The sequence below is a fragment of the Notamacropus eugenii genome, chromosome 5 (genome assembly GCF_028372415.1).
Source record: "Notamacropus eugenii isolate mMacEug1 chromosome 5, mMacEug1.pri_v2, whole genome shotgun sequence".
Classification (NCBI taxonomy): Eukaryota; Metazoa; Chordata; class Mammalia; order Diprotodontia; family Macropodidae; genus Notamacropus; species Notamacropus eugenii.
In genome coordinates, this window is record NC_092876.1 from 254,859,433 (window position 1) to 255,003,611 (window position 144,179).

Here is a 144,179-nt window from a genome sequence, read left to right on the forward strand (position 1 = left end):
ACTTCCCTCCCCACTACCGGCACTATTATTATTGGCATGAACTTAAGGGGCATGGGAAAGTAGGAGAGGTACAGATGTTGTATGTCATGCTGTGTTATACATGTGTCATGTCATGCTGTCCATATATTATGTCATGACATGCATCACACGATCATGCTTTGCTGTGCTATGTCATACATTGTCACAATATTGCCCTTATTTTGGAGTTAGGAGGAGGAATCCATTGATGAATGCTTCTATGGATAAGGAGAGATGACTGGTAAAGGGAGTTGAGGGCTCTGTACTGGATGAAGCCTTGAAAAGATTACCTGTCCTGGGAAAAGTATGATATGTCATGCATGGCTATGCTAGCATGTCACATGTGTTACACTGTGGTATCTCATGTCCCACTTACATCAAGTTGAGATGTGACATACATTGCTATGGTATGCTATGGTGTGACATGGATATGACAGACTGTGATGAGATGATATGCCACTGAGATGAGATGAGATATATGAGGAGATTTCTCCTCATTCTTAGACTCCACCTTTAGATACAGAGCCCCTCCTGGATAGCGAGGAGCAGATACACAATTGACTCCTATTACCTCACTTTGCACAAGGTTAGACTGCTCTGTCCTAGATCTAGCACTGCCCTTTTCACGTGTGACAGTGTTCCATGTGGCCATTCCTGGACAGATCCATCCCCAGTGAGATGGATGGATAGATATAGCATATCTTATACATGTGTTATATGATATCTTCTACATATGATATTATATATGTATCTTTATATTCTAATGTGGCTTAATTAACCTGATTAGAAATTCTAGGGGGGCGGAGCCAAGATGGTGGAGTAGAAAGACACACATATGCTACCTCGAAACCCACTGCCCATAAAATACCTGTAAAAAAAAAAAAGGAACCACCTGCGAATTCTGGAGTAACAGAAGCCGCAGAGTGGAGCGGAGGAGATTTCTGCTCCAGAGAGCCTGAAAACCTCTCACGGGGGGTCCCTTGCACCCCGGACCCGGAGCAGAGCCCAACCCTGCCTCGGCAGCGCAGCGCCGAAAGGAGCAGATCCGAGCAGGCTTCAGGGATGGAATCTCCAGCAGCCGCGCGGGTCCCTCCACCCACAGGTGACAAGGGTCGGTGAGAAGGTCTCTTTGGTGGGTCGAGAGGGGAGTGGGGTGCCCCCATAACTCAGGCCCCCTTGGGAGGCAGCAGCAGAGGCGGGAGCAGACCAGGGCTCCCCAAGCAGGCAGGACCCCAGATCCATTGTTGAAGGTCTCTGCATAAACCCCCTGAGGGAACTGAGCCCCCTGGAGGTGGCCCTGCCCTGACATGAGCACCTGAACGTAATCTCACACTGAACAGCAGCCCTGCCCCCGCCCAAAGCCCTGAGGCTGGGAAGCAGCATTTGAATCTCAGACCCCAAGTGCTGGCTGGGCGGATCTGGAGGCGAGGTGGGGGTGGAGAGGACACTCAGAAGTCAAGTCACTGGCTAGGAAAATGCCCAGAAAAGGGAAAAAAAATAAGACTATAGAAGGTTACTTTCTTGGTGAACAGACATTTCCTCCCTTCCCTTCTGATGAGGAAGAACAATGCTTACCATCAGGGAAAAATGCAGAAGTAAAGGCTTCTGTATCCCAGCCCACCCAATGGGCTCAGGCCATGGAAGAGCTCAAAAAGGATTTTGAAAATCAAGTTAGAGAGGTGAAGGAAAAACTGGGAAGAGAATTGAGCGACATGCAAGCAAAGCATGAAAAACAAGTAAACACCCTGCTAAAGGAGACCCAAAAAAATGCTGAAGAAAATAACACCTTGAAAAATAGGCTAACTCAATTGGCAAAAGAGGTTCAAAAAGCCAATGAGGAGAAGAATGCTTTCAAAAGCAGAATTAGCAAAATGGAAAAGGAGATTCAAAAGCCACCTGAAGAAAATAGTTCTTTCAAAATTAGAATGGAACAGATGGAGGCTAATGACTTTATGAGAAACCAAGAAATCACAAAACAAAACCAAAAGAAGGAAAAAATGGAAGATGTGAAATATCTCATTGGAAAAACAACTGACCTGGAGAATAGATCCAGGAGAGACAATTTAAAAATTATGGGACTACCTGAAAGCCATGATCAAAAGAAGAGCCTAGACATCATCTTTCATGAAATTATCAAGGAAAACTGCCCTGAGATTCTAGAACCAGAGGGCAAAATAAGTATTCAAGGAATCCACCGATCACTGCCTGAAAGAGATCCAAAAAGAGAAACTCCTAGGAACATTGTGGTCAAATTCCAGAGTTCCCAGGTCAAGGAGAAAATATTGCAAGCAGCTAGAAAGAAACAATTCAAGTATTGTGGAAATACACTCAGGATAACACAACATCTAGCAGCTTCCACATTAAGGGATCGAAGGGCGTGGAATAGGATATTCCAGAAGTCAAAGGAACTAGGACTAAAACCAAGAATCACCTACCCAGCAAAACTGAGTATAATACTTCAGGAGAAAAATTGGTCTTTCAATGAAATAGAGGACTTTCAAGCATTCTTGATGAAAAGACCAGAGCTGAAAAGAAAATTTGACTTTCAAACACAAGAATGAAGAGAACCATGAAAAGGTAAACAGCAAAGAGAAGTCATAAGGGACTTATAAAAGTTGAACTGTTTACATTCCTACATGGGAAGACAATATTAGTAACTCTTGAAACTATTCAGTATCTGGGTACTGGGTGGGATTACACACACACACATGCACACGCACATGTACACACACATAGAGACAGAGTGCACAGAGTGAATTGAAGGGGATGGGATCATATCTTAAAAAAATGAAATCAAGCAGTGAGAGAGAAATATATTGGGAGGAGAGAGGGAGAAATGGAATGGGGCAAATTATCTCTCATAAAAGAGGCAAGCAAAAGACTTATTAGTGGAGGGATAAAGAGGGGAGGGGAGGGAAAAACATGAAGTTTACTCTCATCACATTCCACTAAAGGAAGGAATAAAATGCACACTCATTTTGGTATGAAAACCTATCTTACAATACAGGAAAGTGGGGGATAAGGGGATAAGCAGGGTGGGGGGGATGATGGAAGGGAGAGCATGGGGAGGAGAGAGCAATTTGAGGTCAACATTCATGGGGAGGGACCGGATCAAAAGAGAGAACAGAAGTAATGGGGGACAGGATAGGATGGAGGGAAATATAATTAGTTCTCACACAACACTACTATTATGGAAGTCATTTGCAAAACTACACAGATTTGGCCTATATTGAATTGCTTGCCTTCCAAAGGGAAGGGGTGGGGAGGGAGGGAGGGCAGATTGGCAGACAGGGGCAATTAGAATGCTCGGTGTTTGGGGGTGGGGGGAGGGGACAAAAGGGGAGAAAATTTGGAACCCAAAATTTTGTGAAAATGAATGTTAAAAGTCAAAGGAAGAAAGAAAGAAAGAAAGAAAGAAAGAAAGAAAGAAAGAAAGAAAGAAAGAAAGAAAGAAAGAAAGAAAGAAAGAAAGAAAGAAAGAAAGAAAGAAAGAAAGAAAGAAAGAAAGAAAGAAAGAAAGAAAGAAAGAAAGAAAGAAAGGAAGAAATTTTAGTATATATGTCTGTATATCTTTTATATAAGATATTATAGCAAAATATATAATGCAAATATGTATTTTTATGTTTATGTATTATGTGTGTGTATATATATATGTATATGTGTGTATACTAATGAAGTTTAATTACCCCAATTAGAAATTATATTGGGAGTCAAGATGGGAAAGTAGCTGGAAGAAGTAGAGATAAACTCTACCCCAACACTCCTCTGTACAGATCCCCAAAACAATACTAGACTAAGTCCTGATCATGAAATTCAGGAGAAAGAAATCATATTAAGTCATTCACTAAACCTAGGTCTACAAAAGGATACAGAAAGACCTATGGATACTGGCCATGGGATCTATCCAGGAATGTCCACATGGAGCATTGCAGTGCATGAAGAGTGCAGTACCAGACTCAGCAAAAATGTGCTTAACCTTGTGCAAGGTATAAGAGTAGGAGCTAATTATATCTTTGTCACTCACTCACCAGTTCTGTGCCATAGATCCTGGGTGGGCTAAGGAAGGGTCCTCCACCTAAAAGTAGAGTCTAAAGATGAAGAGAAATCTTGGGCAGTACACAGAGGCTATATACTGAGCATGGAGAGAGGTCAGAAGCATATAGGAGCTTGCTTCTCTGACCCCCAGGAGTAGAACAGTGACTCAATTCCAACATCCAGTCCAGTGCAATTCCTACAGTGAATACCCAAGGCAGGAATCCCAGACTAAAAGGGATCCTACAGTTCTGACACTCAATCTGCAGAGCTTCCCAGCTGGCTATAGTGGCCAAGTCCTGCAGCACTCTACAGAACTTCCTAACGGAGGCAAGACCATAGTTGTCCAGACCCAAACCCAGGAGCTTACAGAGCTCAGGTCAGGAGGGCAGTAACTAAACCTTGCCCTGGATCAGGTCATTTTGGGAGCATTAGAAACTTGCACATAGCTAGCCTGAGCTGTACCTGAGATCCTGGAATAAGACAACACTCAAAAATCAAAAAAAAACAGCAGAAGGACCCAAGAAGACAGAAACTTAGCCCAAACATTTCCTCCAGAAGTATACAGAGCCTGATCCTAACATGAAACCCAAAGTCAGGAAATAGGCTGGAAGAATACAATTGAATACCATCTGCTAGGGTAACTTGGAAGTTCCAAATACAAACCTACGAGAGAATGACTCTAAAATATTTAAAAACAAAGCCTCAAAGAGAAACATAAATTAGGAAGAAATTCAACTAGAATTCCTGGGAGAGAAGACTTTTGGGGTTTCGTTTGTTTCGAGAGGTAAAAATATTTTTTTTAATAAATGAAATGAGAGTAGTAGAAGAAAATTTGGAAAAGAAATAAGAACTGTGTAAATCAAAAAGGAAATTGACAGCTTGGTCCAAGAAGTGGAAAAGTGTATCTAAAAAAGATTATTTCATGTGATAAGAAATATTCAAATCAAAGACTGAAAAAATGGAAGAAAATATAAGGTATATCCTAGTAAAAACAACTGAGTTGGAAAACAGGTCAAAGAGAGATAAATTTAGGAAACTTACAATTACCTGAAATCCATGACCCAAAAAGAAAAATAAAAAGAGCCTAGACACAATATTTCAAACATGGTGAAAATAGAAAGAATCCACTGATCACCCCATTAGAGACACTCAATAATTAAAATTCTTAGGAACACTATAATTCAGAGTTTCAAATACTTCAAGCAGCCAGAAAGAAAGAATTCAATACTGAGTAGTTACAGTCAGGATCATAAAAGATTTAGTAGCTTCACTATAAGAGTCAAGCACCTGGAATATGAAATTCCAGAAGGCAAAGAATATAAGCTTATAATCAAGCACAATTTATGTAGCAAAACTCAGTATGATCCTATAAGGGGAGGATAAAGTAAATGGAGGAATTTCAATTTCATTTCAATGAAAAGGAGGATTTTCAAGCATTCTTGATGAAAACACCAGAGGTTCTAAAAACTCTGTCTTTTGACAAGAGTCAAAAGAAACCATAGTTAAACATGAGCAAACAATCATAAGGGACTACACAAGTGTAAACCACCTTCATTCTAATATAGAAGGATGATATATGTGTCTTCTCAGGACTCTACTGTCAAGGTTCATAGGGGAAATCTAGATAGAAGACCTTGAAGTCTACAGTTCTATGTTGACAATCTTAAAAGAAGAATGGAAAAAGAGAGCTATCACTTATAGCATTTTAAATTTTTTCCTTTATTATAAATTTGACAAACATGAATATTTTCATGCACAAAGAATAGGAAAAATATTTGCATTTGAAATTTTAAACTTCTATATGTCTAGTTCGTTGACATATGTCAAATTTAATACAAAATTAACAAAAGTTGTTGTTGTTACATATTTATGAAGCACCATGAGTATGAAGTTATAAATTGGATAGTAAACAATCCATCCAGAGAACTCAGATAGTAGAACTAATGATGAACTAATTATTCTGAGGACTTCCAATATGTCTCAGTCGGATGGCACAAGGAGAAAGTTATGGAGTTAGAAATATCTCTTGCTTTGTGAATGAGGCAAGGACAGCTCACATGTATCAGTGTATTTATCATTAACAGATATTTATTAAGGTGTTCTCCTATGCCAAGTCTTCATTGTGAGTGACATTAATGAGAAAAAGCTGAAGTAGTTATTAAGTGCTTACTATGTACCAAGTACAATCTAAGTGCTGGAGATACAAATAGGAAAAAAATTTTCCTCTGCTCTCCATGACCTCACACTCTAATTTGGGGAGAGAATTCACATAAGGAGAGTTCAGCTATAAGGCAGGAAAGTCTAGAAATTCAAAGGGTTACTAGCCATATGACATCAGGGAAATCACTTAACCTCTCTCTGCCTCAATTTCTTCACCTGCAAAATGAGGAAAATAATAGTATTTACCTCATAGGTATGTTGTGAGAACCTTATGGGATAACAGAACACCTTAAAGCACCAAATATAAATGTCAGCTATTATAATCACCATGCATCTTTCATTGTTTTTTAGCGAATCTATCATTTTTATTCTTCTGAAAAACCTTATAATAAAAGAAAAAATTAAAAATACTATAAGGGATATTTCTCTCTTTCCATTCTTGTTTTAAGATTGTCAACATATAACAGAACTACTTCAAGGCCTTCTATCCAGACTTCCTCTATGAACCTTGACGATAGGGTTCTGAGAAGACATATGTCATCTTTCCATATTAGAATGAAGGAAGCTTATACTTGTTATACTTGTCTAATACTTCTGAAAAAGCTGACAAATTTTAGCTAAATGAAAGAATGGCTCACAAACTTTTTTTCAAAGCAGTTAATGATAAACTTGATGGAGTAGATTCATTTTATTATCCCCCTAAAAAAACAAAAACTTCAGGGGCATTTGGTCATCTCATCATGAAGAGCTAAAGCAAGCAATCAAAATAATAGCCCCATATACAACGCTTTTTTGTTCCAGAGGCTAAATAAGGAGATAAATCTATTCAGAAATTAATAATATCCTCCAAGCTAAGTTAACATATAATTCAAACTAAAGTGTATATGAAGTATGGAAAATGAAGATAGAACCTGAGTATAGCATAAACTATATAGGAAAAGATTATTCTGGATGAAGAAATGAAAAGGGGGTTCAAAGTTTTATAAATTACTCAGGAGTCTCCTTCCTCTACATCATTAATATTGTCTCAAAAAGACAAAAAGAAAGGCACTGCGTATGGTGACTATCTAAGTGACATCTTTCTAAACAAAACTGAGTATGTCTTAGCCAACAGGAAAAGAAGTTTCATATGTGATGGTCTCATCAGCATCAACTATATCCATTCAGGTTAGATAAAAAGATATCCAAATAGAAGAAAGAATAAAAGCTCAAATGACCATGTGTATAATCATATCATTTCTAGATTCACCTTTTCAAATAATTACAATGATAATATTTGATCTATATACAATGCTTGAAGGTTTAAAAAGCATTTATGTATGTTATCTCAAGTAAGCTGCCAGATTTTTTTTTAAATGGGAAATATATAGAAATAAAGGAATTGACTCATTATCCTAATTTCTTAGAGATAGGTAACAAATGTAAAATAGTCACCATGGGACAGCTAGGTGATGCAGTGGACAGCGCACCAGCTGCAGAGTCAAAAGGACCTGAGACCAAATCTAGCCTCAGACACTTACTAGCTGTGTGACCCTAGGCAAGTCACTTAACTCCTATTGTTTCCCCTGCCCCCCCAAATATATGTATATATACATACATAACACAATATAGTAGGATATTTTGTTCTTTGTACAGAAAATGTTATCTTTGATGAACAGCAACAATTTTATAATCCAAGCATTTATTTCACCAAGCTATTCAATTTAAGCTGCTTTTTAAATGGAAACCTTGATGAACAATAATGTTTTGTTTATGGGGGGTGGCAAATCACAAATGATTTTCTGCAATTGCTTACTGATTTCAAGATATAATTAAATTCAGTTGTATCATGTGAGTTTTTAAAGTTCTTATTAATTTCTGATTCCCAGGCTATTAAACTGACTTGGCTTCCAAGCATTTTCGTTCTCTGCTAGGAGCTAAAGAAATTACAGGGACTTAAAATCTAGCAGGATTTAACCAGGAGTCATTGCAACATCAAATACAACAAAATTTCTCCATAGTTTACTGTCTTGGAAAGAATTAGTTCAGTCAAAAGTCCAAACTGCACTTTTGATGTTGGGAAATTTAAGGGGAGAACTGAAAAGATTTAAGAAAGTTGGTTTGCACGAATCAAATGATTTAGGGATACATCAAACTACCGAAATGCCATTTTAAAAGGTGAAAATAATGTGTAGGACTCCAGATGGCATAATTCAGGAGAGTTCCCATTTTCTATACAGCAAAATATATTCAGTCTCCAATTCACAGTACAACAAGCTGTGATCTGATCTCAATTCCCAAACCGCTCTTCTGGAAAATGTCTTCTCAACAGCTAGTTACCTTTTAAAATGGCTATAAGCCTATCTGAACTGATTATTTTTGTCAGAAACCACAAGATAAACAAATGAGTAAAATAGATTATGCATAAGAAATGGTTTTTTTTTATTTTAAGTTGCCTAAAGAAAATTATTTCAATGTATATTTCTCATAGGACATTATTTTGACACAGCAATAGATTTAGTTCTCAATGATATGGGAATTTCATCCAACAGTAGAGAACACAATTCATCCATGCTCATCCATCTTGTGCTACTCTTGTCTGTTTTTGCCCCTAAAACTACACAAGGAGAGCCTTCCTGTTGATATTTTGACATGGTATAGATAGAATGGGCATCCTCACCCACACTGTGTGATCAGTCTTTAATTTCCCAGCTGCATATTTCTCTGATGGAATCCTTTATTTCACTTATTCTGTTAAATTCCTTTTTTTAAAAACACATTGCATCTTGCTTTTCCACTGCATTTTGAATGATCTTCAGCTTCAGTCATATAATATACAATCAAATATATGCTTATGCTCATGCAACATCATCAGAAAAATATTGGTGTTTTACAAAATGAACCATTGTTCCTTAAAACAAACAATAGGGACAGAGCCAAGATGGTACAGTGGGATGCAATGTGATGAACTCCCCTCCAAAAACTCCTCCAGTTCCCCTCTATGCACCAGACTGAATGCTGATGTGAAAAAATGAGTGAAAGTCACAGTGAGTTATTTGTCCAGCTCAGCTTGGCATAAGAAGATAGACAGGGAGATCTGGAGTGAAAGGAGTGGAGCATGCCACAGGGCACTCTGGTGCCCAGGGAGAGGCTGTAGGGTAAGAAGTCTCAGACTTGAACTTGGGATCCACAAGATCCATATCAGGGCAACTGAGATGTAGATAGGTGCAAACAGGATTCTTTGTCATCCACTATCCAGGTCACAGATCCAGGGCAGAATGACCTGCACAGGTGAGTGGTGTTTGGGGTTCAGATCCCTGATGCTGAGCAAATGCTCAGTTAAAGCATCTAGCCCAGCAGGCAAAGAAGTAAGCATAGCAGGAATGCCAGACCAAAAAGTAGACTACAGTTCTGTGATTCTGAACCAACAGAGCTCTCCAGCTAGTTGATAGGGATCAAGTTTAGTAGCAGCCTATCCTTGCACCAATCCAAAGAAAGGTCAAGAGTTTGCAGAGCTCAGACCCAAGAAGCAGCAATCAGATTTTGCCCCGGATCAGACCCCTTTGGGAACGCTGAAAGCTTTCAGGTTCTCAGCCTGTCCCTGAGATTCTGGAATATCAAAACACTCACTACCCGAAGAATACCCAGGATCAACCCACCCCTTTTGTCCAGAAATGTGGCAGAGTCCAGACCTAACTTCAAGTCCAAAGCCAAGAAGTAGGCTGGGAGAATGAGCAGATCAAAAATTATAATTATAATTATAATAATAATAAAGCTATTATAGTAGAGATACTCTAGAAACAAACTCAAAAAAAAGAGAACGGCTCCAAGTGACTCTAAGCAATGTTTCAGAGCAAAGCACAGCTTGAGCACAAACCCAACTAGATTTCCTGGAAGAAATAAAAAAAGAGTTTTTAGAAAGTTAAAAAAATTCTTGAATGAAATGAGAAGGCTTGAGGTTAAAAAAACTGGAGAAGAGAAATGACAGCTAGGAAACAAAGAATTAGAAAGAAAATTAACAGATTGGCACGAGAAGAACAAAATCTTGCCTAAGCAACAAACTTTCTGAAAATCAGAATGAACCGAATAAAAGCCAGTGATTATAGAAGGCAAAGAGAAATACTAAAACAAAGTAAAAAAGCTGAAAAATAGAAGGAAATGTAAAGTATCTCATGAAAAGACCAGAACTACATAGAAACTTTGAGGTGTAAATACAAGTCAACATATATAAATATATGTTTCATATATGTGTGTTGTATATATTTGTATATACAGTATATATGTGTACATATATGTATATACATGTAACTATGAATAAAGAATTATAAGAGTCTAAACAATACAGAGAGTCTAAACATACAGAGAAATGATAATGCATGTGTCCTCTCTGAATTCTATCATCAGGGCTTATATATAGAGAGAGGCTAATTAGGCCAAGGAGTGTCTTGATCTTAAAAAAATGAAAAGGGAAAAGAATAGAGAAGAAAAGAAGGAAGTTTGGGGAATATTATCACATAATCAGAGCACACAAATAGTAGTAGTCTATACAAACAAGGAGGAAGAGGTTAGGGAGCAAGTGACGCTAAAAGCTCCTGATCTCATCCGATTTGGACAAAGAGGAGAAGAACACACACACACTCATACACACAGACACACACACATACATATACACAGACACACACACATACATACATACACACAGACATACACAGGCACACACACATACATACATATACACAGACACACACATACATACATACATACATACATACACACAGACACACACAGACACGCACACAGACACGTAGACACACACATACACACACATACAGACACACACAGACACACACGTACACATATACAGACACACACATACACACAGACACATGCACATACACACATACACACGGACACACACAGAGACACACACAGACACAGAAACATACACACAGAGACACACACACACCCATTAGATACAGAAATATATTTCACTGAACCAGGAAATAGGACAGTAAGGGGAGAAAAGGGGAAATTAGAAGGAGGATAGATTAAGGGAAGAATTAGTTAAATCCCTAATTTCAAAAAAAACAAAGAGATTCTAAGGATGTACAAAAAAAAATTTTTATAGCTCTATAATTGGCATCAAAAATATTGGAAACTGAGGGGGGTGTCCATCAGTTGAAGAATGCCTAAACAAATTATCGCATATAAACATGATAGAATACTGTTGTTCTAAAAGAAATAGTTAAGCAGATGTTTTCAAAGTAACCTAGGAAGAGGTATATGAACTGATGCAGGATACCAGAACTATTTGTATGAAAACAACAATATTGTAAACTTTGAAAGAAGCAGGAACTCTAATCAGTGTGACTGGTTTTGTTATTATTGGTCTCCAGTAGATGACTACTGGAGAAGAAAATGACAGACCACTCAGTATCTTTACCAACAAAACCCCATATGGTCCACGGGGTCACAGAGTCAGATATGACTTAACAATAGCAATAGGCTTAATGCTTGTTGAATTTATTTTTCTCAAAGCACTGGGTACATAGTTAATGTCTGATAAACAGATAATGCATCTTCTTAAAAGCTACTCAATATGTTTATTTTTAATTAATTTAATTGGATTTCCTTCTATCTAGATATCCCAAGGCAAACACTGAAGTTTAACTCATAACCTTACTCCCCAAAACCACCCTTCTGCCTAATTTCCCTATTTGAAATTGAAGCAGTTACATGTTGCAGTGGTTAAAATGTTAAACCCAGAGTCCAAAAGACGTAAGTTCAAATCCTGCCTTAGACACTTACTAGTTCTGTGACTTCAAGCAAGTTGCTTAACCTCTCTCAGTCTCATTTTCCTCATCTGTAAAGTGGGGATCCTAATAGCAGCTACTTCATAGAGTTGTTGTAAAGTTGAAATGAGTTAACATATGTGAAGTGCTTTGCAAACCTTAAAGTGCTGGATGAATGCTAGTTGTCATTTCCATCAAGGGTATCACCATCCTTCCAGTTCATAACTAAAAAACCATTCCAGATTCAGAACCTACAAAATTCTTTACTCTTTACTTATTGATGTTTATTAAATTTACTTCTATCAAAGCTTTGGGTAAATGATTTATCTAATCAGTAGATAATCTTTTTCAATTACTTTAAAAATAAAAAAGATGCTTTATTTTTAAGTAATTTAATTAGATTTTCTTCTTCTGGGTGTCCCATTGACAGCTTAAGCACAACATATCCAAAACTGAACTCACAGCCTTGCCCTTCAAATGCACCCTCCTTCTTAGTTTCCCTGTTTCTATCAAGGGAGTCACCTTCCAGTTTACAAAGAACTTTCAGCTTTCACAACACAAGAATTAATCTCTCTTTACTCTCTTCTTGACTCTTCACTCTCCTCTCCCAAATAAATCATCTCCCAAGTCCAAGCAATTCTACCTCTACAACATCTCTCACATCTATAACACAAAGCATCAAACATTTATTAAGGGTCAACTATATGGCAATGCTGGGTACAAAAATTAAAATTAAAAAGGCAGTTCCTGCCCTGGAGGAGCTTGCAGTCTACTAGGGAGAGGCAATACACAAAGGAAGCTGAAAACTGGGGGGAAGGAAGGTGCCATAGGGTACCTGGTACAGAAGCATGATGAAGATGATGGAGTTGAAACCAAACAGAGCAGCTAATGGCAAACGATGGCATTTTGAGCCTTCTTAAAAGGAGGCTATGAGAAGAGGCTTTTGCTTCACCACTTTGCCCCCAGCCCTCCAATCAGAGAAACAGAAGCAGCTGAGGGTACTGAAGAAGTATGAGTAGCAAAACTGAAGCAATCTCTATGATGATGAGTTTCCCACTAAGCAATTTATCTGGTGATGATTTTATCCTCCATGAGGCATGATGGAACTGAAACAGAGCAGGGAAGCTGGTGGCAAATAAAGGGCATGTGTCTCCTTCACTCCAAGTCCTAACCATAGTCTAGGCCCTCATCCCCTCTCACCTGGGTCTGCTGATTGGTCTCCATGCTTCCAGCTTCTCTCCCATCCAATTCATCTTCTGCAGTTGTTCAATTGATAATCCTAAAGTACAGTGGTGACCATCCCCTACTCAGGGAGCATTGATGTCTCTTGGTTTCTCTACTTTAAAACACACATTCCCCTATTTGCTATTTAACACTGTAATAGTTCAGAATTGAATAGGTTGGTCTGTTGGCTCAGGTCCAAAATTGGAATGAAATTTCACAGGTATAGTGTGCTTCACTGGAGGTTCTTAAACCTTCTTTCTGTCAAGGACCCCTTTGTCATTCTGATGAAGTTTATGGACTCCTCAGATAATGTTTTTTAGTGCATAAATAAAATTCACAAAAGAAACCAATTGTATTGAAGTGCCCTTGATCAAAGTATTTGTTAAAGTATGAGGTTAAGAGCCTCTAATCTAATAATTAACAAAAGGAAATTTAATTAATCAAAGCAGTAGAATAATAGTCAAATCATGGAAGAGATACTCATTGGGAATCAGTTAATTCAACTGAGTTCAGCTTTCCTGAACCTCCTTAGTCATGCTGTTCTCCTAAAGCAAGAGCTCTAGTGTCTGATACTGAAGTGACCAGGAAGTTATATCAGTGGTCTGAACATTGGTTCCCTGATTCAGTTAAATCTGGAGGACAGTTTCAATATCCTTTAAGGGAAAACTAGGTTAATAAAAGCAACTAGGATAACGTGCTAGGCCTCAAGTCAGGAAGATCATTTTTCTGAGTTCAAATCTGACCTCAGACACTTACTAGCTGTGTGACCCTGGGCAAGTCACTTAACCTTTTTATGCCTTAGTTCCTTATCTGTAAAATGAGCTGAAGGAGGAAATGGCAACCATTCCAGTATCTTTGCCAAGAAAATCCACATGACTGAGCAGTAACAAAAGGCTAATATGTCTAGAATGGCTCCTTAGTCCTCTACAAAAGCTTTTATACTATAGCTCCAAGCTCTCTTTCCAGACTGATTCCATTCCCATTTGTGCATTTGATGCCTCAAACAAATTAGCCAACTTACTGTTCCACATACACAATATACCATCTCTCACCTTCATGCATTTGTATAGGCTTTCCCTCTCCCACCATTCCCACTGCCAAAAAGTCAATCTTTCTTCACCTCTGCCTCGTAGAATTTCTAGCTTCCTTTAAGTTTAGACACTCCTACAAGAGTTCTTTCCTGAACTCCTGCACTTTTTGACTTTATCTTATCCCTAAATTACTTTGCATTATATATAATACTAAGATTATATATATGTATATATATGCATGTGTACACACATGTACTTCATAGTCTATAGATATAGAGCTGAAACTTAGTGCATGTTCCACACCATTAACATCAGCTTCACTAAAATATAAGCTTCTTGAGGCAAGTCTATTGTCAGACAATATTTATATAGCTTATGCACATCTTCCTTCCACCCTTAGATCCCACAGCTCTGATAGGTGAGCTGTTTTTGCCTTACCAGACCAGTCAGGACTCAGGCCTTCAAGCCATTTCATCAATCAGAATAAAATACAAAATCCTGAGCATGAAATTTAACACCCTATAAAATCTGGCTCTCACCTTACTTTTTCAACCTTTCTGACCCTATTCTATATTATTTTCTCTTGCACACATTTTACATTCCAGCCAAAGTAGATTATTCAACGTAAAAAAAACACACATGTACACACAAAGTAGATTGATCCTACTAGTTGATGACAACTGTTAGTGAGACCAAAAGTTATAATATGTACTGTTTTGTCACCTGAATCATTTGGAATAGTTTTGAGGAGAATCTTTAATCCAGAAGAAGGTTGGTAACGACACATCTTGTTACAAGGGTGACACAACAGTGTCACAAGAGTGAGTCTACCTTTTAAGGCAAGCGTTGGGCTACCAAGTCCCCAAAGAAGTCCCAGTCATTAGTCATTCTGATCTGAAGTGTCCTAGAGTTCCAATTTCTCCCATAAGGAACAATTTGTAATCCTAGAAAAGGGGTTGTTGCTAGGAGCCCAAAAATGTCTTGGACTTTAGATCAAATAAAATGATATATCCCTTATTGATACCCACAAATAACTGGATGTATTCAACCCCATAGTGCAAATGTTAACGGTCTTAAAAGAACACAAGCACTTCATAATTGTTCTTACTCAAACCATACAAATTTACGAGCTAAGAGCCAAGGCTCTTCACTGAGTATAATATGTTAAAATTACACAACATACATACTACATAGGCTTCTTAAATTCAGTCAACAAGCTTTGTTCTAGGCACCATACTAAGCACTGAGGATTCAAATACAAAATAGGAAGCAGTTCCTGCTCTTAAAGATCTTACTTTCAATCAGGGAGACAACATTTACATAAACAAGCAAGCAAAGATGGACAAACAAGCTATCATGTGAGAAGTAAAGGAAAGAGGGAAGACACTAGAATTAAGATGGGTTGGGAAAGGCTTCCTGCAAAAGGTGGGGCTTTTGTTGGGATTCAAAGGAAACCTGGAGGTAGAGATGAGGAGGGAGAGCATTCCAGGCAAGGCAGGCAGACGTGAAAATGCCCAGAGATGAGAGATGGAGTGTCTTGTTAGTGGAACATTAGTAGTTTATGTTCAGTGCTGGAACAAAATGAAGTAAATATGAGTCATTTAGCAGTTAAAAGAAGATTTAATTGTTCATTGCAGGACTTAGCAAGGGTAGACATTGAGAACACCTCAAATCTATTCAGTTGAGTGAAGTCCCTTTGCCTGAGTTGTCCATTTTTTTTTCACAAACTACACATCATAAAGCACTTGGAGTTCCTCATGGATGCTTTGTATTAGGCAACCAGGAAGTAATGTCAACTGTGTGAACCTTTAATCCTCTGAGACATCCAGGTCTCAATAATAGTCTCAATATCGTTTAAGGAAAACAACTAGCCTAACCTGCATCAAGTTATGGATTAAGATATTGCTCCTGAGAAAGAAGTCAACAATTGTAAATACCACAGAAAGATCAAAAAGGAAAAACACTAAGAAAAGGTCATTGGATTGGTGAATGAGATCATCAGTAACTTTTGAGTGGTTTCAGTAGAGTGATGTACTTGGAATCTATGTTTGTAGGGGTCAAAGAATGAGAGGTGTGGAAGCTGAGTCAATGATGGTAGAGAGCTTTTTTCCTGGTAATTTGTCTATGAAAGGGAGGAGCAGTATAAGACTATATCCTGAGGGGGTGGGAGGATAAGCAAGGGGCTATCTTTCTTTGTTTATATTTTAAATGTTAGGACTCCTGGACACATTTGTAGGTCACAGAAAAGGAACCAGTAGACAGGGAAAGAATGAAGAGTAGAAAGAAGGGGGTATCATGAAAGAAGGGAATTATGTGGGGAATCTTAGAATGAGTGTAATCAAAGATACAAATAGAGGAGTTGAGTTTAGTAAACAGAGGACCACTATTATTATCAGTGATGGGAGCAAAGGAGAGCAAAATTGGAGGTGATGTCAATGGGTATCAGATGGAAAACAGAAGAGGAAAAAAGAGGGAATAATTGTGAAGTCAACAATATAGTTTCTTCTTTTTATCAAGTACAGTTGTCACTACTATGAGTTTTTTTCTTCTGCATTATGTTAATTACTATTTTGAAATGTAAACATAAAAATGAATTTGATATAATTCTGTAACCACTCACATATTGTTCTAATTAAATATTAAAACTCATTGAAAGAAAGCTTACAGAAAGAATACTCAGGAGATAATGATTCATTGCCTATCTGTGGATTTATTAGTGTATTGAAATTCAGTTGTATAGATATTTCAGGTAGTTGTATAGTATTTTTCCTCATACATTAGTCTACTAAAAGACATTTTGTGAAATAAGAGTTCTAAATCTCTACCATAAATGTTAGGATCAAAGATTTACAGAAAGGGATCTCAAAAGACTTCTAGTCAAATCCTTCATTTTACAGAAGAAGAAACTGAGACTCAGAGAGATTGAATTACTTCCCAAGACCACATAAGTTTGAGAAGCAGTTAGGATTTACACCCAGGACTCCTGGCCCCAAATTTAAGATACTTCCTCCATTACAACCACCCTTTCTATAATGTGATATATTTTGATTGAATTAAAAGAACAGAGAAATTTAAGTACAATAATGGGTACTAAAATAACCTTTAGAGAGGATGCAGGCATTGAGAGTCCTTTAATAAAAACCAAGTTTATGAAAGACCAGTGGCTACAAAATGTCATAAAGGTCACATTGATCATATCATCTGCTGAGACCAAAAAAACCTAAGACTCTTAAGCAACGAATGATTGATATTTTATAAATAGCAAACCCTCTAAAATATTTATGACAGACCGATTTTTACCTCATCATAATCACAAAAGTAAATTTTTTTTCTTAAAGTACAACCACAGAACTGATTTGGAAGAAACTTTTTAAAAAAAATTATCTATTATCTATCTAGCCTATTTTCTTCCTTGAGGCACTTTTACATCAAAATTATTCCAGGCAAATATAAATAAAGACAGATGGGAATTTATTATCTCTCTAACTGAGGTTAGTCTCATAATTTTCTTGTGTAGAGGGTTTATTTGGGTCCAAATATTTCCCAATGTAAGATATAAAATTTTCCATTATCCTCTATACTTGGTAATCTATTCTTTTACAATTAATTGATCACTAAATATGAGAGTTGTAAAACAAATTACTAATTTTAATGAGTCAATATCATTTACTGAATACTTATTGTATATGAGTCTGTGCTAAACACTTTTTCTTTGGCTCTTAGTGAAGACAGAAGACAGCTGGCCATTATCCTGTATAGGGTGATACTTTGTTTACCTGACCCATTAATATAATCCACAGGCTACTCTTCTCCAAGCCAAACAATTCAATTAAATTTGTCTTTTGATTGTAAATTAAACTTCACAGACTTTAATCATCTTTGTTGGTCTTTTGTAATGCTTTTACTGTTTTTTTAACTTCCCTATATCCCTTTCAAAGTAAATCCCAGAAGCAGACTCAATATTCTATCTATTCTTTGAACTTTTTTTATTTGAGATCAACATGGACATTTTATAAAAATGAAATTTTTTGCTTTTATATTTTTTCATGTTTCATAGATCCATAATCAAAACATCTTCGTGTCTTAATTGAGTCTCTTCATGAGTTGTCATGGCCAACCTGACACCATGCCTCTTTGGACTTAGCTAGGCTGCTCCTCAGACTACAGTCACATCACCAAGTCTGTAACTAAATAATTCTTAATAGTTAATGGTACTCTTTCCCTTTTAAAATTATGTTGTGCTAATTTGTATATGTTGGTAGAACTTGTCAGAATTCTGTCCTTCCTGGCATAACCTGTGGGGAACTACACCTCTACACCACAATGGGATATTGAATAAGGAATTAGGTGGATAATTTTTTCATATGGCAAGAAATAAAATGGTCTCATGTTCAATATTTTCTTTGTACCCAGTAAATGTTCATTGTATTGTTTTCTTTCTAATAATGCTGATATTGAAATCTGAAGTCATAGTGATGTATCTTTTTAGTGAATATTATCATAAATAATTCCTGGTATTCATCACTAAATGTCATTAATAGACTTTACTTTTACTGTTCAAATAAGCACAAATGATCTTGAGAAAGTGATCATTAACAAATAATTACAATCCAAATTATATAGATTCGTTACCATCCCATTGTTTCTTTCTTTAGCACATGGGGTCTTTATCAGCAGCTAAAGAACATGAGGTATATCCTGAAACCTGAAAACAGATACTCGCCTTGTCATCTAGCTACAGAGAAGCCCTCTCACCCATGTGAGAACACATAAGTGTAGTTCTAGAGTTTTCAGACCTAGAAACCAAAATGAAAGTTAAAGGTGTTGTAAATGTCTTGTTTGGGTATCAAACTGCCCTAGATGAAGCATGGGGCTGAAGATGAAGGTGGAACCGAAAATTCATCTTTCTAGCCAATTCTGAACAGTGCTGCCGCATTTCCTCTTTTGCCCCTCCCACAAGTATTTGACTCCTGCCTTTGATGTTCTGAGCTTCATCTTATCTTAGCTGGTCCCAGACTTCATTTAACCCATGTAGTCATGTGCCTCAATCCAGCCAACTTCACTCCCCTATTGTAGAGTCTATCCCTTTTGGAATGTAAGTTCCTTGAGGGTGGGGACTGTTTTGTTTTGAGGGATTTTTTTTCTGTATCTTTTATTCTCAGCCCTAGAGCCATAGTAAATGCTTAATTCATGTTTTGTTTTGTTTTTTTATTCATTTGCTCCTATTTAGCTTTGGGTAAAACCTTAGAGATCACCTAGTCAAACCCCTCATTTTACAGATGAGGAGACTATGGTCCTGAGTTTAAGTAGCTTGTCAAAATATTAAGATATTAGATGGCAGAGATTCAAATACAGATTCCTTCCCTCCAGAACCAGTGTCCTTTCCACTTTATGGAGTCATGTCACTGTGACATACCTTGATTTCATAAAAAGAAAATCAAAGCAGCTAAGGCATGGGAACAACATGCATCAGCCACAGACAGTAGCCCCCAAAAGTATACAATCCATGAGGTTGGCTATAGGCAACAAATAAAAGCACAAAAAAAAAAAAATAATAAGTACTCCTGGCTGATGCTTACAGTGAACATGAAATGCTGCATCTTAAAGAGCTTGTTATCTCTGAGGGAGAGAAACACTCTAGGGAAGCCTTTTCACCAGTATTGCTCCAGGAATCAGGTACTTCTGGGTAATTTTCCCAATATATCTGTAATTGTAATCTGTTTTGTGTGTTTCCCTAGGGAAATCTTATGTGCTAAAGTGTGTCAAGGTTTTATTGCAGAAAACAATGGTTTTCAGTCATGAAGATTTGGTCGCAAGATGTATCACTGACGACTTCTGAGTTCATCCTTCTTCTTGTGGGGATACCCATAGAATGAGTCATAAGAAGGACCTTCTGAAAGTGCTGAGTATCCAGAATGTGAAATCTTAGTAGGGTTAGGACATCCTTGCTCTACAACAACACCCTCGAATTTTTGGGAGAGCCACAAATCTTCTCCCCAATTGCAAGCAGAAACAAGGCTCACTGTTACTTATCCTTACTTCCAAAGAATATTCAGAATCAATGGTATTGTTCTTAGGGACAAACTAGGAAGAGAAGAAATTGGAAGGCTGCCTGCTGACCCAGACTCTTGGGCTATGAAAGTCCTCAAACCTGGAATGACCTAGAAAACAGGCCCTGGCTTCAGCACTGTGCTATTGAACATCCCTGGAGAAGTGTCTGACGGTTATAGCACTACAGTGAATGTGAGCACATATTGTTGAGTGACACCTGTTCTAAATGCCACACAAACTCTACTCTGGGTGTTGTTTGCATCATTATAGATTTTTTATTGAATTGTTTTAGGAATGTGGATGCTAACTGTAATTATGATGCTCAGTTATAATATGACCCCACTACTTGGCTTTGAATTTTGGAACGAGTGAGGAAGAAAACAAATGATCTAACCGAAAGCTGACTCGAGTTCAACTGGCTGATGTCCAAGATTATATTTTTAGGGCTGCTGGCATTTCCTTGTCAATATGTTTTCTGACGACTGTAATCTTTCCATTTAGAAGGTATGCTGCCTTGAATTCATCCTTAAGAAGAAGAATTACTATTGCAAGTACTAGATTTTGACTACTAATTTTGAAAATTACTGATGCTTATTAGACTCTTAAATAAACACTTTACCTCAAGACTCCTAAAAATATAAAATGACTAGTTTGCTACTTCTGTACTTTAGTCTCACCACTGTTGCCATATGGAATAATAAACAGAGCCAATTTAATAATGATGTATTAATAAACTAACAAAAATATGTCCATATGGTACAATGGCAACCTGGAGAACAAAGATTCAGGAAAATACTTCCAGTTAAAAAATACTTTGAGAAAAATAATTAGACAGACTTAATTCATGTTTCCCTACACATATTCATAATTACCCCCCCCAAAAAAAGAGATGTTTTGAGCAAAAAAAATGTTCTTGAGCAAAGAAATGTTTTAAATGTTTAAAGAAATGTTTTAAAAATGCTTTCTTTACATAATTTCACTAGATGATACTTTTGCTTTTTGCTTTGAAACTAGGACCACAACTGTCAGAAGAGGCTTGAGAGGAGATAAGGGGAAGGCAGAGGGGAAGGCCTTATGAACATCAATCGATTTTGTAGCTGGAAGTAATTTAGCTAAGCGTGTATTCTGAAGCGTTTTCCTTTTGCTCTAACTCAACTCTTCCATTAGAAAATACGTTTGCTTAAAACAAAACATATTTAGTCTTCACCAAGACATTATAAGATTGAGAGTTCACAGGTGAAGGAGAGAGTAGAAGTAGAAAGAATTAGAACTAATAGTTTCACTCCTCTCCTCCTACATTTTTTTTTATTTTTTGTCTATCTTCTATCTCCTTAGGCTGTCTGAATGAAGTCTGACCAACAATAAATTATAATAGGGCCATAAGAAAGCCAAGCCAAGGAAATAAGTAATCTTTAGCTCCTTCAAACATTTGTTTGAAATTCTAATTCATCTACAACCCTGGAAAGAAAATGGAGTCAGAGCTTTTACAACTAATCTGTCTCAGGGACTTAGCTTTTGAATGTTCTCACATGAGTGAGGGCACCATAGTAGAATTGCGCACATCCAACAATGGTCATTAAGGTTTGGAATAGAAACCAAGAGCAGGTAAGAGGAAGGTCTAGGCCAGCTAGCATTCATAAAGATAGAGGCAAGTAAGCATAATCAAGCACAGTCAAAGAGGACCAAGAAGAATCTACTGTCATTTAATCCTCATGGAAATAGAAAATCAGGCTAATATGAATTAAACAAACAGAAGAGATTTAATTGAGCCAGTATCAGGGGTCATAAAATCCCAAGAAGAGTTGATCACACTCCAAGGAGAACTCAGAGAGAAGTTCTTACTTCTAGTAGGAACCTAATGTGTTAATTACTTGTTCCTGTGGAACTCAGAGGTTGCTAGATGGTTCAGTGGATAGAGCTTTGCATCTGAAGTCAGGAAGGCCTAAATTCAAATCTGTCTTCAGACACTTATTAGTTGTGTGACGCTGAGCAAGTCACTTAGCCCATTTGCCTTAAGCTTCTGAAGAGGGAAATGACAAACCAGTCCAGTATCTTTGCCAAGAAAATCCCATGTATAGTATGGTCTATGGAGTCACAAACCACTGGACATGACTGAACAACAACTAAATGGGACTCAGTGCTGCCCAATAATAACAAAAATAAAAAACCAACAACAACAATTAAGATTTATATAGTGCTTTACAAATATTGTCACATTTAATCCTCATAACAACCCTTAGAGGTAGATGCTATTATTACCCCCCTTTTACAGATGAGAAAACTAAGGAGGAGGTCAAGTAACTTACTCAGGGCACACAATATCTTGAGAGTGAATTTAAACTCAGGTCTTCCCAGCCAATGGGGTAAAAGGCTGTAGGCCTTAAAGTTCCCTGATTAGTTAGATTAAGTTTAGTTCCTCTGAAGTGAAGGATCTTCTCCAACCAAAAGCCTTTGACCTCTGCATCCAAAGGTAAACTTAGTCCTGTAGGATGCTACAATGAGACCCACAAGTTCTAGTAGATCCCTGCCCTTGTACCTTAATAAAGAAATAACAGATTTCTGAGGGAAGAGCCAATATGGCAGAGTAGAAGCAGGGACCTGCTTGAGCTCTCCACCAAAACCCTCAAAAAACCTGTAAAAATGACTCTAAACAAATTCTAGAGCAGCAGAAGCCACAAAATGACAGACTGAAGCAAATTTCTAGTCCAAGATCATTTAGAAGGTCAGTATGAAGGGTCTATCTCACCTGGCTGGGAGTGGAGCAAAGTTCCATGTAGGCCACGCTGGCACAGATGGACTGGAGCAGACTTTAGGGGACTCAATCACTGGCAGCTGTGGTGGTTTCCAGGCTTCATGACCTACAAACACCAAAGACAGCTTCAAAAGTCAGTGGGAAAGGTCCTCACCTGAGTGGGAGGAGAGTGGGTGTAGCCCAGTCCCAGCCCCAGGATGGCAGCAGCCACTGCCACAATGGAGGTTGCTTCTGGAGCTCTCCACTTAACAAAGAGCTCAAAAGTCAACTACTTGGCTGGGAAAATGAGCAATCAGGGAGCAGGGGCAGGGGGGATATTAGACTATAGGATCATACTTTCTTGGGAAAAAGGTATTTTTTTATGTCCTTGATAAGGTAGATGATCAAAACATACAACCAGAAGAAGACATTCCAAACTCCTGCATCCAAAGCCTCTAAAAAATTATAAATTGCTCTCATGCCATGGAAGAGCTTGAAAAGGATTTTGAAAATCAAATAAGAGAAGAAGAGGAAAAATTGGAAAGAGAAAATAGAGTGATGCAAGAAAATCATGAAAAACTACTCAACAACTTGCTAAAGGAGACCAAAAAAAATGCAGAAAAAAATAAAACCCTTAAAGTTAGAATAACCTAAATGACAAAAGAAATCCAAAAAGCCAATGAAGATAAGAATGTCTTAAAAAGCAGAATTGGCCAAGTGGAAAAGAGGTTCAAAAGCTCACTGAAGAAAATAATTCCTTCAAAATTAGAATGGAGCAAATGAAAGCTAATGATTTTATGAGAAATCAAGAACTTATAAAACAAAACCAAGAGAATGAAAAAAAAAGGCAATATAGAATATTTCATTGGAAAAACAACTAACCTTGAAAATGGATGCAAGAGAGATAATTTAAAAACTATTGGACTACCTGAAATCTATGATCAAAAAGAAAAGAGCCTAGACTTCATCTTTCAAGAAATTATCAAGGAAAACTGACCCGATATTCTAGAGCAGAGGATTAAATAGAAATGAAAACATCTACCAATCACCTCCTGAAAGGATCCCAAAAGGAAAACTCCTAAGAATATTGTAGCCAGATTTCAGAGTTTCCAGGTCAAGGAGAAAATATTACAAACAGCCAGAAAGAAACAATTCAAGTATTATGGAAACACAAACAGGATAACACAAGATTTAACAGCTTCTACATTAAGAGATCAGAGGGTTTGGAATATAATATTCCAGAGTTCAAAGGAGCTAGAATTAAAACCAAGAATCACCTACCAAGCAAATCTGAGTTTAATACTTCAGGGGGAAAAGTGGAATTTCAATGAAATAGAGAACTTCCAAGCATTCTTGTTGAAAAGAGCAGAGCTGAATAGATAATTGACATCCAAATATAAGAAATCAAGAGAAGCACGAAAAGGTAAACAGGAAAAAGAAACCATAAGGGATTTATTAAAGTTGAATTGCTTACATTCCTACATGGAAAGATGATATTTGTAACTCATGAGAATTTCTCAGTACAAGGGTAGTTGGAGGGAATATGTGTGTGTGTGTGTGTGTGTGTGTGTGTGTGTGTGGAGAGAGAGAGAGAAAAAGAGAAAGGGAACAAGATGAGATGATTATGAAGGAATGATATCTAAAAAATAAAACTGTGTTGAGAAGAATGTACTAGGAGAAAGAGAAGGGAGAGGTAGAATATAGTTAATCATCTCACATAAAAGAGACAAGAAATAGCTTTCACAATGGAGGGGAAGAAGGAGAAAGTGAGAGGGAATAAGTGAGCCTTACTTTCATCAGATTTGGCTTCAGGAGGGAATAACATACACACTCAGTTAGGTATGGAAGTCTATCTTACCCTACAGGAAAGCTGGGGGAAAGGGGATAAGCTAGGGGAAATAAAAAAGGAACAGCAGATTGGAGGAAGGGGTAATTGGAAATAAATGTGTTTATGGAAGAACAAGTCAAAGGAGACAATAGAATAAATGGAAGGCAGAACAGGATAGAGGGAAATATAGTTAGTCTTTTACAACATGACTGTTACAGAAGTGTTTTGCATAAATACACATTTATAACCTATATCAAATTGCTTGCCTTCTCAATGAGGGTGGGTGGGAAGGGGGAAAGGGAGAGAATGTGGATCTCAAAGCTTTAAAAGTGAATGTTAAAAATTGTTTTGACATGCAACTGGGAAATAAGACTTATAGGCAACAAGGTATAGAAATCTATCTTGCCCTACAGGAAAATAAAAAGGAAGGGGATGGAGAGAGAGAGAGAGAGAGAGAGAGAGAGAGAGAGAGAGAGAGAGAGAGAGAGAGAGAGAGAGAGAGACAGGTGATAGAAGGGAGGGCATATTGGAGGAAAGGGTAATCAGAATACACACTGGCCTGAGGTGAGGGGAGGGGAAAGCTTGAAATTCAAAATTTTGTTCAGAAAAAAAAAAAATCACCCAGCCTGTGGGCTTGCAGTGTGAGGAATGGGGAAAACATTTCAAATGAGTGACTAATCAGTCATGAATTATAATATGTCATTTTTGATGCCACTGGATTAGCCTATTTCTCTAACAGGTATCTCAAGAGGAAAATTTCATATTTTTAAACCATCCCTATGATTCCACTGATAAGGGAGTTTCCAGTAAAGAAACTCCCTTTTACCAATGAAGATCACCAGTTTTTGGAGCCCACAATCTCAGAGAATTGTCTGAGAGCACCAAGAGGCACTTGCCCAAGGCTGTAGAGTCATCATGTAACAGAGGCAAGACTCTAATCAAGCTCTCCAACATCACTGTATCTCAGTGCCACTCTGCACATAAAGTAGAACATATTTTGACACTTTCATTTGCTTTCTATATTCACAAACTAAATAAAAAGGTCCTATCCTCTAGAGTTATTTATTGTTTTTCAGTCATATTTGTCTCTTTGCTGCCCCATTTGGAATTTTCTTGACAAAGATACTGGCAAGGTTTGCCATTTCCTTCTCCAACTCGCTTTGCAGATGAGGAAACAGGCAAACAAGATTAAGTGACTTGCCCAGGGTAACCCAATAGCTAGTAAGTGTCTGAGGCTGGATTTGAACTCAAGTTTTCCTGACTCTAAGCCCAGTGCTTTATCCACTGTTCCATCTAGCTGCCCCTAGTCATCAACTATAGAAAAGATAATATGGGGTATTCCAAAAGTCTTAGTGCAGTATTAAGCTTTAATAGCTTAAAACTGCACTAAGACTTTTAGAATATCCTAAATAAGTAAACAGAAAATAGAGACAAGGTGATTTTGAGAGGAAGGCACTAGCATTCATGGGTATCAGACAAGGCATTAGTTTGGCAGTGGTGCTTGAGCAGAAAGTTCTGAAAGAAACTGGAGATTCTGAAAGAATTATGATTATTAGACAAGAGAAACATAATCCTTAGCCAGGTCTGAACTCAAAACCTTTCTAGTTACATAGCATTTATTCTCCACTAATAGAGTCTTCAAGAACCTTAAGTCATTTCATACCATGATGAGGTATTAGACTATAATGGAGGGTCTTCTAAATACGGACAAACAAGGACCTCTAAAAGAAACCTGGATTTTCCAGGGAGCACAGATATGATGACCTTTCCTAGAGATGGAAGTTAGTACTCCTAACTACTCACCTCCCAAAAAACACATGCACCAAGAAGGAGAGGGGAGGGGAGAAAGAATCTAACTTCTAGAGGAAGTAAAATAATTGATGGGAGAGTGGTATAGGATAAAGTTGAGGAAGTCTGCCCATGAGTCAAAAGTAAGGTGAGTGGTCCAAATTAAGAAGAGGCAAGGTCAAATGTTTTACCAAAAATAAAAAAATAAAATCTTGTTCTTGATTCTTAAACTTTAGGGCTGTGTCAGAGATATAGAATACAGATTCTAACACCAAAGCCCTAAAGCTGAAACTTGAAATTAAAGGAAATTCTGAACATTAACAAGAAGTTTTCAATACTTTGGAAGTCACTTCTTACTCTCTTCTCCTAAAACTTCCAACCAACATATCATCTTTTCCACAATTATGCTATCAAATATATATTGATACTCTCATACAAGAACCAAATTTGATACCAAAGGTATCAGATTGAGACTTGGGACCCTGGAACTTTAGCCCTGAGCTGAAATAAGGCTCTGGAAAGGCACACTCTATTTAAAAGGAACAGGATGAGTAAAACAAGTACTGAGGGAAGAAGAGGGAGGAGCAAAGAAACCTTGGATATCAAGAAAATATACTCCCATAAGGATATCTAGGAACTGCTAGATAACATTTAAGTTAAGATTAAAAGAATCAAAAATTGAAGTGATGTCAGCAGAGTATACTACAGAGCACCTATACAGAAAGAGGAACAAGATGAGAAATTTGGGAAACATCACAAGTCTGAATTGCGTTAAGAGAAAATATAGCATCCAGCCATCTGCTAGAGTTCTGGCCACAGAAGGTCAGTCAATAAGCATTAATTCAATACCTGCTATTTCCCAGGCACTGATCTAAATACTGGGCATACAGACAAAAGCAAAAGACGATGCCTGCTTCAACAAACTCACAGCATATAAAGGAGGAGACAACCTGAAAATAACTATGTGCAAGCAAAATTATACAGGATAAATTGAGATAGTCAATACAGGAAAGGAACAGCTAGGTGGTGTAATAGATAGTGCCAGGGGTGGAGTCAGAAAAATTCCTCTTTGTGAGTTCAAATCTAGCCTTAGACACTTACTTACTAGCTGTGTGACCCTAGGCAAGTCACTTAACCCTGCTTACCTCAGTTTCCCCACCTGTAAAATGAGCTGAAAAAGGAAATGGCAAACAACCATAGTATCTTTGCCAGGAAAGCCTCAAATGCAGCAACAAAGATTCTGACACGACTGAAACAACTCAACAATAATAGAGAAAAAGTACCTAGCATTAAGGGGGATCAAAATGAAATTTTAGCTGGATTTGAAGGGGGGAAAAGCCAAGGAAGTCAGAAAGCAGTAATGCCTTCATCAATTTTCTTAGATAATTTAAGTCTTCAAATTGTGGAAGACCCAAAAAGGTCTACTACTATTCTGGATCTGATTCTCACTAAGAAGGTGAAATTGATTGCTGAGTTGGAGATGTTGGTAACCGTAAGGACAAGTGACCATTCTACCCCAAAATTTTTTATTAAAGAAAAGAAAAATTGTGATAAAGAAGGAGAGGAAGGCCAGAAACAGTTCAACATATACCCTAGATAGAGGGAGAACTGTTTTCAAAGTGTTCAGAGAAAGGCTGTATAGATTCCAATGACCCAGAATTCTCCTAAGGAACCAGGGCAGAATGGAGAGAGGGCTGCAAGTATGATATTTTGAAAACATAAAGAAAAATAATTTTGATAGGGGTAAACGAGCTGGGGAAGTTGTTGGGGTGGACAATAGTGAATGCATAGGGAATTCACCAATCAAACCAAGTTTTTAAAAGCTATGTACAGAAAACGTAAAGAAAGGCAGGTGATGGCAGAATCATGATATTGTCCTATAATAATAGCATTAGATGCTTTCAAGCTTAGAATGAGATGAAGCTACACAGGAACTCTAACAAAAAGAAAAAAATATGCTTAGGTATATTTTGGAAAATGGGAGAATAAAATAAGTGATATGAAACTGCTTGGGCTTGGGGTGGATTAATGATGGTATCTACCAGGTGATAGAGGGCAAAAGTCCTTAGTTCTTACTATGCTTCTGTTTTCTCTGTCAAAGACAATGATCTTTGGTCTTCAAAGGATACAACAAAAAGTGACTTACAGGACACTGAAATCTAAGACAAGTAACAAGAGATTAACTGATTTGCCTTAAAGAATTCAAATCACCAGAAGATACCATAACCCAGTGTGCTGAAGAGACTAATAGATAATGATTGGCCAAGGCATTGTCAGTGATACGTGAAGAAAGATCATGGAGAATGAAAGATATCACACAGGACTAGAAAAAGGTAAATGCTGTCCTATTGTTTTAAAAGGAGGGAGAAAGAATGGAATCTATAACTACTAGCCTGGCTTTTTACTCACAAAATTCTATGACATTAAAGAAATGGGAGTGGTAATCACAACAAACTAGCATTTTCTGTTTTCTCAGGGGTTGATTAATGCAACATTATAGATATAGCTTACCAAGATTACCAAGGTCCTTGTTAAAGTTGCTCAAGCTATTTTTGTGGAAACTATGAAGTGATATGAACTAGACAATGCAAATGTAAGATAGATGGACTCAGGAACTGGTTGAATGACCTTAGCCAAAAAAGTCTGATAAACTTGGAAAATAGTTTCTAATGGTACATGACAGGTATAATTAGAGTACAATTACAAAGAGCTAGGAGTGATGTAGTCAGACTCCAAGAAGTTCTCACCATGCCAAAAAAAATGTTGGGTCTAATAATAATAAGGTGAGATTTCATAGGAATAAATTACAGCTTTATACTCAAATTCCGGGGTAAGAGGTAGTTGGGTCAATTTCAAAAGGACAAGATGAGGAAGGGGTTTCTAGATAACATTTTATCTGATAAAGATTTAGAAATTTATGTGGACTACAAGTTCAATATGAGTCCACAGTGCAATATTGCAGTAAAAAAAAAAACCACAGCAAAAACCAATGTGATCATAAAATGCAATTAGAGAGACACATAATAGGGAAGTATTGTCCCTGCCCTAGTCGGGAGTATTTTCTTAGTTCTTTGCACCACATTTTAAGAAAGATACTGGGATGAAGAATAACCAGTTGAAGATGACCAAGATTATGACAGACTTCATGATCATGTTACATGTTTTGCTTGAAGGAACTAGTGATGTTGAGCCTGAAGAAGAAATAACTTATAGAGGAAAAAAAGAGTGGTCTTCAAGTATTTAAAGAGATATTTGTCATTTGGAAGAGGAATGAGACTTGTTCTCCTTGCCTTAAAGGGCAAGAGTAAGGAGTAATGACCAAAAGAGGCAGTTTTGGGTTAGATATAAAAAAAAAAATTCCTAACAATTAAACCTATCTAAAAGTAGAATGGGCTGCCTCAAAAAATATAGAGTTCTTTCTAGCTAGACTTCTTTAAACAAAGATGAGAGTACCATTTATCCCATATGCTACAGCTGAGGTACATTTCATCTTAGGTTCTATTGATTCTGTGACTAAACAATCTCCAATGCCCCTTCAAGCTCTAAGTCCCATGATTCCTATAATTCTCCCCCATGAGGGGAGAGTTATAGTTGTGTCTCTAAGACAGGAACAGAGGGAGCTTCAGAAAACTTATTAGCCATAGGCTTGCTGAGAAAGAGTATATCTTGTTTTCATTACTACCTGAACCTGAGGGAATTTTAGTCCACAGACCAACACCAGAAGGGAAGTACCATCCCTAAGAAAATAAATATATAAATATATATATATATAAAGAAAATATAATCTGCCCTGAAACCAAGCACAGCGGCCCTATTCTCAGGGTGTTACAGGAAACTCACCCAGGACATTAGACAGGGAAAGGCCCAGGCAGATTGAGCTAGATGAAGAGGAATCCGTAAGCCAAAGGCAATTAGAGATCTTAGAGTTTCCTAAACACACAACTACAAGCTGAAAAACAGCACCGCTGTGGAGCCAATGGGCAGGACCAGAGAAGCCACTTGATCACAGCCTGTAATTGCCACCTCCCTCCCTCCCTCCTACCCCTGTCCCTGCCCTAGCAAGGAGAGAAAGTGGTTGCAACTGTGCTTCTCTTTTAGAGAGCTATCTCCTGCTGCTTCCACCTAGAGAGCCTGGAGATAGGCTCTGTGGTCTCTCTGCCCTTCTGCCCTCCATGACCCTGAGTAGGTTAGGAAGGGTGAAACTCTAGTCTATGTACATTCTACCTGCTTCCCCAGTGTTTTTGTACTGTCAAAACAGTGTCCATTCCACCTACTATGGATTATTACAAAGTCAGGGAAGGAGGCTTGTACCTTACTCACGCCTCTCACGCCTGCACCTGCCCTCTAGCAGACTTCAAAGTAAAAACACCAAGGTAAAGGAAGACAGGGATATTGCAAATGAATATAGCATTTCTTCTCACATTATTTTCATGTCACTATCCAGTTCAAAATGGTGAAAACTCTAAGTTTTATAGCATCCCTCCCAAACCCCCAATCCTTCCAGTTGCCTAGCTTCTGAATCACCATAAATGAATCAATGAATGAAAAGCATTAGTGAAATGCTCACTATGTACAAAACACAGTGATAAGTATTTTGACATATAAATAGAAATGAGACAGTCCCTTCTCTCAAGATATTGACAAGCCGTCTGAGTCATATCATCTCCCTGTCCCCAACAGATGCCACTCACAGAAATAAAGAGCTCAGGGGCATTTCTGACTCCTCCTCTTATTAGTTTATTCATCACTTCTTTCTTCCCCATATATACTGCTTCCTCCTGCAGTCAAACCCTGATCATGTCTTTTCTGTTTAAACTTTGCTAAAGAAATTTTATTGTCAGAAAATGAAAACTGACTTTTCTCAAATATAAATTGAGGAATGGAAAATTATACATCATAAAGAGTAATAGTTGACATGTATATATGCTTTAAGGTTTGCAAAGATTTCTCTTTGTGTGACCTCATTTGAAACTCACAATAATAACCGATGAGAGAGGAATTACAGGTATTACTATCCATATTTTACCGATAAGGAAGCTGAGGTTCAGTGACGCTGAGTGATTTGTCCTCAGTCAAACAAGTGGGATTTCACATCAGGTCTTTGTGATTCAAAGCCCCAAAGGATATATACTACAGCATGCTACCTCTCTAAAGGAATTAGCAGCAACCAATTTTTTGCCTATTCAGAAGTTTTCAAAAGCACTACTCTAATAAGAAAACCGCTTACTTTAAAATATTTTCAAACTTTAAAAAATATTTCCATTGCATTATTCAAACAATGTTTCACATTGTGATATGATGAAAAATTATGATTAAATAGTTGCCCATTGTACTCTGATTTATAAACAACAGCTGCGTGGATTGTGCTAATTCCCACTGCACTTAATTTCCAGGTAAGATTCTACTGCTTACCTCATATTTATAGCTAGAATAAAAACCTACTGATTAATGATATAATAAATTTTTTACAAGAAGTATGCAAGTCCTGCAAAATCTCTTAAAACTTTGTTCTAAAACTGAACAAAATGCATATTTCTCATGAGGAATCCATTCTTATTCGTGTTTTTTTTCAAATTGTTTGAAATGGTTATATCTCAAAGAAGATGCATTCTAAACCATTACTCAAACAGGCAATAAACAAGTTAAACCGGTCCCAATCCAACAGTTTTACTAAGACTGGTTTTCATTTCACAAGAAGTCAGTATTTGGTATCATCTTCATTTGCCACATACAGCAGCTCTGATGCTAACTGATATGCCCTTGCCTAAAGGTGAACTTCAATATATCATCTTGGAGGGAATGTGGGCACACCATGGGAGCGGTCTTGTGCCAGTGTCTCCCGTGCACAATAAAATCCAAAGTTCTCTTTAAAAGAAATGAACTGATTTGTGAAACAAAATTGACTCTCTGGAGTTCACAAACAATTCATATCTAATGTTGAACCTGATAACAGGAACTCTCTCCTACTTCTTGGTATGATGTAGGGAAAGAGCACTGCCCTATAAATCAGAAAATTAGACTGCCATTTAGAAGCTCCATGAGCTAGGTAATTGTATGAGTAAGCACCCCAGCATACACAGGGGGACCTGCTATCACAGCTTTTTAGATCTGCATTTATAAAAGAAAAGGCAGCTTTGGAGGGGTCAACAATCACTTTAATCAAGCACATGTATCATTCACTTAGTTCAATGGAAAAAGTCAGTGAACTGAACTTCAAAGAAAATATAGAGAAATCAAAGATCAACAGACCATGCTCCCAAACATCTGACAGATCAATAGACAGATCCAGCTGTCTGACCATAGTTACCAAAGAGGGAAGCACCAACATCTGACTTTTCAAAACCCAGAGGCTCCTTAGTCACTTCCTAGAGTCTCATCTGGCCAAACAAACACTTCTAGTGAGTAAGCCCCAAAGTAAAACCTCACCTTAGAGTATTTATACAGTTTTTAGAGCCAGAGAGCATCACAAATCTTGAAAACCAGTGCCTCATTAACAAAAGGTGTGGGCCTTCCTACAAATCTTCCCAGGCCCATTAATGGGCAGGGAAGATCTTCTATAAACACATTATTCAACCAAAGGCACTTGATTATACTAAAACAAAAACAATATTTAGTGGAGAGCTGTGGTGCAGTTTCTAAATGAACTGTGTTTCTCATAGACTGTAATTCAACAAAGCAGGATCCAGCAGGGATGAGGTTGGGGGAAGGGAAGCAAGTCTAGTAGAAGCAGTGTAATTGCACCATTGAGGGACAACAGCTGCCCTGTAGTGTTAAAGGTGTGAGTCTTCATTCCACACATGTGTACTCCTAAATGTTTATATATTGTCCATATATACATTATACATATATATTTCCTATAAGTGTGCCTCTCCATGTGATTTCCTACGTGGGTCCACTCCTTCTACAGATGGTGTGGGAATAGTATCCTTGGATCAGTACTTTGTTTACCATGAGAGCAATTCAGTTCACTTTTCTGAGCCTCAGTTTCCTTATCTGTAACATGAGGATAATAATATACATATATATATATATATATATATACATACATACATACATACATACATATATACATGTTGGTTGGTTGTTGTCCTTCATCTTTGAAGAGGACCAAAATGACATCACCCTGATAAAGTGAAATTTCAGTGTGTCCAACTGTGGCTGATCAGATCAATACGAGCTCGGAATGCTCTACTGCAGGTTGGGCACAGATAGTCTGTGTGAATATTTGGGGTGGATATCCCAAATTTGCATATCCTGTGTTTCCTTTGTTCTGTGTCAATTCTGCTTTGCTCAAAGAGCACAGCACCCTTTCTGATGTGGGCACACCATGGGAGCGGTCGTGTTCCAGTGTCTCCCATATTGCACAGTAAAATCCAAAGTTCTTGAGAGAGACCTTAAGAGTATCCTTGTATCACTTCTTCTGGTCACCATGTGAGGCCTGCCCTATGTGTGTTCTCCATAAAATAGTCTTTTTTGGCAAGCGTACATTTTGCGTTCGAACAACGTGGCCAGTCCATCAGACTTGTACTCTCTGAAGTATAGTTTGAATACTTGGCATGTATGTGTATATATATATATATTTATATATATATATATATGTATGCATGTGTATATGTATATTATATATACATACACATCCCCACTATTACAGAGAGAGAAAAAAGTGTGTACCTCTGGCCCTGTGTACATGTCTTTTAATCTGCCTCTGTCTCTGCGTCTCTCTCTCTCTTTGTCTCTCTCTCACTCACTCACTGTCCCTGTGGTGTTATACCTAGAAGTACTCCTCTGAATTCACAGAATGGGTCTCTGAGGTATGTACTCTCTTTCTCTTCTCTCCAAAGGAAAGCAAATTTTGATGACCAGAAGCTCCCAGTTAACTTGAGGTTTACTGCCTAGATTCCTTCCTTCCTTCCTTCCTTCCTTCCTTCCTTCTCTCTTCCTTCTTCCTTCCTTTCCTTCCTTCCTTCTTTCTTTCTTTCTCTTTCTTTTTCTTTCTTTCTTTCTTTCTTTCTTTCTTTCTTTCTTTCTTTCTTTCTTTCTTTCTTTCTCTCTCTCTCTTCTTTTCTTTCTCTTTCTTTCTTTCTTTCTTTCTTTCTTCTTTCTTTCTTTCTTTCTTTCTTTCTTTCTCTTCTTTCTTTCTTTCTTCTAATCCATTTCACTCTCAAGCTCAAGATTGGACCACAATAGGTCCTTGCCCAAGCTCCACTTAATAACCATATTTTGGTCCCTCCTGTCTCAGAGTGAATGTCAATGGTAACTATTTCTCTCTGACTAGTAATCCTGAGGGTCTTCCCCTCTGAGTTTGATTTTTTTTTTCTTTTCTCCAGTTAAAGAGGCCATCCCCTGACTGACTTCTTAAAGAGGCCTATTCACTGAATGGGTGCTAACTCACTCTAAGTGAATATTTAAAAAGGCCTTAGCCTAAAAGGGTCAGGTTTTTTCCACTGCATCTTGGGCCAACTCCAGTCTTCCTGAAGAATATCTGCTCACTGGATCCAGATGGCTCTGGTGAATTTGCACAACCATCCTTCATTCATATTAAAGTCAACTACAACTCCTATCATCATCATTTTCTTGATGTCATGATCCTCTTTGAAAAAGGACACATCACACCTATAAGATTGGCAACATGACAGAATAGGAAAATGACAAATGTTGGAGAGGATGTGGGAGAGTTGGAACACTAATTCATTGTTGATGGAGCTGTGAGCTCATCCAACCATTCTGGAGAGAGGTTTGGAACTATGCCCAAAGGCTACAAAAATGCGCATACCCTTTGACCCAGCAATATCACTTCTAGGACTGTATCCTCAAGAGATCATAAAAATGGGAAAGGGTCCCACATGTACAAAAATATTTATAGCAGCTCTCTCTGTGGTGGCCAAAAACTGGAAATCAAGGGGATGCCCATCAATTGGGGAATGGCTGAATAAGCTGTGGTATATGAATGTAATGGAGTACTATGTGCATAAGAAATGATGAACAAGAAGACTTCAGAGAGGCCTGGAAGGACTTATATGATCTGATGCTGAGCGAAAGGAGCAGAACCAGGAGAACTTTGTGCACAACAACGACCACAGTGTGCAAGAGTTTTTCTGGTAGACTTGGAACTTCGTAATAACGCAAGAACTTAAAAAAAATAATAATAATAATTCCCAATGGTTTTCTAAGGCAAAATGCCTTCTACACTCAGAGAAAGAACTATGGAATTCATCTGCAGAATGTAGCAGATCATGTTTGTATATGTGTGTGTGTATTATGTTTTGATTTGGTATATGATTTCTTCATTTATTTTAGTTCATCTACACAGCATGACTATAGTGAAAACGTATTTAAGAGGAAAGTGTATGTAGATCCTATATAGAATTATATGGTGTCTTGGGGAGGGAGGGGGGTGGTTCAGGATAGGTGGGAGGGGATAAAAATCTAAGATTTTTGGTAGCGATTGTAGAACATTAGATAGATAGATAGATAGATAGATAGATAGATAGATAGATAGATAGATAAATAAAAAGACAAGTACAGCCTCTGGATCAAATTATTCTATGACTTCACATCCATTAAAAACTTATCATAAACCCCTTACCAATGTGTTTACTTTTAAAAATCAAATGAATACAATTCATAGCAAAGTCATTTAATAAAATAATATGGTAAAAAAAAAAGTAGTGATCCAAGGATACTATTCCCACAAATATATACGCCATCTGTAGAAGGAGTGGATCCACATAGGAAATCACATGGACAGGTACATTTATAGGGAATATATATATATGGACAGTATATAAACATTTAGAAGTGCACACCTCTAACACTACAAGGCAGCTGTTGTCTCTCAATGGTGCAATTACACTGTTTCTACTGGACTTTCTCCCCCTTCACCCAACCCCATCCCTGCTGGATCCTGCTTTGTTGAATTACAGTCTATGAGAAACACAGTTCATTTAGAAACTGCACCACAGCTCTCCACTAAATATTCAGTCTGTGGCTCCGAATGATGCTGCCTCCCTCAGCCACAGAAACACATGGTCTCTGTCAGGTACCGCACAGCCTTCCTGGGCACATATCTATGGAGCTTCCCTCTGAGTCTAGTTGGAGTCTTTGGCTATCTCTTTCAATGCTCTTTCAGTCAAAAAGCCACAGGCTTTTATCAATGCTTTTTTAGAAAAACTATTGTACTTGACTTAGCAATGAGACCAGCAGCAGCCGAGAGAGAGAAAGAGGAAAAGAAAAAGATGAAGAAGAAGAAAGAGAAGAAGAAGAAGAAGAAGAAGAAGAAGAAGAAGAGAGAGAGAGAGAGAGAGAGAGGTGTGTGTGTGTGTGTGTGTGTGTGTGTGTGTGGTGTATGTGTGTGTGTGTGAGGGCCAGGGGGAGAGACAGAAGGAGGCAGATTTCTTTTTTTTTTCATGGAATCTGAGGTGGATTCTAGTCTCTGATCTTCACTGATAGAGAGGGTTTCCTCACTTACAAGTTCCCTAAACTAAAAAAATCACAGGTCCAGTCCTTGAAGTCACCTACTGGTTCCTTTTCATAGTCTTAACTAGACAACACTCATCTGCCGCAGGACAATCTTTACCTCAAATGTTCATTGAGACACAGAGTAAGATGTTCCCAGTTAGCTAATACTCTGGATCTTGATCTTTTGTTTTAACTCGACTTAACTATTCCAAAAGCTTAGGTTCCTCAGCCAGAAACTTTACCCTAATTTATAGTGAGTACTCCCTATTCTTTATTTTAATGTGTGAAGTTTAGCCTTCTTGCTCATAACTCATATGCAATCTACTCACTCAATAGCTACCAAACAGCTCTAGAGTGTGAAATTCCTCACTTTGGAACTCCAAACTTATTCTGTTCTCACATACAGATGACAGAAAAGAGAGAAACAAACCTAAGCCTACTGTGCAAGGTAACAGTCTCCTTTATATATCTTGATAGGTAAAGGAGACAATTATAAGGTTAATGTATGAATGGATAGACAGACAGACAGATAGACAGATAGATAGATAGATAGATAGATAGATAGATAGATAGACAGATAAGTAGATAGATAGATAGATAGATAGATAGATAGATAGATAGATAGATAGATAGATAGATGGATGGATGGATAGATGGATGGATAAATGTAGACAAGCATGTTAATACATATGTGTACATAAGCAGATAAGTAGCACAGTGGACAGAGCACTGGACCTGGGATCAAGAAGACCTGAATTTAAGTCCTACCTCAGACACTTACAAGATGTGTGACCCAGGGCAAGTCATTTGACCTCCCCTAGTCTCAGTTTCCTTTTCTGTAAAATAAGGATAATAGTAATGTATAAGAACCAGGGTTGTTGCAAAGGTCAAATTAGTAAAGTGTTTTGCACTCCTTAAAGTGTTATATATAGATGATAGCTATCTATATCTCTGTGTCTATGTAGATATACACATATTACATAGGCAGTATACATTTACATATGCATAAATGGATATGCATATACATACACAATTGTATATGTGGATAAATCTACACATATGTTTGCATACAATCTGTATACATACACGTACATGTTTATACATACACATCTATATGTAAACATATATCTTTATATGTAGTGCATATTTTTCTTTGGTATTTATTAAATGTTTATTGAATGAATGAGTGAGTAGATGGAGAAATCTTACTCAATTTCTAAAAGTTTGAAATAGTAAAGTTTTTTTTTCTTGAGGCTATCAGTAAAGGCTTCATGGAAGAGGATGTTCCCCTGAGTGAAACTTTAAAGGATAGGAGAGATTTAAACAGATGGTCAGGTCTTCCTGAATCCAAGCCCAGTGCTCTATCCACTGCACTACCTAGCTATCCCTAGTTCTCAAGTATAGAAAACAACATATTGGTAACATCTCTCTAGTGCTGGAATCAAAGATAGATGAGAGAGTGGAGGCAGCATCTAGGTAGTGATACATTACAGTAGTTCAGGTACTAGGCAATGAGAGCCTGAATCAGGCTAGGAGCATATAGTAGAAATGAGGAGAAAATGAGAGAGCTTGCTGCGGTAGAAAGGGCAAAGTGTAGCAATCAACTGGATGCAACCAAAAAACCAAAAGGTAATGCTTGATTTCATGTTAGTGCTCTGCAGATGGATAACATTTGGCACAGTTAAAAATATAAACCTCTCTTCCAAAAGATGGTGGGCTGACCATTAAGCAGAGGGAGATGTAACAGATGGATACCAGGAATAAAGTATTTTACCCATGGTGTGTTACCAGAGCTATCAGAGGGCCTCCAGCACTGCAAGTACCTCCTCTCTACAGGATTTAAGGCAAGGTATGGTCCAGATTATCAGGAGATGGGAAGGCATGAACGAATTAAAAATTGCAACCTTGGAGGGTCCACCCACATCTAGGAGATCATAGCTCAATTCTAGGATTAAAATGTAAAAACCTAGTATATCCATATTGTGGGGAAGACACAAACCTTAATGATGGAAACATAAAAGACCCTGTACGTTCTCCTATGTTCTATGATCATAAATGCTATTGCATCAATAAAATGGCAGCTTTTATGATTACAAATCACATCTTTAGAATACTTTGTTTCTCTCCTTCTGTGGTAAATAGAGTTCCTCCCTAACTCTATCCTGTTCTCAACATATATGCATCATATTATCCCTTAAAAGAAAAGATGCCTTTTTAGTCATATTCCAGAGGTAGTCTTATTAATCATGGACTAGTTTTCCAATATTTTTAGCCTAAACTGTGGTCATCTTTGTTACATCATCCCTGTTAGCCATATCACCTTTCAAATTATTTCATTTGACACAAGCCATAGATCATTTGTATTAGTTTCTACTTAGATAAGAGTAGATGTAATACTTTGGCAACATCATTCTCCATAACTGAGGATGGTAAAATTACAGTTTTGAGCTTCAAGCTTGCATAAACTCATAGTCTTATATTTATAAACTTCATTTATAATATCTATTCTACAGTTTCTGTGTGTGTATATTCATATAATAGACTCATAGAATTTTCTAGTTGGAAGAGACCTCAGAAGACATTTGGTGTAACATCTACCTGAATGAGAAACCGCTCTGTCATATCCTCTACAGACAGTCACCTAGCTTTTAGTGGAAGACAGTCCGTTATAACTGGCTGAACACTTTCCAAGACATTTGACTTTTAGGCTGATCTAATTTGGGGGACATTTCTTTTTATATCGAATCCAAATTTACTTTCCTGAAATTTCTACTCATTGTTCCTTCTTAGAGCTCAAAGACCTTAGCATTCATCCAATCCAAGCCACTTGCTCTTCAAATGAAAAAAATGGAGACTTAAGAGAAGTGAAAGGCCTTACCCAAGGTCACACAAGAAGCAGGATTTAGATTTGAACTTACATCTTTGGATTCCAAATTCAGTGACTTTTGTCCTTTGGAGCCAAAGAGAAAAGCATCTAATACCTGTAATTAATCTTAAGATATTTGAAGACAATGCTGTGTATCCTACTTCCTCTAAGTCTTCTCTAGCCCTCTGAAGGTTTCTGTTCATACGGTTTCTTATTTGAATCTACATTATTGTCCCAAATCCCTTCTCCATCATCCCAGAAACCTTATTCCATTTTTCTTCCATTTCTGCATCACAAGAGAAATTATAGCCTTAAATTATTAAATTAATATAATGTAAATATAAATTAATATAAATATATTAAATTATTGGCTTAGAGGGACTGTCCTCTCCTACATCCAAACTAGTTTGGTTGCTCGTGATTTTTCCTCTTATCTACCCTTCTTACCTCAATGCTATAAAGGCCTGTCAGGGAACACTGGGGACAAAATGGTCAGGAAAACCACAGCTAACAGAGAAATTCCCAGTGACATTTTCCATTTGTATTTTGTCAATTTCAAAGTGTTTGCTTATGAATTACCTTATTCTGTATTCACAACTACCTTGTAAGTTAGATAAAACTGAAATTATCATTCCATACATATCAGAAAAATGAGGCTCATTAAGGTTAAGCAATTTTTCCAATTTCAAATTGCTATGGAACAGAATAGCTGGAAGAGAATCCAGGCCTCCTGACTATTAGACCAGTGCTCTGTCAATTCAATTTATATTTTCTCTTCATGTAAACATTGATAAACTAAGATAGTTCATATATTCATGTAGGAGAAGCATATGTATATTTTCTCTAGCATTTTCTCCAACCAAAAATTTGGGGAAAAAAAGCTGGACCAGGAGAAAGGAAACATGTTATTGTCTCAGCTCCATGCCCCTTGACAACCCATTTCATCTCTCTCAGCCTCAGTCACCATTCTTATTAAAGAGTTTGGATTAAATGACCTCTAAGGTTCTTTCCTGCTCTGATATTTCATGAATATTTCATTTAAACCACAAGCAAATGGCTAAAACAATGACAAAGGTTTTTCTTGCTAAAATATATAATAAAATATCTCCTAGCTTTATAATACCATTCTTATTAAGATCCTTTAGATACTGAGTCTATATCCATATGTAAAATAAAGAATATGAAGAAAGTCACTTAATTACTGTTGGCCTTGGTTTCCCTCATCTGTAAAATCGAATACAATCTCACTTCCAGGCTAGTTGTGAGTATAAAAGAGAAATATTTGAAAAGCTCCTTACAAACTTTAAAGAACTATTTTTATTATTATTATTATTTACCATTCAAACAGGTGTAAAGCTAAAGGTTGAGTTCCAAAAGTTGTATAAGCTTGATAGATACCCCAGAATATCTTCTGGTATTGGGGAAAGCTCATTACATTAATGTTCTCTATTCAAAACATCCTGTATTCATATATACATATATATACATATTTGTATGTATAATATGTATAATATATATGTATAATATGTATAATATCCCCCATAGTAGAATGTAATGCCTTGAAGTCAGGAAGCATAGGTCAATTTTTTTATCCTGGTACTTCCAATGCCTGGCATATTACCTTGAACATAGTAAGACCTTAATGAATTCTTGTTAAATTGAATTGAATTTCTATAAGACTATATGATTTATATAATGTTTTTCATAAGAATTCTACGAGCTAGTTGCATATGAATTATTGTAAGCATTTTGGAGAAAACAATTGTGTCATAGAATTAAAATAATTGCATTGTTTATGAAACCAAACTTCTATACACATGTGCATGTGTTTAAATATCTACAGTTATTGGTCACATTTTTCAGAATGGGAGATCAAAGAAATGATGAAAATGTATTCAGTTGCATGTGGTTACATTTCCAGTACAGATTTTTAATGAAGGTCAACTAAACTTTGTAAAGCTTCCCTTTCAATTATGCTTAATACTTAATTATGAAGTTCTATATACTGTCTCTCAGCCTTTATTGTTTTCCTGTTGCATTATTATGCATATAAAATGAGAAAAAGCTTCAGAGGTAATAAGGTTTATTCAGTACAGTATGCCTGCGGATATAATATTGAACATAGCCTCTGCTATTATGGCCAGAATGAATACCAAAATGACAATGTTACTTTGGCAGGTGGATGGAGAAAATTATCCAATAGGTCTCCCATAAAATGAGAGATAATTGTACTGGCCTACCCCACAGAGTTTCTGCGGGGAATGACTAATAAACTATTACAAAAGTAGAATTCAAATATAACGTGCTTCAGCTGAGAGACAGAAAAATAAGGACATTTCCCAAGATGATCAGAAATGAACATAGCTTCTTGATGATATTAAAGATGGGTTAATAAGGAAAAATAAAGAGATGCTACTCACATTAGCTGTGTAAATAATGACCTTGCTTACTTTTAAAAAAGACAAGACCAAATTGTCCCAAAGAGGTTAAGCATAAATAGCTATAATGGTAGAGCATAGCAAAATAAAAACAACAGCAATAATAATTATTATCATTATCACCATCATCATCGTCATCATTATTACTGAAACAATTTGAAGAACTCTAAAATGACAGCCCAAATACCAGAGCTCTATCAATCCTGCTTAGAAAATATTCAGTGTCTGGAAAAATGAATGTAATTAGCATGCCTACTTATAACCTCAAAAGCTTTGTCAACATCCTGGTCCTTCTATTTAAATGTAGGGGTAAGACGTACATCATTAATCAAATTAATGCCATGTACGTGTATATCTCAGTGACAAATATGTGAAAATGAAAGTTTAGATGGAATCTTAAGAGAAATCCAAATGAAAATCTATAAAAGAAGCTCTCAAGCATCTTTGGAAAACTTTTAGCACTTTAAAAATATAAAGAATATGTTCACCAAGAAACTCTTTCCAATATAGCTTCAGGTAATTTTGAGTTAGACATACAACCTTGGGATCAATGGTCATTTGAGTCAAGAGTCATTGATTATGACTGGAGGCAGCCTAGTTTGTAAGCTAATGAATAGTGTTGGACTTGGTGTCAGGAAGACCTAGATTGGCATTCCACATCTAATACTTAATTGTAGTGAATTATTATTAATTATGCTGGATGCATCAGTTATTCTCTAAACTTGCCTATTAAATTAGAGATGAGGTGGAGGGAGTCCTCCAGACTCTATTCTTAAGAAATGGTATAAATTTTGCAAACAGCATCAGATAAAAAGTTTATAATAATAACAAATCAGTGATCAGATTAGATTTAATTGCATTTTCATGCATGCTCAAATCTCTTAGTTTTACTTAATACATAATCAGAAATCCTCAAGTGCCTAAAGAGAAACATTTACAAGTTGAAGTCATGAAGGATTGGAAATATCCAGAAATCTCTAATCTTATGAGAATTATGAATCAAAGTATCATCATCATCATCTATTTTCTGGATTTCACCATAAACTCTTCCATTCGATATCAGTTATCCTTTAGCATGTGGAATGTACGTATTTTTAAAATATTCTCAATAGAATAAAATGTATATTTAGTTTTCCACTTACATGAACATATCAAAGGTTAGAGCTGGAAATCAAACCCTCTCATTCAACAGACAAGGAAACTGAGACTCAGAGATTAGGTGATTTTTGTCAAGTAGCACAGTAGAATTCTTTCTCTAAAAGTTGGAGATGAGTCGGTTTGATATGTTGGTAGATATATAGTGTCACCTGAGGTGTTGCTTGGCAAACGTTGCCATAGAGATGTCAGATTCTATAAATGGCTACACTGTTCTTGAATTTTAGAATTTGGTAACTTTGTTGAATTTGGCATTGAGATTTTTTGGAAGGAGAAACTACAAGAGATTCCATTTTGCCTGTTGTACAGATAAAGGGTGGCAAGGTAGGGTTAAGAATGTACATCTGCTTTCTTGGTGCCTACTCTCTATCCTCCTCCTCTGTGACTCCAGAAGGATGCTTTTGCACAGCAATGTGATGTGTGCAATCATAAGTGGTAAAAAGAAAAGAAATGATTAAAAGTGGACTGCCATGTTTATGAGGCTTCACTGCCAGGGATGCCTGGATTCTAGGTTTCTCACTCCTCACTGAGGAAACTCACTCAAAGCTCCCCTAATCTCAAGTTGAACTGTGTCATGCTTCCCATCAACCCCATCCTATTTCCTGCTCATTTCAGGGAGGAAGAGGCAAAAGAAGAAATGGAGATCTTTCTCCTAATGTGTAATTAATGTTGGCACAGGTTGAGATTTAGAAAGAGGTCTCTGACCTTTTAAAAAAAGAGAGAGAGAAACATTATCCATTTTTCACAAAGAAAGGGATGGGGGTATAAAGAAAGGATGGCAGAGTAAAGGCAGGGACTCACCTGAGCTCTCCTCCAAACCCCTCCAATACCTTTAAAAAATGACTCTAAACAAATTTTAGAGCAACAGAACACACAAAAAGATAGAGTAAAACAAATTTCCAGCCCAAGACAACATGAAATATTGACAGGAAAGGTCTGTTACCCCAACCTGGGAGAGGAACATAGTCCAACACAGGCCACACCTACATAGCCCCAACCCCAGCAGACCAAGAGTAGGCCTTGGGAGTGACTGAATCTTCAGCAGTGGTAGTGGCAGCAGCTTCTTTTGGATCTCTCAATCCACAGACAGTAAAGGTCACAAGATTTTGCAGCTTCTACATTAAAGAATAAGAGGGCTTGGAACATGATATTCCAGGAGGCAAAGGAGCTAGGATTACAACCAAGAATCACTTACCCAGCAAAACTGGGTACAATCCATGGTCGGGGGGAGAGGGGTGGACATTCAATAATATAGAGGAATTTAATGCATTCTTGAGAAAAGACCAGAACTAAACAGAAAATTTGACTTTCAATTACAAGACTCAAGAGAATCATGTAAAGGTAAACAGGAAAGAGAAATCATAAGGGACTTATTAAAATTAAATTGCTTACATTGCTACATAAAAAGTTGATATTTGTAACTCATAAGACCTTTCTCATTTATTAGGGTAGTTAGAAGGAGTATATATAGACAGAGGATACAAGTTGAATATGAAGGGATGATATCTAAAAAAAAATTAAGGGGTGAGAGAGGGATGTACTAGGAGAATGAGAAAGGGAGAGGCAGAATGGGATAAATTATCTCACATAAAAGAGACAAGAAAAAGTTTTTACAGTGGAGGGGAAGAGGGGGAAATGAGAGGGAGTGAGTGAACCTTACCCTCATCAGAATTGCTCAAAGAAGGAATAACATACATACTCAATTGGGTATAGGAATATATCTTACCCTACAGGAAAGGAGGGAGGGAAGGGAGTAGAAAAAGGAGGGGTGATAGAAGGGAAGGCATACTGAGGAAGGAGGTATTCAGAGCAAATCACTTTTGAGGAGAGACAGGGTGAAAGGAGAGAGAGAATAGAATAAATGGGGGCGAGGGACAGGATGGAGGGAAATATAGTTATTCTTTTATATCATAACTATTATGGAATTATTTTGCATGACTATACATGTATAACATATATCGAAATGCTTATATTCTTAATGAGGGAAGGGAGAAAGGGAGAGAATTTGAAATTCAAAGATTTAAAAATGAATGTTAAAATTGTTTTTACATGTAACTGGGGAAAAATAAAGTAATAAATAACTTTTTAAAAAAGAGAGAGACACAGAGACAGAGAGAGAGAAAGAGAGAGAATAGGAGAGAATAACCTTCCTATGGCAAAGTTGGAGAGTTCTGGGTCATGAAACTGAGAGCCTGGGCACCACTTTATGTGTGATCCCACCTGCTGCCATCTTAGCCTTAGGAAATTTGGTTGAAATTTATCCAAGATGATGCTAAATTAAGAATTTTCCCAGTTCCTACACAGGCAGATAGCTCAACTCTGTACCTCATTCACATATACTCTTTTCACCTCAGCTTTGATGCATTTACCCTGATTCTTTCTTTCCTGCTACAAGATGAGACTCAGTGCACTTTGTATATGAGAATTCATGGTCATGATCCCTCACCTCCAACCAAAAAGTATTCCATTGCGTTATATGTATTTAGCTTAAAGGTATTAAACTACATGAACTTTCCTAAAGTAGTTTTCCCTCTAAGTGCCACAGCAACTCACTTTCTACTGTCCTCCTCAAGAAATGCCCATTACTGGGCAGAACCAAGTCAAACAAATTATAGTTACAGGAGAATTCTCAGTTTATGGTAATTCTTGAAAGTTCTTGGGACTTTCTATGCACCCAGCCCCTTAACATATTTCTCCCCCACCCCTTAACATCCTTCTCTCAATCTAGGTCTCAGCTTTATTCTCAGGCAGGATTATGAACTCAAGTCTTCCTGGTTTTAAGTCTAAACCTCTATCCATTACAACACCTAAAATGGCATTTATATGTCACATATTCACTAAGCTCTCCTCATTATACATAAAAATTTTATTCAGTATTTTTTCCTTATATCTTGAATAACCATTAGAAAAATAATATTCAATGTATAATTTTAAAAGACACTAGTGTGGTACAGAAGGAGCCAGAAAGAACTAGGTCCCTGTCCTGCCTCTGATAACAGACTAGTAGTCTGACCCTAATCAAGTCATTGAAACTCTTAGTGCTCTCTTAGTCACAAGGAAGATGCTGATTAGCATAAGCAAAGTTTCCACATTCAGGGATTCCCTCTATCAAAAAAATAATACTTGGTTCTAGTACCTATCCTTATTTAAAAGAGTTAATTACTTAAACACAACCAATTAAAAGGACACTATTGCTCTGGATTGCATGAATATTTATAAGGGCTAACCCTAGAATAGGATGACCTGGTTTCAAATCCCACCTCTGACACTCCTTCTGTGATCATGGGAAAGCTGTTTACTTTCCTGGGTCTCTGTTTTCTCACCTATAAAAGGAGGAACACTGTTCTCTGAACTCCTTTCCAGCTCTGTAGCTAAATAGCAAAACAAATAGAGGGCTGAGCTGAGAGTCAAAAAGATCTGAGTTCAGATCTGACCTCAGACACTAGCTGTTAAAAATCATTTCCTGAACTGGAAAAATTAGATATTGGAAAAGTTATCATCAAGATAGCTAATAAGAATATGGCCAGGAAGTAAAGTGAGACGATCACAAATCAGTAAAATCGGGATAATAGGGTAGGAGATGCAGGACTGAAAGGATTAAATCTTCTACAGCATGATCTCTGGTTTGGATGCCAAGGTGGCTGGTGAATGACTAATCAATCAGAAGGATATGAGATGACAAAATGCCTCATACTATGGGTTGCACCCCAGGTCAGTTCCTCCCTGGCTTGCTTGCCTTGCCCTTCCTGCACAGTTTTAATCATACAACTTCCCTTATTAAAAAAAATGCTGTAATAGTTCTCAACTTCTAACTGAAAAAGGCCCAGACTCCTGCATTTATCATTGTCTTCCACAATCCAGTTCTAAATATTTTATCTGATCCTATGATTTTTTGTATATTATCTAGGTTCTAGACAAACTGAATCGATGACTCATTTTTCTACAACCATAGCCTCACTTTCCTCCCTTTTATTAATTCATTCATTTACTCATTCATTCACCCTAGCTGTGTGATCCTGGACAAGTCATTTAACCTCTATTTACCTCAATTTCCTCAACTGTAAAATGGGGATAGTAACAACACTTACCTTGGAAGAGCACTTTGAAGATCAAAGGAGATAACATTTGTCAAAAGCACTTTGTGTCTGACCCAGAGTAGGCATTATAAAATAAATGTGTATTCCTTTCCCTAGATACTTCAGTCAACATAGGGCACAATATTTCTTTAGTTGATAGCACTAAAGGCTATCCAGAGATAAAGCAGTCCAGAGAGAAGCTAATCTGGGGGATAATCACTGGCACTTTGTCATCCCATATCTCTGTGACTATTCAATCACCAGCCCCTTTGGCATCCAAACCAGAGACTATGCCCTAGAACATTTAATCCTTTCAACCCTGCATCTCCTACCCAATGGTCCCCATTCTCTTGATTTGTAATCACCTCATTGGCCCACTATATCTAATCTTCAGCCTTGCTTCACTATACTCCCTAGCTGTATTCTCATGAACTACTTTGATTATGGTTCTCCCAAATCCCTACTCTTGCAGTTCAGGAACCATAATCAAATCAATCCTAGCACTGCTACTGGAAGGGGTATTATTCCCCTGTAGCTCCCCTTACCATTATATAACTCTCAGACTGAAATATCCTTCCACAGACATCATTTTCCTACATGTGCTGTCTCCTCCTATTAAAAGGCAAGCTTCATTTTTATATTTATTTCCCTGGTGCTTAACAAAGTTTGGCACAAAATAAGTGCATTTTTTTTATTCATCCATCCATTCATTCATTCTTGGCTTCCTAGTTTAACTAAATATTCTTATTAAGCAGGTACTAAGTTTGGTCATTTCTACCTGCTGAAGATATGTAAGACTTCACATATATATATATATATATATATATATATATATATATATATATATATATATATATATACACACATATATATATGTATATATATATGTATATATATAAATGTGCATGCAGGCCCACTGTCCACAAGGCATTCTCTTTGATATTCTTTCCAATAGTGGTGATAGAGCTTATTGTGCTGACTGATCTGCAAGATCTCATGGAATTTATGTATATCCAGGAATATGGGGCACTACCATGAAACAGAGTTGTACTAATGGCCAATATGAATTGTAGTCAAGTCATGAACACTGCATCAGCAACATAACTAAGTGAACTAAATAGCCACAACCCAAGACACTTTCTAACAATAATAGCAGTAAGATTGTGAAATTATCTGTCCTCAGATTGTCTTTATTATTTCTTTTTAATATTCTTAAATTTTGAGTTTCAAATTCTCTCCCTCCCTCATACCCATTCCTCCCGCACTGAGGAGAAATGCAATATGATATCAATTATACATGTGAAATCATACAAACATATTTCCATATTAGCCATATTGAAAAAAAAAAAACAAAACAGAGAGACAATAGTACTTCAATTTGCCCTCAGAGTTCATCAGTTCTCCTTTGGAGGTGAATAGCATTTTTTTTTATCATGAGTCCTTTGGACTGTCTTGAATCATTCACTGTACTATTCAGAAGGGCAGCTAGGTGGTGCAGTGGATAGAGCAGGAGTCAGGAGGACCTGAGTTCAAATCTCACCTCAGACACTTGACACTCACTAGCTGTGACCTTGGGCAAGTCACTTAACCCCAATTGCCTCATCCTGGGTCATCTCCAGTCATCCTGATGAATATCTGGTCACTGGTTTCAGATGGCTCTGAAGCAGAAGTGAGGCTGGTGACCTGCACAGCCCTCCCTCACTCAAAACAAAGTGAAGTGCAAGTCTTGTCATTACTTTTCTGATGGCATGGTCTTCTTCAGCAACAAAGGATGAATGCACACACTTGGTAATGTTCAGAATAGCCAAATCTTTCAAAGTAGATCCTCATTAGAGTGAGCTCCTAGTTCTTCTCACTTTACTCTATATCAGTTCATATAGGTTTTGTCATGTTTCTTCTGAAACTCCCTTGTCATTTCTTCTAGACAATAGTATTCCATCACAATAATGTGCCACAACCTGTTTAGCTATTCCCCAATTTATAAGAATCCTTTCAATTTTGAATTTTTGCCACCACAAAAAGAGCTGCTATAAATATTTTTGTACATATAGGTCTTTTTCCTTTTTTGTTGATCTCTTTGGGATACAGACCTAGTAGAGGTATTGCTGAGTAAAAGGATATGCATGGTTTTATATTTCTTCAGGTACACTTCCAACTTGTTTTCCAGAATGGTTAGACCAGTTCACTGTGGGATGCCAGATAACAGATACACTAATGAACTGTCATCCCCTCCAGCATTTGTCATTTCTGATAGATGTAAAATGGTACCTCAGAGTTGTTTTAATTTGCCTTTCTCTAATCACTTGTGATTTAGAGGATTTTTTTCACGTAACTATAGATTGCTTTGGTTTCTTCTGAAACTGCCTGTTCATTGAGTCTTTGATCATTTAACAATCAGAAATGGCTTTTCTTTTTATAAATTTGACTCAATTCTATGTATGTATATATATGCATAAATATATACACATATACATTTATACACACATGCATACATACACACAATAACATACATATATTACATACATATACACACATACACACACACACACACACACATATATATATACTATCAGAAATTTGCTGGGGGGGGTTTTCTAGTACTTCATTGTCTATAGTAGCTTTTAGCAAAATGTAGTTTCTCTGATTGTTTGTTTCAGTTAGGTCAATTTTTGCTTTTGATTTTATGAGATCATGATTGCTACCCCCTGCCTTGTTTTGCTTCAGCTGAAGTTTATTAGATTCTATTTCAATCCTTTAACTCTGTATATGTCTTCGTGTTTCAAGTATGTTTCTTGCAAACAGCATGTTGTTGAGTTCTGGTTTCTAATCTATTCTGCTATCAGCTTCAGTTTTATGGGTGAGTTCATCCCATTCACATTCACAGTTATGATTACTGTGTATTTCCTTCCATCCCATTTTATTCTATTTATTCTTCTCTCTTCTTTTATCCTATCTTTTTATCCGCAAAGGTCTATTTTGCTTTTAATCCCTGACTCCTTTAATCTACCCTAACTTTTATTATCTCCCATCCCCTTACTGCTCTTTCTCTAACCTCCTTCCCCTCCTATTTCTCTACTAAGACAGATTTCTCTCCTCAGCTCAGTGTGTATATCGACTCTTCCCTCTTTGAACCAATTCCGATAAGAGTGAGGTTCAATCATTTTCTGCCACCACTATCACCCCCATTTTTTCCACTGTAAAAACTCTTCCTTGCACACCTATTTTATGTGAGAAAATTTTTCCCATTCTACAGTAATCCCTTCCCTTCTCCCAGTGCATCCTTCTTTCTCATCCCTTCATTTTTTTGGAGATCATTCCAAAATGATTCACATCCATGCCCTCTGTCTATGTAAACTCCTTTTAGCTGCCCCAATAATAATAAAATTCTTAGGAGTAACATGAATCATCTTTCCATATAAGAATGTGAATAGTTTGAGTTTATTGAAATCCTTATCTTTTTCATGTTTACATTTTTGTGCTTTTTAAATTTTTTAGCCCTAGTCTTTTCATCTGGAATGCTTGAAATTCCTCTGTGTCATTAAACATCCATTTTTTTCTCCTGAAGAATTATATTCAGTTTTGCTGAGCAGGGTATTCTTGGTTATAACTCTAGCCCCTTTGCTTTCTGGAATATCACATTCCAAGCCCTTTGCTCTTTAACATGGAAGCTGCAAAATCTTGTGTGATCTTAACAGTGACTCTCTAATATCTGAATTGTTTCTTTCTGGCTGCTCGCAATAATTTCTCCTTGACCTAGAACTCTGGAATTTGGCTACAATATTCCCAGGAGTTTTCATTTGGGGATCTCTTTCAGGAGGTGATTAGTAGTTTCTTTCAATTTCTAATTTACCCTCTGGATCTAAGATATTGAGGGAGCTTTTCTTGATAATTTCTTGAAATATGATATTTAGGCTTTTTCTTTGATCATGGCTTTCATGTAGTCTAATAATTCTTAAATTATTTCTCCTAGATCTATTTTTCAGGACAGTTGTTTTTCCAATTAGATAATTAGCATTTTCTTCTTTTTTCCCATATTTTTTACTTCACTTTATTGTTTTTTAATGTCTTGTGGAGTCATTAGCTTCCAGTTGTCAAATTGTAACTTTTGAGTTTTTTCTTTCGTCAGATTTTGTACCTATTTTTTTTCCATTTAGTTAGTTCTGCTTTTTAAGGATTGCTTTTCTCTAGTGAGTTTTTGTGCTTCTTTTTCCATTTGGCTTAGTATGTTTTTAGTTCTTTTTTTTTCAGTGAAATTTTATGCTTGTTTTATCATTAAACCAATTTTCTTTTTTAAGATGTTATTTTCTTCAATATGTCTAGTACCTCTTTTACCAAGCTATTAATTGTTTTCATAATTTTATCATTTGTTTCTTTTCTCAATTTTTCCTCTACCACTCTTATCTCTTTCTTTAATGCTTCTAGGAATTCCTGTTGTATGTGGGTCCAAATTACATTTTTCTTTGAGGCTTTAGTTGTAACTATTTTCCTGTTATCATTTTTGGATTTTTGTCTTTGTCTTTCCTGACACCATGGTAGCTTTTTATGGTCAAATTCTTTTTTTTGCTATTGTTGTTTATCATTTTCCCCACCAATTTCTTGACTTTGAATTTTATGTTAAAGTTGAGTTCTCATTGCCTGAGGTTGAGGAGGTGCTATCCCAAGCTTTAAGCTTTTTTGTGCTGTTATTTTCAGATCTAGTTCTGAGGTTCTGCAAGTTTTTGGTACATCCAAGGTAGTGTGATCAGGGAGAAGTGTAATCACTGCTCTCCTGGTCTACGTTCTAGTTTTTAACCAGGAAGGACCCCTGCTCCTGCAGTGGCAAGCTCTAGCACTCCTTCGGGCCCTGGAACTATGACCAAGTCCCCTGTTCCCCTGCCATTTTAAGTGCTAGTGCTCCTCTTGGCCCTGCAACTGTGACCAGGGCCTTTGCTCCCTTGTCACTGACCACAAGAGCTCCTTTCTGCCATGGAACTAGGACCCAGAACTGTGTATAAGCAATAGAAATGAGAATCAGGGCCAGTTGTATCTAGCGCAAACCACAGGTCCCCTGGAATCTCTTTCTGACCAGTTGTCTGACCTCCTTACTGTCTCTGGGCTGAAAACCCTTGAAGTTGTTGCTGCTGCCATAGCAGCTGCTGCTTAAAGTCACATGTGTGAGCTTCAGACAGGCATCTACCCCAGACCTTTCCTATGGAGTCCTAAGGATTTTTTAAGCTGGAAAAATCTCTTATTCTGAACTTCTGTTGACTCTGCCACTCCAAAATTTGATTTCTGGTGTTATTTTTTAAATATTTTGGAGGGGAATGGAGAAAGTTCAGCTGCATTGCTGCCTTTAATCCACCATCTTGACTCTGCCCCTTCTGACCATATTTCTACATCCTTAGATTGTTTCTAAGGATGATTTTAATAATAAAACAAAGAACTGGTAAGTTTATTTTTAATACAATTAAATACAAAGAACACATTCCTCTCCTTATCAAATTTGGAAAATAACTGCTTTCATTCAAAGTTTCTATAAATTTATAAATTTGCTATGATATTTCCTTTTGATTTGTATGTATACTTTGTATACTCACTATGTGTTTTTGGAGTGGTTATTTAATATATTCCTTGTTTTGGGCATATATTGTTCTGTGACCCGAGCCAAGTCATTTAAATGGTAGGGCATAGTTGTTCTCTAGAACATAGGCTCTGTTCTGGATGGCTAGGTGACTGGTGAATGAAGAGCTAGTAAGTAGGCTTTATGCAAACTGTCTTTTCCCCAGGCTGTATCTCAGGTAAGCCAAGGAAGCAAGGGGACTGACCTGGAAGTGTCTAGAAGACAGCTACCAGGATTTTGATTGGGTGGTAGATATGAATAGCATGAAGTTCAACGAAAGAGAGGTTACTGAATGGTGGAAGTAGGGGAAGAAATTAGAAGTGGTGATGAGGAGCAAGCTGTATTCCAACTCCTTCTCCTTGATTGGTGAGCCATGCAGAATGAGTGAAAGTACAGCCAGTACTAGAAAGGGTGTTCCAAAGGAGCCTGTGTCTTCTAAGGGGATGCATGTTTTAGTAATAGTTACTAAATGGAGAGTGGAAGACGAAAAGGTTAAGAATGAAGGGAAGTTTATTGTTCATAGAACAGGAATTTCAGAGGGCACAATGGAAAGGTTGGGTGAGGTTTGATTGAAATTTTGGGGAGGGAGGGTTGAAGGGGATGGCAATGAGGAAATGGATAGTAAGAGGTGGATGTGAAGGGTATGACCGGGTATAAGAATGTTCATCATTGAGTGGAGGACACCACTCTTCCCAGTGGAGGCTGTAGATCACTCTGAAGATAAGTGCATCATGAGATGGAAGAGATATAGCCAGATGGTCAAATGAGAAACCCTGCTTCACTACTTCTCTTCCCTCTGACAGGTGGAGATTAGGCAGGAAAATAGCACAGCAGGAGAAAAAATTTCTCTTACCCACAAACTTTCCTCTTCCCCTTCCCTCAAGGTATAGTAAGAGATATAAAGCCTGAAATCAAAAAGCAGTTTGCTTCTCTTTGCACCAGAGGTTCTCCTGAACCCAGATGGTAGACTGGGCTGTCAATAAGATGTCTGCCTGTTTGTCCTTCATTTTCAAAGAACACCATGACATCAGAGAAATGATGACATGACTAGCACTTTGTTTTGAGTGAGGGAAGGCTGTGAAAGGTCACCAGTCTCAATTCCCCTCCTGGGCCCTCTGGATCCAGTGACCAGATATTCATCAGGATGACTGGAGAAGGCCCAGAATGCACTGGGAGACCTTGGCCTATTCACACCTATACAGACCTTGGCCTAGCGTGAGGTCCAATAAGAGGTGCAGGCACTGATGGAGTCATTGCTTTGGGACAGAAGGAAGATACCTGATCAGGCCCTTGCCACCTTCCCTCAGGTGACAGACTGGGCCCAGTAGGAGTTGAAAGGCACAAAGCAGGTGATCACAAGAACTCTTGAACCATTTTCTCACTTTAAGGTACTCTTTGTGGAACAGAGTTCTAGGGTCTCTTTTCTATGGTACCTTATATCCCCAGCTCCACAGAACTTCTTAAGACCATAAGTTGGAGAAGAATTGACAGGCTAGATTAGTGGACAGACAGTAGACAGTATTCATTCATTAGGCCTTCTCTATACCAGGGATTCTTAGCTTGTGTGATAGACCCCTTTGGCGGTCTGGTGAAATCTGTGGACTCATTTTCCAAATAATACTTCACAATATTTGAAGGAAATGCTAAATTTCTGTTAGAGGTTAGTAAAAGCATGAATATTTTTCCCATCCAAGTTATCAGAACCTAGAAATTTATCCATGGATTACCCCACCCCAACACTAAGAACTCTGTCCTACATCAATATATCTGTACCAACAAAAAAAATTATTGAAAGAAAATCATTAGATATGATGAATAAATTTATGATTGTATTTTGCAGTGTAATAGAACTTTAAAGTTACAAAAGTAACTTATTATTCAACACAGGGTCACACATTTAGAACTGTAAGGGACTTTAGAAGTCATCTACTACAACTTCCAACCTGTTTTATAAATGAGGAAAATGAGGCCCAAAAACATTAACTGATTTGTCCAAAGACAGAGTTAGTAAATGAGAGTGATGGGATTTTAATGCAGTTCCTCTGAATACAGACCTAGTTCTCCTTCTACCATATTATACTGCCTCTTGTAACAGGGAATTTTTTAAAATGCAACTTATTAAGGAGTAAGAAGCCATCTCAGGATATAGAAGAGGTATCAGGATTTTAAGACATTAGCCAGGTTTAAAAAGATAAAAGTACACATCTAATTTATGCAGTGTAAAACGGTTCATTAATTCTGCTAAAATAGGAACAGATAATGAGGTTCTTCTCCACAGGCCAAATGGATGTGGTTGGGCTGCCCTCACCAAACAAGGGCACCACTCATCTCAAAAGTACTCCCTTCACAAATTAAGCTTAAATATTTAATCAAACTGGTGTGTTTAAATAGGATAAATCCAGTTTAATCATTTTCTTATTTTTTTAAAATTGTGGTCTGGTATAAGATATAGCTCATTACCAGTTGTTATATGCCAAGTCAATAAAATTCAGCACGTTGTGCATTAGAAATAGGTAATTAAATTAGTACCTAAAACACATAAAACTACAAGTCCCAGTTTAATCCTACAATCATTCAGGTACCAAAGGTGAAGCAAGAATTCAAAACAAAGAATATGTTTTCAGAGGCACCAATTTAAAAAAGGGGGGCAATAAAACATTTCACCATGTTGTTTTAATATCTTGGTTACACCTGGCAATCTACAAGGCAAAATTTCTGATAAACTAAAAAAAAATTGTCTCTAATAGGCTGTGAAAAAGAAGCTAGTTCTATCATGAAGACATTTATTCAGAGGAAGAACAAATAAAGAAACCAAAAGAAAAATCAAAATAAAGGACTTTTGTGCATGACTATGGAATAGTACCAAAGAAAACAACAGGAAAACAACCCCTGCTCACAGAAACCATGGTATTTTTCTAAAAAGTTAAACCAATAGAGATGCATATGAAGTAGCATAAAGTATACCAAATATAAACAACCAGAAAAGGAAGTGAACCAAGATCTGTAGTAAGAGCATCTGATCATTCCCCAAAAGGGATGTATGCTATATTAAATATCAAGAGATATATAGGAAATGCATTGGGTGCAGAATTTGGAAAGAACATGGACCCTTACGCTTTGAAATATGTGTAGGCTATAGCAAAATATACATACTAAACCATGTATTTTGGATGAAATCATAGTGACACTTTTATATTATTTACCTATCTATATATTGAATAATGAATAAGTACATTTTAGGGGCATGAGAAAGGGTTAATAAATAATGAAGTGAATATTGGAGAAAGTAACCATGAAACTTCTAAATGCATAATGAATAAGGCAAGAGGAAAGTGTGAACCCTTGTCTCATCTCCCCCACTAAAATGTGAGCTCCTTGAAGACAAAGACTGGTTCTACTTTTCCTTTAAATGGTATCCTTACCATTTAACACAAGGCTTGGAAGTAGTAAGAACTTAATAAATGCTTGTTGAACTGATTGATTGGCACCAGAGCGATTCTTGGAGAATCTAAAACTACAAGATAGATTTAAATTGTGAATAAAAAATACTTTGTTGTTAAGATTAAAGCATATGAAAATACTGTGGAAAAGACTTGTAAATTGGATTAGATAAGTAAGAAAAGCAATTTTAAGTACCTGGGCCCCACACAAGCTGATGGGACTGCCTAGGACATAGTATAATTCTTAAAGTACTTAGAATAATGCTTTAAGGTTACAAAATGTTTTTACCTAACATACATAATTTCAGCTTCACTTCAGTCTAATGAAATGCTGTTCAAATATTATTATCCATATTTTATAGATGAGAAAACTGAGGTCTCCAATGTTTTTCCCACCATACCACACCACCTCTCCAGAAAATATTCCAGGACATTTGGAGAAAGGCTTTGTAAGCACAGAATGAAAATTTTTAAAAATAACCTACAGGGGAAAATGATACAGTGGAGTTTAAAGGCATGATCAAAGCAACCAGTAAAAAAGATATCTATGGCAACAGAAATGAAGACAAACTGGAGGGAGTGGAGTGTAGGTAATAATGAAAGAATACTGATTGGGATTTACAGTAGGATTTCATACATAATTGAAAAGTAGAGCCATGTTGGTAGGGACAGTTAGAATCAGATATAAGAATTTCTTTTTAGGAAGAACCAACAGAATTTTATAATAGTTGGATGTTGTATTATATATATGTATTTTTTTTATGTTTAACTTTGAATTAAAATTCCTTGACTTTTCAGGAAAAAAAAAACATGACTTTTTCCCATTGCGGCAGGACAATTGAACATGAGGAAAGATCAGGGAAAAACAATGAGTAAATCTATTCTCACCCTTTTTCAGCTTGAACTGACAATAGTCCATTCAGTCAGAAATGAATTAAAATAGAGATCCAGAAAGGAATGAAACAAGGGAATAAATTCAGGTGTAAAGCCATCTTGAACATTCTTGGCAGGACTGAGAGTTGACCCACTGTTTTCCAAGGTGGACTCCATTACCTCTCTGATCTTTTAGAGCACTCCCTTCTGATGTGGGAGTATAAAAGAAGTTTAGTGAGTAATAGTTAAGAGTGTAAAGGTTGACGTCAGGAAAAGAGATAAGTGATGTGTGGATGGGGGTGGGCAGAAAAATGCTGTTTTGGGGGTAGGAAGAAAATGCATCTTTTAGAGAGGGCTGATGTTCTTTTCCATTTTATTTCTGAACATGGTCTCTTCTTTCACCTATCTCAGAAAGTTTTAATGTGGCCCAGTTTGAAGGCTATTGAAAGAACAAAATTACCTCTTACAGGTCTGCGATTCTCTAAAGTACAAAGGCATGTGTCCTATTGCTGAAATACTACATTTTATTTAGAGACCATGAAAAGGGTTCAATGTGTTCCTAGATTGAATATCTTATCTTGTCTTTTGAGAAGAAAAATGCAACCTTGGAGACTAGTCTCATTAGTATTTTGCTTTTCTCAGAAAACAAATTATCAACAAAGGAGTTTTAACAAAATAGAAAATAAATCTTACACAATGACATTTGGAGAAGACAAGAAGTCTAGTCTTTCACACTACCAATCAGATCTTTCTTTTTAGATAATTAAAGCCGATAAACAGATAATTCTGAAGAAGAAAAATCCCCAAACTCAAGGTGACAGACTCACAGAATCTTATAGACATCCACTGACATATGTAACAGGCCAAAAAAATTTCTCATTTTGGTGTACATGAAAGAAGTAATTATCTAAAAGATAGTTTAATGCAAAAAAAAAAAACCACACAAATCTACCTGAATGTAAAACTGCACCATGGTCTAGTGGGAATCTAGTGGATTTGGATTCAGAATTCCTAGCTTCAAACTGCAGCTGTACTACTTATTCTTTATGCACAGGCCATTTAAGGTGTATTTCTGACACCTTATTTTGAACTGATGTATCTGATTATTTAGTCTAGAAATAACCAGATTTCTGTTTGAGGGCAGTTGGGGATGGTAAATATTAAAGAGATGTAGTTACTTAAATGTAGTTGTAAGACCAATTGTATCTTGCCCCACTGTCATATTTGGATGTTTGTCACTGTTAAACAGCTAAAACTTTTATAATAAAATTTTATAACTGAAATTGATTGAAGTTAAGGATGTCCACCATAGGAAATTTCAAAAAGAGAAAATTCGAAAAATTCAAGAAAGGTCACCCAGGGTCAAAATGAAAGAATAGGGTTACACTACATGGCACAGACTAGGGGAGAAGTAGGAGACTTCTAGGGGAAAAAGCCCCCTTCCCCATGTCAGTGTCCTTGGAAAAAACTCTGGCTGCTTTGTTCTAGTTATAGTTCTCCCAGTTCTACAGTTTATAATCTAACTTCTACATACAAATTTGAACTTTTCAGAGTTTAATACAATTGTCCAATTGGGTAATTCAGACAATTGGCTCACACAAAATCATCAGTTACCTTTTCTAAACAAACTTCCTGTGCCTCATATTCTTAATAACAATCACTTTCAGTTATACAATTTCCTACATCACAAAGCTTCAGGTATTTCAGTGATAAATGTCATCCAAGTCACCACAAGTATAGAGATATACACAAATCTTATGACTGCATTTAAATATATGTCTATATTACCTCCCAAATCACCTTTTAAACAAAACTCTGGTTATCTCTAGATAATCAAGGACTTGAAATCCAATGTCAGAAATATATGAATAAAAGTTGAATTTATTTTTTTAACCACATAAGGTAATTTTTTTCTCATTTATATCCCCTGATTCCCTTTGTCAATAATAACTTTCTCCATTCCATTTCAACTTTCTTTACTGGAAATACTTAGGTGGAATATCTGATAGACTACCAGACTTGAAACACTTATCAGTTGTGTGACCCTGAGCAATTCACCTAACCTCTGCCTCAGTTTCTTCATCTGTAAAATTGGCATAATAGTAGCACTTATCTCATAGGGTTGTTGAGAGGATCAAATAAGACACTGCATAGAATAGTGTTTTAGAAATCTTAAAATGCTATAGATATATTAGCTGTTATCCAAGAGCTATTGTGTTCTTAGCATGGAATATTCTAATTATCTTATTTGTGTCTTTTATACTTACTGGATTTTAAATTTAGTGAAAACAAAGACCATGCCTTACTTTAACTTTGTGCCTTTCCTAGTGTCTAGTATAAAGCTTTGTACATGGTAGGCACATCATACTTCCTGGAGAGAATGAAAAGTAAATATTTATAGTTTGATTTTTATTTTCAACTTTAGTTTTCTAAGAGAAGATATCATTTTTATTCTCTTCTCTGCAATGTTTTGTTTTCTTTTTATCTTAAGGTCACTTTATTCAATTTCTCAATGTCTCAGTTTCTCCAGTCTTAAAATTGGGATCATAAGTCCAGTATCAAGAAGGACTAGTTTGCTAAATAGCAATGTACTTAGATTTGAAGCCAGGATTAAGTTATTGCCCAGCATTAAAAAAGTATAAACTTTGAGTTTTGTTGTTGTTTTGGCCAGGAATACTAATGAATTTGCACCAAACTATCTCTACGGTTTTGACCAGTTTCCTTATGCTCATGTCTGTGAGATGGTTCGCTGGTATTACGGATACAGACTGAGGCCATGGATTAAAATTAAACTAACTATCTGAAAGATGGATCCTATGAACTTATTCTCATTAGGGACATGCTTGAAACAACTCAGCTAAGGATTTTTACAAAGAGCTATGAAAGGAGAAGCACTATGCATTTTACATAATTAAAGAGACTTGTTTTAAGGCACAAAAAAATAAGTAACCAAAAAGAGACAGACAGAGACAGAGACAAAGGGACAGCTTAAAAAATTGGATGGGCTTTCTTGTCCAACATTTAGTAGATTTGGGAAGCCCCTCTGTGGCATCCTGGACAAAGAGTCATCCAGATTCTCTTGATTTTCTTGATTACTGCCAGGGATCAACACGTGTTTCCATCTCACCAGACGGAAATAAGCAAGAGATAGAGGATAGGTAATCCAGAGGAGGGGAGAGGTGGCTTATGGTTGCCATGGAAGCAGGAACTTCAACTCTGAAACCTGATCCTGCATTCTGGACAATTCTGGGTTGTGTCAAAGTAAAGTTGGAAAAAATGTGCAAGAAAATAAATTGTTACTTTCGCCTTAACCCTATGAGAAAAACATGTGATGGAAAAAAAAGTAATCACATAAGGAAATATGGTATTCATACTAGGTATATGAGAGTTCAACAAAGCCTAAAGTTTCATCTTTTTAGCTATATTTTCTTTGTTTCACAAAATGTTAGTCATAAAGGCTTTTTTGGGGAAAAGCAGGGCCAGCAATTTCTGCTTTTCTATACCTAGAGTTGGTCTATTTCTTTGTGCTTTCTTCCCATCTGTCTATTCTGCCTTGTCTCTTCTCATTAGCATACTAAACATGTTTATCCCATGCTTTTTCTATACTATTATTCTTCATTACAATATGCATCTGAATTGGGGTTTGTTTGAAGAGGGTAAAATCAATGATCTGAAATTTTATAGTAAAACCTTAGTTCAGTAAGAAAAATTCCTGCAGAATGTACTGTGAAACACCACTTTTTTTCTCCCCTTACTCCTGTCAGGTTTTTTTTTTTTTTGGTGCCTGAAAACTTAAGACAGGTTTTCTCTTGCTTTGAGATATGAATGCTGCAGGCTTCACTTTCTAGTAGTTTGCCTTCAAAGATACATAGGGATGCACGGTTTCGCTTTCTCCAAGCACAGATAAGAAAATACATTATGCACTGAGCAAATGGTTCAAATTTGCTGCAAATGAGGACGATACCAGCCAAGAAGACTGAATGATAAGATGTTTAAAATAAAGTCTCTAAAAGTATCTCTTGTTGATCACTTCTTAGATAGATATATATGTATATATATATACCTACATCTATAGATAGATATACATATATATGTATACACATAATATACAAGTAGTAGAATAGCAAAATAAAAAGAATGGTAGGCAGTTCTTAGAAAGTGAATACCTGTATGCCATCTAATATGACTAAATGTCAACTGATGGCTTGCATTCTAAATGCACTTTTTCCTGCTAAATCATATCATATGGTTCAACATAAGGGTGTGTAGACAGTATAGTAACAGAATAAAAGGGAGGTTTCCTAAAAGGAAAAAAAAATCCACATGCTCATGTGGATTTAGAGTGGGTTAAAGGGGGGGAATTAGATGGTTCTTTCCATTTCTAGGCAACCCTGAATCTAGGAGAAGAGAAAATCTTGAATTTTCACCGGATCAGAAGAGGAAAGAAAAGCACAGGTCTCAAAGGAAAACCACAATTTTGATCCAGATTTCTCCATCCCACCTCAAGCAACCTTGGAAAGAAGGGCAGCTAGCTGATGGATTTCTCTCATCTTCCTTCAACAAGATAACTAGGAATCTAGATAGGCCATTGTACCTTCCACCTAGCAGTCCTCCAGTTCACACAGCTCTCCAAGGAAACCAGGCCAAGGAAAAATGGGCAAAGCATAAGGTTAAATATATTGTGACATGGTTTACTACAATTTAGGCTCTCGTGAAAATTTTGGAACAGCAAAAATGCCATTATCATAAAGTCTATTGAGGTTTTTTTTTTCTGTCATTCAATTATGATTGCTCTTAAGCTTAAGGTTTATTTCCTTCCATTCTTCCTCCTCTGATTCTTCTTCTCCCTGCCCTGACTTTTCCGTGCTGGTTCTTGCACATTGATCCACTTTCCACCCCACCAGTTTACTCCCTCCTGTATAGGATGTGTAGCTTCATTCTTCACCACCAGTTGCAACAAGGAGACATTAAAATATGGGCTTTCGAGGTACTCTGGGAATTTTTTAAATCTCTGTGTTTTGCTGGGGACAAGCTGGCTGTTAAGGCCGAAGAAAACATGCACAGCCTACAATCTGATTCTCCAAGGCACTACAAAGAGAAAAAGGGAACCATCATGTAGGAGTGAGTTTTGACGTAAGACTGCGTTGTTAGTGCAACCTCGCTGAGTGAGTTCAGGGTCAGTGAGTATTAGTTCCTGTTTTTTTTAATCTTCTCTTGGAAGCTTGGTTTCCTACACCATGAGTATAGCTGAAGTTGTTTTATCTTTCATCCACGATTTCTCTTTCAGAGAAGTCTGAGAGGTCATGGAGATCAAAGAAAATGTCTTGTCTGTTATCTTGCTTACAAGATCTGGAACAACATGTATATTTCTTTAATGACATCATTTACAATCCTTTCCTTTCATAATTCTTTGTCTTTAAAGTGGTCCTTAGAGCCTAATCATATCTACCGCTTGCCACTGGGCCATCAGCAATCATCCTGAACTATGTCTTGCCACTGGACTGTGAAGGGAGAGAAATAGGGCTGATGACTTTGCACAGCTCTGCCTCACTTAAATCCAATTTACTTGCAAGTCAAGATGTCACCCGCCTGGTCCTCTGAAAAAAAGGGCAAACAACAACAAAAATAACATGTTTTTGTAAAACCACATAGAGTGGGCAGTCTCCAAAGGAACAAAAAAAATGCTATCAGTCTAGAGTTGTTTGTTGAGCAGCTATTATGGGACTAGAATTGTGCTGGGTTACCATGGAGGATACAATAAAAGATACCTGCCTTGGTGCACTTTATCTAGATGGGACTGTCTATGATACACATTAAAGACAGGGCAGCCTGCTAAACTGTGTGGTCCTGACTAAAGGGATAAGAACTCTAAAAGGAGAGAGAGATCAGGATGGGACAGAGGGGTTACACAAGGAGGATCTGAGATGGGTATTAACAGAGGGATAAGATTTGGGAAGTAGAAATCAGAAGGAACATCCTCCCCACCCTTCTTAAGAGGATGAGCAAAAGTAATCACATGGAGAACTAGCTAAATGAAAAGTTACATAGGTATGAAGACATAGTGGGGAAAGTGGAATTAGGAATCCTGCCTTATAATTCCTAGCTGCATAATCATAGGTAAGACACTTAACTATTCATAGTCTCACTTTCCTCTCCTGTAAAAATGTACCTACCAGATACAGTTGTTGTAAGGAAAGTACTTTGTAAACCTTAGGGTACAAATATAAATTCTCATTATTAAATAGTAGAAAAAAGCAAGTTACACTAATAGGAGTATAAAAAAGTATATTATTGGTTCTTTTAATCTGGACAAAAGAGCTTAGGCCCAACATAGGAGATATGAAGAGTTATTGTAGGTTTCTGGGCTGACAGAAATCATTTTTGTCATTAAGATTGGTCTGGATGTGTGAGAGAGAAGCCGAAAAGATAAATGAGACAGCGCCTTAAATAATTAAGGCCTGGAATATAATAACAATTGAAATAGGGAAGAAAGGACAAATCCAAGAGACATTTCAAAAAAAAAAAGACATTCTAGTAATCAATCGACCTGTCTTCTTCATGTTCTTTGGCCAAAGATAACTCTAAAATTGGGTGTTATAAAAGGTGTGGAAGAATGGTTGGTCTAGCTATCTGGTTAAGTAGAGGTAGCTGTCCATACCTTTGTAAGAACATCCCCACCCCAGAACAATAACATTGTTATTATTGATATTTTCAACCTCACTGGAAGTCTTCAAACAAAGGCTTAATGGCCACTTATATGTTATAGAGGGAATTCAGCTTCTTTATCTGCAGAATGGAGATGATAATACTTATAAAATGTACTTAACAGGATTGCTGCATGGCTTAAGTAAAATGGTGCATTTAAACACTCTGTAGACTCTAAAGCAATATATGTGTCAGCTGTTGATATTGTCCGTTTCAGCGTTATCTCCTCACTTCTTTAGGATGGGGTTCAGAAAGGAAAGAACCTGGGACAAGTAACTGCCCCATTACTATTTTTTTATATTTAATGTTATCTCATCAAAAGTATCTTTAGGGCAACTCCAGCAGCAGACAGATCAATAAGTATGAGCCGGACTTCATCTTGTTCCCACATGGGTTTTAACTTCTGTGTCTCTGTATTTGGAAAGCTTTTCATTCCATGCACTTGGAAGATTATTACTATTTGAAGCAGTGCCATCTATTTAAATGTTGTTCTTAACTTTCTATGTATCAATGTTATAGCTGGGGAATTGTGAGCAATACTTTGTTCTGTGTTAATAGTCCAGTCCTGTTACAATTTATTGGTTGAATTCTCAGTTATAGGGATATGTTATCAGTTAGACCATTAAAGAGAGTGAATTTCTGGGCTATAATTTTAGCCACCAAATGATATCTTGATAAGTGCTGAATTTTTATATGCTGTAGTTATATACAATTTCTACCATGTATTTGCATAATCCATTAAGTCCAGGCTCCTTAAGGACAACTGTTCCATAACTTCTGGTAACAATGACTTAGTCTTGAATCCCAAGGACAGCCACTTGCTCAGTATTCATCATCAACATGCTATTTGAATTCATATGGGTATTGTCCATACAGGACTTGATGAACCTTTCTCCTTCTCCACTAGGTTTGCTAATACTTTTCTTAATTCCTGAGGCTGAAGTGAGGTACCTGACCATTTTCATTCATAACTATTCAGGAATAGAGTTCACTGAGAAGATTTTTGTTGAACCCAACCAACTCCACTTGCTTGGGGGTATGGAGTTGTTAAATAGCTAACCTGGTTAGAATTTTATAAATATCTTGTGCAGTTTCAAACTCCAACTTGTGTACCTACTGGGTATTCCTTTTGACTTAGTAGAGGAGCTGAAGGGTTTTTGAGAGAAGGTATCCGTATGATATGAAGCAATTTATTTTTTATTCATTTTTCTTCACATGTAAATAATTTTTAATGGCCAAATTAAACTTTTGAATTTTTCTAATTGCTAAAACCAACCTTCCTTTTGGGTTTTAACTGTAATATTTGGAAAAGGAATAAATGTCAGGCCCTGTTAAAATGAAAACAAAAACAAAAAACCAATACTACTTCCTCACCCAGCAATCCTATATGAGTAAAACCAAGGCAAGATTTCCTAAAAGAAGAAAGAATTCAGAGACACCTGCTGGAGAGCCCATTGGGGAAAAGAATTAGAATTTCATTGTGTTTTGAGATTCCCTGCAGAAGTTGAACTCTTGATAACTGAAGGAGAAAACAGCATTCGAGGATTAAAAAAGGGTATCAGAAAGAAAATATACTGTTTCCAAACCATTTGTAGTGGGAAGCTGAGATAGTGTAAGTCAGTTTTCTCCATTCCTCATGGATGGGCTTAGCCACCTCGTAAGCTTCAAAGCTTCATTTTTAAGTTACATTTAAAAAATTCAACTATTCTTTAGGATTGCTTAGTAACGTATCTACTTGTTCTAAAAGTATGTCTGAAGGTTTTTTTCAACCTGTTTTTCACATTCCCTGAGGATGTTTATCAGTCCTTTTACACCTCATTATCCCTGTTATTGTAGAAATTATTCCCATACTGGATGGATCGTAGGGTCTGAGGTTCCTCCAAACTCTGAGATTCTGAACTTCTGTGAAATCTGGGGAGGATTGACTTCATTAAGTTAGATCTGGTTACCTTTTTCATACTTAAAAAAATGTCTTCAAAATTTTTTCAATTTCAATCGAGGCCTTTTTTTTTTTTACAGCAGTGAAGTTATTATTGATCACATATTAGTAATTCCTGTCCTTACTCTCACATCTAGATTATTATTTTCCTACCCACAAATTGAAGGCAATGAGTTTTTCTCATGACTTAAAATTCTCAATGATGACTTTAATCAATCTGAAAACATAGTATATAGAAAGATCACACCAAGGCTTTGAAAGACATGAGGAGAAGATGGATGGATAGATGGATAGAAAGATAGACAGATGTGTGTGCTTATCATAAAGATACAACACAAAACAGCTATTATTTTGCTTGAATGAGAACTCTTTGTTTTACACATGGAATGTCCTGGTCATGTGCAAATTTACAAAGATATCCATTCATACAATTATTCTGTAATGGTTAAGATGAGTATTCTTCTCAAAGTCAGTAATGAAAATGATATTTTAGTTATTAATAAGTATTTTCTAACTCCTGCCCTCTATAGAGGAATAAGGATGGAATAACAGAAATCATATGCCTTTTTTTTTTTTGCAAAGGCACTTTAACACATTTTCATAGGCAAATAGATGATGCAATGGTGGACATGGTGAAAATAGTTGATTCAGTTATCCACTTCCTGAGCTCTGAAAAAAATGTAGAGCCTAGAAAGTAGCCAAATTGTGACTAAATTTGGCTGCTGGTTTACTCTAAAAGCATCAATTCCCTCTGCAAAGATCTTATTCTGTGGGGTTTGTATGCAAACAAACATATGTACATAAGCATCTCTTTTAATCAGTCTCAGCCAAGCAGCTAATCAAGCAGCTAGACTAGATGGTAGGAAAGAAACTTTAAAACCAGGTGTCTCTGTTAACTGGTTAAATAGTTCATTCCAAAGGGTTAAGGTGGTACAACAGGAGACCTGGCCTTGAATCTGAGAACCCAGTTGGAATTCACATTCTGTGGCTTGCAATTGGCATAATCCTGGTAAAGTCACATCTGCTCAGAACAAGTTACTGTCCTCATCAATGAAATGGAAATAATACTTACAACTACTTTCCTTACAGGTTATACCTTCTTTACAGGATTACTGGGGACAGGGGAAAGGAAGTATGTATTTATATAGCATCCACAGTATGTCGGGCAAATGTCATCTCATTTAATCCACACAACCCCAAAAGTTATCCCCATTTTATAATTGAGGAAACTGAGACATGCAGAGGTTAAGTTACTTGCTCCAGGGCACACAGTCAGTATCTGAGCCTAGATTTGAAGTGCTCTTCCCATCTCCAGGTCCAAGCACTGCTTCACCTAGGAGGGGTCTCTCTGTCATCAAAGAAGATAATGTATGTAAGTCCCTTTATAAACAAAAATTGTTAAGTATAATTTATTATAGGCATTGGAAAGAATGCTGGCTTTATTTGTCAGAAGATCAGGTTAGAAACCAAGCTTTACCACCCAAGCATTTTAATTTCTTTGGGGCTTCAATTTCTTCATCTGTATATTTTGAGTAGATGCCCCACAAGTTAAAGCTATGATCCTATGAACACATTTGAACTATCAAATGACAAGTAGACCATTACCTAGCTCACATGCTTTTAAATTCTTTTAAACTACATATTTTTTCACAAAATGCCAAATATGTATATTTAAATAGCTATTTAAAATCATAAAATTTGTAACAAACTCATGCCCATCTGTTTCATATCCAAATGGATTTTTTTAAACATAAGTCTACCTTAACTTGACTAGCTGGCATTTCATGCTAACTTTTGAAGAAATGTCTGAGTTGACTTAATTTAATACATTGTTGAATGATGGGGAGTGTCACATTAAGATCATTTGAGGGTACACTTGACTGCATTTTGAAGCAAAATGGTGACTGATAAAATTTTCAAATGGGCAGATCTGAAATCTGTAATGAATCTCACTGAAAGTTGGAAGTTTCAAGGGATTACAACAGCAATGTCATATTAAAGGATGTCATGTATGTCAGCCTAAAATAAAACTAATATATTGTGTAAATTAACTATAAAGCAATTACTATGGTCAACAGGGATCTCTTTTGCTACACTGATTTATTACAGAGTAAAGTATTTAAATCAAAGAAGCACTTGTATTTATTTTTATCTTAGGGATGGAAATACTGTGCTTAAGTCAAAAAGGGTCAGCATAAATCATCAGGAAGACATACTCTAAAGTAAATCTTCTAGAGTTTGAACTCTACAGTTTGGGAACAAGAGCCAGACTTTCTCGAGTTCTCTAAAGTGACAGCAAGATATATATTCAGGATTCTTAAAACTCTTAACTAGTTTAGAAGAAGAGGTGAATGACCCATTTAGCATTTCTCCTTTAACTCCAATGTAAAGCCCGGGATGTCTACCTAACAGTGGACATTATAACTAGAAAAGCTACATTCTATAGTTCATGCTCCCTTGGCTACAGATCACACCTCTCATTTAGTCAGCAGGCTTCCATGATGGAAAGAAATGGTGCATTTTTCTCTAAAGAAACCAAAATTCTTTCAGAGGTATTATTTCATTTGTCCTTTGAAGTAATTCAGGATTTGGATCTTTTTCTTTTGTTTTTTTTTAATTTAAACGTGATTTCATGTTTGCTCAGAAACCCATCTGTTATTTATAGTCTTAAAGAGCTGCCCAAGGTCATACAGCCAGCATGAGTGAAAGGCAAGTATTAAACCCTGAACTTCCAGTTACTCTAAGGCTGGTTCTCTATCCACTACCCCTCACAGCTGTTCAGTAAATTTTGCTTTTTAATTAAAATTCAGTCCTAACAGATTCACACTTGTACTTACTAAGCCAATAGTAAAAAACTAGAACTAACATTCATTTCACTCCTTCAACACTCATGGGGATAAACTGACTGGGTAAAAGTTTTAGGGAGCTAGGAAATATTTTGTGCTTAGTGCTGTTTTAGTTGAATCAATTCAACTTATGCTCTGTATGCCAATTAGAATAATGAAACTTTAAAGAACTTAAAGGAAAGCTAGCTAAAGGATTATTTGTCCTTATCTGACTTTCTACTTATCACTGACCAGTGCTATGTTAGTTTCTTAGAATGCAAAACAATGACTTTACGTTAACTCTTAAGGGTGTTGTTTGCCTTTAGGAAATAAAGGTATGATTGAGACTATACATTTTTGTGTACTTTAAGTCAAAATCCCACTAGTTGTGTACGGCAATTCAAGTAATATACGGTGCTGATTTTTATATACTAGAACCCAGGAAACTGGTTCCAAGAAGAAGGATAATATCAACATTAATTATGACGTTGTTGGGCTTTGGGGGTTTTTTTGTTACAGTAGAAAAAAAATCTTTTACTTGCACTGTGGGGAGCATAAAAGGAACCACAGAGTAACAAAATCAGTAATACATGGTGTTGTTTCTTATAGGATTTCTAGAGTAACAACCACAATATTCCATGAAAAATAGATATTATTCCAATATCTTGGACTACTAAGGTATGTTAGGCCAGTTCCTTGCCAAACCTATTGGACATTTCAAACTATATTCCTGCATGAATATCTGTCCATTAGACAAGAAAGAGTGCAGGAGAACACTGAGAAAAACAATTACCATGCGTTGGCCACCAAGCATAAATTTCCTTTGGAATCCATTCCTGCTCATTTCTGATCCACTCCTCATGCTTCCAGCAGTGGCAGCTGGTTGCCATGACTGGTCCCAACTGGCCTATAACTTTATGCTAACTGTTCTCTGCCCCCCACCCCCTACAACATTATCTATAACATTTTTTTTCTGAGTCATTTGTCCCTCTTCTTAGTATCACACCCAAGTGGGTAGGCTTGGTGCCTCAACAGTAGTACAAGTAGGAGCTAATGTTTCTACAGTCCTTTAAGGTTTACAAATATTTCACATGTATTATTTCATTCTACTCTTCATAATAACCCTGACAGGTAGGTGTTACTATTATCTCCAACTGAGGCAGGAAGAGAGGTTATGTAACTTACCCCAGGTTAAACAGCTAGTAAGTGTCTCAGGCAGGATGTGAACTAAAGTGTTCTTGACTTCAGGCCCAGCTCTCTATCTATTATGCTACTTAACAAGCTTTACAAGATGATGAAAAATTTTTTAAAAAGGATGTGAAAAATGAGATCTTCCTTCTATTACCACTAAGAATAAGAATACTTTGAATGAAAATTTCCAACAGTTCACTGATAAAGCTATGTGGATTTATTTATAAAATAAGAGTGGTTTGTAATAGCAATTCAGGGCCAGGTCACTGCCAGAAACTACAGGCTGGACTTAGAGATCAATGCAGATTAGGTAAACAAATGGTAGAAACTGTGTAGCATTACTGTCAGCTGTAAAAACTTCATACCTACCAAATACCTGGTAAGACATGACATGGTGGCCATAATCTTAGAACAGAAGCTTAATCTTTCATGGCCTACCACGCAATATATCTCCATTCCATACAGATAGACCTTAGAATATCCCGGAGAACCCACTCAATAAACTGTACTAGAACTGGATAATTGGCCCATAACAAAATATTGCATACAATCCCTTGGACATAACATCGATCTTTTAAAAGAAAAAATGTTTTTAATAGATGTCAACATCTCAAATACTCATACTGTTCACATTACATGGAATAAAAAGTTTTCTAAAAAAAATTTGCAGAGGAGATCGAAATCATGTGGGGAGGATGAGGTATATATGATCCCTTCTGTCCTGACTCCTCGAAATTCTTTGGTATGCTGTAAGCAGCCTGCAGGTCACAGGTTGTACAGATCTACACTAAGAAATATTCAGCCTCTATGGCTTGTCTCTGATTAAAGATCACGTTCATTTTGTACTTCCAGACAGCCTTCTTTGAATTACGGGAAAAGGTATCATTCTACCACCAACCATCCCCACACAAACAGTCCAACCAAATGGACTAACCTTATGTTAGAACAATACTTCCATTGCTCTATTTTCTACCATGAGGATTCTCAGAGCTCACCATTCTTTATACCACTGATTCCTGTTTCAAAGTTCATGCACACCTCTACTCAGAATACTATTTATTTCTCAGACTATGATTTCATTCTCAGGTCTTCTTTCACTCCCTATGCCTCACACCAACAGCCCCACATTAGCAAAAGATGTGTAGTATAATGGATAGGGTGCTAAATCTAAAGTCTGGAAGGCCTGGGCTTGAATTCCATCTTAGTCACTTACTAGTTGTGTAACCCTGGGAAGTCACTTAATGTTTCTTAGATCAAGTTTTTTTTTCTACAAAAATGAGGAGTAATAATAACAACTATTTTATGGGGCTTCTGTGAAGATAAAATGAGATTTTACATATAGCGCACCATGTAAATGCTAGGCATTATTATTCCTTTGGATAACTGCTACCTTCAATAAGGCTGGCATAGAGCATTAAATGCTATCAAGGTTGCCTATAAATTTTCCAGCCATCATCAGATGCCCAGGAAACTCCTGCAGTTACTAGGGGTAACTATCACAATAGAATCTTCATTCCAACCAACTTTCCTGAAAACCATTAGATGAATCACTGAATCTGTTCTAATAACCAGTGATGAGTCCAGTGAACTTTTGGCTGGAAACATCCCATCAAAGTATGTTTCCATTTGGCTTCCCATTGGTCACTATTCAAAAGGGTCTAAATGGACAGGTATTTTCACCCATACATCTAGTGACTATCAATGGCATTGAGATATTTCTGACCAATCAAATGCCGTTCTTAGTGAAAATGAGCAGCATTGCACCTGCTACATTATCAGACTGTCTTTGGGAGTCTACTGGTAATTTCACCAGTAACTCCAAATGAAATGTCTAAATATAATACTCTTAACCCTAAGGGCTGGGAGGCCTTTTGGCAGTCAAGAAGTCTTGGCCCAACTCCAACAATTCCTTCCATTGTGGGCCATTAATGACTGTGGGGTATAGGTTTTTGAATGTGCTACAAAGTCAGGATGAAGCAATAGATTATATATCTTTTTGTTTTTCCTGAAGTTTGACTAACTTAGCTCTGTTCAGAAAGGCGGCAATATACTAAAGGATCTGTGGATCTATCAAAGTACTAGGATAGCATTTAGTCAATAGCAGTATTGGCTACAGGCTATTTAATTTGGAAGCCCCCAGCAACTGGAGAGCACTATCTACTAAAATATAGAGCACTTGGAATTTGATGTCATAAAGGGTGTGCCCACAATGAAGGAATCACAGATCCTTGGAGTACTGAACCATGTGGGCCCAACCATAAGAGTAAACCACATGCCTAGAAAAATGCTGAATATACTGTACATATTATCCACTTAAAGTTCTCCCCAGATCTTCTGACTTTTCTGTGGCTTATACCCTTGGTTAGATTTGTCAATACCTGGGATTTCCCCTCAACAACCTCAACTCACATTATTCTTGTTTCCCTGGACATACCTCCTCATTAATGACCTGGCTCTGAAACTAATCTTCTCCCAGTATGTCCCAGATAACACTGCCAGATGTTCCCTAGAGCAATCACTAGGTACCACATTCTGTCATAGGTCAATGCACAACAGTAGGATAAGAAGAAAAGCATAAAGAAGCTATTTTAAATCAACTCAGTTTACTTGTTCTACTGTAGGGAAAATGTGATTTATATTTAAAGAATATATATATGTGTGTATATGTGTGTACATGTATACATATATATATTATAAAAATATATATATATAATATATATATATATATAATATATATATATATGAATGAGATAGTAGTGTAAACCAGGGAATAACTGAATTCCATAAAATTCCTATCAGAGGAAATATCAACATACTTACAAAATTGATATAGAATCCACATCTTTAATACAGAAAATGGCAATAGGAAAATGTCTCACATTGTTCAAATCATAATGCTAAATAAAAGCTGATAGAATTTAAGTTCAAGAGATAACTAAACAATTAGCAAATGTACCTACATTCTCCCTGCAGAGTATTTTTCCTCTAGAGTCGATTATCAATAAATGACCATCAATACTACTTCTATTACCTAATATTTGAATATTCAATGACTGTTTAGTGCTTTCAAAATAAACAACAAATATATATATTTTTTAATCAAGTTTTGTTTCCCATGAAGTCTTTGTATATTTGAGAAGGCTTTCAGGTTTTAGAAATTCACATTATTAAATAAGTGACTTTTATCTGCCCAAGTGGCCATTCTCTAAGACTATTTTGTACATATTTGTTAAAGGAACTTATATGCATATACAGAGGAGCCTGGTGCAGAGAACAGTGTACAAGTTAGACAAAGATTTTGGTTCTAGACCCAATACCAACACTAATACCTGGGACTGGTCACAACCTCTGAGTCTCAACTGCTTCATCTCTTTTCTAGTTACTTTGTAGAAGATACTCTCCACAATGCTGCATACAGCTCTAAGAAATTTATACTTCCATGGTTTTTGTCTCAAATGATAGCGATATTAGTAGACCACTGAACCAAGTTGTCACAGAACATTTTGTGATTTTAAGATGGTCATGGGAGACAACTGTTTGATGACAGTCTTTAAGGCTGCATTTTATTTTTACTCAATTACATCCATTTTGGTTAAAAAAAAAAAACACAGAATCTTCATTTTAGAGCTGGAAGAGATTGTAGAAACCATCTAATCCAACTCCCTCATTTTACAAATGAAAAACTGAGGCCCAAGCAGGTTAAAAGTAAGTGACTTGTCTAAAGTCACGCAGGTGGCAAGTGGCAGAGCTGGGACTTGAGACCAGGACCTCTGACTCATTTCCTACACAACTGCCCACTGTACCATGCTGCCTCCACCTTGTATTACTCTGCACACCTTTCTGCCAGTTTTATAACTGTGAAGATGTGATCTGTTGTAGAAAATTATTGGCTATTCCCTTCTCATATTTTAAGCAAGGATAACCTCCATGAATGCAACTGACTCATAAATGATAGCAAAAAATGAAATTTCTATATCTGAACAGACAGAAAATGACTAGTTACAGATATAGCAGTTATTTTGGTAATCACCTGTCCTTGTGCTGTCAGATCATAGACTGGTTAGATCAACCATCTAAATACACACCAAATTAGAAGGAAAAGATGCAACGATCCTGCATACAATTACATCATCTCTAACTTCATCCATGCTGTCACCTCCAAAAAAGGGTAAATGGACCAAGGTAAGAACTTTTGCTTTGACTATTACCATCTCTTAAGGAAGTTTAGCCAATGTAAAATTAGGTGCTACAATTAGGAGGCTACAAGAGCCCAGAACCCACCTCAGAGAGCAAATATTGAATCTTTTAGAACATTAGAGACCTAACAATCAAAGACAACCGCGGTTTAAAGTACAAGCACATTTGTAAAACATCATGGAGAATGATATTGAACAGTATAACCCCACAATACAGGAGGAAAAAACAGTTAAGGGTGCCTATAGAATGGTTGGTATGAGATTAGTTAAGCCAGTCTGGAGTCACACACACAAAAAAATATTTCCAGTAAAGAGAGCTGTTTAAAGAGAGTGGTGTGTATGCATAGTAAATTCCTCAACCAAATAAGATTTTTTAAAAAAATTGTACATAACACAGAAGCAAAAGCAGGTAATGGAGGATAAATATGAAAGCATAGCATGGTCCTAAAAGAATAATGTCATGAGTTGAGGCTCATAAATAAAAAATAATAAAGAATAATACAGACAAAATAAAAAATGTTTTTGAGCTATACTGGGTAAAAAAGGAGGATCAAGGAATGCTCAGAATCACTGTTCTGTCTCATTTGTAAATGAGACAATAATAGACAACGTTATTTTCATCAAGAAGAATGAGATTGGACTAAAATAACTAATATAAAGTTGAAACCTAAGTAGGGAAATATTAGAGAGGACCTAACTACCACTAACGAATTTAAGTCATCAGGCCCAGATAAACTACATTCCAGGGGTACTTAAAGAACTGACTGATGCATTTACCAAGCCACTGCTAATGATCTTTGAAAGATTTTGGAGAACAGAAAAGGTGTTACAGGACTGGACAGGGGCAAATATTGTCTTGACTATCAAGAAAAAAAAGGAGTGGAGGAGAGTAGTGTTAGCAAACTATAGACCAGAGTTTGCTTTCTGTTCGTCACAAAAATCTGAAATGCATAATTAAAGGGATTGTTAGTGAGCATCTAGAAAAGGATCTGGTGATCACAAAACACCAGGTTTCATCAAGAACAGATTGACCTCATTTCCTTTTTTTTTTTTTTTTTTAAGGTAGGGTAGGAGATGAACAGGTTTACTAGCCTAATGGATCCAAGAAATGCTGCAACAGTTTTCTTAAATATTGGGAAAACATTTGACAAGATTTCCAGTATTTTTCTTGTGAAAAAGATGGAGAGCTGGATTCAGAACCGTTTGAATGTCTGAACCCCAAGTAGAATGGGCATTAATGGTTCTATGTCAACTTAGGAGCTCTCCAAAGGGGTACCCCCTGGGATCTACACTTGGCCCTAGGCTGTTGAACATTTTTTTTAAACAAATGATCTGGATAAAGGCACAGATGACACGTTTATCAAATCTGCAGATAATACAAATATGAGAGCTCACAAACTGGATAACAGAATCAGATCCAAAAAAAAAATTCTCCACAAGCTAGAACATTGGGCCAAATCTAATAAGATGAAATTTATTAGGCATAAATGTAAAGTCTTACACTTGGGTACAAAAAGTCAACTTCACAAGTACAGGATCAGAGAAGGGTGGCTAGACAAGTTCTTCTGAAACAGATTTGGTGGTTTCAGTGTACTACCAGCTCAATATGAGCCAAAAGTGTGATATGGCAGGCAAAAAGGACTAAAGCAATTATTATTCTTTTCTCTAGGCCACCAGTTGCTGGGATCGTTTAATTAAATGGAGCTCTTAAAGCCATAAGAGTAGTTGACGTTCTGTTTTCTTCTGGGAGGCCTTGATCTGAACCTCCACGAGATGGGCTGGGGGTCATTCTGCCCTCCTGACAGAGATCGAGGACACTGAGGTACTGGGCAATTCACCTCCTGTTGTAGCAAAGGAAAGGGACGTAGAGCTGGGCCTCCCGGTTCACAGTCTAGCGATGCCTCAGAGGATGGCGGCCTGGAAAAACGATGCTGCACCGGACCAACTTGCTGGCGGCTCCTCTCGCGGCTCGGCCTCGGGCGCAGGCTAGAGTCCCCTGAGGTGGCGGGGGCAGCAGCAGCAGCAGCATCGGGAGCCCCCGGTGGGGTCCCCGAGCCCCCCCAGGAAAGACGCCGCGGCGGCGGCGGCGGCCACGGGGTTCAGCAGCAACAGCAGAAGCAGCAGCAGCAGCAGACCGTGTATCCGGACGTCTGGAGCCTGCGGGGCTCTCTGGAGCAGGACGCCGCGGCGCCCGGCCAGGGCAGCGGCCACCACCAGCACCCGGTCCGAGGCGGGGACGAGGCGGGCCCGGCCCGGGATGGCCCCGGGCACCTCCCGCAGTCTCACGAGCTGGGAGAGACGGAAGCGGAGCGGGAGCCGGAGGCGGAGGCGGAGGCGGATGGGCCCGGGCCCGGGCCCGGGGACCGCGGCGGCGAGCCGAGGCCCCGGAAGTTCCTGCGGATGGACAGCGGCCGCGCCCCCATCGGGAGCCGGGGCCCCAGGCGGCCCGGCGGAGAGGCCCTGGGCCCCGGCGCGGCGGAGAAGCGCCTCGGCGTCCAGGGTGCCGGCCGGCCCGGCCCCGTGATCGGCCGCTTCTGGGCTGCGCTGGAGGCGGAGGCCGAGGCCGAGCCGGAGGCGGAGCCCGAGCCCAAGGCCGAGGCGCGGCTGCCCAGCCCGCGGCTGGCCGGGCTCCCGCACGGGCGCGTCTTCTTGTCCCCCGACTCCTTCACCGCCTCCGCCGGGGCCCCGGCGCCCCGGGGCTACTAAAGCATCGAGGAGAAGACGGACGCGCTCTTCCACGAGTTCGTGCGCCATGACCCGCAGTTGGACGAGTCCCCGCCCCCGCTGCTCCCCGGCCCGCGGCCCCGCCACCGCTCCCGGGTCCACGTGCGCTCCCGGGTCCACGTGCGCAGGCAGTGGCGGAGGACACGGCAGCACAGCGACCCTGGCGCCCGGCCCGCGCCCCCGCCGCTGCCGCCGCCGCCGCCGCCGCCGCTGCCGCCGTCCGGGGTGGGGGGGGACGACGCGCGTCCCCGCTGCTGCCGCAGCCCGCCCACCTCACCTAAGGCCGCCCGCCCGTCAGGCTGGGGAGCGGCGGGGTAGGGCTGTTTGTTGTTGCTAGGGGGAGGGGGAGGGGCAGGGGAAGGGGGAAGCGGCGGGGTCGAGACCTTCGGGAACTCCTGGCGTGAAAACTCCCTCCACAGGGGCGGGTCTGCGCAGACAGCCCAGAGCCCGTGAACTGCCTCCATATACACACATATCTATGTGATACACATATGTAAATACTGTGGCAGTCCTGTGTTTTCTATTTTGAAAAAAAAAATTAATGAAAATAGTTAAATGTTAAATAGGCTTTGCCAGATTTTGCCAAAGAGGTCCACGACCCACACAAAACAGTAATAATAATACAAATCATAATAATAATTTAAGAACCCCTGATCTAGAGGGTTATCTGGAAGTGCCAGAGGCTGTATGCTAAGTACAAGATATCCCAGAAGTCTCAGCACAATTCTGTTATTAAAGCTTTAAATTGCACTAGGATTTTGGGGACACCCGTGGGATAGGGGTGTTTATGTATGTATGTGTGCCTATATATGTGTGTGTGTGTGTGTATCTACAGCTATACCTTAGATTTAGGTATACATACAAATACAGATTCACATAGACATATGTATACAGACGCTCAAACACCACAAGGTCTGAAGTCGTAGTGCGCTTGTATGTCTGTGGATACCTGTATCTCACTACATAGCTTTCGTATCTGTGTATCTGTAGATGTGTCTCATATCTGTACATTTATGGATTCATTTGTTAGCAGTTTTACATATATATGTATATATATGTCTGTGTGTATGTATAGATACAGATCCATACGTGTATAGATATGTCAGAGGGAGGAGACCCTTCCCAGTATGGTCACTAGCCCTTAAAATCAGGGTAACTCACAAGGGAACAGCAGTTGTCCTAGAAAGGCCACATTTGAAGCTTTGTGGTTAGCAGGAGATACATTTTAGGAAGGCTTTTGCAAGGCTGAGCTGCTTCCAGAGGAGATCCACCAGGTGGGGAAGGGTCTCTAACTCCTAGCATGTCACAGTTGGAGTCATTGGAAATGAAAAACCTTGGTGGGACATGATAGTTGTCTCGAAGTAGAAGGTAACCTCCTTGTGGTTAGGAACTGTGGTTTTGTTTTCATTTTTATATTTCCAGTGTCATGCACATAGTTAACCTTTAATAACTATTTAGCTAAGTTGAGCACAGATATTGGTCTTGTTTTCGTGAAAATATTTGACTTTTTTCAGAGAACAAAAATTTTCTCCCTCTTACCTCTTTCTTCTCTCAGTGGGGAAAAAACAACAACCCTTATAACAAACATGCAAAGTCAAGCAACATAAAATATCCTCTTAAAAATGTATGTCTTACTGTGCATGCCAACAGTGTCTGTCACCTTAGGAGGTGGTGGCATACTTCATAAGTGATTCTCTGGAACTGGGGCTGGTCATTGTTTTTGATCAGAGTTCTTAGGTATTTCAAAGTTGTCTCTACAATGTGGTTATCGTACTTTGTTCTCCTAGGTCCACTCACTCTACTCTGCCTCAGTTTATATGAGTCATTCCAGGATTCTCTGAAATTGTCATTTTCATCATTTCTTATGTCACAATTGTATTTCATTGCATTCACATACCATGATTTTGTTTACCTGTTTACCTGTCAATGTATGGACACCCTCTTAGTTTCCAGATCTTTACCAACACCGAAAAAATAAGATAAAAAACAAATCAGCTGCTTTAAGTATTTTTGTACATTGAGTGCTTTTCCTCTTTTTTCTGATCTCAAGGGTTAGGCCTAGACATATCTGGGTCAAAGGGCATGCACATTTTAATCTTTGGGGGAGGCATAGTTCCAAATAGCTTTCCACAATATTTGTAACAATTTACAGTTCCACAGCAGTGCATTAACATACCTGTTTGCCTGAAGTCCCACCATGTCGTTTTCCTTTCTTATGGCTTTTGCTAATAGAGGTAGAAACTTGAAGTTGCTTTAATTTTCATTTCTCTAATTATTAATGATATGGAGCATTTTTTCATATAACTATTGATTGCCTATACTTCTTTATCAGAAAACTGCCTGTTTGTGACGTTTTGTTATTTTTCGCATAAGAATGACATTTATTCTTAGAAATTTCAACCATTTCATTACTTGGAAGCAATTTATTTGGAAGCGTCTTGGAAATGCGACCCCTAGAGAAACTTGCTGCAAAGATTTGTTTTTGTCCATAAACTGTTTCCATGCTTATTCTAATCACATTGGTTTCCTTTTTGCCAAACTTTTTATTTTTATGTAACCAGAATTGTCCGTTTTGTCTCCTGATACTCTATATACCTTGTTTGCTCATGAAACCTGTCCATAAATCTGAAAGGTGATTTCTTCTTTGCTTTTCTAATTTGTTTAGGATGTCACTATTTAAATTGCATGTCCATATGGAGCTTATCTTAGTCTTGAGATGTTGCTCTGTACCTATAATCTGCCATATTGCTTTTGGTTTTTATAAGGAAATCTTACTGGTAGCTAGCGTTTGAGTTTGTTTCTGGATGTTGTATTTGACTAATAACTGTCATTATTTCTTAATCAGTACCAAATCATTTTGAAGATTTCTTCTTTGTAGTATAATTTGGGATTTGGTATTGCTAAAACACCCTTTCTTCTTACTCATTTTCCCATTATTTTCCTTGAGAGTCTTGACCTTTTGTTTTTCCAGATGAATTTTTTTCTAGCTATATAAAGTATTCCTTTGATATCAGACCAAATAAATAAATTTTTTCCGTTTATTGCATTGGCTTGGCTAATACATGAGCAGTTAATATTTCTCCCGGTTTTCTCTGTTATCTTTGTTTCTATTAAGAGTATGTTCCATTGTATTCATGTAGTCCCAGTGTGTGTTTTGGTAGGTAGACTCCAAAGAATTTTATACATTCCACAGTTATTTTAAATGCAATTTCCCTTTCTCTTCTGGCTGGTTTTTGTTAATAATATCTAGAAATGCTAATGGTTTGTTTGGATTTATTTTATATCCTGAAACTTTATTGAAATTAATTGTTCATTAATTTTTAGTTGACTCCAGAGCTCTTTAAGTAAAATATCATTATGACATGCAAAAATGATCATTTTGTTTCCTCTTTGTCTATGCGTATTCTCTCAATTTCTTCTTGTCTTACTGTTAGAGCTAGTATTTCTAACAAATAGTATTGGTGATAATGGATATCTTTGCTTTACTTCTGATCTTACTGGAAAGGTCCCCAATTTTTCCTTATTACATTTATTGTTACAGTTCTTGGTTTTTAGATAGACCCTTCTTAATCATATTAAGGAATGGTTTATTCACTTCTGCGTGTGTGTGTGTTTGAAGGAGTCAGTGCTGCTTATTACCAAAAACTTTCTGCATGTATTGATAAGATTCTATTGCTTTTGGTTTTGTTGACATTGTTATTAATATGTTGGGTTTTGTTGATAGCTTTCCCAGTATGTCACCAACGCCACATCTGGTGTAAATCTAACCTGGTCATAGTTGTGCTATAGCTATGTTAGTAATATTTTATTACAACTTTTTATATCATTGTTCATTAAAGATATTGATCTATAGTTTTCTTTTTCTTTTTAGATATCAAGACCTCATGGATAGGATAAAATCCCCCTTTTTTTTCTATTTTTAAAACAGTTTATGTGATATTGAAATTATTTTCTTTCTTTTAATATTTGATAGAATTATCTTTTAAATCCATCTGGTCCAAGGTTTTATGTTTTCATGTTTTGGAGGCTGACTTGTGACTGGTTAATTCTGGTTTGTTTTTTTTTAAGTTTGGGTTGTAGAAATTCTATCTTTATTTGTAAATCTTCATCCATTTCATTTAAGTTGTTGGTTTTATTAGCATATAATTGGGGGAAATAGTTTCTAGTAATTTACTTTATTTCATCTCTACTTGTGCAGTTCTCCTTTTTCATTTATTATAATGGTAATTTTGTTTTCCCCTTTCTCTTTTTAAAATCAAATTAGCTAATATGTATACATTTAATTTGCTTTTAAATAGTTCCTAGTTTTATTCATTAATTTTTTTTCAATTTTGTTAATCTCTTAATTGTCAGGATTTCTACTTTAGGGCTTAATTTAGGTTTTTTAATTTGTTGATTTTCTAGTTTTTAGAATTTTAAATTTTCCCCTAAGGATTGCTTTGGCCATATCCTTTGATATGTTGTCTCATTGTCCTTATCGTTAATGAAAATTATTATTCGTTTCTGCAATTCTTCAATCTACCTATTCTTTAAGATTAAGTATTTGGCCTCCAATTAACTTTTATTACTTTCTTAAGTGGTCTTTTTCTGAATATATTTTATTCAGTTGCATTCAGTAAAAGATGTTTAAAATATCTGATTTTCTATATTTATGAAGTTTGCATGCCCTAGTAAAGATGCACTGCACACCCAAAAAAGTGTAAGGATACACACGCAATTTATATATGTTTCTATATCTATACTCACAAAGATATATTCCTTTCTATTCCCATTCAATATTTGCCAAAGGGAGTCTATCATATCTTCTATTTCAAAAATTCTATTCATATTCTTTAATTTCAGGGGAGTTTTTTGTTTGTTTGAATTTTGGTTTTTGTTGTTGTCACTATTAACTTTATCTAGGGGTGACAGGGGTACATTGAGCTCTGCCACAATGGAAATAATGACCCTAAATTTCTCCTTAAAACTTAAGGTCTGTTTTTTGTTGTAATTTGTTGTTTAAATAATGCAATATGGCAGTAAATCATGGAATTCCACAGAATTAAAGTTGTATATTGCCCAAAAAGCAATGCAGAAATGGGAGGTACAAATAGCATCATATTACCAGTAAAGAACTAGGTATGAGAAGTGGCATAAAAGTTAACTCTAAAAAGCATGTGGCTGAAAAATTAGGTAGTCCAGACATAAGGCAAGAAAAAAGAATCTCAGGTAGATAGTCCTTGTGCTCCACTGCTATTCCATAACATACCATCACAAGACAGAAAAAAAGGCCCCTGCATGATGACTGGACCTGCTATGTAGAATTTATAGGAGTTCATTTATGGAAGTCACTTATGGTGAGATTTAGGTGGAAACCCCCATGTTGTTGAGAACACAGATTCATCCAAACACAGGTCAAATTAATGTCAAGTTATTGGTGATTAAATCAGGAGGATGATCTGTCATTAGGTACAGAATATTCAATACTTTCATACTCTGATAACTCCAACTGATCCATAATCTTACTGATGGTACTGATCACAACCCATTCTATGTAGCCTTTTTCTGTGTTATGTAATGGAAAGAATATTGGCTCAAGTCAGAACACCTGGGTTCAATCTCATCCCCAGTATTTATTATTTGTATGATACGTGGTATACTACTTAACTTCAGGGGCCTCAGTTTCTTTGTTCATAAAATCAGGAGGTTTGGCTAGGGGGCTTCTGAGGTCTCTTCCAGCTTTAAGCCTATCATCCTGCAATCCCTAAATCATCCATTGGAGTCAATCCAGTTTGCTAAGGGGCTTTCTTCAGATGTCTTAACCTAAGATTCAGTTCCTCCAGGTGTAGTTTGACTAGTCACTCATATTTAGAATAACAACAGTTAAGTGAATGTTTATACATGATCTAAAAACTTTGGTTCTTTGCACCCTCTATCCCCATCACTGCAAATATGTAGAAAGAAGATGGACAAAACTAAGGGTCATTTTTATTTTTCTTTTCTTATAGATTGCCATGGCCAAGAGATTCATCACTAATTGGCCAGACTACAAGTAGTGAGGCTCTCTGTACTTGGGCTGATTCTTGGAAATCAGATATAATTTGTTGTTGGAATTGTATGAGATGACAAAAAGAAAAATTCACTTGTATTTCTCTTTCCTTTTGAGTTCTGATTCCATTTTAAATGATTCTGGCCCCACACACCCCTATATAAAGTAACTTCTCTAGTGATCTTAGAAGTTGATCAATGACAAAACTGAAAATCCTTCTTAAATTGCTTACCTTAGTTATCTTCTTTAGGATGTCATTGATTAGTCTCTCAACTCCAAGTGCAGAAAACACCAATTTAAATGAAAATAAACCTGCATTCATTATTTGCCATTCTGCATTTATCCGTAAGAACAAACTATGGTGAAAAGATCCATTCTTCATGAAAGGCAGTTGAGATGATTCAGAGACCATCTCCTGGAAAAATACCATTTCTCCTGAGCAGATACAAAAATAAAAATCTCAGGTCAATGATTTGAAATTGGTTTCAATGTAAAGTGGTTTCCCCACTGTCCCTCCTTGACACATGGTTACAGATGGTTGACAGTCATTTCCACTGCTTATTTGGCTCAGCTCGAATCCAACCTCAAATTCTCAGCTGGAACAGCAGGCCGAAGAGCCTAATTTGGCACAATTTACAGAAGTCTACTCAGTATCAGAGTAATGACACTGCTTAGTACAGGTAGGGAATATGTGATTTAATAACATATGACCCTGAAGAAAGAAGTGAACCTTTCCAATGGTTTGCGACTTTGTTTACTGCTCTGTTTCATTCAGAAATTTCATTCCATCTTTTTCCATTTTTAGTATATCAATGGACTTCTGAAACACCTGGAAATAAGGGACAAGGAATGAAGAGATAATATAATTTCTGATGCTATTATCTCTGTTCTGGGAACCTAGGCTAGTCATGTCACATTTAAAATCACCTGCTGTATGTTGATAAGAGCTTCTAAGAAATGAAAAGCAAAGCAAAATCATTATTTCTTTACAGAATTTTAGTAACATTTCTGTAAATAATAACCAGTCTGTTTCCATTTTTAAAAATTTCAAGCAGTCTGTTCATTGAAAAATATAGTTAGATACTACAAATTCATGTTGGAAATTAAACTCTTCTTTTTTTAAAGAAATTTCGCTCCTCAATTTCACACCTGGATTTTCATAGGGACTGCTTAGCTGCTCAGCATTGGCTTTGGTCTGAGAACATAGAGGGCAAAAACTTTGAGAAGCCAGTAGAGATGAAGAAACCATAGGGATGATGACACATTCAGGATGACTCATAAAATACATCAAAGTGTTGCAACCAACTTGTTGGGAGACAGGGCCTATAATACAAATAGGATGATCTCATTCACGTACAGGCATTTAATTATCACCTTTGTGCTCCCAAATCTAGATAGCCAGTTCTGATTTCTCCCTCTGAGTCCCAGGAACTGCTGGACATATCCAACTGAAGATCTTGTCAACACATCAAAGTCAATGTATTTAAAACTGATCACCACCTTCACAGATTATAGCATCCCAATAGTGAGTTAACCATGACCTAGATAAGGACTTTGGCAGTGGAGAAGATGGATAATGTTGTATCCAAACTGTGACTCACAGTCTTGGTAACACAAGAGATGATATTGTCTAAAATTAATGAATAAACCTGAGCCAAATTTTGAAAAGTTGGCTGTAATATTTTAGATACTATAAAGTACAAAAAATCCCATAAAAATATTCTGTGCTCTCATGAATATCTAATAGCATTTATTAAATGCTTTAAGGTATACTACTTTACATGTTATTCCATTTGATCCTCATGTCTATTCTGTGAATTTGGTACTATTATTATCCCCATTTACAAAGGAGGAAAGTAAGGCTGGCTATTCTCCATTTCAAGGATGCTATTCATCCTTATATCCACTACCTGGATTCCTTAGCCTCCTCAAAACTCAGTTCAAATTCTACCTTCTGTTTTGTTTGTTTGTTGTTTGTCTTTCATTCTCAAAGAGGACCGTGACATCAGGGAAGTGATAAAAAGCTTTTCCCAGTCCCTTTCCCTCTTTCCTACTGCTAACTCCTCTCTAACATTACCTCCCATTCCCTATTTATCTTTCTTGTTTGTACATAGTTGTCTGCAAGTTTGTATATAGTCTCTCCCACTGGACTTCGAGCTTCTTGAGGAAAGGGACTGTGTTCCCTGCCTTTCTTTGTTTTCCTAGCATTTAGCACAATGTCCACAACATGTTAAATGCTTAATAAATGGTTTGTTGGCTAACTTACCAAGGTTCACACAGCTAGTAAGTCTGAAGCAGGGTTCAAATTCAGGTCTTTTGGATTCCAAGTTCAGTACTTTTTCCACTGCTATTTAGACCAAAAAGCTAGATAACAATTCACTGTTTTATGAGCTGGTTACATCATGACTCCATTACTTCAATAGATCCATCCTGTCTTTAAGATAGACTTTTTCTACCAATGCAGATAACAACAATACCCCTCCACTCCTCTGTAGACAATTCCTGTCCTGGTGGCCAACCTTTTGTTTTGAGCCTTTCCAAACGAGGTCGGCTGAACCTTGGATGAAAAAAACAGTCCTTCAGTGAACCTGTAGCATTTATATAGCATTTTAAGGTTTGTAGAACATTTTATAAATAATTGTGAGAAACAAGAAACTAGGGAAACTATTTCCCCAGTTTGGGGTGATCAGAGTTGTGACCTAGCACAGGGTCAGAAACTGGACTGATGAGCTATTTGAGGGAAAGCCTATCAGAGAGGTATGAAGATATCAGGGATATGAAGGTATCACAAGGTATCAGAGATATGAAGTCACGTGGCCAGGGAATGGTGGGGTATGGAGTCCAAAATTCAGAACAGTATAAGAAGCTTCCATTGGTCTGCACCAAACTGTAGACTTCCTGTAGCCTTACTGGGAAGCTACTCATTCATTCAAGGGAATGAACATAGAAGGCACTCCCTTCCTCCTGGGAGGGGGGGTGGCGAGGGTGGGGGTGGGGGGGAAACGTCAGCTTTGGCCAAAGTGTTCGATTCCCCTGAATTCTATTTTAAAAAATTTTCCTTGATACCTTTTTGTGTGTCAAGCTCACCTCTAACAGTAATCCTCACCATAAATGTGAGAGTTAGGTGCTATTATTATCTCTATTTTCCAGTTGAGGAAACTGAAGCAGACAGAAGCTCAACATCTTGCCAAGGATATCACAACAAGAAAGTGTCTGAGGCTGGATTTGAATTCAGGTCTAGCACTCTATCCACTGTACCACTCAGCTGCCTCTTTCTGTTCTCAAAAGTCTTCCAAGTAGAGTTCTAGAACTTTACACCTTGATAGTAGATTTTATGAGCCATAGCAAAAGAATTTAATTGAATAATAACCAAATTATACTCAAGGAAAGAACAAAATAGGTTTCATCTAATAATATCCTGGGGGAAGGGGGCATATATATAATTTTTGTTTTCCATCAAATTTACTGCACTATCAATTTTTAACAGTCTCTCCCCAAAAAAAACCCTGCCTTTACATAATCTCAAATTTTGCCTCAACCAGTGATCTGCTTATTTTAAGTAATATTTGATGGAACATCATTTTTAGAAAATAAAGAAATTTAGACAGTACTTTCAATTTTGTTTTAGCAGGACTTCCATTATACATTTTACAAATACCTTAAGCCATTTTTAAAATCTCCCTAACATTTTTTCTTTATTGTTTTCTTTTATTTTAAACTTCAGGGCCAGAACACAAATACAGAATAGAAAAAAGAAACAAAAAATATAAACTTAAACATTAGAACTTAAATATAAAGTGAAAAAAAGCATATTGTATGCATAGCAGAAAAAGAGAGGATTCAAAATATGTAACAATAAATTTTCATCTTAAGAAAGCCTATATGATAAATAAAACTTGTGTTAAAAACTGTCCATCTTTGCTTCCTTGTGAGTTTTCTTTTGTTCTCTGCTGTGCACTTTTTTACTTGGTTCTTTTTCCCTCCCCCCAGAAGGCTACAGTAAAGTTCAGATATGTTTCTCTATAGCTATATATGTATGTGTATATATATATAAACATATACTTTCTCAAATATATTCTAGTACTGATCTTTGTTTTTATATTTGTACATATCTCTTGTTTCCTATTCCTCCCGCCTCCTCTACTTTATTTCTACCCACTACCTTGCCCTCCTATTACTTGCTACCCTCTCCAAGGATCCCTCCCCTATCCTCCCATTCCCAAAAATCTGAACACCTTTCTATACCTCCCTTTTACCTATTCCCTCATTTTCCCCTCTAAAGATCCCTCCCTTGTTCTCTCCCTGCTCCTTATGCCCCTACCATTTTATTTCTTCTGAATTTAGATGACTTTTATATACTCTTCTAAATATATATATATATGTGTGTGTATATATATATATATTGTTCCCTTTTAAACCCATTCCTAATGAAAGTAGGTTACCACAACTACCAGCCCTACTTCCCCATCTAATTCGTAATTACTCTTTTTAACAGTTCCTAAATAGTTTTACTTTTAAAATTCATATCATACTCAGGTTTATCCAATCTTTCTTATGATCTACCTAATTATTAATAAGAATCTTAGACATACATTTTATATTGTAGTATATAATATATATATATATAAAAGTAAACAGTCTGTCCTTATGAATCCTTTATATTCAACCTTTGGCATGTACCTATATTTCTCTCGGTTCTTGTTTGTCAAATCTTCTATTAAGTTCAGGATTTTTTTTAACAAAGTCTTGAAAGTCTGAGAGTTGATCAATTATCCATTTTTTTTCCATTCAGGATAATATTTAACTTTGCAGGGTATGATATTTTCAGCCAGAGCCCCAATTCTTTTGCTCTTTGATATATTGTGTGCCAATATATATCTCTCCAATATATGTTCCAATGTGATGTCTCTGCTGCTAAGTCTTGTGTGAGTCTAACTGTGACACCAACATATTTAAATTGTTTTCATCTTGGTGCTTTTAATATTTTATCCTTGAGCTGGGGGTTTTAGAATTTGACTTTGAGATTCCTATGAGTTTTCCTCATAGAATCTCTTTTAAGTGGTAATTGATGGATTTTTTTTCTATTTCTGCTCCCCCTCCCTGCCTTGTTCTAATGCTTCAGGACAATTTTCTTTAATTATTTCTTATATTATTGTATCAAGATTCTTTTTTTGATCATAACTTTCAGTTAGTCTGATTATTTTTATATTCTTGACCTATTCTCTAAATCTGTTTGTTGTTTTTCTTATAAGATGTTTCACTTTCTCTTCTATTTTCTCATTATTCATATTTCAGTTAATTATTTCTTTATCTCTTATAATTTCACTGGCTTCACTTTGCCCATTCTAATTTTCAAGGAGTCATTTTCTTCCTTAAGCTTCTGAATTTCCTTTTATAATTGGTTGACTATCCTTCTGTTTTTCTTGGATTATTCATATTGTTTTTTAGTTTTTCCTGTATTGCTATCATTTGATTTTCAAAGTCTTTTTAATGAACTTCTATGAATTCTTTTTAGGCAGTTGATCATTTGACATTACTCTTTGAGGGTTTCTTTATTTCAATATCCTCCTCTGAAGATGAATCCTGGTCATCTCAATTTCCATAATAGCTTTCTATGGTTGAATTCTTTCTCCTTTGCCTGTGCATTTTTTGTGGTAATAACTTAATTTTTGTCATCACCTCTAGCCCTGGGGTATGGGAAATGGTGCCTTTTGCCCCAGATCTTCAATTCTCCCCTCTAGCCTGGAACCAAAGTGAAACCTTCACCCTCCTGTAAGTGCCCAAAGCCAGGGATTTTCTGCCCCACTGCTTCTGCATTCACTTTGTGCTGGTTCTTTCTTGCCCCCACTACTCTTCTCAGCACAGCTGGGTCTGGCATTTTTTATCAGCAGAGGCTCCCACAATCTTCCTGGGCTCAAACGTCCAACCCCCTTCAGTATCCCAGGGTAAAAGTTCCTGTGGCTGGGGCCAAGGCAGCCCCCTCAAACCAAATAACCCTAGGGCTTGCTGCTTATTGTTAAAGCAGACCTTAGCCTGGAGGTATTTATTCTTCCCTGGGACCAAAATCTGGTCCTAGGATTTTTCTGATCTTCTCAAATTGTCCCTGGAAGACCCAGATGTGCCCCAATTCTTATTTATCTCCACACACATTTTGTTCATCCTAAGGTACTATTTTAAGTCTTTTGTGGGGGAAAATCTTGAGAGCTTGGAATTTTCTGACCTACTCTTCCATCTTCCTAGAATACTCTCTCTACTTAACATTTTTAAAGTGAATTTTGTAATAGGTACCAAATCTGCCAGACATTGATGAAACACATTCCATAACCAATCAAAATTTCTGGTATAGATACTATGACTTTACTGTATAAAATAAATATAATCAAATTAATTTATTGAACTAGCTAGCAGAATATTGACTCTCAGCATCTAAACACTTGCAACATTTGAATCTTGAGTTGAAGGAAAATAAATTGTATGAGGGATAAGGAAATTTTAAAATAATTTTAAATAGAAATAAAAACGAGAGATTCTGACTATACATGAATCAGTTTTGTTTTCAGAGAAGTTTGGAATTTCAGAGTAGTAAAAGTCATTAACTATCTAGTTTAGTCTATACTCCCAAAATCCAAAATAACAATAACAAAATAATATTTATGTAGCACTTTAAGATTTGCAAAGCACCTTACATATATTGTGTCATTTGATGTACGCCATATCCAACAAGCATCAGTTTTCCAGGCCCTCTTTGAATACCATCATTGATGAAGAATCCTCTGTTTTCAGAGGCAAGCCATTCCATTTTTGGATAATTCCAATTGTTAGGAATATTTCCCCTACCTCAAACCTAAATATTCTTTTGCAACTTCTATGCATTGTTCCTAGTTTTGCCCTATGGTGTCATATAGAACATGATTTTATGTCAAATGGCCACAGATAAGTGAATGAAAAATACCTCTAAAATATTTACTTTACTTTGAAGAGAGATTACTTTGTCCATTGATCAGCTGAGTGTTGACATTAAGAAATATATAAAACAAACAACAGTTTGAAAATATGCACATCTATGGCTTCCTGTTGTCATAGAAGATAGGTTTTGCGGAGTCCAACAGAGGAATTCCCTATAGAGAGTGACATTTTGTTCACACTTGGCATCTTACTAATCACAGTAAGCCCTGGAACACTACAAAATTTCTTCAGTAAAAGTTGTAAAAATTCAAGCAAGATCTGCCAGACTCTCCATCTAGGAAATCAGTTGTTCAACGAGTGTTTTTTAAGCTCCTACTATGGCACTTACAATAAGGCACAAGCATTGTTCTAGGTGCTGGACAAACAACAGAAAATAGAGACCATCCCTATTCTCTAGAAGTTGGCATTCTACTGGAGGAAAAAACGCATAGAGGCAAGGGAGGTATATTTGATTTGAAAGATCACATGTATAATGATTGGAGTCACAGGGGAGTTTACTGAGTGGCCTTTTCAATAGCAATGACTTGCAACAGTAGGGCAGATTGGGTGAAGATGGTAGGAGTAGAATGTGAATCACTGTAATACATTAACTAATCAGGGTATCTCAGGCCCCGGGGAGAGTGATACAAAAGTGATAAGATTAAGTTCTCATGGCAGTGTTGGGGAGGGATGCCACAGGAGGACAGAGGAGGTCCAGTAGTCCTGAAGGGTACATGCGTAGGAAGGGTGAATGGCAACAAACGATCCGTTCCCAGGAGGAATTTGCATTCCATTAGGAGGGTACAAGATGTTCACAGATAAGTAAATACAAGATATATACAAATACATGGTGATTGGGAGGAGGGTCAGTTAAAAACAGGGAAAATCAAAAAGCCTTTTTGAAGTAGGTGGTGCTTGAGTTGAGCCTTAAGAAGTGAAAAGGGAGTTCATAGAAACAGAGGTGAAGAGAAAGAGCATTTAGGCTTGGGGAATAACCTGTGTAGTGTGTAGTGGAATGTGTACAAAGGAGCAGCTAATGAACTAGTTTATCTAGAGAAGTCTTGTCAAACTCAAATAAGAACAGGGACCACTAATCCATACATAAGGATTTCTATGGGCCATACACTGACAATTTTAAAATATAACGTTATCTGATTTTTTTTTGTATTTTTATTTATGTTGGTAAATAATTTCTCAATATTGTTTTAATTTAGTTCAGGGGCCCTTGGGATTGTTTCCTCCTGCATGTTTGATACCTCTGGTCTAGAGTATAGAATAAGTGAGGGGATATAATGTATAATTATACCTGAAAACTGGGCTAGGTCATATTAAATGCCAAACAAAAGAACTTATATTTCATTCTAAAGACAATGGGTATCCACTGAAGCTTCTTAAACAGAGAAATGGTACAATTAGAACTGTTAGACCTATGTTTTAGAATTGTCAGTTTGGAAGCAATGTGGAGGATTGATTAGAAAGTGATAGAACACATATTTCCCAGACTGTGACATTCAGCTGCATTGGCAGACCATTGAGTTAACACACTGATATGTCTAGCTTGGACAGACACTGCAGATGGGAGATGAGTTGAGAACAGAATTGAATAGGAAGAGGAGTGTGGGTTTGATTATATTCAAGAATTTATATAGTGCTTTCAGTGATCCCAGACTCTTCACTTTTACAAAACCATATTAGCATCAGTATTCTCCACCTGATGCTATATGACTAAAATCATAGAACATTACACTCTTTAATGAATCAAAAATGTAAATAACCCAGAAGGCAATAGAAAGGCACCTTCATAGTAGACATAAGTAGGATCATGGGTTTTAGAGGTAGAAGAAGTTAGTCCAACTGCCTCATTTGACACTGAGTTTTTAACATAAATCCTCTAATTACAAATTTGGGGATCTGCCCATTATACCACATGTAATATTGTACTGAAGGCTATAGTAATTTACTAGTACTTCCTGAGAAATGACAAAATATATTTTTGAACAAATATATATGATAATGAGAGGCAGTGTTGCACAGTGGATAGTTGAGTCTGAACCTAGGAAGACAAGTTAAAATCCCACTTCTGGCACTTAACAGGAGTGTGATCTTTAGCCAGTAATTAAACTTCTATGTGCCTGAGGCAACACAGTAGAAGTTATATCTACTAAGTCATTAGCCATTGAGATCTGAGTTAGTAGCAAGAATTCCCATCTTCGAAGTTTCCTATGAAGACAAAATCATAGATAATTTCTATGTCATTTTGATAATAATGGAAGGTATGCCATGCCAGGTATGTGACAATTTTTGTTGTCAGTTGTGTCTGACTCTGTGACTCTATGACCGCAGCATATCAAGTACTTCTATCCTATATTCTCTCTCAAAGTCTGTCCAAGTTCATATTCATTGTTTCCATGACACTATCTACCCATCTCATCCTCTGCTGTCCCCTTTTCCTTTTGCCTTTAGTCTTTCCCAATATCAACATTTTTTTCCAATTAATTACATCTTCTCATTATATCCCCAAATCATTTAAGCTTCAGCTTCAGTATTTGAACTTCCAGTGAATAACCTGAATTAATTTCTCTAAGTATTGACTAATTTGATCCCCTTGTTGTCCAAGGGGCTCTCAAAAGTCTTCTCCAGCACCATAATTTGATAGTGTCATTTCTGTGGTGCTCAGCTTTCCTTATAGTCCAACTCTCACAGGCATACATTGCTACTGGAAAGGCTATAGTTTTGACTACAGACCTTTATCAGCAAGGCAATGTCTCTGCTTTTTAGTATGCTGTCCAGATTTGCCATAGCTTTCCTTCCAAGGAGCAAGTACTTTTTAATTTCATGGCTGCAGTTGCTGTCTGCAGTGATCTTTGAACCCAAGATATAAAACTGACACTGCTTCCATTTCTTCTCCCTTGATTTGCCAAGAAGCAATAGGACCAGTTGCCAAGGTCTTTGTTTGTTTGTTTGTTTATGTTAAGCTTCAACCCAGCTTTTACACTCTCCTCTTTCATACTCATCAAGAGACTTTTAAATTCCTCTTTACTCTCTACCATAGTATGAAATCTTCTGCGTATCTGAGATTGTTGATATTTCCCCTGGCAACCTTAATTCTGGCTTTTGACTCATCTAGCCTGGCATTTCACATAATGTACTCTGCTTATAAATTAAATAAATAAAGTGACAGTAAACAGCCTTGTTATACTCCTTTTCCAATCTTAAACCAATCAACTGTTTCGTTGCTCTGTTCTAGCTATTGCTTCCTGGCCCACATATAGGTTCTTCAGGAGATAAGTAAAGTAAAACTAAAGCTTTAAGCCATATTTTGTTAGGATCCACACAGTCAAAAGCTTTAGTGAAGTCAATGAAGCAAAAGTAGATGTCCTTCTGGAACTCCCTTGCTTTCTCCATAATCCAGCAAACTTTGGAAATCTGGTCTCTAGTTCCTCTGCTCCTTCGAAAATCCTGCTCTTCTGGTAATTCTCAGTTCACATATTGCTGAACCCAGCTTGCAGAATCTTAAGCATAACCTTGCTGGTATGTGAAATGAGAGCAATTGTTCAGGAATTTGAATATTCCTTGGCATTGCCCTTCTTTAGGATTGGGATGTAAACCAATATTTTCCAATCCAATGACCACTGTTGAGTTTTCAAATTTGCTGGCATATTGAGTGCAGCACTTTAACAGCATTCTTTTTCAGGGTTTTAAATAACTCAGGTGGAATTATATGACCTCCACTGGCCTTGGTGTTAGCAATGCTTTCTAAGGCCCACTTGACTTCATTCTTAGAGCTATCTGGCTATCAGTCATGTTAAGATCTTTTTTGTATAGTTTTTTTTTTTTGTATATTCTTCATCTATTCTGCTTTTGTTAAATCTCTACCAATTTTTTCTTTTATCCTGCCCCTTTTTGCATGAGATTCCCTTGATATCCCTAGTTTTCTTGAAGAGAGCTGTTGTTTTTCACATTCTATTCTTTTCAGCCATTTATTTGCATTGTTCATTTAAGAAAACCTCTTTATCTCTCCTTGCTGTTCTCTGGAATTCTGCATTCAGTTGGGTATATCTCTCCCTTTCTCCTTTACCTTTTGCTTTGCTTCTTTCTTCAGCTATTTGTAAAGCTTCATCAGAAGCTTCATCATTTTACTTTCTTGATGTTACTTTTCCTTGGCATGTTTTTTGTTGCTGCCTCCTGTACAATGTTGTTAACCTCTGTCCATAGTTCTTCAGGCACTCTATCTACCAGACGTAATCCCTTAAATCTATTCATCACCTCCATTTCATCAGCATCCTGGGTGTCAGTGATCTTAAATGAATGAGAATAGGCAAATTTAATTCAGATGATCACTATATATACATTACTGTGGGCAAGAATCCCTTATGAGAAATGGAGTAGACTCAAAGTCAATAAAATGGCAAAAAAGCAGTATTGGGGCATAATCTCAAACAAAACTAAGTGATTTCTATTCAAATTCAAGGTAAACCACTGAGTATCACAGTAATACAAGTCTATACTCCAAGCACTGATGCCAAAGAGACCAAAACTGACCAGTTCTATGAAGACCTGCAACATCTTCTAGAAATAACACCAAAACATGATATCACATTCATTGTAGGGGATTGGAATGCTAAAGTAGGAAATCAAAAAATAATTGGAATAACAAGCAAGTTTGTCGTTGGAATACAAAACAAAAAAGGAGAGACTAACAGAGAGTTTTGTCAAGATAACTTGCTGGTCATAACAAACACTCTTTTTCAACAACCCAAAAGGCAACTACACATGGACATCACTAGATGGTCAATGTAGAAGTCAGATTGATTATACACTTTTCAGTCAAAGGTGGAGAAGCTCTATACCAGGGGTGGGGAGCCTGCAGCCTCAAGGCCACATGTGGCCTACAAGGAGGCAGGTTCCCTATCCCTGTGTGTCTATACAGTCATTTAAAACAAGACCTGAAACTGACTATGAATCAGATCATAAGCTTCTTGTTGCAAAATTCAGACTTAAAATTGAAGGAAGTAGGAAAAACCATCAGATTACATAAATATGACCTAAATAATATACTATAAAGTGGTAATCCTCATAACAATTTGATATAGGTTAAAAAATAGAAAAGTTAAATCAATGGAATGGTAAACAAAATTCAGAAATGATCATACATAGTAACTTAGCATTTGATAAATTCAGAGGCACCACATATTGGTATTAAGGACTCACTGCTTCACAAAAACTGCTGTGCAAATTGGAAAGTTGTCTGGCAGAATATAGGCTTAGACCAATATATTATACCAAATCCTACTATAAACTCAAAATTGATGCATAACCTAAATATTAAAAGTTATAATATATTTTTTAAAAAATAAGAGAACAAAGGAAGGAAATACCTTTCACAACTATGGCTATGGAGAAAATTGTTATCCAAATAAGGGATAGAGATTCTAAAAGATAAAAAATAAACATTTTGATTGCATGTAATTGAAAAAAACTCCTTCCAAGCAAAATAAATGCATTTAACATGCATGAAACATCTAAGTTTCATACTTATAGGCCTTACATGGGTGACAATAACAGAGTTGCTTCATATAGCCAAATTCATAAAGGACATACTAAAGTAAAATCAGATATTTGAGCAAGTACTGACCACTAGATCAAAAGTATTGCAATGCCAATAATCTAAATGAGTCCTAGGGAATTCACACACTATGACATTCTGAGACAATGGAGACTTGGGTAAAAGCAGGTTTCCAGCATCTCACAAATCATTCTACTTTCTGCTGACTCTAGGTATGACATTTTAAATTCAACTGCTAAAAGGAGAATCAGGTTCAAAGTTATTTTCTATGAGATCATTTACAATGTATTTTTTCATGGTTGTTTTCTTCATCTACACAGGTAAAAACAGAAATGGCTAAAATCAAATCAGCATCTATTGTACTCCTTGGTTAGGGTTAACTATATTTTGTTTCTTCTCCCCCTTAACTGCAGCACGACTTCCCCAGATGAAATATCAGAATAAATGGATTATTTTTTCTGCTATTTGACCAGATGTCCCTGATCAGTATTCCATTATTCTGTTCTTTCCAAAAAATCCATTTCCTCTTAAGGGAACATTTTTCTACACATCATTTTTTCTCTAATTTATTAATGATGAGTCAATGAATGCATCTGTTAGTTACTGATCTCTTTCCCATACATAGACATACATATATATATATATATATTTAGTCTTACACCAAATTTTTCATATAATTATGGAAGCTCTTCATTATCTTATCACAGTAAAAGTTTCATTTACTTAGTTAAATCCTTTTTTTAATTGGAAACATGTCAGTGCAGATTTTAGGACAAGTAATTTGAATCTACCCAAAACAATTGCTGGCTACTACCCCTCCTGGAATGTTTCTGTTGTCCACACAACCATTCCTTAAATTCCTAAGCCAGGATGGCACTGTTTCTGGTAAGGCAATCATAATCAGTCAAGTCAACATCTGGAATTGTAGAAAGTAACAGATAATAAAATTTCAAAATGCATTTTACTTTGGAACTTTTTTTTGTTATCCTCGTGTTTGTTCTAAAATTAGTGAGGTCATCCTTACTTCTGACAAAGAGGATGAATGATAATTTGAGACAAGAGATCTTAATGAAATATCTATTAAAGTATGAGGTGTTATTAATATATGTAGCAGGTGCTAAGCTATCATACCCACCCCCTCCTTCCTCCTTTCCAAATGAGTTGACTTTGAAGAATATGCCTGATTTCAGGACATGTATGTATTAAAAACAACTTAAAACATAAGCCTCAGTCTAGGCATAGCACAATCAGAGATTGTTGACAGCTTAGGTGAACAGTTCAAGTTGCTGTGTTCTCAATGGCTGGAGTTATTGAGGTCCCAATAAAATGAAGGTCCAGGATTGGGAAGGGCTAAAGTAGTTGTGTTAAATGAATGTAAAGGAATGTTATTGTTTCAAAAGAAACAAAGAATAAGGATACTTATATGGACTGGTTAAGAAGAATCAAGAAAGCAATGTGTTCAATGACTACCAGTATCTAAATAGGAAAAGAACGATAAAATGAAACAGCACTGTGTAATCATGGTAGCCCTGGAGAGAATCTGAGAAAATGAATCTCCAGCCCTTTATTTCACAATAGGGCACTATAGGTATAAAATATCATATATACAACACTGTCAAAGTGTTGGCTGTTTTCTTCTTGTTTGTTTGTTTTCTCTTTTATGTTTTTCTTAGCATAATTAATAATGATAAAGCACATTTACATAGCATTTTAAGGTTTTTCAGAGCACTGTAGGGTCAACTCCTTGTGTGCAGGAACGATTTTTTACTTCTTTTTGTATTCTCAGAACATACCACAGTGCCTGGGATTTAGTAGGTAATTTGTAAATGTTGATTGATTAACTGATTGATTGATCTCATGTGATCCTTTCAATAACCCTGTGAGTTAAGTGCTGTTATTATCCCCATTTTATAGCTGAGGAAATGGAGACTGAGAGAGGTTAAGTGACTTACCCCAGGGCATGTAGCTAGTAAGTGTGGACACAATTCAAATTCAAATTTTCCTTATTCCAGGTCTAATGCTCTATATAGTATGCATTTCATAAGGGAAGCCTTCCTAGGGAGAGGAGGTATATAAATGAATGTGATGGTCATAAATTCATAATTTTCTGTGTCTCTTGTCTTGAGGCAAAATGCCTTCCACATCCAGAGAGAGAACTATGGAATTGGATCACAGAATGAAGCAGAATATTTTCTCTTGTGTTATGTTTTGTTTTATTATGGTTTTTCTCATGGTTTCTCCTATTCATTTTAATTCTTCTATTAAACGTAACCAATGCGAAAATGTGTTTAATAAGAATGTATGTGTAGAACTCCTATAAGACTGCATGCCGTCTTGGGGAGGGAGGGGTAAGGGAGGGGGAGAAAATCTAAGCGTTAGAAGTTATTGTAGAAAACTGAAAAATAAATTAATAAAAATAAAATAAATCTGAAATAAATAAATGAATGTGATGTAAAAAAAAAAAAGACATATACATGTTTAATTAAGGCCTAAGTCAGGTTTAAATGGCTGGGATATGAAGATGGTCAGTAAGTACAAGTACAAAGCCAAAAGAATTCTTGAGGTTTCCTTCCTGTGCTGGTAAAGACCATGTTCAAATAGAATTTTGCCTCACCTTGATGAAAGACAATTGTGCCTCAGAAAATGGCAATCAAACTTGAAGCACCCGAAGTTTCCTCATTAGACTGTGAGCTCCTTGGGGGCAGAGACTTTCATGCCCCAGCCCTTGGCACAGTGACTGGCCAGTGGTAAGTACTTAATAAATATGCCTTGATTGATGGGTTGATTAAAGTCAGCTGCAGGGAGGGACAGAGAACTGCAGAGGGAGCCACATCACTGAAGCCACCAGCTGAGAGAAAATGCTTTTCAGCCATATTCTGGCTCCCTGAGATAGTTAGTAGATCTTTATTGAATTGAATGATCTTACAAAGTAAGAGAGCTAGTCATTTATTTGTATGGAAAGTGTATGGTACTTGGAATCAGGAAGACTTGGGTTTCAGTGTTTCCTCAGGCACTTACTAGCCCTGGGGCCTTGGAAAAGTTACTCAACTTCTCTGTTTCCTCATCTGTAAAATGGGAATAGTAATGGCACCTGTCTCACAAGGTTCTCATGAGGATAAAATAAAATAACACATGTAAAACTCCTTGCAACCTTAAAATACAATACAAATGCCAGCTATTATATGTCTCAAACTCTCTAAAAATTCCTTCCTCCACTAAATATGTGTGGGGGAATGTGGGCGTGAACTTAGTTTCTTCAAGGCTATGAGCAAATCTGGTAGGCTTCTGTGTAGGTGACATCCAGGGATAAGGTAGCCATCAAAAGGCTAACCACAAAGAATTGAATGTTTGACCACAGCAACTCACAAATCGATCAACAATCAACAAGCATTTATTAAGCACTTTCTATGTGCTAGCTGTTAGGAATGCAAATACAATTTGAAAAAAAAAGAAAACTGAAACACATTAAAAAGGAAACTGAAGAGTGTGGGTGGAGAGAAGAAGGAAAGACCAGGTTGGAGAAGTCCAGTCTGGTGAGAAATGAAGAATCGTTTGGCCCTTCCTTCCAATCAGAGGGAGGAGTAACCTGGGGACACAGGACACTTCCAAAGTGTAAGTTCCAGGGCTGGAGAGAGCTTCCAGGACCTAGAGATTTGGGGGGCATGATAGAGAAGGCCTTTTGGAATTGAAGATTATTTCCTAAAGCAAATAAGGACTTGTGAAGGCAGAACCCACTTCAGTCAAATAACAGATTTGTTGAAGAGTTAGCATCCTCAGGCTACTTTATTGACTGAGAAAAAAAAAAATTAAGCCCAAAAAATGAATACAGTAGATTCCCCCCCTCCTTTTCTGATGTACTGCTAATCTTTGCCCTTGCAGTAGATTGTATTTCTGGAAATAATGATATAGGTTGAAATGATGCAAACTAAGCCTGATTTTCTCACAGAAAATAATTGTAATAGGAATATGTGTGCCTGACCAAGCAGTCTGATGCCCAATATTTACAGAAATAACCAAAACTAAAAAACTGTCAATTATACATCTGTGAACTGCATAACATAAAAGTGCCTACAGAATAAATATATCAATTAAGTAAAACAATGCTATCAGTTACAGAAGATTGCATTTAATATACTCAATCAGTTTTTAAAAAACATTCATTAAGGACCTACTATGTTCCTGGTGCTAACAATTAAAATACTAAAGAAAATCTGTGTGTGTGTGTGTGTGTGTGTGTGTGTGTGTGTGTGCATGCATGTAGGGAGAGAGAGACAGAGAGATACAAAATAGATAAAAAAGTGATATGGGGATATAAGTGTTAGCAGCTGAAATGATCAGGCTTGGATCTATGTATGTGTTCCTTGAGCTGAGTCTTTTCTCTTTTAGTCTGAGTATGTCCATGGTTTAATTTCTCTCAGTCTGTCTTGATATTCATTGCATGGAGTTACGGTGTAAAACTGAGCCCTCCTAAAGAGGCCAGGTCAGGAGTCTTGAGCTGAATCTTATAGGAAACTGGAGATACTGCTTAGTAGAGTACCTAGCATATAGTAAGTGTTTAATAAATGCTGGTTGAATGATTGATTTAAATTGGGTGGGATTTTGGAAGTAGTATATTCCAGGCCTGGGGGACATACACTGAAAAGTTCTGGAAGTGGGAAATGGAGCACCAGGTATGAGGAATAATAGGTAATAAGGCCTGTTTGACTGAACTGTAGAGTTAAAGAGACATAGGAGGATAATGATAACAGCTAGTATGAATAGAGTGCTTACTATATTAACTGCTTTATAATTATTTTCTCATTTGATCTTTACAACCACCCTGGGAGGTAGGTGCTATTACTGTTCCCATTTTACAGATGAGGCAACTAAGGCAAACAAAGGTTAAGTGATTTGAAACCCAGAAAATATTGGCAACTTTGGCAACTCACCTAGGGAGCGAGGGCAAGGACAGGATGACTCATGAACTCAGAACATAAAGCAAGAGTCTGCAAAGATCTTGCAGCACATACTTAAACCCATAAAAGGATTATCATTGTTATTTATAATACAATAATATCTAACATTTAGCACTTTCAAAATTCTACATAGGTCCCTCATTTGAGCCTCACAGCAAATGTGATAATATATGTGGAGGGCAGATAGCATGGATGTATTTGTGACAGAGTATATCACAATTTATGGGAGAAAAATAATTTCCCACTTTTTCTACTAGGTTATTTCATTAAATACCTTTGTTTTTTATTAAATTGTATCTTCCAGATAGGTAGCAAAAGTAAACACATTGTGCTATTGTCATGTTAAATTTATTAGATAGAGATAGGGGTGGATAAACAGATATCTCTGTGTCAAAACATTTATTTTCTAATCTTGGCTCTGGGTGTGGCAGTCCCTTCGCTGATATATCTTTTCTCCACAACAATCTTTTTCTTTTCTTTGTAATTGTAAACAGCCAATTGTATATGTTTGTTAGGTTCATAATATAATCGTTTTTCATTTCATATATATCTCAATACATTTTGGGTTAAACCTAAAAGTTACACCCTCAGATCAACAGATTGACATAGTCACTTTCCCTCCCTCCATCTCTCTCCCTCCTTGCCTCCTTTTCTCTCTCTCTGGAACTTCTCTCTCTTCCTCCCCACTCCCCACCCCCAGAGACTAAGAGAACGGTCACCCCTGCACCAGTCAAGACAGGAATCACCATCTCCTGGAGCAAAAGGGTGAGATTAGAGATGTCTAACCATGCCTCCTCTTGAGCTGTTTGTCTATATGTTTAGATAGTTCAGATGGAGATTTATACATACACTCCCACCTCTCTCACAAGGGCAGCACACACATTACACATGCATAAGGAACTTACATGTCGCTAGGGCACACACATGGAAGGGCAACCCACTATCACGTTCTTGAATTGCCGATGTTTTCTTATGATGCCATTATGCACTCCTCCTAGGTCTGCTCTTTATTTCATTTTGCGTGGTCTGTAGTCTCTGCTGGGCACTACCTCATTGGTCTCATGGTTACTGTTAGACAATGCTTCACTGACACAAGGTTACTGACCTTTTCTCTTCTATCATCTTTTGACCTCCGTTGGAGTTCTCATAAAACGTGCTACCTCTTCCCTATGAGAGGAGTGGACTTCTCATCTCTTTTTTAAATTAGTTCCCAGAGGATTAAACCTCAGCTTTTCTTTAATGAAGGAGGCAGGCACCTCCATATTCAATATCAAACTAAAGAAAATTCCTTAGCTGTTATCTTTCCATTGGGAAGGCCGTCCAACAGTTTATAGATTCAACTCTTCGCATCTTTGGAAGAATCTTTACTTCTAGGGACTAAACCTATGTCAGAACAAAAACCCAGTCAGCCTAACAGGAAGATATCAAAAATGAAATTCCATTTTAAAATAACAAAAGAATGTATGACATCTTTGAGAGTTTACCTATCAAGATACACATAGGAAGCATGTGAATACAACTGCAAAACATTCTTTGGTAATAAAACCATGCCTAAATATTGTCCTGGAATACTTGAGCCAATGTAATCAAAATTATAAGACTAGCTAAACAAATTTACTAACCAATCAAACTGCCAAGATTACTTTTTAGAACTAGAAAAAATAATAGCATAATTCACTTGGAGGAACAGAAGGTCAAGCATCACAAGGGAAATAATGGGGAAAAAAGTGGGAAGGAAGGGGGCCTAGCAGTACCAGATCTCCAAGTATTCTACAAAGCAGTAATCATCCAAAACAATTTGGCTCTGACTAAAAACAGACAGGTCAGTCAGTGGAAGATATTCACTACGTAACATGCCAAATTAAAATTAAAATTAACCTGGAAGCCTACTGTTCAATAATGCTTAAACATTCTAGCTACTGGAATAAGGATTCACTATTTGACAAAAAAAAAAAATTATAGGAAAATTGAAAAGCAATATAGCTGAAATTAGATTTATAGCAACACCTTATACCATCTACCAAGATAAGCTGCAAATGAACATATGACCTAAATATATGACCTAAATATAAAAAGTCAAATTAGAAACAAATTAAAGGAACAGAGAAGAGCATTTTTAAGATATATAGATCTTAATAATTATCATTATTTTATATGAGTTTAATAAAATAATTTTTGATAAAATTTTTTTGGTTTTGATAAAGGCTTGATAAAACTTGATAAAGATTTTGATAAAATAATGATATCAATGGTTCTAAAAGAAATACCACATGCAATATTATATACATATTTCTGGGAAAATGTTCATCACTTTTAAAATTCTAATCTCCTCTATCTAGTTTCAGAGCAATTTAAGAATTGCTGAAACATGCTGTCTTTTATTGAATGACGCAGCATGGAATAGCAGAAAGTGTTGTAGATTAAGAATCTACAAAATCTGCATATCCAAAGATAAGTCATATTGTGATACATTGATCTGTGTGTGATCTCGTTTGCAAGGTTACTTCCTCTACATAAAAATAAATAAATAAAACTTTTCCAACAGGAATTCATCCTCACCAGAATGGTTGTTAAGACATTAAAAAATGACAGACACAACCTCATGTTTTTGCAGTATCATTTTTTAAAGAAAACAATAGCTTTTCTTAGCTTAGATTTATGTGACCATGAAATGAATAAAATTGAAAACAAGATATTTCCTCTCCTTGTTTTTATATATGAACATTTATTTGATAATAAAAATATTCCTATATCTAGTATTACTTAGAAGTATAATTATTCATGTTTGATCCAAAGTCTGAAAGCTTATTTTCAGTCTTTGGAGCTCTAATTTGATATACTATCCTTTCTCAGACTGAAGGTGAGTAAGGAGACCAGTGGTTTAAGAAAACCTGATCAAAATAGAAATAATTTCAAGTTAGCAAATAGTTGACTGACTATCATTTGAATGAGGATAAACCCATTTAAGAAATAGAAACTAATACTTCAGCTATTACAGTTAAGGAATAATAAGGTTTCATTTGATCTCTCTGGTTTGTTAACTGGTTCTGAGATGTAAATATAGAATTAGGTCTTTAGAAAATGGAATACAGATAGAAATGACATCCTCTAAAATAATCTGATATTCATTTCAAATGAGGCTAAGTAAATCTCATTTTTTCAATCAGGAAAATATAATGTAATGCTAAAAAAATTCACTTGGTCATAGATTCTTGATGTGCTATTGATATACTGCTTTTCCTGTCATTGTTTCATTTCCATTCCATTTTTCCCTCTCATTTTTATGGCCATTAGCCATGTTTCTTGTTTCTTCATCTATGTGCAGCTGAACAGCACTTCCATTAGTTTCCAACACAGCTATGCCAAGTGGAAAATTCAGACAGACCAATTCCAAGTCTACTTGAGTAGATGGAGGTTTGGATATAGAGGGAGAGAGTAGAAAGGGATCAATGTAAAGGGATTACGGATCGAATGGAAGGAAGATGGAATAGGACATTTGGGGAGGAGTGACAACTGAAAGGGTTTTGTTAGTGTGTGAGTTGAAATACATACATAGGGGTATAAATATGAGTCCAAGAAGTTCTAAGTCATTAAGCCTGAAAAATTATGTGAGTAACATATTTGTGGCAAAGCATTTCTCATACATATTGTCTACATAATCCATATCATCAGACTTTGGCATGTCTTATATAGATTATTAACCAATTTTTTCCTCTTTCCTCAGATTATATATTTTTCTCCTCATCTTTGAATACTATTTTTTTCCTAAGGTAAAGGCAAATTATTCTCTGATGCAAACTGAAGCAGCTCTGGAGTATGGAGACAGAAGTGAAACAATTGCAATAGTTATTGATGCCAAAAGTGACATATTTGAAAATTATGGTGGAGAGTTTGAAAAATCTTAATAATTTCTTAAAGGCAGGTTGTTATAGTGTATAAAAGAGCCAAGCTTAGACTGGGTATGCCTGTTGGGGGCAGGGAGGATGAGATATCACACTGTTGTCTCATAGTGATCTTACAAGACCACTAAAACCTCCAGATATTTTTGAGGCTAACCATGTTTAACCATGCTTCCCTCATCTTTTAGTTATAAAGGTGCTGTTTCTAAAACAAATCTGTATCCCCATTCAATTTCATCTCACTCTGTTTGCCCTTACTCTAGCCTGTCCAAATCTTTTCAGTTGCTGTCATTCAGTGTGTTATCTGTCCTTCTCAGGTTTGTGTCAAATACAAATTTGATAACTGCCTAGGATTTATCTATTAAGTTATCGTGTGGTTGTGTGAATGGAATTACCCTACTGGAAATTCCCTGAAAAAAACACACAATCTATATATGTTTATATTAAGAATACCAGGAAATCAGATGCACTTAAGGAATTTTGTGAATCACTTCTGAGACAAAATTTGGCACCTTTGACACCTGTAACAAGGACAATGCAGAGGAAGGAATAAGCATTTATATTATGCCTATTCTGGGCCAGTCTTTGTACTAAGTGCTGTTTACAAATATCATCCTATTTGATCCTCACAGCATTCCTTCATGGTAGGTGATACTTTTATCCCCATATTATAGCTGAGGAAATTAAAGCAAAATTTAAATGAATTATCCAGAGTCACACAGCTAGTATCTGAGGCTTTCTAACTCAACTCTTCCTAACTCCAGACCCAGTGCCCTATCCACTGCACCACCAGTTGCCTAAATAACATAATCTCCTGTATCTTATTTTAAACTCAATGTTTTTTACTGATGTAATCAAATGCTGATGAAAGCTATGTGTTCTGAAGATATCAAATTGGTTAGTTATTCTTTACCCTTTTGGGGAAGCTCTTCAAAGTATTAGAATCCTCCAATTTTCTCTCATGCCCTACACCTCAGCAGTTCCATGATTAGGCTAAAGTTTGCCACTTAAATCCTACATGTAGGTTCTCAGAATCTCAAAAGAGTATCCCTCAGTCCCTGAGCGTCTTCTAATCTTTGTACAGCATTTCTGCATGGCTCTGTAACAGTCTTAAGAAGACCCAAGAATCTAGACTGTCACTGAATTCTAAAGAGTTGTAAGAATTTTTGAGCTGGACTCTAGTCCTCCAACCTAAGTAATTTTATAGTGTTACTTCTTACTGGCATACTCAGGGTGCTGCTCATGAGATTCTGAACATTAATAGCCTTTATTTTACATTGTGATAGTTGTCTATATAGTAAAATTTTATTATACTCTTTTTTGAAAACATTTTAGCAAATATATCTGAAATTTATAAACTAACATGTATGTCTGAAAAGCACTTGAAGCAACTCTCTGTGTAGTGGCAAAGTACTGAAAACTAAGGGTTGTTTATCATTTGGGGAATGGCTAAACAAATTATGGTACATGAATGTAAAGGAGTATTATTGTACCATAAGAAATATAAAAAGGGACAATTTCAGAGCAACCTGGAAAGACTTTTGTGAAGTGATGTAGAATGCAGTGAACCAGGAGAATGATTTATATTAAAAAGAATAAAGCTATACATACAGACAAATTTGAACTCTGACCAGTGCAGAGATTAATCATGGTTTAAAAGGACTAATGATGAAACACTTTGTCCATTTCCTGATTGACAAGTAATTGACTCAAATTCAGAGTGAGATACACTTTTTTGAACATGACCAATGTGGCAGTTTGTTTGGCTTGACCAGGAATATTTGTCAAGAGTTTTTGTTTCTTTTTTTTTTTTTAACTGGAAAGGGGGGAAGGAAAGAAAATAAATTTGTGTTAATTGAGATATAAAGTTCTAAAAGACCCAATATTTAGGTGCTTAGCAATGATATATATTATATTTTACTTACATACTTTTTTAAGCCCAAGATTTGGAGCTTGGAAAAATCTTTTTCTTGAGTTACCTGATAACTACTTTCCTAACCTTCATTGACTGGATTGATATTCAAGAATGGGTGAAAAGCTACTTGAACTTTAAAATGCAGTTTATCATTCATTTCTCTCAGGTTCATACTGAGCAGGAAATTCTCAATCAAATTTCTGACACTGGCTTGCATAGTCTTGCTGAATATAGGAAGTGTGAAAAGAATTTCCCACTATATTCCCGCGGGTCCTCAGGGTTGGTCCAGTTAATCACAAAGTGGACAAAATCTATTTTTAGTGACCTTTCACTATTCTTTTTGTGCTAGTGTCATTTTCTTGGGCACTACCCCCCAACACTCAATTATTATGTCATTCAACAGTTATCTAGTGGTCCCATAATCGCATCCTTTAGGATAATCTTGTTCCCCTTGATGTCAACCTTCCTCATAAAAACTTGCTCGTACTGTGCTCCTTTCCCGGAGGGTCCTGGAGTCCATAGTTTCTTATACAAGTGTCTTTTTGGCTTTTTTTTTGCATATTGAAATGATTGTTAAGTTTACAATAAAAATAATTTTTAAAAGGAGAAATAACCCCAGTACTTTGTTCTTTGTGTGTGTGAATGGGTATAGGTTTGCCTTTTATAACTCGATTCCTCCTTCAAATAAATCAGGAGAGTACTATTTTTGAAGACACCCCCAACAAGAGCTTTATAATTAGTAATTACTTTTGGATCATGAACAATAAACTAAATCAACCATTTTATAGGATGGACTTTCATAGAAAGTTCCAAAGTAGAGTAAGCCTATATAGTAATTTGTCTATTGTTAAAGACTAAATAATTGTAATTTTTAAAAAATGACAACAAGAATTGGGGTGAAAACAATCAACATCAGTTTACGAAATAAATATAATTTGGCTTTCAAAAGACATTCTACAAAGACTGTGATTAACCAGTTGCTTATGGACAAACATGAAGGACCAGATGCTACCCATGAGTAATGATAATGGAAAATCTACCATATTATCCTTTTCGAATATTTCAGATGTGATATTGGAGATATGCCTAGAAAAGAATTCTAGGAAGGCTACAGCTGCAATTCAAGAATGTTGGAGCAATTGTAAAATCAGTTCTACACATTCAAAATTACTTCAGTTATTAAAGGAAAACAAAAACCCTGGCCTAATGATTTCTTTGTTAAAAAAAACATTTTGTCTTCAAAGCTAAGCAAATATATTCAACAAGAAAAAAAGGATAGTTTCTTATTCTACATTTTACACATGATATATAGTGTGTTTTATGCAATAAAGTTAATACTTTGAAAGTTTTGCAAGGGAATTATTATATAAATGAAAATACAGTGTAATTTAAAGCACAAGTACATAATAAATACAGAAGATAAAATGTGATCTCTTGAATACAATTAAGTGAACATTATCCCTTTTTACATTATATTTGCATTCATTTTTTGATATTAATAGACAAAATTATATTCACTTGAAGCCCTATTGTTCCCTATCATTGATATGCCATGTTCATTATATGTTTGAGGTACATCCATTGCCCTTTGGATTCAGGCATTACTGGGCATTAAGCTAATGCAGCCTGAACCCCAGCCTTCCTCAAGCTTTTTCTGGGATCTTATTGTTATTTATAGATTGATACTCTTCTACCCTGCACCTCTGGTCCATCTAATTACTTTTTCATCTTGGATGGTTTGTAGAATCACAATTAATGATTTTTGTACCCATGACAAGTAGCCCAAAATCACATGAAGCAAGTGAAAGGACAGTCATTCTCATATATAAAACGGGAGAATAACTCTTTAAGCTTAGAATCATTGGGAACACTTTTCTAAATTGCAAAATCATAGAAAATTTGTTATTAATTCTGGAAAAAACTGCAGTATAAATGGAAAGAAGGGAAGTAACAACCTAGGGAAGACCAACCAGTGGAACCATCTGATAGTTTTTGATTTTAACTAATTATTTTTGCTAATTAGACACTAAGTTTGTATATGACTTTAACCCATCCTAGGACAAAGTCCTAGTTTCCTCCTATTTGTGGTTGTGCCCTTTTGCACTCTAGCTCTCACATGCTGCCTTCACCGGAAATTTTTCTGCTGATCTCTCCACCATTGGCTATTATAGGAATGGTTCAATCAGTAAACCCTTTAAAGTATAGTAGTGAGCCTGAATTTTTTATAATGTGTACATATATAAATGAATATTGTTCCCCTTAAAATAATCACTTTACAAATTATACATTTATTGAAATGACACTGCCATTGATCCAAGCATTTTTTTAATTCTTTATTTGGAATAGACTTCAGAAAATGTGACATTTTCTTCTGAATAGTCTTAATGGTAGCAGATTGTGTTCTCTGACAGTGGATTTGATTTTCAAAAACATTTGGATATATTCCTGGCAAATTAAATCAGAGGTCAAACTGATGTCATTTCTGAGTAACAACTGAAATTTAAAAATTAAAATATAAGCTCTTTGCAAGTAAGAACTGTCTCACGTGTCTTTGCATCTGTAGAACCTAGTAGAGTGTCTGCCTCATAGCAGACACTTAATAATTTAGACTATGAAGTTTTTGACATACATAACATCATTTGTGTCTCACAACAACCCAGTGAGATAACCAAGTATTCGTTGTCCCATTTTACAGATGGGGAACAGGAGACTTAGGTTCTTAATGACTTGATGACCAAGTTTCCAACAAGGGTCTTCAACTCTGGACTCATGAGAAGCCCAGATTCAACCTGGGGGGTGGTCTGATCCCAAAGAGGGCAATAAGGCTTTTTTTCACCTCCCTCTGACTCATATTCCCACCAAGACCAGGAGAAAAATCTCTAACCAAAGTTTAGGAATGTTTTTTATCTAGGATCTTCCCTAAAAATATTCTTTCTCAAAAAGAAGTTCTTGATATACAAAAAATAAGTTATCAGGAACAGTTCAACTATTTAGTTTTTTTTATCACAAAGGAAATGCTTAAAATATAAAAGACCTATATAGCAAGTCATTAAAAAAAAAATACTTAAAACGTAACAGAACTCCATAAATGGTTGAGGCACCATGTGGGGTCACTGAACAAATATTCACTTTTACCTGAGACACACACAGTCTAACAGCTTCACAAAATCCAGATATACTTACTGGTCATCCTGTTGGGACTATTTTATTCTATCAGAGCTAGTAAGTTGATAATCAGTTTCTTCAGGAAGCAGCAAAGATGTAGGAAACATTTTCCAATGAGTAGCCAGCACCAACTCAAGCACTCTCAATCTCACAAGGAAGCCACCAAGCCTTGAAAGAGTCTTAGCTTCTAACCATCACTATTCAGTGACTTGGGCTCAAGGAGAGAAACACAAAACAAAAAAGACAGCTAGCAACTTGAGGTCAATTGCAGGTTCACCCTAGGCAATCACATATTCTCTTTGCAAAGTGTTTTATGGAACCTCTTGCTTCCTGAGGGGACGGAAGATAAACCCTACCATGGCCCACAAATTTTAGGGAGGGTTAGTCAAGTCCCATAGGAAAACCAGTAAAAAAGAGAGGTTGGAGCCTTTTTCTAGCTCTTAAAGAGTATTGAGAGGGAAGATGGTGAACTGTGACCTTTGACTCATTGCCCCAGTAAAGAAAATCACTTCAGCTCTAGCTCTGTATCTAAAAGCTTCTCTGTAGTCTGGAGAGAGGAATAGGGTCAAGACTGACTCAAAGGGAGCCACGACCTTTTGCTGCTATCATGATAAAGTATTTTGGGCCCATAAAAAAGAACGAACTGTTGTCCTTTTCTCCTTCTTTTGATGAAAGTGAGAGCAGCAGCAGCATCAAGGGTACAGGGAATAGCAGCTCCATCCTCACTTCCCAAAACATCCCAGTGTATTGTTTCTGGTATAAGGACAAGGGTTAACTTCACAAGACTGGCTCCACTGGGGACCTGGTGAAGGTACAACATCACCTACTGTTCAAGAAACACAACTTGAACAAATGGGATAAAGAACAAATGACATCTTCCCATCTGGCTTGCACTATGGGATACCCAGATGTTGCATCCCACTTAGTGGAGAGAAAATGCAAATTAAATATCTATGAAGTGAAAACAGATCTCCTTTGATTAAGAAAGTGTATGTGTGTGTTCAACTTTCATTGCCGAAGAAGACCATGCCATCAGAGAAATAATGACATGACTTGCACTTGACTTTGTTTTGAGTGAGGGAGGGCTGTGCAGGTCACCAGCCTCACTTCTCCTCCAGAGCCATCTGAATCCAGTGCCCAGATATTCATCAGGATGACTTGAGATGACCCAGGATTAGGCAATTGGGGTTAAGTGACTTGCTCAAGTTCACACAGCTAGTGAGTGTCAAGTGTCTGAGGTGAGATTTGAACTCAGGTCCTCCTGATTCCTGATATTCCATCCACTGTACCACCTAGCTGCCCCTTTTAAGAAAGTACAATGTCAGCATGAAGAATATGCAACTATTCTTCTAGAAAATAAAGAAAAACCCAATTTTAAGGATATTAACAAAAATACTGCCCTTCACAATGCCGCTCCTGGGCACAATATATCTTCAGTGAATAAATTAAACATAAAACCAACATTGAAGCACAACGTATCCATAACTAATATTGAATTGCTGGCCTTCTCAATGGGAGTAGGTGGGGAGGGAGGAAGGAAGAGAAGTTGGAACTCAAAGTTTTAAAAAAGAATGTTAAAAATTGTTTTTACACACAACTGAGAAATAAGACATACAGGCAATGGAGTATAGAAATCTATCTTGCCCTACAAGAAAATAGAGGGGGAGGGGTTAAGAGAAGGGAGGGGTGTGATAGAAGGGAGGGCACATTGGGGGAAGGAGTGGCCAGAGGGAGAGACAGGAAAAATTTGGAACTCAAAATCTTGTGGAAGTGAATATAAAAATTAAAAATAAAGAAATTAGTTAATTAATTTTAAAAATTTTTCAAAATTAAAAAAAAGAAAGAACACAGAATGTACATCTCACAGAAATAGACCAAATAATATGCCCAGCTCCTTGAAAGGTATCCCAGAACAGTACTACAACTCTGCCAACACCTCATGTCTAGTGAGTATTAGAGGCATTATCTGAACTCAACTCTTTCAGATTTCAAGTCCAACAATCTATTAATTTTATACCATTTCTTATAGTTTTCTTATGTGCCTCATAAACTGATTCTTTAGGTCACTCTAGAAGAGGACTCCATTTCCCATAAAGAAGCTACCCATTAGCAGCTAGGAAGGATGTGTTAAAAAAAAGAGAGGCTCAGTTTTCTTTCTGTTCAAAGTCAGAGTTTAGATAATATCTGAACTTTTCACCAATGGTGCCTATTTATTTCCAAATTTATAATGGTCAGGTGAATTCAGAAGAGTCAATTGAAATGATTCAGAATGAAAATGCCATCACTGACCTTTGTCTTTTAGATAGCTCTAACTTCAGAATATAGTTGTCAAACCCTTTGCTGCACTTCATTTCAACTCTGTAAATACAACCTGAGAAGAGATTTTTAATGAATTGTGTATTAACTTGAAGTTTTCAAAAGAAGTCTGAGATTAAACTGTATTGAATTGTATTTCTTTGAATCAAATTAACCATCAAAAAGAACTCAGGCTATTTCTTCAGCTGAATATCTGGTAGTCCAGGGAAAAACCAAAGTTACTCTCATTTGATTTTTCTCCATTTCATTTTCTTTCTTCAGCTGCAAATATAACTTAAAATTAAAGTTATCATGTATGAAGGGAATTCAGGTGGCTTAGGGTGATATCTAGGAACAAAATCTTTTGCTTTGTGAGTCAGGAAGAATTTGAAACACCATGAAGTCAGTCAATGTGGATATAGTTTATCACTTCATTAGCTAAGAATATGGTGATCTTTTATGTTCCAGAGAAACATCCAACTCCATATGAAAGGAGAAAGAAGTCTAATTCATGATGCTGTAAGAGAAGGGAGGAGACTGAATGGGAAAATTCTCTTCCTGTTTAAGCATATTCTGTATCACACTTATACTTGACATTTGTTTTGCAGTTGTTTTAATTATCTGTTTTTTGCAATACCTCTTCATATTCATTAGTATTGCTATTTACATATAGTAAACAGGATCTTTATAGCATAAAACGAGGAAGTGAACAGAAGTCATTTAGTTAATTAGACTTTCTATCTGATGTCAAGTTAGTCCATTCACTCAAAAAATTTAGTAATGTACCAAAAAATTCAAATTGACTGTCCAAATTGTTTTAATCAACCAGATAATTGACAAATCTCTACTTTTTACTATGTAAACATAAAAAAGAATGAGGTTTAACATTTTGACAAAAGCATGGTATTGATGTCACAGAACCTGGAATCAAATTCCATTATTGCTACTTGTCATCTGTGGCACCTTGAGCAAAGATCTAATCTCTGGGATTCTGTTTCCTCATTTATAAAATAAAAGGAGTTTTGACTAGATGATCTCTGAGGTGTCTTTCAGTTCTAGACGTAAGATCCTATGACCTTTAAGTTTCCATCAAGCTCTAAGTCTCCGCACCTCACCCCCAATCCATTCTGCCCTCCATTCAGCAACCAAAATGATTTTCCTAAAGCAAAGTCCAACCTTGGTGCCAGACCCCACCCTGCCCTGTCAAACCCCCTCCTGTCTCCAGGATCAAATATAAAATCCTCTATTTGACATTCAAAGCCCTTCATAACCTATCTTTCTTGCCTCCTAGTTTTCCTTCTTGTACCTTACATCCTACCACTTAATTCTTCCATCCAGTGACACTGGCTTCCCGACCGTCCCAACTAAAATCTCATCCTCTAGAGGAAGGAAGTCTTTCCCAATCTCTCTTAATTCTAGTGCCTTCCCTCTGTTAATTAGTTTTGATTTATCATATATTCAGCTTCTTTACATAAATTTGTCCGCTTATTGTCTCTCCTATTAGGATGTAAGTTCCTTGAGAACAGGGACTATCTTTCTTTTTTGCTTTTATTTGTATCCCCATCCTTTAGAAGGACAACACATAAAAGGAAGCTGAAAGGGAGAAGTCTGGATTATAGCCTGAAAAATGATGAGATGATTGGCCTGGGTCAATGGAAGTTGACCTTCCATTAATGGAAGTTCTAGGGTGAGCCATCCAGTTAGAAGGAGGAGTCACAGAGTAGGGGTGAAGGATATTTAAGAAATATGAATTCCAGGGCTTAAGTGATCTTCTAGGATGCAGTGGTTTCTGGGGCATGATGGAGAAGCTCATAAGACAGTCTTATTGCTGTGGTTTCACTCTAGCTTCCATGGCATTTGCTCCCCATAACTTCTATCCTCCTGTTCTCCTTCTCTGATGGTTGCTGGGGCTGCTCCCTTGGGTGATCTTTGCTCTGCAACTTTTTGTGTGTTTAAGACTTCCATTCATTTTGGTCAAGCTGTCTTCTCAGTTTCCATGCTCCCATATACTTGCCTTTAATCCTTCAGTAGGAAAATGACATCAAAGAGCACAAGACTATAGAAATTGTCTCTTTGATCTGAGCATCTAGGGAGCTGTGGATCTATATACTTTGGAGCCATGACAAGCTTCAAGAAGAAGTACATAGTTTGGGTCTGGTCGGTCAAGGCAGGACTTCTGGGAATGGATCTCTGCCAAAGAAATCCTCACATTGTGCAACATAGGTGACTGTAGGAATTTATAATTGCTCATTCAAAGGTTTATCTTTTCTTTCTTCTCTTTTAATAAGACATTGTTCATGATTTGAGAACTGGACTGTGAAATTGGGAGTTGGTTTCAGTATTTCAGGGGCTACTGTGAATATAGTTTTCTAAGTTTCCTGGACTGGGGGTCTAAGTGAAAAAAATGACAAAAATCCTCCAAAGTATACCCAGGTCCTTTATGCTATCAGGGAGTCACTGATACAAGGGTTATACAGAAATTTCTAGTTTCTTTTGTTCAAATTAATATTTCTCCAGGTTCAAGAATAAGCAGTGCTGATACAGATGCCAGGAGACAAATTTCCCCTCAAGGCAGAGAGCTGACTTGGGTCCTAAAAATAAATCAAAATATCTAGCAAGTTCTGAGAGAATGAGATTATAATGGGCTGCAGAACACCAGGGGTGTTTCACAGCTCAAATGGTCTGACTATGCTGTAGCTGTAGCTACTCTTAAGTGGGCAATTTAGAAATGATGTCCTTCACCCCAGCTTCTGGGATAAGAACTCATTGTTTGACAAAAATTGCTGGGAAAACTGGATAACAGTGTGGCGGAAATTAGGCATAGACCCATACCTGACACCGTACACAAGAATAAAGTCCAAATGGGTACATGATTTAGGTATAAAGATTGATACCATGAATAAACTGGAGAAGCAAGGAATAGTGTATTTATCAGATCTATGGAGAAGGGAAGAATTCTTTACTAAAGGAGAGATAGAATGCGTTATGAAATGCAAAATGGATAACTTTGATTACATTAAACTGAAAAGTTTTTGCACAACCAAACCCAATGCAACCAAAATCCGGAGGGATGTAGTAAATTGGGAAAGAATTTTTACAGCTAAGCTCGGGGATAAAGGCCTCATTTCTAGAATATATAGAGAACTGATCCAAATGTATAATCATACAAGTCATTCCCCAATTGATAAATGGTCAAAGGATATGAACAGGCAATTTTCAGAGGAAGAAATTAAAGCTATCTATAATCATATGAAAAAATGCTCTAAATCACTATTGGTTAGAGAGATGCAAATCAAAACAACTCTGAGGTACCACATCACACCTATAAGATTGGCAAACATGACAGAACAAGAAAATGATAAATGCTGGAGAGGATGTGGGAAAGTTGGAACACTAATTCATTGTTGGTGGAGCTGCGAGTGCATCCAACCATTCTGGAGAGCAATTTGGAACTATGCCCAAAGGGCTACAAAAATGTGCATACCCTTTGACCCAGCAATATCGCTACTAGGACTATATCCCCAAGAGATCATAAAAATGGGAAAGGGTCCCACATGTACAAAAATATTTATAGCAGCACTCTATGTAGTTGCCAAAAACTGGAAGTCAAGGGGATGTCCATCAATTGGGGAATGACTGAATAAATTATGGTATATGAATGTAATGGAGTACTATTGTGCCATAAGAAATGATGAACAAGAAGACTTCAGAGAGGCCTGGAAGGACTTATATGACCTGATGCTGAGTGAAAGGAGCAGAACCAGGAGAACTTTGTGCACAGCAGCAACCACAGTGTGTGAGAGTTTTTTCTGGTAGACTTAGATTTTTGTAATAACACAAGAACTTCTTACCAAAAAAAAAAAAAAAATCCCAATGGAGGATCTCAAGGCAAAATGCCTGCCACACTCAGAGAGAGAAATATGGAAGTCACTCACATATTGTAGCAGATCATGTTTGTGTATGTGTATGTGTTTGTGTATCATGTTCTGATTTGTTGTACGATTTCTTTCATTTATCTTAGTCTGACTACATAGCATGACTATAGTGAAAATGTACTCAATAGGAAGGTATGTGTAGAATCTATACAGAATTGTGTGCAGTCGTGGGGAGGGAGGGGGGTAGTGGGGAGTAGGTGGGGAGGGATAAAATCGCAATTGTATGGCAGTGATTGTTAAACATTACAAAATAAAAAAAAAAAGAATGAAGGACAGCAAAAAAAAAAAAAAAAAAGAAATGATGTCCTTCTACAAAATCAAAATAATGTAGACCCCTGCCACTTTCAGTTTGGTGAAAAGATGGCAAACTGCAGTAAGTTCAGCAAATCAAGGATCAGAGGAAAAAGGTATTTGTCCTGCAGTGTGATAGTGTTGAGGGTCTAATAAACATGGCAAACTCCCCATTCCTTTTCTTCATGAACAGCAAAAGAACCATAATGACAGACATGAAAGGATAAACCCCTTATGGAAGTTCCTAAAGAACTTCCTTCTATGTTCAGGTTGGACAGTCAACAAGCATTTAGGAATGGTTTACTCTGTGTCAAGCACTAGGCTATGTACTGGAGATACAAAGAAGGACAAAAATAAACAAAAACCCACCATCACTACCCCCAAATAAAAGCAAAAACCCACAATACTTATACTCAAGGAACTCACATTATGATGGAAAGATAATAGGTAGATAACTATAAATACAAGATATATAGTCCCAAAGAACAGTGGATGGGAAGCGGATGGGAGAGGCTCTTCCTGCAGAAGTCTTGAAGAAAGTCAAAAAGCAGCAGTGAGGAGGGGGAGAGCATTTCAGGCAGGAAGGACAGTCACTGAAAAAAATTGGAGTCAGGAAATGGATTTTCAGCTGTAGGAATAGGAAGGTCAATGATGCTAGATTGTAGAGTATATGGAAGTAGGAACAATGCAGTATAAGATTTCACTTCATTATAGAGTTATTAGGGAATTACTAGAGTATATTGGGAATGGGGGTGGGGAGTGAAATAGTCATACCTGAAGTTTAACAAAAGAAAATAAACATAATTTGAGAGGACTGAGACACCACCAATTTTATTATTATTATTATTTGCAATTAGTTCACTATCTCTTAATTTTAATACCATCAATTTTACCAACCCTAATTGTTCAAGGAGTCAGCCTTAGGACATGTAAGGGGAAAGATCTCTCAGGAATTAATTTGCCTTTTTTTTTAAACTGAACTTGTGATTCCATTGGAATAGGAAGCTCTCCAAGAATGAACAAATATGTGTAAAACACTTAGCACAGTGCTTGGCACATGGTAAGCACCTAATAAATGTTTGTTCCCTTCCCCAGCAAAGCAGATTTGCACTTGTACTACAATGTCTAAATTTAGAGACCTCCCTGGGGCACTAAGCTCCACCTAGGGTCAAACAGCCTGTAATGTGGCTGTGGTAGGACCAGAAAACAGGTCTTTATGATGCTAAGGCCAGCTCTCTTTTTCTGCCATAAAATGCTGCCTCTATGATTTTTTTTCTTAGAACATTATAATTTGCATTTATCTATTAGTCCAATTTAGCAGGGGGTTTGGAGTCACAGATCTAGTGAATCAAATAATTCTCCTATTCAAGACTTGTTTTTCATCAATAATAAGAAGGAACTGTTAGAGAAGTCAGAAATGACAGATATCTTAGGAGATAAAATGTGTACCATCTTGGAGTGTATAATAACAATGAAAGGGCACACCAGATGTAATCTTATGTACAAACTGTATTTTTGGAGAATAATGTTTAAAAAAACATGAGAAAAGAAATCATTCATCGATATGATCGCTATGATCGCTACAGCCTGAGATTGTAAAAAAAAAAAGTAAATTAGATGAAGATTGTCAAGAACAAAATTTCTAGCAATTTTGTGTAAATTTATCTGATGGTAAAAAGCAAGTGGAAGTATTTAAAGAGGCCCATATGACTGCATAATAATTTCATTAAAAAATCCAATTTATAAAAGCATTAATTGAAGACAAATAGAAAACTTTGTAAAAGATAACTGGAGACAGATATAGAAGAACAATAGACTCCATGAATGGGATCAGAAACATAAAGGTTAATGGTAAATAATCAAGACAACATAACGGGTTTTTCATTTAAAGCTGGGTTGGGGAGATTAAGAAAGGACTAGCCTTCTACTTGTGGTGTTTGGAAAGATAAAATAGAGGAAAGGGGACAGGGGAATCGTGAGCCACTTAACACTTATTTGGCTGCTATTTCCTCTACCTAGGATAATAATCTTAAGATAAGGATGTATAGCATAAAAGTAATAGGAATATAGAGGATAATGGGGAATTGAGAGAATCAAGTAATTCAAGACATCAAGTCAAGGGAACTATGTTCCTGGGTAATAAAATACTTGAATAAAGATGATGTCACCAAAAAGCGGTTCAAGGAAATGTTAAAAACCACTAAAAGGTACAATGAATTTCATCAATGTGATAACAGCAGCTGAGAAAGTTTGTGCAAATGGGGTTACATATGTAGAAGTATAATACAGAGAGTGAGGGAGTTGCTATACCCTGGCCAGAACTCATCTGGAATCTTATTCGGTGTACCACATTTCAAAAGGAAAATTGGCAAATTGGTATATATTCAGAGTAATCAGAATGGTGAAGGGACTCAAGACCACATTCTGTCACTATAGATAGAGAGCTAGAAAGGACCTCAGAAGCAATCATGTCCAGTCCTTTTAGTTTTCAGATTGGGAAACTGAGGCTTGAGTAAATGAAATGACAAATATGGATAATCAAATGTGGGATATGAACTCAGATATTCTGACTCCTTTACCTGTCTGACACATCATTCTAAAGTCAAAAAAAAGACAAACTCTTTTTTTATGGTGTCCTTGGGTTAAAATATCTACTATCCTTGTTTCTCTTAGGTTTCATAAGATACTGTATTATAAAGCTATTTGAGCTTGTCATACATGAAGTATATCATAAATAAAAAGTGTAATTACCATTTCCACAATTTCTAGTTCCTTTTACACATCTGTTTCATATTCTCTCTTACACATTCAGGCTTTTTGATGACACTAAGGATATACTGAAGTTCAGTAAATAATTACCAAAGCATTTTTAACCACTTGGATAAGAGAATTATGGTCTTAAAATGTTCTTATTACTTAGAAATGACCCTTGGATTTGAACTGTCATGAGAGATTTTTTTTTTTAGAATTACAAAGGGGTTTTTTTTTCACCCTTTTTAAACCACACACACACACACACACACACACACACACACAGATCACAGAATATATTATCAGACAGAAGACTTCCTCATCCATTTGGATTGAACATTTCCACGTGCAGAAAGGTCATGTACAATTAACTCTTTTAGAAGGCCATCTGCAGAGGGAAGAATTGTAGCAATCAGTTTGGCAAGAATTGTAGCTTTCTTTTTAAGACTTGGTTTGCTATCTCCTTTGAGAGTAACAAAGAGTCTTTCGTGGATGGGTGTTTGCTTCAAATTATTCTCACCTGTCTTTGTTTTATTCAATTTTAATTCAGCAAGTTCCAGATGAAACTACACTAATATTCATGAGATTATGAAAACTCAACACCTAAGTATCAAGATTAATTTTTTCTTTAAATTGATGTTGGTTTGATGTCATCTATATTGCCAAATAAATCCCACCCACACCTACTTTCCCCGGAGAGCTATCTTTTATAACAAAGGATAAAAAAAGACAAACAAAAAGAAAAACAGCTCCTCAGAATTAATCTAAGTCAATTAACAATACATGCAATGGTCCATACCTCTAGTCTTTGCCTCTCCAAAGAATGGAAAGAGATATATTTCCTCATGTCTTAGTTGGAGCCAAGCTTGTCATTAGAATTGGTATTAATTTTCTTTTTTAAAATTCTCATTCTTCCTACTTATACTGTTGTACTTAATATATATATAATTTTCCTGATTCTGTTTATTTTACTTTGTATCACAAAAATCATCTTATGATTGTCTATATTTTTTGTACTAGTCATTTCTTAAGGTACCATGCTCTTTCATCACATTCATCTCTTACAATTTATTCCTCAACTGAAAATGATGCTAATATTATGAATGCATATCTTTTGAAAACAATTGTGACTTTGATAATGATAAGAATAATATCAAAATGCTGACATTACATCTACTAAAACTATTGATATATCAAGGAAAAGAAATTTAATTCCATGCTTGTTTTTAGGAAAATTGTGAAAAACCACTAAATCACAAAATTGAACATTTACAGATAGTCTTTGATTTCAAATTTTTATTCACCAAAATTGTTAACCAAAATATTTTGGGTTTTTCCTCTCATTTTACTTTCACATTTAAAATAATTGTTGCATAGATATTTGGGTAAAATTCCTTTTTCATGTTCAAAGATTAAACACTGGAATAAAGCATTCTCTTAAAATAAACAAAATGTGCTTTGTTATTGAGCAGTATCTTTTCTTCATATATCTCACAGAACAAAAGTAAATATTCCTCTAAGATAGTACAGATTTGCATCCTAATGAAAAATTGCCTATATAGATATCCTCATCCCATAAACAAAAGAAGTAATAACCAAAACATTTGTCATCCATTTAAATAGTTGAAAACTCAGGTGCTACACCAATTACCTCTCTAGCACAGACAATGACTATATTTTAAACTTCCACTTTCTTCTTGTTCTAAAAATCAGTGGATCAATCTGTACCCATCTTGATTTTTGAGAGTAGAAAAATGAGAACAGGTTTCTTACATATCTGCAACATTATCTTTGGGGAAAACTATGACTTGAATGTAGACCAATGATGCAAGTAAGAAATAGCTTTGTTCTGTTTGTGTATTGTGGCGACAGGCAAACTGAGATGTTCAAGAAACTATAATTATTTGTGCACAAAAGTCACATTGCAGATAGGGTAAAATACAAGCCTAACCCCATGTCCATATTAGAATGTATATCTAGGTGTTCTGTGCTATTTGTTTTCATATGTGTTTTCCACACTATGTGAGACTGAATCAGTGAGAAAGTTGATTTCTCTTATCAAACAGGACTGAGACTTGGATCTTTTAGCAGAATGGTGCCAGTGAAAGACATCTGAAACAGCTTTAAAATCAAACAGAAGGATTTTTCCTATAAAAGGAAAAGTGAAGATGAATTACAAGGGCTTAAACTTAAAAGACAGGAGACAAGAAATCTTCAGTTGTAGAAAGAAAAGTAGAATGTAATCTGTAATTGTAGAAAGGAAAAAGGGAGTGATAAAGACAATTCATGTCCTCTGTAACAAAGCAAGACAATTCAATTAGAAAATGAAACATTTTAAGTCAAGTAATTATAAGAGTTATATATTATAATAGATCCCTAGGAGAAGTTATGGAATTTTTTTCTTCAAGAATTATTTTTCTTAAATAGCGTCTTTAGTTATATGATAGAAGGATTACATCTGAACAAATTAGGTGTCATTAAATGGAGCATCTGAGCTAAAGTAAGGAAGATTGAGTTTGAATTTTGCCTTTACTGGGCAGGTCACTTAACTTTTTCAACCTCATTTTCCTCATCTATAAAATAAGGGAGTTGAATCAAATGACCTTTAAAGTCCTGTCCATCTCCAAATCTGTGATTTATTATTTGAATCCACGTCTTCCTATATCAAGTTCAGCTATCACTTTGCCACAGTCTTAATTTTTTTAATATACAGAGAAAAAACTTGTTTTTGTGAATTAAAACACCCAGATCTAATCTTTATTATAAGTGTCCTCATAGCTTAAAATAATTCATGTACGGAACTGGTACTAAGTGAAGTGAAGTGAGCAGAAGCATGACACTGTACACAGTGAAGCAACATTGTGTGATGACCAGCTTTGATAGACTTAGCTCTCCTCAGCAATGCAGTGATCTAAGATAGCTCCAAAAGACTCATGATGGGAAATGCTATCCATATCCAGAGAAAGAACTGTAGAGTCAGAATGCAAATAGAAACGTAACTATTTTCTCTCTTTTATTTCTCTTGGTTTTTCCCTTTTGTTCTGATTCTTCTTTCGCAACATGACTAATGTGAAAATATGTTTAAAATGATTGCACGTGTACAGTCTATAACAGATTACATGCTTGTCTGGGAGAGAGGGGAGGGAAAGGAGGGCAAAAATTTTAGAACTCAAAATCTTTTAGAAGTGAATGTTGAAAACTAAAAATAAATACATTTTAAAAAATTAATTTATATATTTTTCCTCTCTCCCACATTTGGATCATGTACCTGAGCCTCAGTAATTCAATCAATAAGCATTTATGAAGTGTCATTATATGTCACTGTGCTATATGAGCTGAGGATAAAGAATACAGAATAAAATAGTCCCTACCCTCACAAAGCTTACTTTCTTTTGGGGCAAACAGCATGTGCATAAATAAGTATTTACATATTTTCAAAGTAAGTATGAGGAGAAGTAGTCATAGCTGCGGGAAGGGAAATGGAATCAGGACAGGATTCATCTGGGAGATGGAGTCAAGGTGCAGATTAAAATCTCCCTAACTTGGAGAACAGTGGAGATGGAAATGGCCAAGAAGGTAGTCATAGGAAGTGGTCAGAAACACCTTGTGGGTAATGTGGGATTGAATTTCCTTGAACCCTGACTTTGTTTACTTAATGAAGATAATCAAATAAATTTGTAATCCTTGCAACTCTTCTTCACTCATGCCTTGGTTTTAATATCCAGATGCAATCGAATGACAAGCTATCTATAAAGGAAACATGAGGGGACGTGTCCTGGATTCAGAATATTTTAATTCAGATACTGATTCTTGTCATTTTATTAGGTCTTGTAATTTTAAGCAAGTCAAATAACCATTCTGGGATTCTTTATCCTTTAAGAGAATGAACTAAACTAAATAGTATCTACATAGGATCCTTATAAACTCAAAAAAATCTTAAGTACCTATGAATGGGGAAAATGAAATTTGAGAGGTGAGAGGCAGTGACTAAACTAGAAACAAGATCAAAACTATGAAAAACCAGGTCTCAGAGAGGCCCAGAAAGAGAAAAGGGCAGAAGGTTGATAAGAAGTGTCATAGTTTGGTTGCAGGTAAGAAATAGGATGTGAAGGTAGGAGAGTTTTCTCAATTTGCAGGCTTAGCTGGTCTGTGTTTGCACATGTCTATGCCTATAAGCTACCTGGGCTCAGCTGATCTCTTCCTGAAGTTTCTTTTGAAATCTTTTCCATTCGACAACTCCTGCACTCTCATCATTTCCTGTGGCAGCAACTAAATCCTAGTAGGGTCAGAAACACACATTTTTAATATGTAGCTCAATAAATCCCTCTAGGGAGCAGATTCAAAAGTATTCATGAAAGACATCAAAAGTACATATACATTTATAGTCTTTGCCCCCATACAGTAAATTTTATGATTCTATGCTTTTAACCTTTCAAAATTTTTTTGGTTAATGTTTTGAATGACCTATTACATTTAATTTTAAGTGAATGTTATTCTGAATAACTTTTCTAGTATACCCTAAACACTAGTTAGTTTTCTTGCCTCACTCTCCTCCATTATTTTCTCTGTTAAGATGAAGGTTTTGTTTTGTTTTGGATTTGTCAATATGTTTTAATAGATTTTTTTCATTTTTCTTTCACTTCTAAAAAATCTCTTTTGTTTGTTGTTCATTCTGTTGAAAACAATTGCTTGGAAGGAAGTTCATTTTCTGTTCATAAAGTCCATCTTTATACTTTCTCACAAATGTTGTTTTTTTAGCCATACCAACAATCTGTTGTTTTTCTTGTTCAAATAGTGTTTGAAACTATAGTTTAATTAAAATTTCAAAAATTATGGGGATAAATTAAAAAAGAAATGCTTACTCAAGAGTCTGCATATTCCTGTAAACCAGAATCTGATTCTCTGATCTCTAGATTGAAGAGTAAACTTATATAAATCAAGGATAAGTCATTTGCCATTGGTTCAAAGGGTTTATGCCAAAAAGATAAAAGTGACATTGTATGGCACTCCTTCACTTCAGATGTTTATACATATAAAATGTAAGACTAATAAGGGACCTTAGAGACCATCCAGTTTATCTTCTTACTGCAGGTAGGAATTGCTTTGCAAGTCTACTACAACAAAGTAAAACAAATTTATTTTACATATAAGAAATGTTAAAATGTTTTACATTTATTTTTTTTTGTTACTATGCATTGTCTTCTTTGCCCTGCAGTTACTTTTTGTACATGATTTGGCTTTGCATGACTAATCTTTTGATGAACAACCTTTCATTCTTCATCATGATATCCCACAGTATATTAAGCATATTTTATTCCAAGAAAAGCCTTGATTCCATAGCCCATAGGTTCTCAACGAGGTTTATATCAGGTGTGTCCTCAGGCCTTTGAAGCACGCTTATCCCAAACTCTTAGATAAGTTTCTCAACTTTTCACAATATCTGGAATGGTGCAAGATCATTTTAAGGCATCTCCATTTAAGAGTTTCTGTAATTCTGGAACAATACTGTTTTTCAGCATATTAATAATTTTTCAGAGTTCCTTGTTCTATCAATAATGATGAGCCCTCCAGGTCCTTTGAAAGTGAAGAAAAAAATCCCCCAGACATTTTTGGGCAAATGTTTTATAGTCTGATGGAGAAGCCCATATACATAAACTAATCTGAACCTCTTTGACAAGTTCTGTTATAGCCTTGAATTTTTAAAAGCAAGTTTTATTACTCAAAATGATCTTTATTTCCAATCTTAAGTAACCCAGTGTTTCTATTGTCTTGCCTAATTAGAAGCATTTTTTTATTCACAGAAACTTTTTTTCAATTTTTTTTACTGTTCTACCAGTTTCAAGGGACCCATGTTTTAATGTAGAGAAACCAATAGCAAATCCCCCAACCACCAGGGCCTTTGCTTGTTTTCTCAAGATGAAACCATTTTGCAGTAAAAGTTTGTCAATTCTTGGCATCTTTTATTTCTGACCACACTTTTTTTATGCTTCAGCGTAGCTGATCCTGTTTCATTATGGGTTTGAAGGATCCTTGAAATGCTTGACTTTACACTAAGAGCCCCTGAAACATGTCTAACAGTCTTTGTTAGATAAACAGAACTAAATAGCTCTTTAAGGTCTATAAATTTTGCCTGGAATAGCTTCCATTCTTAAAAACCCCAGAATGTAAAGCAAATCAAAAGAAAATGAACCATGAGGGGCAAAAAGATTGATCTCATGCCTAACAAAAGGTGGGGAAATCAGCTTAATCTGCTTTCATTTGGTGAAGGCCAGATTTCTTAGTCAGCCTATAGGTCTAGGAAGTCTTAACCTAGGGTCCACATATTCGGGTGGGAATAAAGTTACATCTTTTATTTTCACTACCTTCTAACTAAAATTTAGCATTCCCTTCGATTATCTTGAAATATTGTTGAGAGAAGGGGTTTATAGGCTTTACTAGACTTCCAAAAGGGTCTCTGACACAAAATTATGAAGAAACCCTGTCCTAGCATCAGCAGAAATATGCACATGACCACTGCTTTCACACAGATAGTAAATAAAAGACCTGATATATATGTATATGTATATGTATATGTATATGTATATGTATATGTATATGTATATGTATATGTATATGTATATGTATATGTATATATCAGGTCCTCTAACATTCAGTTAAATTTTCCTTCCACCATAACATGCTTTATGTTTTATGTTTGTCAGGATACTTGTCTTCAGTTCTGGATTTTAAAATTTGAGGGGGGGATTGGCAAACTAGAGTGCGTCCAGAGCATGATGAGCAAGACTGTGAGGGGACTTGAAAAAATGTAGAGAAATAAGTCAAGCGTGTTATTATAGTGGAAGGAGTACTGGGTGTTGTATAGTTCTAAACTACTTAAACAATATTCTGTGAAATCAAGGTCCTAGGAAAGGAATCAGTCTTTTAAAATAACATTCTGAGTATTTCCTATTTTGCCACAAAGTCATAAATTACAATGACTAAAATTTACTTTAAAAAAAATTGTCATTTTGACACTGTAACTCATGGCTCAGTAACACAACAAATTCTTAAAGGGATCTGTTCTTTCCCCTTCCCCCTCCCCCCCAAAAATTCTATCACTTTGGCTTTTTGCTCTTATGCAGAATTTCTCCCAAATCTCAGGATATAGCACATTTACATCTCTACTGATATGAAGCTGCAGTCTCAGTGTATTTATTCAAGGTAATGGTACACATTGGGTACCAGATTTTATTTTACCCAATTGATAGGATGCAGAAACCACTAAAGACTCATAGAAACCTATAAACAATCAATATTATTCTCCTTCTTCTCTGGTGAGTCTTACTATATCCCCAAGGGACTGTATGGTTCTCCAGACTCATAACATCACTCTACAATTTGGATTCCTTTCAGATGAAGAATATATCTGGTGTCACTAATGAAGCAATTCCCAACATTCTGATTCTCCCCACCCACACCCCAGGGGCTTACCCAGACCTCTAGCTTTATGGTCTTACCTTTAGGATTTTAACACCCCTACTCCACCCTGGGAAGGAAATGAATTTGGTATTACTAAAGAGGCAAATCCCAGCCCCTCCAATTCCACTGAATACCAAATATATAGCTTTATAGTACTATTCTAAGGGCTTAGACTCTTGACAGAAGGCAATGGATTTAAGGTTACTGTGGAGGAAACTTTTGGACCTGCACCATCTGCATAACTGATCGACAAATACCATAGGACAAATCAAGGCTTTTTTTTTCCTTTGTATCATAATTTGGTCACTTGTTGCTCCTTCGGAACCAAACAACGATGTGCTCCCTTGTCTTGAGATTTCTCTAAAGGCTCAGATGTCAGAAATTCTCAATGCTATTCCAGAACGCAAGTGTTCAGGAATACCTCATATAGCAGGGGCAAAATCTCAGCTCCTTCCCTTACAAAGGTTATATAGGTTAGTTTTTCCTTAAATGAAAGGGGAAATACACATTTATAGCATTTATTAAGAGCCAGGCACTATTCATTTGATCCTCACAACAACCCTGTTATAAGCTGAGGAAACAGAGGCAAACAGAGGTTAAGTGATTTACCTAGGGTCATATAGCTGAGAAGTGTCTGGGGTGGGATTTGAATTTAGACCTTCTTGACTCCAGGACAAGCACTACTTACTATGCCCCCAGTTTCCTAAATAATGTAATCACAATTATCTTATTTTAAACAATTCTTTTACTGACTGTTTAAGTAAAACATGCATATCATAGGAGAATCTTTCTGCAATACAAATCTCTCTTGGTTCATTAGGTATTTTTTTAAACTCACTTTTCCCTCAAGAAATGAGTCCTTGTATTTTCTTGGTAACCTGGCTGACGTCAAAACAGTGTGCTCTAAATATGTTGCAAACCTAACTGAAGAACTCTCATCAAGTAATAAATAAATTATGGAGAGAAATAGTCCTAAAGAATAGCTGGAGAAAGAAAGGCTGTAACTAGCAAAGAAACCAAGAGAAAGAGTATAATTACAGAATGTGAAGAACAAGTTTGTCATCACACCATAGGGAAAAGTTATACTCTCCAACCCACAAAGATACCATATTGCTGTACTGTAGGGTAAAGCTGGACTCATTCCCAGTCAAGTTATCAAGAGTGGAAAGGGGCATTCCTCGTGCTAGGATATAGGGGGGACAAGGGCGAGCACTATGGCTTGGTCTTTGGTTCTATAGACCACCACCAGGTTGGACCATATCCATAGGCATTTTGGCATGATTTGACAAATGTGAAATACGCCTTTAATTTAAAAGAATAAAATCACTAGCACGGCTAGAGCTAATGCCTAGAATTTCACAACTATAAGTCCCATTCTTCTATAATCTTCTCCTATCATACTAGCACTGTTATGAGGAACACGAAATTTGGGATCTCTTCCTATCTTTTGCTGACTTGCTATCTAATCTTGGCCAAGTTAGTTAAATGTTCTTGGCTTTGATTTTTCCATCAGCAAAATGAAGAGATTGAACTAGATTTTCTCTATGAGCCATCCAGCTCTAAAAATCACATGAGTCTATGAAATTAAAAAAAGAAAAAGAAAATAAAAAAACCTTAGGTTACATTGTACTGTGGATAAGTTTATGTGAGTGACTTTAAATTCTTTCTACCCCCAAGCCAGAATGGATTTTCATAGTCATGTGTATATATGCTATTTTGCCCATTTGAAGGTAAATTCTTTCAGGATAGGAACCAGTTCAATTGTGTCTTTGTAGCTCCAGCTTAGTACCTCCCACATAGTAAGTGCTTAAAAAATATTTGTCCTATAACCTGGGCTTCTGGGCATGTTCAGTTCTAACACAGCCATCCTTACAGGGCCTTTTGAGCATGCCCAATAACCTCAAATAGAGCCTTCTATGTCCCCTATCATGTGAGTAGGGCAGCCTCTTTTGATTGGTTTCCTGCATCTTTAAACCTGGCAAGCCTGGGCCATTCACTCTTTTCGCTGTGCTCTTTTCTGGTGAAACATGGACTGAACTGAAACCTGAAACAATAATAGGGGAAGGCAAATCTTTCCCCTCTTACCTCTCTTTTACTCCACCTCCAAGAAATGGGTCTGATAATGTTTTATTCTGCTCTGTGCTGTTTATCCTCCTCAGTTTCAGATGCTGGATGTTATCTCCATAGGACTGGGGAGTTCAATCCATGGTGATCTTGGAGCTAGGAATGCAGGTGTGGTGATGCAGACAGCCATCCCTCTATGGAAGCCCTGAGTAACCAGAGTACCTGGGATGTCAGCCCAAGGAAGTTTTGAGACTTAGAGCTACGATTGTGCTCTATGTAGGAACTGAGCTAAGCTATGAACTTAATTCCCTTCCCTTCCCCAGAGACTGAGATTGATTGTCTAAGAAAATGATGGAGAAAATATTAATAATGCAGATTAAACATAAAGTATGTCCCCCCAGAGAACAAGTTGTTAAACACTGTCTAGCACACAACTGGTCTCATGGAAGTTGGTATGAAGGCAGGGTCAAAGAGAACAGACCCACTACAGGCATAGTGCTACTGAGAGTGGTAGGCTTGCCCTCAAGAGATTGCGACCCTTGCCCTCACCAGGAAGCAGATCAATGGAACCCTATAAGTGGTGGCCATATGTGACAGTGACATGGTGCTAGAATATGTCTGGAGATAGCCACACACACATATAATATGTGTGGATATATGTATAAATGTATGTATATGTATACACACACATGCACAGGTTGTTGTTCATTTATTTCAGTTGTATCCAAACCTTTGTGACCTGATTTGGGGTTTTCTTGGTGAAAATATTGGAGTGATTTGCCATTTTCTGTTCCAGCTCATTTTACAGATGAGGAAACTGAGGCAAACAGTGATTTGCTCAGGGTCACACAACTAGTAAGTGTCTGAGGCCAGATTTGAACTCAGGAAGATGAGTCTTCCTGACTCAAACTTAACACTCTATCTACTGTGCCATTTAGCTGCCCTATATATGTATATGTATGTGTCTACACATATACATATACACATTCATATATACATACATATGTACATACATACATACATGCAAATATATATCAGCATTGTAGCTACCATGGAAAGTAAGGTCTCCCCCATTCATATTGGTAACCATTTACACTATGCTTATTATGACTCTGTTGTGACAACAAAGCTTTATTAATTCAGTTCCAGGAAATCCAAAATTCACAATTAATATCAGAGAGAGAGAAAGAGGGGGGAACACAGCATGTACCAGTGCCAAAGGTACAAAAGGGCGAATGGAAAGAAGAAGCAAAGGGACCAATCAAAAAATAAGAGAAAAGATAATAGTGACTAGTTCCAACGGGAAGGTAAAAAATGACTTCGCTTTTCTCCTAAGGATCACTGTCATGTACTCCAGCCAGTCTTTCTATATTGCAGTCTTACTCTGGGTCCCATGTGATCCACAGTTCTGCTCTTTCTTCTTTCTCCAGGAGAAGAGAGTCCAGCTCACATCCTTTTATCTAATTGTTTATTGAATGCTCCCACAAGGCTTCACCCCAGCTAACCCTGCACCAAGGCCCGTAGAGGCTTAACCCAACAGTTGCAGCGTTTTGGTAATTTTTTTGTATATTTATTCATTTTCTCATTCCATCTGTGTTGAGAAATGCATCTTGGACTGCTTTTCACTAGGTAGCTAAAATTCAAGTTAATTTCATTACTTACTTTTTTTTTCTTTCTATGACTTAAAGTGTTTGCCTTTAATTTCTTCCTTTAGGGGAAAAACAGAAAATATGGCCTTTTTTTTTCATTAAATTTTTTATTATTAAGCTTTAACTTTGCCAAATAATGTGTCAGTTATTTTAACCAAATGCATTACACAGCTTGACCATTGGGATCAATACTTACATTTGAGATATCAAACAGTTGTTACATGGTTCTTTTACATTCAGCATCCTCAATCCTAGGTTTCTTATTCTGTGTCAGTTTCATCACATAATCAATAGGGTAAAGAGCGCATTATACTCTTGTAGAGCAACTGTTTCTCCTATATAAATTCCTTTGTGAACAGTTAATACACGTTTCATTCTGTTTTTCCTTCAGGATAGAACTTTTTACTTTTTGGCTTATTTACCTAAATATTTTATGACATTATTTAATACAAAACCTTTACCGAAAAAATCAAAATGAAAGATTAAAATCAGGTTTCATGTTGGCTTAACTTAACTGAATGTTTCAGAGAAAGAAGTGTTTAAAGGGACCAAAAAACAAGTTTAATTAAAAAACAGACCATAGAAGGAAAGAAGGGATAAAAAAAAAGATCAGGATCTCTGAGAAAAAGACCAAGATGGTGTAAATTATTTATCTTCTAAAAGGAAAGATCTTGAGAACCCTGGGATCAGAGTTGCAATTGTTTAATTTAATCAATATCTAAGCATCAAGGAAGGTCTGCTCTGTTTTTGAAAAGAAAGGCTACTTCTAAAAAGACAAGTAACAAAAAATAGCAAGAGAAAGTCAGTCAACAGCATGTCACTTTGGGAAGCAGATTAGTGATAGAGAGAGACAGGAAAGTGGCAAGAGATCTTTTTCGGAGAAACTAAAGAAAGCTTATCAGTAAACCGAGTGAAATGTTCTACATTTACTTAACTCTATGGTATCCTGTAGTAGTAGAAATTGAAGAGACACAGTATAACAAGGCCTTTTAGAAAGATGTGAACTAGCAATAAAAGTAGACTTAAGTAGGAATTATTTAATAACGTTCTCTACTTCATTAGTTTTTTTAAAAGCCTATGCAAATTAACTCCTATGAAATATTAAAACAAAACAAAATAATTTGTTTCAATAAGCAAGCATTTGCAAGGCAGTGTGATAGTTGCTAGGTTACAAAGACAGACCTAAATCTTGACCTATTAGAATTTGGAGTACTATTATGGGCAAGCAGAGTAGAGTGACTAGAACTTGGTCCAGTAGACCAAAATTAAGAGCATAAAATTTAATATATATAATAACTAAGCTTAGTCCTGAAGAAGAGAGGAGAAAGTACATTTCCCTCCCTTCTTTATAGAAGTGGGAAACCATGAATGGAATCTTGAGTATAACGTTCAATTCAATTGATATGGTGGTTAATTCAGCTAAATTGCCACTCTCCCTTGCTTTTTTTTTTTTTTTTTTTTACAAAATGCTTTTGCATAATACTCCCTTAAAAGCGCTCTCTCTCTCTCTCTCTCTCTCTCTCTCTCTCTCTCTCTCTCTCTCTCTCTCTCTCTCTCTCTCTCTCTCACACACACACACACACACACACACACACACACACACACACACACACACACACACACATTCACACTTGAACTCATAGATTGGGTCCCTCAGATGGTGGTGGCTGTGCCTAGGGTTCAAAGGTACTCTGTAGGTCCACAGAACTAAAACCCTTAACTACAAGCCTCTACTAGTATGCTTCCCTTTGATAGTCAAAGTAGGCACAATTAGTTCAAAGCTAAAGCTAAGACATTATTAAAATGGTAAAATAATAAAAGTAGCTATGAAACATTCCCTCTCCCTCCCTCCCCCTTCTCCAACCTAGGATATACTATTCCACAAATACAAATATTTATTGAGTAACTGAGAAGATTCTAGGTACATACATAGAGTACGATGGCAATGAGGTGTTGTAGGGTTAATGGATATGAAGATCTTCCCCATCCATTAATAGGCTCATGTGACTATACTTTACCAATCATGGATATATTTGACGTCCCATGCTGAATCTATGCCTCTATGCACATGGGCTCCCATGTCTTTCTGCCCTGAGTCAATCAGATGCCTAGAAAAACTATATAAATAGAGAGCATTGAGGGGGTGACTGAGAAGAAGAAAAATGAGAGGAAGAAAAGGAGGGTGGAGCATTGAGCATGGAGCATTGAGAAGGCTAGCAGTGGTGGCAGCAGCAGAGACTAAGTGAAGGGCAGACACCTGCCTACAGGAAGGACACTTAGCTTAAGCCCCTTTTAAGTAGCTGTTATCAAGGAGCCTTCCAGCTGTGAAAGTTTGGTATTTTCTGGGCTGGTAACATGTAAATACTTTTGTTGTCCTGTTAAGCTTTGCTCTCCTGTATTTTCATAATAATATCTTGTCTGGTATTAGCATACGGAATAAATGTAATACGGGTTGAGTCTTGAGTGAAGAATGCTTATTATACCTCCAGACTCGATCCTTAAAATACATTTGTATATTCATAATAGCTGCTCATGTCACATTGGTGATACAGGTATACACAAGGGACACAAGTTACCAAGACAATTCACATCTTTAGGGACCCAGTGTCCTTTCTCCTCCCTTGGTGTCCTCACTCTGTTTCACCCTGGGTTCAGTGCCTCTGCTGGACAGGTTACTCAGGTAGCTTCCCTGCAACTGGACTCAACTGCCCAGGTTATTCCCAATGAATTAAGAATTTTGCTGCCAAGAGTCACAAAGATTCCTTGGAGCCACCTCCATTCAACTATCTTTATTCTCTGGATCTTCTTCCTGCTGGAAATATCTCCTTCTGATTAAGCAGCTCTATTACCAGACATCATTGATGAGGGTGGATGGAAATGAAAAAGAGAAATCCATTCTCCATCATCACCACAAAAGGTAAAAAGAAATTTTCTCTTGGGAGATGGGATCCTTCTTCATATCTGGCTCTCTTCTTTGCTTCCAGTAGTCTCACTCACAAAGTTCTACTTCTTCAACTAAAGCTAGTAAGGTAAGTGCCATCAGGGACATGAAAAATTTTGGTGCAGCCTACAGCAAGCTATCACCAAATGAAAATAACATGCGAAGCATTTTGGAAACATTGAATGTCTACATAAACACTAGATATCATCATCACTGTAATTGTTATGGAAAATATGGAGAAATGTATGCTAGATACATTTACTAATTCATTTGAATGGATTAAAAACCAGTTGAATGGCTCAGACAAAAAAGTAGCCATTCATGATGGTTTCATGGCAGTTTGGAAAGAAGTCCCTGGTTGGAAAGCCTGGCAGATTTGTGCTTTTTCTTGAACTATTTAGGTAAAAATGGCTTACTTGTCAAATACTCAGATCACAAACACAAAGTTCACTAGTATATTGTATAACTGAAATGGGATCCAAACAATCTTAACAGATTAGAACACTATGCCAGATCTAAAAAAAAAAAATTTCTAAGGATAATACTAAGGAGGTATACTCTGATAATAGTATATCTGAAACATATCTAAAAGGTTTAGTGATTGCAAATTCAATATCCATCTATAGTGACATTTTTGCAATAGCAGTCAAAAAGGTTAATGTGATATTAGGTTGTGTTGATAAAGATAGAGTGATTAGGCCCAAGAAATTGAAAGTCCGTTAGTTAGACTACATCTGGCATATTGGGTTCAACTCTGGGCACTTCATTTTAAGAAGAACATCCAAAAATTGGGAGTGTCCAGAGCAGGGCAATCGGAATGGTAAAGGCACTTGAGTCCATGACAAAATGAGAATTAGATGTAGTAACTAAAGATATATAACCTGAAGAAGAGAAGATTCAAGGTGACAAGATAGCTGTTCTTTTTTGTGAGAGAGAGATAAAAGTTAATTTTTTTCTACCTGTATACAAAAGTATATTGCACATCAAACAACCAAAACAAAAATAAAAAATATTATATTAGGAACTGTTATGTAGTTAATGTAGAATAAACCTTCCAGAAAATCAGTCTGTTCAGTAGCTCAGGTTATAGCTGAATGGACATAATTAATTCAGATTAGCGTTTCAACTAGAACTATAATTGATTTGTAAATACTGTGCAGTTTAATAAATAAATAAATAAGCCCCAATATAAAATAGTCATAGCCAATATCACCCAGTGTCTCTGAAATTAATACGAATTTAACAAATTTATTCAAGGGGTCTGCCATTTTTTGTCTATATACAGCATTTAAAATACTTAAATTATGAAGGACTGTTATATGGAAGGAAGATTAGCATTCTTCTGCTTGACTCCAGAGGGTAAAACTGGGAACAAGGAGAAGAATCTTCAAAGAAGTAAATTGTAGCTTGAGGCTGAGGGAAAAAATCCTCCTACCTGATCAAGCTCTCTACAAGTGCAATAAACAGCCTCAGAAGAGGACAGGAGTGCCTCTTCAAGAGGAGAACTCTTCATGTACAGCCTAGATAACCAGTGTTTGGGTATGTTAAAGATGACATTTCTTTCACATATGGGATGAACTAGAGATCTACAGAGGTACCTTCCACCTAGAAATTCTTTATTTTTGTGATTCTGTAAATGGGTGATGAGAATATCTACATGCATGCTTTTATATAATAACATGCCAACATCACAATTTTCCTTGTACTATAGAAACTTCTGAGCATTGCATTGTTAACATCAAGGAGACAGCTAGCAATTGGAGCAATACTTTGATCACATCTGCATTCTTAAAGCATTGAAATATCAAGACTATTCAGTTGTGTACAACCAATTTGTTTCTTGTAATTACTCTAGTGACAAGATTCTCATGTTTTTTAGTTACTATTCATAAGGAAATCATTAATTGGAAAGATGCATTATCACTATCAAACTGCTGAAATCCATAGTAACTGTCAGTTTTATTCAGACTTATTTAAGGCATATTTTAGAAACCATTTTTATGTTATATCATAAGTTATTAATTTTTACCAAGATAACAAAGCCATAGAATTGTAAGTAGTGTCACAATTTATACTTGGTACAAATATTAGAAAAATGAAAGTGGAGAAAACATATTTGAGAGTAGAATGTATCAAAAGGAAAGAAAAATTATTTGAGAAGATTTTATTATAGAAGGAAAAAAACTCACAACAAATAGGCTACAAAGGAAAATACAAAGACAAGTCAAGTTGTCTAAACTGTGGAATTTGTTCATTGGAAAGTTAACATTATTATTAGTTATAGGAGAGACTTTTATGGTCATTAATAATAAATACGAATATAATAATGAATCATATTCAAGTGACAGGAAAGATTTTTCCCTTTCTTTGATCAACTTTTAACATCCAGTGGAGGCAGCAAGAAGGTGAGAAGAATGACTTGTAAAATTTTGCTTGAGGGCCTAGAATTTAAATTTTGTTACTGATAGAACAAACTTCTACTTAATTCCATAATAATTCTACTAAATTGACACAATAATTGTAGAGTGATTATTAATGGCAGTGTATAGCAATAATATGGTACAGTACTTGAAAAATAATAAATTGTACTTTTCACAGAAAAGATTTATGGAGCAATAAAATAATGCATTTGAGTAAATCATTTTTATTCTTAGTCTTAATGAAAACATATTTGTTTCTTTATGGCATTCCACAAATACTCAACAGTTAGAAAATCCAGTGAATCCCAATCTCATTTTTATGAAGGAGAGAAAAGACTCAAAAAGCTATGAAGAACATCTCTCCATCTCCTACCACGTTGTAAATGCTTAAAAAATATTTGTTGACCAATATTCAATTTAATTAAACAATCACGAATTAAGCGCCTTCCACATACAGGTCACAGTATTAGGCTCTATTGACACAAAACAGAAGGCCAAGAGTCTCTACCCCCAAGGAACTAAAGTCTTAGAGTTAGATAAGTAATATACAAAACTACAGTACAAATTAGAATATGGTAAGTGTTAAATAGAGAAAGGAGAAGAGATTAAGAAAGGAGTGAGTGAGAGACACAGGATTCATTTCTAGGTGAAGGGTTCAGGGAGAGCTAGAGGGAGGGTGTGGCATCTGAGTTGGGTTGTTGTATCCAAAATATCTGGAGAATGGATTACCATTTTTTTTTTCTTTTCAGGTCATTTTTTGTTGTTGTTGTTATTGTATAAACTTCTTTTTTAAAAACTTCCTTGGAAGATTATTGCATGATCCAGAATCATAGGTGGAAAATATATGGTAGCCACTATGGAATATTGTTTGTGAAAACCTAGAAATTATGGGAAGTAACATGAAGGACATAATTTGCTTTGGAGAAAATGAACAAGATAGTCAATATCATCCTGGTACCCAAGAAAAATTTAAGCATCCTTTTAATGATATGGATATCCACAAGGAATTTTTCAAAACAGTTGTCAGAGGTCAGTGCTCTTAAGGGGAGGTCATGGCATGGTCTCAGACCTTAGGTTCCTTAGGAGTCTCACAGTTTTATCATACTCCACATGTAATTATAATTATTTTTCTTATAGTTACAATTTTTTTTCTTCAATTGCTTTCCTAATGTCTGCTGTTGAATTTTCTGGTCAGCAAGGACTATGCATGTAAATCCTATCTTTTTACATATATAATATATATGTATTTCATTTTAATATATAGTTATATAATACATAATATAATAAATCATTTCTTCTGGATTCATACATGTATCTATTATAAATATATGTGGTTAATTCACTGGCTGTATGATAAATATAAGTTCCTTCAGGGAAGATAGTTTAATGTATTAGCTGAACTCCTATTCTAAATCTTATTTATTTCCCTGATATTGCTTTTGTATTTATAAAATATACCTGCTTATTTTATATTTTACAGTAGAAAAGGTCAAAGCCTATTAAAAATTGTAAAAAATCATATTTTGTGTCAGTAATGGAGTGAAATTTCAATTGATGACTCTAAAGGCAATTTTCATTTTTAAGCACATCAATGAGACTAGGGCACTATATGAGAAGAATGGGGAGGGAACATTGTGAGAAACAACCAGGGCACTACTTGAGTTTCTGCTTTGCTTAAAAACTAAATCCTTGTCTTGGGACTGAGCCCTGGATTTTGAGCCAGAGGACATGAACTCAAATCCCAGTTCTGATATTTACTATTAGATGACCTTGAGAAAGACACAACCTATGTGGGTCTCAGTTTCCTCATCTGTATAATGAGTTAGGCTGCATGGCCTCTAAAATCTAAATGGATCATTCATCAACCTGTGATTTAAAGTCCACCACCATGGGGTTACAACTTGTCCTTCCAAATTGTTTTATATTATCCCCTTTACTCATTTCACTTTTTACTGCCACATGGCAATGCTAGCTATTCCCTGAATTCCTCCTGCCTCTCAGTCTTCAGGCAGACTATCCGCCAGGACTGGAATTCCTGCTCTGAAAGTGATATTCCTAAAGTCATTTATAACTTTTAAACTTTCTCTGTTGGCAATTCTCTGTGAGGAAAGCTGGCACATTTCGTGAAAGAAAGTCTTAATTGGTATAAGGACCATAGCTGAGCATCTACATTCTTTGTAGAAGTGAAAATAGAATGTAGCGGAACGTTTATAAGAATATTGAAAAGTCACGGGGACATTCTAGGTCATGTGAGCAACAATCAGACTGGACATTCTCTCCAATCCCCAGTGACCTTTCAAATCTCTCCAAAACAGAAATTATGTGCCAAAGATAAAGCAGCTTCTGCTGTTTTCATGGTATGAGACAATCAGAATCCCCCCCAAAAAAACCCAGACAAACAGGAAGTGATGCTCACTAACCCTGAGCTCATTCAGAACCTCTTACCACTTCCCATGTTACTGGCCAGCTTGGCCATAGCCTTTTAGGAGCAAAAGCCTGCCAGAGGGTGCAACCCAGAAGCATCAGAGCTGTCTTGGTGACTGGTTCTACTCCCTCTGTTTCTTAATTCTTTGACCAGTGCCGGGTCAAAGAATTAAGAAACAGAGGGAGTAAGAACCAATCACCAAGACAGGACATCGTGCTTGTGAAGACCTGTGCAGCACTCCACCAGACTTGAGAGAAAGAGCACAGGATCTAGGTGGGGCTGATTCTAACCACTCAAAAATCAGTTGGGGCAGAGAACTAGTCTGGTGAATTATGAATTGCCAGTGTGGGAAAAGACTGAGAAGCTTTGAGATACAACCCTAAAGAAACCACTGTCAAGGGGGAGGGAGTCAGGAAGTAATAAGGGGAAGTGAAGAGGAAAAAAAGAACTGAAAGTGCCAGATTTCAGGAAGAAAAAAATGTCACAGATCTTGAGCATAGAGAAATCAACAGGAAAAATTATAACAGAAGGAAGTATGACCTCTAGATCCAGTAGACAAATTCAGACAACCATGAATAAATACTGCCAAATGAAGGTAAAAGATTCAGTACTTTATGAAACAGAAGACCTTGTAATATTTAAATAGAACAGGGAACCACAATATTGTTCCTGAGAGGTTTAAAAAAGAAATGAGAATTATGAGGGGGAGAATTTATGTATCTCACAGCAAAAATAATGTGCAAAATAGTAAAAACTTGAATCTGCAATGGCACATCTTATGAACACACATGCACACACAGAGAGAGAGAGAAAGAGAGAGAGAGAGAGAGAGAGAGAGAGAGAACAATATATTGGGAATGCAAATTCACAGAAGTGAAGGACAAGCTAGAAGAAGAAAAGCAAAGAAAAATTAAAAGAAAATACTTTCACAATGTTAGCAAAATAGGATGCATAGAGACAACCTAAGAATCATAGTTCTCCAAGACAAGCACAACATGACAAAAAACCTTAACAACATAATGAAGGAAAAACTAGAAAGAGAAAATGAAATTCCATTTGAAAGAATTCACAGATCACCTCCAGAAAAAAAACTCAAGGTAGCAAAATCCAAGAAGCAGTGGTTAAATTTAACAGTTCAACTCAGAAACAAGTTCTGCAAGTCAAAAAGAGAAAGACCTTGTCTTACAAAGGAAAGGATATTCAAATAACACAAGACCATTGCACATTCAGTTGATAAAGGAGAAGGGAATGGGAGAGAGCACTGGAGCTAAGGATGCAGACTAGGGTGGCCTATCCTGCAAATCTGAGCTTAACTATACAACAAAAGGACAAAGGATGAATGTTCAATAATAGAGAAGAGTTTAAAACATTTTTAGGATGGAAATCAGAACTGAAAACTTGTCTCACAAATACCCCAAACAACAAAATTGCAAGAGAAGTGAGGAAATGTAGATTAAGAACAGCAACAGAGTGACAACAGAAAGACTAGTAAAATATTTCTTTCTAAATGTACACGAGGAGATGGGGTAAAGACAGAAATGTGGGAGAGAAGACAGAACCTGCTGACAACCTGCCTACAGTTGAATGCTTCTTTTATGGGACTACATTACAACATGGGAGGATACACAAAGTGGGGGAAGGAGGACAGAGCGAGGTGAATGATATACTGGGGTCAAATCAAGAGCTAACAAGGAGGAGAGGGTGACTTCTGTTATCTCAGAGAGTAAGGGCCTACAGGGGAATAGTTGAGGAGAACCAGGAATTAAAAAGAAGAGCAAGGGAGGAAGTCTTACATTGGAGATGGGAGGAGGTTCCCTTGATGAATGAATGCTTCTTTGGATCAAGGGTATAAAAGTCCTTATAATGGATGAGACCTAAGGGATTTGACGGCTGAAATTTCTACTTGTCCTGGGAGTGGGGAAGTTGGAACTCCTGGAAAGAGTTGGAGAACATGGACACAGGAAGGGGATTTCCAGACAAATGTGTGAGGGGAGCATTAGGGAAGGGAAGAGAGAGATAAACAAGAGAGATTATATAGATCTATGGGGTAGGGTGAGGGCCTCAAATCTGGGGCAATGTGCTCTCTGACACCTGCAATAATTGGCTTTTTTTAAAAGAATGAGGTACAATGAAAAAGGGAATCGATGAGATAAACCCTGCAAGGCACTGGCCAAAAGTGCCACGGTCAAAGCCTAGAATGAATACCTTAGAAGTTTTGATTGTATAAAGAATATGGAGAAAAGGGGAGACTAGATGATTATAGAGGTCATGAATCAGAGAATGAGGATCTAGAGTAAATAGAAATAGAAGATGTATAAGGAAGAAAGTGAGATAAATCATTTTTGAAAGGGGCACAAAAACCAAAAATTTAAAAATCTAATGAACAGGACTTGTTAAAAGGAAGAAGAGGAAAGGGGTAATTTGCTTGACAAACTAAAGGAGAAGAAATATATAACCAGAGAATAGCAGGAGAGAGTAATTATAAACAAAACCATGAAGGAAAAGGTGCAACAAACAAGAAGAAGGGATGGGGGGGGGGGGCGGGGAGGAGAGAAACAACACCAGAGGGAGCAGGGCCCTCTTTTTTAACTTCTTAAAAAAAAAGATTAAAGTCATTGAAGGAACACATATTTACAGCAAAAAGGGAAAATTCATACCTTGAAAAAACAAAATTGAGCCAGACAGAAGAAAATATAAACCTAAAGCGTATCTTTAAATGTGAATAGAATAAACAATCCTATAAAATGAAAAGGTGATAGATTGGTTAAGAAAAAAACCTACAATCTGTTGCTTCCAAGAAATGTTTTTTTAAAAAAAAACACAAATAAAACAAAACTGAGAGGATAGGAATTTTTTTCTACTATGCATCAAATGAATCCAAAAAATCAAGAGCTGCCACCACACTATTAAATAATGCGAAAACAAGCATTCTAAAAAAATAACAAAAGTGACAAGAAATAATAACAAAATAATATTAGTAATAAACGGATATGCTCCAAAACCCTTAGCATTCAAATTCAAAAAGGAAACATTATCTGAGCTTCAAGAACACATAGACAGTAACACAATAGTGACAGGAAACTTCAATATCCCTCTATCAGTTTTAGATAAATCTAACAGAAAGAAAAACAAAAGATAAAATATGGAACTGAAAAAATTTCTGGAGAAATTAGAGTTAAAAGTATTATAGCATCTTTTTAATGACACAACAAAAGAATATATATATATATAAACATATATATATATATATATTTCTCTATAACACGTGGAACTTTTACAAAAATTGACCATGTACGAGGACACAGAGAAGTTGCAAACAAATTTAAAAAGGCAGAAATAGTTAATGCATCCTTTGCAGGCCATAACACAATAAAAATAGAAACTGCTTCAGGGAATACAAACAAAAGCTACAGATCCAAATGAAGACTTAATAATCAAATTTTAAATAATGAGTTGATAAAGAATAAAGCATAGACACCATTAATGACTATGTAAAAGAAAATGATAATGATAAAAAAATACCAAAATTTCTAGGATGCAGTTAAAGCAGTCCTCAGGGGGAAAATTATATCCTTACAATTATATATTAACAAAATTTAAAAAGAGGTTAATAAATTGAATATACAATTTTTAAAATTAGAAAATTAACAAATCTAAGATAAACAAAAATATTAACAATTAGAAAGGAAATTGAAAACAAATAAAATTATGAAGATGATTAATAAAACTAAAAGCTGGTTCTTTGAAAAGACTAATATAAATGATAAATCCTTCACTAACTTGATTAAAAATAAGACAGCAAAAAATAAAATCTATTAAATAGTAAATTAGCAAGGTGAAATAGCAGCAAAACTAGAATAAATGAAAAGAATCATGACAATTATTTAGGCACAGTTTCATGCTAACAAAATTGAGAACACAAAAGAAATAAAATAATAGTTTCAAAAATATAAAATACCCAAACTATTAGGAGAACCAATAGAAATCTTATATAACTCAATATCAGAAAAGAAAATAGATGTAATTATAAAGGAACTACCAAGAAAAAAAACCTGCTAGACCTGACATCAAGCTTTTAAAGAACAGTTGGTACCTATACTTCACAAATTATTCTCAAAAATTAATAAGGAAAGCATTCTATCAGAAACCTTTTATGAGACAAATATCTAAAGTAGAGAAAGATAAAACACTAAAAGAAAACTACAGGACAATATCATTCATGAACATTAACTCAAAAATTTTAAACAAAATCCTATCAAACAGACTACAGTGACTTATCCAAGAAATCATTAATTTTGATCAAGTGGGATTTATACCATTGATGCTAGGATAGTTCAACATGAGGAAGACAGTCAACATAATCAATCATATTAAAAACTGAAACATCAAAAACCACATGATCATCTCAACAGATGGAGAATAAACTTTTGACAACTCTTTTTTACTTCAAATAAAAAAGAAACTTAGAAAGAAAAAAGATAAAGGGACCTTTAAAAAATGATATCATAAAAAGAATCTGTCTAAAACTAAAAGTGAGCATTCACATGCAGTGGAGATATACTAGAATCTTGTCCAATAAATACAGGAGTAAAGACAGGTGCCCACTCTCCCCACTATTATTTAATATCATTCTGGAAATGTCAGCAATAGCAGTAAGACAAAAAAAAGGAATTTTTAAAACAATGATAAATAAAGGAAGATAAAATTATCTTATTTTTTGCTTATGATATAACAGTTCACTTAGAAAATCCCAGGAAATTAGTAAAGACTAATTGAGACAACAGCTTCAGTAAAGTTGCAATCTGCAATATAAATCCTCAAAAATCAACAGCATTTATATATAATAATAACAGAAATATAAGGAGCATAGAAATGGACATCTCATTTCTAATACCTACAAAATGTATAAAATACCTGAGGATCAGCTTCACATAGTATTGAAAAGATTTGTGTAGATTCTGTTACAAAGTACTTCTTAAAGAAATTAAAAACAACCTAAATAGCTGGAAGAATATTCAGTGATCATGGCCATGCCATTATAATAAAAATGACAATACCACAAAAATTAATTTATACTTTCAATGCTATACCTATTAAATTACCAGGGACATACCCTACAAAGTTTGATAAAATAATAACAAGATTTATTTTGAAAAACAAGATATCTAATATTTAATATCTAAAGCAAGAACAAAAAAGGAACTTCAAGACTTGAAGTTATATTATAAAACAGTGGTTATCAAAACCATCTAGTACTGCTTAAAAAATAAAAAATAAAAAGAGAGATTAATAGAATGAACTACACAGGGGAGATTCAGAAACAACAGAACTCAATAAAACAGTGTTTGATAAAGTAGAAATTAAGTTACCTAGAGGGAAAACTCTCTATTTGATAAAAACTTCTGGGAAAACTAGAAAGCAGTCTGGTAAAAATTGGGCTTTGAACAACACCTTATACCACATTTCACAATACATTCTAAATGTCATTTTAATATTATGGATCATACTTTAAGAATTAGAAGAGAAACAGATCATATGCTTCTGACAGCCACGGGTAAGAAATGTATTTTTAACCACACAAGAAACAAAAGCAAAAGATAAAATAGATAACTTTGATTACCTGAAACCAAAAAGCTCTGCACAGACATTAAATATTAATGCATCTAGGACAAGAAGGAAAATGGTTAAATGGGGAAAATTTTTTATCAAATGTCTCTAATAAAGGTTTGATATCCAAAATATTGGTATTTGATATAAATTTGGTAAAAAAGATGTTTTATTAAATGCAAATCAAAGCAACCCTGAGGTTTTACCTCATAGCCTGAAAATTGGTAAAAAAAAAAAAAAAAGACCAAAAAATGTCAACAGTTAATGTTAAAGTTGTGAGAAAATAGGCACACTGATATTTTGTTGGTGGAGCCATGAAGCAGTATAACTATTCTGGAAAGCAATTTGGAATTAGGTGAAGAAAGTGAATAAAATGTCTATACCCTTTGAAACAGAGATTTAGATACTGGGCTTATACTCCAAAGAAGTCATTAATAAGAAAAATGTTTCTACATACTCCAAATTTAAAGCAGCACTTTTTTGGGTAGCTAAGAATTGGAAAAGAAGCAGATGCCCATCTAGTAGGATATGGCTAAACAAACTGTGGTACATGAATTAATGGAATACTACCTTGTTGAAAGAGATGATGTACATGATGAATATAGGAAAACATAGAAAGACGTATATGAACTGATGCAAAATGAAGTAAACAGAGCAAAGAAAACAATATATTCAGTCACTACAACTTAAATAGAAAGAATAACAAACCAAAAAATCAAAAATAAATGTAATAAAACTATAAAGATCA